Here is a 123,569-nt window from a genome sequence, read left to right as displayed (position 1 = left end):
ACAAACATGTAAAAAGCATGCTCTTCTTATGTTGCGGGAAAGTGGCTAGAACGTCATTAATACGGCCGCCAATGGTAAAACCACTAGAATGGTCATTATCGCTGTTCAAAGTAATTAAAATAGCATAAACATATCTAAAGGCATAAGGTGAAACCTTTCGACAAAAACACATTGCAGCTCTTGGTCAACAGCCGCCAAGAATATGTCCCCATACAGGGGCGACGCAAGATTCACATCCCTTCGCATTGAACATACAAACTGCCGTTCAAAGAAATGTGTTCGAGTTTATATAAAAGCGAAACAAGACCATGACGTTACCAGAAATACCCACAAGTTCTGCAAAGATACTACACTGTCATGGCCAATACAGTGCCGTATGGAGGCATGCATTTTTTGTTGAGGAAAAGAATAAAACGGATCTTCAACCTCTACTGAAGATCCGTTTCTTTACAACCGCGAGGCGAGCATCAGTATTGGCCAAATCACTTCGTATTTATTTAAAATGTCTGACAAAGGAACACCTCAACGAGCTATATTATCTCCTGTTCTTATCAACATGACGATGTGTCGCCTCGCGCGCGATCTGGATCGGATACCCGACCTAGGTTACATGCTCTACGCGGACGACATCACGCTGTGGATGAGCAGAGGTTCACTAGGGGATAAGGAATATACGCTCCAAAGTGCATTAATAACGGTAGAGAAATTTTCTGCATGGAGTAGCCTGAAGTGCACACCCGAAAAATCTGAGCTCATCCGGATACACGCGAAAGGCTACAGAGGATCGATTAACATCGTGGTTGAGAGCCAATCAGTCCGAGAGGTACCCACGATGTGAGTCCTGGGTTTGTGGCTTCCGAGTGACGGGAGAGCAGTACAGACACTCAAGACCCTCAAATCCACAGCTCACAACATAGCCCAAATGATATGTCGCGTGACGTATCGAAAAGTGGGAACGCGAGAACAAGATACCCTAAGGATCGTACAGGCCTTAGTGGTTAGTCGAATCACGTATGGCTTACCGTACCGAATCCTGAACAGGGAGGAGGAAAAGCAGGCTAACACAATAATCCGAACCGCTTTCAAAGCTGCTCTGGGCCTGCCTAAATGTACTTCAACGGAGCGCATGTTAGCTTTGGGAGTGCACAATACTTTCGATGAACTGAGGCAGGCAACCCTGATGCGACAGAGCAACCTCAGCTTCACAAAAACTGGTAGGGCAGTATTTGTTCCAGCGCCCCCCGAAATTTTTTCGCGCTGTCCATGCACCGCCGACCAAAGCGACCCCCGGCGACGGAAATCATTCTGGATTTTGTCTAGAGCGTCTTTTTCACGTTCGAAAAGACATTTCACTGCGAAAATTGAGAACTCGGGCTGGATTTTGCGGCAACACCCATGCACCGGGAGTCACATAACGCAAGCAGCCCCATCCGAGTACAAAGTTTCAAGGGCGTTTTGATGCTGAACGGGCTCGCCACGGAATCTACACTCTATCATGGAATCTACGGAGAGCGTGGATATCAATTCCGGAACTTTATAGGTATAAAATTCTCATAAAATTTTCTTGTGAAAGATGCATTGACATTTACAAACAGGTGCTTTGGATTTTCAATTGCGGAACTTTGTGGCTTTAATATTCGTATAAATATTTGGCGCAAAGATGCATTCGCTTTTCCAAAGTCTTATATCGGAACATGCAAGACAAGCCGAATCAACACACTATCAGACAAGTTGACAAAGCCCACAGCGAGGTCCAATGAGACTAAGCGTTGCGGTGGTTCATTCGTCCCGTCATGTCACATGAAAAAAAATATAAACGTTTTTTTTCACCTGCGCCAAAGCATCCATGTGTAGACACTAAAGCCAGCCAAGGCAACTACGTTCTTTATTTTTTCTTCTTTGACTTTTATTTGCGAGGACACATTGAGCGTCTTCATTTTTTTTTGTTCTCGCCACCGTACTCACGGGCTGCCAGAGCGAGCCAGAGCGCATGCGTTTTTCTTGAGTTGCCCCGACCACCACGCGGTGAACTTCGGTGCGGGTTCGGTTTTCTCTGGCCGAGTACATTCTCTCCTGGCTGAGTTCTGGACGCTTTCTAACTAGCAGACGAGAAAACGAAACAATGCTCGCTGCCGCCATCACTGTGGGGACTCGACGGATTGCACCGCGTTCGCTTGAGTGCAACCTCTCCAAAATGTCTTGTCAAGCCAGTGTAGGATACCGAGCAGTATGCGCGTGGTTCTTGGTGGACCAAGTGTCTCGCGTTTTCTTCGATATTCCTTTGGTAACCACATTATGTACGGAAGGTAGGCATTCGACTGTGACGAACATACTTTCCTTTGCGTTTTTTTTTTTCATGTCGGTGTCCCCGCCCCAAAAAAGGAAAAAAAGAACATTGTTGCGGCGCAACGAATTGTCCCATGGTGAAAGTTCGATTTCTTTCACTTCTTTTGCGGAAAGGAAGGGGCCATGGGATGATTCAGTTGTCCTAACCTCTTATTATATTGTTGCAATGGCAATTATATGGACACTCCAGCGCATTCCTGCCGTCATCATCACCCTCATGTTTCGTATAAAGTCCAAAGACGATAACATCGTGACCGTGCTCCGCATGCTGTATGTGCCAGTGAAAGGGGGGGGGATGGCTGAGCCGAGGATGGTGGCTCAGTCGTGCCTGCGCAAGGGAGAAAAGTGAGGAGCAAGCGCGTCGCCTTCCATCGCGTGCGATACATAGGGGGGGGGGGGAGTGGATGGAATCGGGGCGAGATCGAGGATTCTGTCAATCTGTGATTGCGAAACATGTTTACTTGCCTTGTTTGACGCACTATATACCGTGACTTTTTCTCAGATACGTAGATTTATTGGAGACTAATACGCATGTTTAAATATCTTGTTGCGAGGTTTTGGGTATACGTGCAGTGAGCTTTGTTTCCAGTGGCACCCTTTTTCCCTTTATCAAGCTTTATCTTCGCATTTGTGTATTCCATTGTATTTTCGCATTTCTAATGTATGAGGGCGAGTCAAATAAAAGTGAGCCTATTCACCCCGCGCAATAATGGTTCGGTACATTATCGGCGAGGCATGCACCTCGCACATGCTTATGTGCGGCCATCACTGTGCCCCACAGTGATGGCGGCAGCGACCATTGTTTCGTTTTCTCGTGTGCCTCTCTGTACTCACTTGATCCAACATTAAGTCTTCGAGCGCCATCACAGCTTCGCCGTGGAGACGCCACGCTTTTGCTTCGACTGTGGTTGGGCGTTGCCTTTACCAAAGCCTATGCGTTCCGCAAAGGGATGACCGACACCTCAGCCTGACCACTGTGGCCATGAAAAATCAACTGACCATATTTTGTGCGCCTGCCCGCAGTACAGCCCACAGAGGGAATGCTTTCGCCAGGAACTTGACCAGTTGGACGATCAACCGCTGTCGGCAAAAAGTATTCTACACCATCGAAGGGACCTAACGTCACAGAAGAAGGCCGTGCAAGTGCTGTTGCGCTTTTTTCGATCTACCGGCCCTTGCGAACGTCTTTAACTGGGACGTCTTTTGTGTGTGTCTGTCTCTATGGGTGCGTGTTTCTTCTTTGTGTTTTTAGCGTTTTCCTCTCTGTCATCTTTCTAACCCTTATCTCCCATCCCCAGTGTAGGGTAGCAAACCGGAGACTGATATCTGGTGAACCTCCCTGCCTATCCTCTTCATTCTCTCTTTCTCTCGTTTACAAAAGTGACACGCCGGTGTAAGGATAAATGTTCCTTAATGCTCTCATACACTGGGTTGAACATGGTTGCGTGACGTAATGAACGCTCCAGAAGTTGAACAGCATGGTGCTGTGAGGCTTTTGGCAGCTGAAGGTGTTCCCGCAAAATAAATTAGTCGCCGTATGGCTGCCGTGCACATTGAACATCGCATTTCATTGGCCACTGTGAAGCGTTGGAGGAAAAGGTTAAAAGAAGGACGTGAAAGTTGCAAAGACGATCTGAGACCGGGCCAAAGCCATCGTGAAATCACTCCTAACAAAATGGCAAACTTGATGAGCTGATGAGACAAGAACGGAGGATAAGCATCGATGAACTGGCAGAGCATCTGAACATCAGTCAAGGTTTGCTTCACGGCATAATTCATTAATATCTTGGCTATCGGCTCTTGTGTGCGTAATGAATGCCCAAGATTTTGAACCACCGCCAGAAGATGGAGAATTCCGGCGCTGCCTTGACTTATCTGATCTGGTATGACAATGAGGGCGACGACTTCTTGTGTGAAATTGTGATCGGGGCCGAACCATGGTGCCACTATTACGAGTCTGAAACACGACGGCAAAGCTTACAGTGGAAACATACGAATTCACGATCCCGAAAGAAAGCAAAGGGCGTCATTTCCGCCGGAAAGGTGTTGACTTTTTTTTTTAGATCGTCAGGGGCCATTACTGATAGAATTTGCTAAATCTTGAGCGTCTATGAATTGTTTCCGATATTGTGAAACGCCGGATCGGCTGCGTGTCGCAATCAAGAACAAACTACGTGGAAAATTGACGAATGGGGTCATCTTGTTCCACGACAATACCCGTCCCCACGTCGCTGATATGCTTAATACAAAACTGGCAAAGTTCAAGCGGGAAACGCTGAAACATCCGCCATACAGCTCAGACCTGTCGCTTTGCGACTTCCACTTTTTGGGGCTAGCGAAAAAACAGCTCGAGGGAACCAAATTCGTGTCGGACGATGACGTGAAAGAGTCAGTTGCAGACTTTTTGAAGCAGCAACCGAAGGAGCTTTATGAGACGGGAATCGCGCGACTCGTTAGTCAATAGGGCAAATGTCTAAATGCTCATGGAGGCTACTTTTAAATAAAATACCCTCTTTGCTATATATTCACATTGGCTCACTTTTATTTGACTCGCCCTCGTATATATTGCAGAATTCCTAATTTTTATACGTGCTCTCTGTTGCCACTATAATTTCGGTGCAATTACTCACGATACACGACCGGTGACAGCTTCTCCTGCGTAATGTATTGGAACAAATGACTGCATCATTGAGATTTTTCACTGACCGTTGCATATGTACAAGAAAGTAAACAAGTATCTTGAATGACAATGTTTCATTACCATATTTGTCCTCAACTTGTTCATTTCATGGCCTTTACATTTTTCATTTCAGCGGAATGCACTGCTTTGCTGGTTTCAAATTGATGTAGTTCTAAAGATCATGTCATATTTTCTTTACTTATTAAACAGACAAAAAAATGGAAGCGTTGATATCAGTTATGTTGGGCACAATTTTTGGCGCATACGAGTACATTATTTTATGAAAACTACATATTTTACTTGTATTGACAGTGCGTAGCGTTCAAGAATTCCTTTGCAGCATATTTGGCAATGACAATGCAGTTATTATTCATGTATTTGATCCCTCGACAAATTATTTAAGTGGAAGCTTTAGCTCGGGCCGAACTCCGACGCGGACTATTCAGATACATGTAAAAGGCAAAAACGCTTTTGTGAGATAACCTCTGGATCGCTTTTCGTAAAATTTGTTGCATTTGAGAGAGAAATTTGAATTCTAGTGTCTGTTGAAAGCGGAATTTTGATTTAGGGCCTGAATTGTGAATAATATATCTTGAAAATTCAAAATTTCAAAAAAAATGAACTACGGAGTTTACAAACTAATAGCTCGGCATCAAGAATACATATCGCGCTGCTGTAAACATCATCTACTATAACAGGCAAAGCGCACAAATTTGGTGTGTCAATTTGTGCCTTGCGTGAATTGGTTACGTTGTGAGCAAGGGTTCTGCAAAAGCCGTATTTCCATAATACTTATTTTTTTAGATTCATGTGTAACATATCAATTCTGACTGCTGTAGAATAACTACTAGATACAATTTACAGAATTGTGATATCAATTGTTATGGCTGATTTGCAGAGTTGTAAACTTCATAGTTTAGTTTTCTGAAAATTTTTTAATTCTTGCCCGTTTTCAATAAAATATTGACGACCTAAATCGAAAATTCGAAACAAACAGTCACTAGAATATAAGTTTTTCTTTTAAATGCGATAAACTTCGTCAAATTTGGTGCAGTGGTTGCGGAGAAAAACGAATTCTCCTTCTACATGTATTTAGATATGAGTATCCAACCTAAAGTTTCCTCTTAAGGATGAGGCCAAGCTGCAACTTGAGCCCCGCGCGAACGAAATTTCTGGCTACGCCACTGTCCTCTACAGTATGCAAATCACATATTTTGAACTTTCTGTCGTGAATGGGACATCCACATTCACCGTTTTTAGATGGTCCAAAAGAAACCGTCTGAATAAAAAAAATTGAATTATGGGGTTTTACGCGCCGAAAGCCCGACCTCATTATGAGGCACGATGTAGTGGGGGAAGTCGGAAATTTGCATCTGCTGGGATTCTTTAACGTGCACCGAAATCTATGTAGACGGGTGCTTTCGCATTTCGCCCCCATCTAAATGCGGCCGCCGTGGCCGGGGTTGGATCCCGCGACCTCGTGTTTAGCAGCCCAATACAACAGCCACTATGCAACGCGGCGGGTAAAGTGGCTAAATACTTCATGTTAAAATAGCGTCTTCCGTTTACAAAGACGCCGAAAAGGAGTGGAAGAAAGAAAAGTAAACAGCGCATTGAAACTCATTCTCCTCAGCGGTTCATAACTACGGAGGAACAAACACGGATGGAAAATACGTTCCTATGTGCTGTTTTCTTTATTCGCTTGCCCAGCTATATATACAGCGAGCTTACACAAACAAAATTGTTGCAAGTTCAGAGCTCCGTCTACCTGCTTCTCTCGTTTCTTTCTATGCCACTTAACGCACTGTTTAAACCAGGATGCTTTACCAACAAGTCCAAAATTTCACTCTGCGAAACATATGGGTTCAGCGCTCGCTGTGGTCTTCCCTACTCCCGCCTCTTCAAGGCTGTTTCACATGGCACGATTTTCAGTCAGCGACACAGCGAATTCCGTCGCTCAGCGACCGCCGCAACGTCGTGGGCTAACCGCGACTGGATTCCAACAGGTTGGTCGCGCCGTCGCTGAGTCGCAGCCATCAGAGCGATGTGGGATGGGCAAAGTGTGACGAAGCAAATCGCTGTCTAAATAGGCGCTTTCTTCTTTTACCACGCGTTGGTAGCTTGGGTCTATTCGTGTAGTCCGACTTAGTTCCTCTTGGAACCATAACCTGAGAAATTTTTGTTCAATGTGTTTAAGTGTACTTTCTTCAAATTTAGCACACTCTTTCTGTATAATAGTTTGCTTGTATGACGAAATATTAGGTATGTGGTTTTGGAGGCATTTAAAGTGAACTTGTTCTGTTTTAACCACCTGAAAAGATGAATAAGATGTGCGTTGGCGTGGTGTTCAAGCGTTGTAAGACTATGGGACGAAAAAGAATATATATTTGTGTCGTTGGCATACGTGTTGACTTCAGGGTTTCAGAGTTGTCGAGCGATCTCGCCGCTGCCACCAGTTGAAGGGGTTGTAGGTTGTAGGGAGGAACTTGGGAGGACACGACTAGGCGCACAGGGTTTATTTACAGATATTTACATTTAAACAAGAGATGCATTCGACAGTCTAGCGTGGCTCCCAAGTGGAGCACGCTAGACAAAGCATACAGCATGCAAGCAAACAGCTCACGAGCACGGTCACAGAGCACACTGACGAGCACATAGCTCACGAGCACGAGCACACGCACTCAGCTCACGAGCACACGCACTCAGCTTACGAGCACGCCCTAGCAGCCGACAAGCAGCTGCTTATAAACACTCCGTGCTTCCTAGGTCCCTAGGTGAGGGAAACGTTTGAGGCATCGTAGCCGAGCCGCCTTTGAGCGGGAGGGCTTACACACACACGTACACACAGCTTTCACTGCCCCCACCGAGGCCAGACGGGCTTCGCAGAACTCGGGGCTTACGTCTTGACCAAAGGAGGCGCCTCTTATTCCCCAAGCTGACCCCTGCAGCGTCTTGCGTCTTGAAAGGCGCGTGCGACGTTGCCGCCAGATACGTTCCCTCGGGAACTCCCTTGCTCACAGCAGACCAGGTCGGCGGTGGCGGGTTCAGTAACAATAGTTGGTCCGCCGATCGCTCTTAGTCACAACGGCGCCGAGGAGATGTTGAAGCGGCACCTCGAGGTCCATACGAAATGAGTCACCGCAGCAATTGTGGTAGGCTTCCTTGGTTCTCTTTGGGGAAGCTCGCAACGCTCGCAGCTGGCTGAGAAAACTTGCATGTTGCCACCTCGGCAGGCCATTCCTAACAAGGGGTACCAGGAATCGAAACAATATCATTTGTAAAGAAGACAAACAATAGTGGCCCAAGTGTGGAGCCCTGAAGGACGCCTTGTTTTATTTTATTTTTGTGCTGAAAATACTTCATTATTCTTTATAAGTTGAGAATGATCCCATAAGTAACTTCTGAGAAGCTGGAGAGCAATGCCTCGTACTCTACACCTGGGTAACATGTTTAGTAAGAAATCTAATGTGTAGAATCAAAGGCTTTCCTGATGTCCAAAAACAAACAAAACGTATGTTCTCTGCTTGCCATGTTTTCGATTATTTTATTTTTGATATTTACTAGAGTGCTCAGTTGAGTTGTGCTTTCAAAGACAATATGGTTTTTCGGCTATTAGTCGGTGTTTTTCAATCAATGCTAGAGCTTGAAAAACTTGAAATGGTGTTGAAACTACAGATGTGCGACGATAGTTCGACAAGCTGTTTAAACCACCACTTTTGTATATCGCAGTAAGCTTCGCGATTTTTACCTTGCTCGGAAAAACGCTGTTCTTAAAGATAAATATTAATGATGTCCGTAATTACCTTACAAATTACCGGCGCAACCAGTTCTGTTTCAGCTGGGCATAGTTCATCGATCCCTGGCGCTACATTACTCTTTAATTGCTTTATACACTTGAAATTTCCACTGGGTCCGTGGGCTGTATGTAGATAGATTGAGAGATTATATTTGCATCGAGAGCCGCTATCATCGCACTCTGTTTCACAAGAAGAAACGTAGGAACCGGCGTTAATAACGGGAGTATTCAAAGAATCAGCTAATGTTTCCTCGCGCAGAGCTTCTCCATTTATGGTAAGCTCCTCACAAATATTTTTTTTCCTCGAAGTAAGTGAGTTCACCATGGTCCATATCTTTCTTTGGTCGTTTCGGTATTTCTTGCGTAATTCGAATGCATGAGTGTCCCGGGTGGTCGCAAAGTGATGATATAACTGGTTCTTTACTTTGGTGAGATAATATCCATCTGAGGTAAATCACGGCCTTCTTTACTTTTGGTTATTTCTAGGATATAGTTTTAGTGGAAACGCAGCATCATAGCTAGCGCGAAGCAGCTTTATGAATGTATCATCCAGATCACTTGCATCTTCTTTGCAATAGATGTCTTGCCAATCGATTTTTCCAACAAGAAAAACAGACAAACAAGATATCTGATTCGTGAGGGCTGGCGCGTGGCGACGAATGACGTTTTTTGTCAAAGTAGCGCAGTGTTACCAGCGCCTCGTTTGCCGCCAGCGTTGGAAACGAAGTGCGGTACTTCGACAAAAGTTAATTTTGCTGTGATAACCGCAGCTAACTTGTGATTTTCTTTCCAGCGTTTGTCTAACGCCTCCCGAGCAGCAGCGCGCTATCTAACGTCGGTGCGCCAGCGTACGGCGAGGGAGGCATCTCTGGACGTGCATTCGGGCATTATCATTTTTTTATGGGGTTTTACGTGCGAAAACAACTTTCTGATTATGAGGCACGCCCTAGTGGAGGACTTCCGAAATTTTGACCACCTGGGGTTCTTTAACGTGCACCTAAATCTAAGTACAGGGGTGTTTTCGCATTTCCCCCCATCGAAATGAGGCCGCCGCGGCCGGGATTCGATCCCGCGACCTCGTGCTCAGCAGCCCAACACCATAGCCACTGAGCAACCACGGCTGGTCGCGCATTATCATGAGCAGTTGTGCGGCTTAAATAGGAGACATGAGCACGCCGTCAATGCCGATACAAAGTCGTGCGACGACACCCCACACATGCAAATCACGACCACACAGGCACACCAACTACATACATCGGCTCTGTCAGTGGCTATAGACGAACTGATAAGCAAGCACCGGCCAGCAATTCAGCGACAAATTTTAAATACCCAGGAGCGATAGAGCAAGCTACACCATTTTGTTGCATGCCCACAAGGAATGGCGACGGCTGAACGTCACAAAACACTCGCACGAGGTCTATAATAATAATAATAATAATAATAATAATAATAATAATAATAATAATAATAATAATAATAATAATAATAATAATAATATATTTTTATTAACTTCAATTCATACAACGTGTTCCAGCCTGCATGAGCGTTGCCGCTTGTATGCTCAGCTGGGCAGCCAGGTTAAGCACATGAAACAACAGCGAGTAAATCATAGTTGAAAAGGAGAGAAAATAAAATCAACCAGATACTCAGCAACTACTTGTGCGACATAAGAACAAACAAACAAGAACCAACAGAACAAATGATAGCAAACCCACCGTGCACACTTTCGTACGCGAAATGAAAACATTAAGAACATGGCCAACAGCAAATTACCTCATTCTATATTATCGTTCAGCCAAGGTCGAAGGAAATTCTTCAGGTCTTTTAATCCGGTAATGCTCGCGAGGGTTCGTATTTTATTGAAGTAATAAGGAACATAGTAGGTGCGGGTTCTTTTGCATATGTGGTGAAGATGCGGGGTATGACATACTTTTCTGACTGACGGAGAGGCCGTACTTTAATGTTGCATATTTTAAAGGATCTGTGAAAGAAATGCTTGTACAATATCTCAAAGATAAATTGCTTGTGTACAGGTAGCATGTCAAAATATTCCATATTGTCTCGGGCTGACTTATCATGATAGTTGATTCCATAGGAGAGATTGGTTGCAATCCTGTGCACAATGCGGCTTAGTGTGTTTAATTTATATAAAGATGCGGTTCCGTAAAGTGTTATTACGTATCGTAATGTGAACTCTTCCAATCCCTTATATACCATTTTTCTAACCGATACATCCCATATATATACTAACCTGTACGAAGGAACCGCGCCATATAGAAAGGCAGGCGCACGGGCAGGCAGTGGATTAGTGATTCATGTATGAACAGCTTTCTGACTCAACAAACAATTCAAGTTAATTCGAAATTACCGTTCAATCCTTTGACAGGAGCGGGATAATCCGCAACGATGCACGGTTGGATCTTGCAGCAGCGAAAAACGCGAGAAATGATAAAACCCGCGACGAAGTCGCCGCTGCTCGCACATCAGAAACCCCCACAGAAAGCAGGCCTGCGTGCGCCTGATAATGTTCCTCCGCCTGGTGGCGTTGTCGCGCAAGTTTCGAGAAAAAAGTTAGTTCGACTGAAGTTTTAAAGAGCCCCTCACCAGGTCAGGGCAGTTTGAGCTGATAAGCGCAAAGTATACATTTCACGATAACGATCATGTCTGCAATGTATTACATCGATACGCGCCGCGGAAAGATCCGAAATTTAAAAGCGAACGTAGCTTTTCCTTCTCCTCGCGGCCGCCGCGCTCCATGCCGGAAGTTGACGTAGTCGCTTCCCTGCGCCTACGTACACGAGTCCGCAGCCTGATGTCGCTCATGGTGACACGTGACTTCAAGAATTATTCAAGACACCACTTGTTATTTGCGTGATCTGTAGCTCGAATTGACGAATTGAAGTTTAGAGAACTAATAAAATACACAAAAGGAATGTCTGCGTGTTTTTTGCTGTACTTCGCACCGAAGCAAGAGAGATGTACTTCCGCTTCACCTGCGTGTTAAATGAAGGAAGGAAGCTGAGGATGGGCACTGACGTCTCTGTTTGTGAAGCTAATTGAAGCCGGAAGTTGGCGTTGCTCCGCCTATCGGACCAGCTCTCCTCCCATGTTTACATTTCTCGCGAAACCACGTCGCGCGGCGCGCAACCAGGCTGCTCGGAGGCGCGGGCTCCGCAGCAATACTAAACAATCGCGATGTCTCATTGCATTACCGTTGCCGAAGTCAGGTTGAAAGAAGTTCATAATTAACTTCGCAAATTGAGCCGTCTTCGCAAATTGAGCCGGCTGCTTTTTACGCCTTTTATGAAAACAAACATGCCTAATAAGGCCAGCCAACTGAACTGTTCTCATCAACCGCAGGTACCGGCCGCTGCCCAGTTCTTGCGTGTTTTTTAAAAAAAGATCACCTTTATCGCTGCCTTCCACTCGCTTTTCTCTCATTGGGCTTCCTGGGGATCTCAGACAGAGTTGCGAGCTAGACCCTTGGCGATAAGAAAAAAAAATGTATGCATTCTCACTGCACTGCAAGAACACACTGGAGACACGCACGACACACCGGCCCATTTGAGATACATCTATACTTTATGAGCACAAACACATATTGTCGCTGTGGCTTGAGGAATCGTCGTGCTTTATTGAACAAACTTCGGGTGGCCGCGCATCACTACGACAGCGCGCCGGCGAGGAGGCAGAATTTCATTTCCGACCCCGCGTTTAGATTCATTGACTGCGGCGTGAGGTGCTTTCTTGCCACGGTAAGTGAAGCTTCACGGAACCAAAGTTTTACGATAGCTGGCGCACGGTGCCGAACAGTACGCGCGTAGAACCGGCGTGCGTGCGACCATGGACCGTTTGATGTGTTCGCGGGCGTACGTTCTATGGAGCCTTGCTCACCCTTGCAGCGCATCCGCTATCCTTCATTCCCCTGTGCTGCTTACGCGCACAGATAAGATACTCCTGCGGTAGGGAGGATTCGTTCCTCAAGTAAAAGCAGCCGTTTCTTTCCAATCTTCCCGGATGAAGCGTCGGCTGGCCGACGCACGGTGCCGAGGGCAGCAAACTGCACATATTCTGCGTAACGCTTCATCAGCACGTGTATTGAGGCACACCTGTGCAGGTGTGCATGAACCTCGAACGCGCTCTGCCTAACAGACTTCGTGCTGTCACGAGTATCACGAGAATCAAGCAACAGTTCAGCAACACGTGTTTTAATATGCACAAAAGTGAGTTGTTACTGAACACGAATGTTCTAAAACCAGGACTATGCATTCTTGCATACCGTACTTTGTACGTGCCGCAAATGCAATATGTTCTGTCAAAAGCACGAATCACTGACCTGCAAGGCGTTCATTGTACAGATTCTGAAACGCATCGGTTTCGGCCTGCATGACACGTTAGCATGATTCCGCCAATGAGGGAAAAATTTCCCACAGATATTCCTTCGTCCGTTGCCATTGCTGTGGCGCGGTAGATTGCGTACAGCGTTGCATGCGCGTTCATTTCACGAACTTTAGTTCCTCCTGTCCTACTTGGCCCCAGCAACATCCGGGAGAGCACGGTCCAGATAACACAGCGCAACAAAACAGGGAGACCAACACAAACCTGCCCACACGGCGCCTATGCCACGGTACGAAACTTACGGATAAACTCGTGTGATCGCACACAACTACAACAAAGCCGCCATTGTGGCCCGAAAGGCGTGGCCGCTACGGCAAAAGAAATGAAAACAAAACCAGCACAAAGGGTGAACGTACTACGTCCTTTCCTCCAGACTTTTCTCCTAGCGTGCGGACAGGGTAGGGCCTCTTCTAGCTTGTTCCTACGGTCACGTGGTCACGTGCTTAGGTACCGAAACTATGCCATTTTTTTACCGTGCTCCAGCACGTGATCATGCTCTTCGATCCGCTTGTTCTGCCTAAGTGTTCGTGTAGCACTAAAGTATACCGGTAGCCGTGTTTCCTTGTGTACAGCGCGCAAAATCGTGCGCTGCGCTCACGAGACGCCGTCAGCGGAAATGCGTAGCGCCGGAAGACAAAAAAAAAAAGCGAGGAGAAAAAAAATAAGAAAGGTGGGACTCGTGACGTATGTGTCACGCGATCGTCGAATTACTGCACGGGAGAACTCAGAGAACGAATTTCGTTTGCGAAGGCTAGAGGGGGTGAGTAGAGTCTTGCTATGCGGTGGGGCCCGCCTGCTGAAATCATGGGTTAGCAGCATAGAAATACTTCTATCTCGGCTATTAATGAGCCGACTTGAAAGATTTTTGCTACACGCCCGAGTCAGCTAAGTACGCTCGCTAAGCTCGCGTGCTGTTCTGTAGAAAGGTTATCTGTTTTTCTCTCCATGGCCTAATGGGCTGCAGAAACAGGCTTCTGTGCTGGATGTCCTCTGCTCGAACCCAAAGTTGCACAATCGGGCTATTTTATGGATTTATCTGTACATCTTGTCGCACCCTTTTCTGCATCGAGCCACGATTGGGACGACAAAGATGACCTGCTCGAGAGTTAGCGCAGACTAAATTGAAAAAGGCTCATTTGATCAGGATCAAGACTCATGATCAGGATGATCAGCACTCCTCTGAGGAGCATTACATCTAGCTGAGCGAAAAATTTCTCTGTCGAGACGCCTGTACACTGTGCAAGCCGCCGCCTGCAAGGTTTAAGCGCAGAATTTGGTCTCCTTGAAAGATTGAAAGACCAGCCCTGTCAACAACCAGCCCTGCTCAAGAAACGGCGTTGGCAAACCCAAAGTCGACGACGGTTCAAAAGTTTCACATGCCCGCGAGCTTTCAAGGCGGCAAGCATGAAGAGGCTGAACACCGGCTGGACTAGTATATGAACGCGTAGCCAACTTCAGTCACTGTTGTCGAACGTGTACTTCGCGCTCAAAGAGAGCGTAAGAACATGGTTCGTAAACCGCGAGGGAAGATTGCCAAACTAGGACGAGTTTTGCCGTCGGTTACTCGAGACCTTCGGAAATACGAATCGACTTTCGCGTATCGCACCTTTCACGCAGAATGCATATCGCGTATCCAAAAGCAAAATGAGGGTGTCGTGATGTTTGCCGAAGACATGGCACGTTTGTTTCGCCTAGCAGATCCTAACGTAGCAGAGACAATGAAGCTGACTCACTTCACGTGTGGCATCAAAGAAAAGCTCTTTGTTAGTCCTGTGCGCAACTCAGCGACAAGCGTGGATGAATTTATTAGCGTGTACCCCGAAATCGAGCCGACGCTGCAGCAACGTAACAAGCGATGTGACCGGCATGCTGGATGGGCGTCTGCAAGAGCCACAGTACTGACGGCCACCAACGAAAATCATCTGCTTCAATTGACAACAGAGATTGTGCGCGAGCAGACTGCAAAACAAACAGCGGCACCGAAGGAGTTCAGTCAGCTCTATGGAATAAATGGTCACGGCCTATGATGAAAGATAACTCTATTTACATTATTTACAGTAATTAGATCAAATGCGTTCCATGACGGACGCTGCCTTTTCTTCTACTTTTTCGTCTTCTCTGTGCGTCCGCGCTCTCGCGTGCCGTGCAGTTGGCTCCTTTTTCTCTAGCTCTTCGAAGAAAGGTAAATATTCAATAAGCTCAATCACTGCAGTCATGCTGCAAGAACTCCGACAAGCCTTTGCATGTCTTAAACCCTGCCCCGAGCCGTGCTTCGAGCCAAGCGCATAAAGCTATGCTGACGCTGTCCATCGTCCGCTGTCTGCAATACCGACGGCACAGTACAGCCAGCGCCCGCCTTTTACAGCCATGGCCCAACCACCAAGGAGATCCTTTTGGCCACACCAACAGCTTCGCAGGACGGATACATGGCGCACCACCGACTTCCTACTGTTGTGCTACAGTTGCGGAAAACTCGGGCATATTTTTTCGCTTCTGCCCTCATCGTCAAGCTGGCTACGAAAGAAATAAACTTGCAGCTACACGCCATCAGCTTGATGAAAGCCGTGGCCCTTTTGGTGGCTGCCTTATTGGACGGAAAGTAATCCCATCTAAAATTTTTCGACAACCCCATTTTGGTCGGCGTTCTGTATTTTATTCCCATTATGTACATGCAATCTAATATGTGGTCGTGGTCGCAGCCTTGCGCACGTTTTTAATCGCAGAAACGCCGCGGTATTGTTGACGTGATGAGACGGGGTCCAAGGCGCGGAAGCTGAAAGCAGCAACTTCCAGGGGGAGTTTGCTAGTAATCGAATTGCCAAAAAGCGCCCGATATTGACGAAAAAGCAGTAGATCGACGACCTCCCTGAGCAGAACGCTGACAAAATTCTGAGTGCCGACTTCCCTGCAATCGTTCATGGGCACGAATAGACTGCTTTAGTTGACACTGGTGCCGGCTTTTCTATAATGAGCAAAAAACCTTACGACCGTTAAAACGCAATGGATGGGCCCTTCCATAAGAAATTCCGTAGGTAAGCCGATGACGCCTAAAGGCAAATGTACAGCAAGATTGGAGACTGGCAGTGTAGCTTTTGTCACTACCTTCGTCATTTTACCACAATGCAGCAAACCGTTCATAATACGCATGGACTTCTTGCACTAATATGGCGCCTTGGTTAACGTACATGACGGTATGGTGATCTGTTTCACTGGTAGAGACACGACGACCCATGGTGCAGAACCGTTACCCATATCGTACGGGTCGCCGAGGACCAGTGCTGGGCAGTATCACAGATACAGGTATCTTAGATATTTTTTGTATCTGTACATGATACGTCTGGCAAGATGTGTATCGGTTTCTGTATTTCCGATATAAGAAAGAATGTATCGTGCATCTTAAGATACAACGCCGAAAAGGTAATGAAGTGGTGCGAATTCACGAAGGACTGAAGCAAGAATCTCCTCTGTCTCTATTGTTATTCACGCTTTATGTTAAGGGCACAGAAAGACAACTGGAAAACAGCGAAATAGGGTTTGATGTGAACGACATAGTGCTAATAGTGAACAATAAAATAAATTTACAGAGGCTTGCGAATATATGTGGCAACGAAGTGACAAATCCAGGGGTCAATATTAGCACAGAGAAATCGGGAATTATGATGTTAAATTAAGAGACGAGTAATTACGTGGTGTCAATTCAACACTGTCATTCCCATAGTCAAGCAATGTAAATACGTTGGCGTGTACGTAAACGTAGGAAGGGCTTACGCAAGCAAGTACCAAGAGACTGAAAACAAAGGGAGAGCGAAATGCTGCAATAATGAAACACAGAGCACTGTGGGACCACAATAAGTATTAGGTGGTGCGTGGAATCTCGAAAGGAGTAATGGTGCCTGCGCTAACGTTCGCAAATTCCATTCTTAAAACCGAATATCTTGTCGGGGTTGGAAGTTGACTAACGATCGGCAGGCCGGCTGGCTTTGGGAGCCCACGCTAAAACCACAATTGAAAGAGAGCAGGGTGACATGGGTTAGCCCTCTTTCTAAGTCAGAGAAGTGCACAGCAAAATTAGTTTTGAAGAAAGACTCAGGAACATGGTTGAAAACAAACGGGTGACTAAAATGCACAATACCCTGTACTTGAAAAGTGTGAACGCAGAATAGAGGAAGTGTTTAGGTAACTTGGCAGACAAGCAAAGAAATTACGGGGTTTTACGTGACAAAACCACGCTTTGATTATGAGGGACGCCGTAGTGGGGGACTCCGGAAATTCGGATCACATCGGTTTCCTTAACGTGCACCTAATTCTAAGTACACGGGTGTTTTCGTATTTCGCCCCATCGAAATGTGGCCGCCGTGGCCGGGATTTGATCCCGCGATTTCGTGCTTAGCAGTCGCACACTTTGTCCATTTAGCAAACACGGCGGCTCGGCAACCAAGTACAGGGTAACTGCAACTGTAAATAGACAACCAGAAGTCACCAGAAAGAAAGTGAAACACAGACGGTTAATTCTATGCGAACAATGTAGACAAGAAGGACCTTGGAGATTGAAAAGAATGAGAAAAAAGAAATGAGAAGGCAAAATCTGTAGTTTAACACTAACAGCAAGGACCGTATCTTGCTCTTTGAGGTTAGAGCCGGTTTTCTAACGACCAAAACATACCGGCGCAAATATTCGGAACTAGATGAGGCATGTGTACGCTGCAGCCAAAATCTAGAGACCACTCAGCGCATCCTAATGGAATGCGAAGCGATTCACCCTGTGAGAAACATAGCTAACGTAAACTTTCTAGAAGTACTTGAGTGGACGCTAGTGGACACAAGTGGACGCAAGCGTCAACCGATCAATAGTCGACATAAGTAAGACATTTAGAATATTCGTGAAAAAAAAAGCAGCGCCGAATGGAATGGGAATTTTTTCCTCCATGAAAAGCTGGATATGTATAGGGTCTTGTATCGCTCCATTGTTGCGCGATTTATTTTTGACCTGCTTAGACGAGAACGTCATGGCACGGCGGGGCAATAAAAAAATTTGAAAAAGCCTTTCGTTATGTGGATAATTTCTTTTTATTCTGCTCAATTGTGAGGACAGCTGTGTGGAGGACTCCGTTCGTCAGACGTTGGCTCTGTTTAAAGAATGCTTAGCTTCGCTCTCACTCAGACATGATCGTCCGGAGGAAGGGTCCCTTAGGTTTTGAGATTTGAAATGATCTTTTGCCCGGCAACATGTACGCTGGATGTATGAGCTGCGTGCCAATATGCCTCTATTATCCTATGCATTCGCCCATTCAAAAATGATTAAGAAAGGCATCGTTCATGCTTACTTGCATAATGCACTAACAAAATCCTGTTATCATTTGATAGAACCTAGTTTCAATTCGCAGATCGCTCGGTTGAGGGCGGCAGGGTTCCCTAGCAACCTTCTTGTCTCAGTCTCGGAGAAGTTGCGCAGTAGGTTAAGCACTGATCTTCACAGCATTGAGCCTCAGGAACATGATCGACGAAACAAAACAGCTGTTATCCCGTACGTTTATGGGATCTCTCACAAACCTAAAAAACTGGGACGAAGAGCAAGTATCGATGTTGTTTTCTCTGCGCCTAAAAAAAACCTGCAAAGCTTTGCGTTAGAACTAATCCTACCCGCCGTGGTTGCTCAGTGGCTATGGTGTTGGGCTGCTGAGCACGAGGTCGCGGGATGGAATCCCAGCCACGGCGGCCGCATTTAGATGGGAGCGAAATGCGAAAACACCCGTGTACTTAGATTTAAGTGCACGTTAAAGAACCCCAGGTGATCAAAATTTTCGGAGTCCTCCACTGCGGCGTGCCTCATAATCAGAAAGTGGTTTTGGCACGTAAAACCCCATAATTTAGTAAAACAGAACTAATCTTGTTGCTAAGGAACGTAGGTCTTTCAGCATGAATCACAGAAAAAAGTATACAGATTGTTAGAAAGGTGTAGTGTACAAGATAGCCCTGAAATGCGGTCGGTCTTATATAGGAAATACAGGTAGACGTCTAAATGTTAGATTACAAGAACATAGCAACAAAGTGCGTAATGGCGGGAAGCGTTTCTAGGTGGCCATTACGTGTAATGCACCTGTATTCTGCTGTTTAGAAAAAGAGAGTCTTAGGTAGGCATCCTCATGAAGGCACTAGAGGTATCATTGATGGAGCAGCGATGGCTGAAGGGGATTCGGTTAGTAAGCTGTCGATTGCATTAACAGATAAAAAACTTGCTTTTCTGAGGTCGCATATGCGCACTCGTTCATCTTAAGGAGGCGGTCATGGTTCCTTTGAATTTTTAATGCTTATTCCTGCCAGTTTTGTGCTTTGTGGGGGGGGGGGCGCTTTTGTCTTGGTAAAAATGAGTGTTACTCAAAATTAATAATGATTTGGAAGTCAGCGCTGGTCTTCGTTCTTCATTTGGTCCCTCTGTCTATGTACGCGCTCTAAGTGATGTTTGCAATGGAATACCAACTAGCCCGTACCCAAACCTTGTTTCGTTTTTCTCGGCCAGCGTTCTCCTTTCTACATCAACCACATAGTATGCATCGACAAACTGACATTTGTAGGATTAATTCCACATCATACACATCCCCGCGTAGGGTCTTGCCACCAAAGTGGCACTCGGTATGGCGAAGTTTGCTCTTTCTAAGCGACAATGAAATTGCCCGTGAAACAGGATAACTGGGCTGGGATGTTTCCAACAATTTATTCAAATGCTATTCCTATACACGCTTCGTGAGTGGCCTGAACCAAATAGAATAGTGCGAAAAGAATGCGCACATAATACCAACCCTGCTATCGTTCCGGCTTCCATCGAATCTGAAGAACACGCTTTATATGTAGAAAAAAATGGGGAGATGGCAGGGGGACGTGATTCGGGCCAACGAACTATGATGGTTTATTTTTCTGCTAGTTTTGTGCTCCCGACTATTTGCAGGATCCCCATGTGTGCACCACGGGACTGAAATCCCAGCGGTCGGGGTGTCCAACGTGACTGTCGCGGAAACCACTGGTGCTCCACTGGAACACGGGCTGCACGCTCCAGGTCGGGCCACTGATTCCGAAGAACTGCAGCTTCTTGAACCTTTCGTAGCTGGTTACCTGAAACCGAGGGGAAAAAAAGGAGACCACGCACTCACACTGAAAGTGCCAAGTGTCGTGCCCGGCTGTCGAGGAGATAAACACAAAAAATGACGTACAGCGCGAAGGACAAGGACTGCGAGAGATGACATACAAGCGCTGTTTATTCAGCGCCGTGTATGTCATCTCTCGCAGTCCATATCCTTCGCGCTGTACATCATTTTTTGTCATGTATTCATGTCAGCCCAAGCATCCACCCTAGAGATAAGTACAATACGACTGTGTAACGTGCCATACGTGAAGAAGCTGCGTGCTGGTTTCGTGGCCGCATTACAGGTGCCTGCTGCCATTTTAAGGGAGAACACTAACCGAGGGTCTTGTTTTTTGGTTAGTTAAAACCACATGAAGTCAAGGAATAATATAGGCAATAAAAGGAACAAAATATGTAAATAATTGTTCTAATTGTATTGTAGGGCTCATATGGAAAGAGGTGATGAAAGACACGAAAAGATTATTTGCTGCAAGTGGGAGCCGACGCCACACCTTCCGTATCGTGCGTGCTAACACTTATATGGAGCTGCGGTGGCGCCGGTCTTCCATTCCCCTTTCTTGGGTATTCCCTGTTTGTATATGTGCACTATATCTAGCCTTGGGAGTGTTATGTCAGTTTGGCTCGCAAGTACGGCAGATATATATGAAAAATTCTTTCACTCCCACGTAACATGTGGTTAAGAAAGCCCCCCCCCTCAGCAACAAGTATATAAACCCTCGTTTGCTGCGTCATTACATCACCCCTGAAAACATCGCAAACCCTGCTATGCATAGACGCAGAAAAACGGGAAGGAATGAGGAGCGTTTTTTTTTTGTCAGTTATAATCACTTCAAGGCACAATGAAGAACAGTTTTCTTTTACTGAAACCTAGAAATAAGAAAAGGGAAATTAGGCATCATGAAAAGACAGCTTGCTTCAGGTGGAAGTCGAATCCATAGTTTCGTCAGAGTTGTCTTTAGGGCATCACGGAACAGCTCTCTGCTACTTCAGAGGCGAGCGCTACGGTTAAAATGCACATTATGTAGGATTATTTCAAGTGTTTAATCGCCAGAAAGAAAAACAACAAAGTACGAAGGCATTTTTGAGGCAGAGGTTGTGGCAACTAGAACCTGTGCTGATTGCTTCCAAAGTGCTCTGCAGTTATCTTGATCCAGTTGTGCTCGTGGCACGTGCGCGGTGCAGCGATTGTCAAGTCCAGCGACCATAGCAGCGACTGCTACTATGATGTCAGCATCCGGAAGAGGGCGCCTGGTAGCTTGACGTCACCAACGTATATATAAAAGGACGCTGCCCTGAGACACCCATCATTTTTTGAGGCAGCGGTTGTGGTAACTAAAACCCCTTCTGATTGCTTTCTGCTTGCTCTACCGGTTAGTGTCTGTTTTCTATACGCGATTAAGTGTTCCTTCTTGCCGCGACTACTGCCTCCGAATTCATGTCTCTTTTCTCTTGTATGCGTTTGCTACTTTTGCTGCCCGTGCCTTCCAATGCAAAGCGGGACAAAAAATATTGAATTTCTTGAGGCATTGCATCGCTCTTGGCTCGGAATTCTCGGTAATTAGTTAACAGTTAAAATTATAGAGAAGTTAGCTCAGGAAGCCATCGGGGAACATGCGTCCCTAGGTGAGAGTGTGCAATTTCTGTGTGACAGTTTTGACTCTGTCGAGGTGATCCAGGATGAATTGACACTACCTAACAAGGGAACCGTTGCGCGAAATGAAGTGCTAACCAGAAGAGTTACGGAACTCGAACAGTATTCTAGGCTAAGTAAGGTTCAAATCAAGGGCATGCCAGTGTCAGGACTGTGGTGCCGTTCTGAAGCGGATTGGTGAAGCTATTCAATGTCCTAAGACGCCTAGCGACATTGATAGAATTCATCGCGTCTCAACTAAATCAGATGAAAAGAGCATTGTCACAAGGACATGTTGGCGGGGCAAGCAAAACGACTTTGTCAGTAAAGCGCGTAAGGCCCATCTGAACTTTTCTGATGTTGGCTTCTCTGGTGCTCTGATAGCGCAATTTGTGCGAACTATCGCCTGCCTTCCGAGAACGAACGATGGTTTTCCAAGGCTGTTACACACACAAAAAAGCTTACAAATAGCAATTTATGTGGACACACAATTGCATTATCAAGGCTCCCAGGTCTGGTGATAGTAGGGTATATCGTATTAGTGACCTAAGCATACTTTCTTAGCCACTGGGTTCTTTGTTCATTTTTGTTCCGCACACATTTTCCCCATCTATCGCTTATCATGGCTCTGGTGTCTACTGAACAGCCGAAGCACATGCTAGGTAAAAGTAATCATTCTAAGGAACATTTTAACGAACGAAGGCTCCGAAAAAAATTCAGATAGTGACAATAATTGTATAAGTTCAATTGCTCATTCCTTTTCAATCGTTTGCATCTCTAAAACTTGGCTCTGCACATACTAAAGGAACCTTTGGGGCCTGTCATCGTACGAAGCTCAGTTTATGCCACTATTCTACCGGTAATTATGGTGGCGCAGCAATCTTTATTGCCTCACATCTATAGTATAGCACGTTGTGGGGCTAGTTATTTCATAAACTCTAAAAACAGAGAGTCCCGGGCACTCTTTTCGAGGGAGCATCTGCTTGTCTCATATTTTACTCTTTTCCAGAGTAGATCGACCCCCATTGAGAGCGAGTAGAACAACTCCCCCTGACAGAGTTTTATTACTCCACCGCAAGGGAGTGCTAGTACTCTTCTGCAGAGTTCTTGTACTCTCCTCACGAGGGTAGTAATACACCCCCAGAGTGCTTCTACTCCCCCAAACCGAGCACTTCTACTCCTTCAAGTGGAGTGTTTCTACTCTCCCAAACAGAGGGCTTGTACTCCTTGAGAACAGAGTGCTAGTACTCTTCCCAATAGCGTGAAAGCACGATGTAGAGCCATGGTCTCGTTAGAGGGCATGCGCAACATTTACATGTGGGGAATATTTGATTACTTCCCAAGCAGCTACTGCACTCATGCTTGGTGAATAGAATGTATTCTGTAGTTGCCGAGTTACTCAAATGGAACATTTCCTCTCTTAAAAGGGCAAAATCTTTATTGATCAGTCACAAGCCAAACTTCATAATAATTTGAGTAACATACTGACACATACACAAGATCAGATTACAATGATGCCCACGAGCTTTACAGCACATCTTGTAAATAAAACATCAGTCTATTGTCTAAAGGTTCATCAGTATTACAGTGTAGAAATATATTTCATTGTGAATTGTCTCCATCTTTTCAGATATATATAACAGAATGGAAAGTTAAACTAAGAACAAACATGCGCAAACTCACAAGGTACTAACACTACGATCGAGGAGAGATATGCGCCACATTGCTAGCCAGAAAAGTCATTTCTGGCACAAAACGCAGACACTTCTATGGCAGAGGTTACCAGATGAGCTGCTAAGCATGGGGACAGATAACGTAAATTGTGCAAGGAACTTTTTTGTGGAATATTCTAAGACAGCAGCTCATTTGATAAAGTCCTGTACAGCATATGGAAGTTCCTGGCTGCGAGTACAGTGAATTTAGAAATGTGTTCTATATTCTCATCTGAGGATGTGGGTCAAGCTGGCTTTGCTTATATTTCACATAAAGTGATTCATGTATGGGTTGCTGGCTTTGCTTATATTTCACATAAAGTGATTCATGTATGGGCTGCACCACATTGTTTCTAAGCGTGTCTTTGTCGTGGTTCTGCAGCAATATCCTGCCCGGTCTGAAAGCAGTACAGAGGCGTATCATATTTCCTATTGGGTTGGCGTCCTCACGAATGTAGTTTCCTTTTGCTGTTACACTTTCTCACAAATAAATTAAATTAAATTTACAATATTGTCTTGTGTGTAGCAAATGAGTACAAAACTGCAAGGAGCATTGGCAATAAAATCTTGCGCATCGCATTTCTTGTCATCTTTGTACGTAGCTTTTCATTCCGCATTACGGTAAGAATGCGATACTTCTGAGCAGCACCTAGCACAAATACGTGATCAATTATTGTGAGTAGTAGAAAATGCAATATAACTAAAATATAGCATGGCTACAGTTGTGAATCAAAAATCAGATATGATGAACATGATGCATCGAAGGCGACATAAGCATAAGTACCGGCACGGAGGTGCGCGAAGAAAACAGAGAAGCAACTCATAAATTAGGAAAGGCACCATTATGTTTTACATACCCCTTCCATGCATGTTGATTTTGCATGTGGCTATGCATATAGTTGCACAATGAACGAACTACCTCAAACCAAAGCTTTTTTCCTACTGAAATGGCTAAGGTACGCTAAAGTAAGAAAAATTATTGCGCTTCACAGAATCTTATCTACGTCTCAAAACAAGTATGTATGTGTCTGGGAAGACTAATACATCGCCTCAGTGTGCACTCTGTCTTAAGTCCAGAAATTTGCATTTACTATTCGCTAGCAGTGGTCGGAGTTCACTCGTGCCGAGAAATGAAATATGTGCACGATGCACTCATTGAACATGACGCAGTTCATTGCTGCATCACCACTGCACCGATCAATCGAGTAGCTTGAAGGTGCACGCCAGCCTCTTGGTCGCGCGGGCATTGCTGAACCAGAAATGATTACTAATGCTATCAACTTCCGTATCTTGACTAATGTTAAAAATTGAAGGAGGTATTTACGCTGCTGCCTCTATTCTATATTGAAGAAGACATACTAGTGAAAGTTATGTGCGCGTGTCGTATTTGTGCTCTGCGGCAATATATTTTGTATATTTCTGCATAGTACCAATGGAAGTCAGTGGTGGCCAACACAGACAACATGGATTTGTAGCTGGCGTTTCATGACAAGTTTCAAAAATGCCTTGAGCCAACAAGCATCGTATGCGCCGACGATGTTTCTGGTGGCACCGTGGGCCCCCTAGAATGCAAAACTATACCACTCGGTTTTTATTTCAAATAGACCATTAGCCATCCGTGATAGGTCAAAATGGTTCGGGCCGTGCCCATATGGGTGTGACGTCCGCCCACATGGGCTGGACCCGAATCATTCCCGCCTATCAGAGAGGCTGATTCGGAATAAAAATAGTTCGGAATAGTTTTACGTTATAGGGCCCATGATATCGTCTCCAATTAACTGCTCCGCATCATGGCTAAGCAGATACTGCGCCTTGGCCAATTGCAGCCACGAAAAATTGTCCTCAACTGCACAGATCTTCTTCAAGGTAGAACGAAGCGTACATTGTGCACGTCCTTCGAATGGAACGTCGAACACACGTGCGCGGTGCGAGACCTGCGGAAACACGTGCAGTGCTGCAGGCAATCAAGGCGGTGCGAAGGAGAGATGCACTCCCGCTGGTTGGGAAATTTTATCCCTCATGCGGCGCTATATAAGTACTATAGAATAGTACTGTAGAAATGATATAGAATGGCATCAAGCTGCCATTAACAGAAAATGTCTGAGCTTAAAGTCGGTCAATGTGGTGTGGGTAAGGAAACCTTTAAGAAAGAGAAATTGAAAGTGAAGGGAAGTGAAAAGTATACAAAAAGGCACCGCGTACCTTTGTGTCCATCCCACCGACTGGCCGTCGGTACATTTTGGGGATGTCGTACTTTCCGTTGGGGTCGAGCAGGTCATAGCGAGACGATACCGCATACACTGGGTTGTACGGCGGAGTGCAGTTGCAGCGGGAGTAAGGATCACGGGTGTAGTCGTTGTACCTTGAGGAGTAGAAGAAAAAAAAAACTGCTTTGGAGGTTAGCACATGTACTCAAGAAAACCATGACTGCCACATGTTGGCAAAATATCATGGCGAGAGTTTGCAATTCACAACATAGTGTGATGCTCAGGTAAGGTGAAAATGAAAAAGTTCACCTCAGTAATAGCATAATAGGCTATTCCAGGTGATCTGCAAAGAATGTGACATGCGCATGTTGATCACAAACACACGAAGCAAAAACAAAAGAAATATTTTTTCTTGCTTTTGCACATACGCCTGCACTTCTTTCAATTAATTAAAGATCGCTTTCCGAAGTACTACTTCATTCCAATATATATATATATATATATATATATATATATATATATATATATTGTTACGAAGAGTTGCGAAGAAATAGTTTTATTTACAGGCGATGGATGATTATCGTAGCGTGATCGTAGCACTGCCCAGCCTCTCCCACTCTTCGTTCTCTTCGGCTTCTCTTCTCTATTCTTGTCCGCGCCTTTCGTATCCATTACATTTCCCCGAAAGCAGACGAAGCCCGTGGGGCGAGTCATGATGGACAAGCAGGGAAGAAAGAGTCAGCTGAGTTCTGCTTGATCGCCGACCATTGCACAGGAGGCGAGCTATTACGTAAGTGAGTTCGCTCAAGCGGTCGACGACTACAAATAGGCCAGAATATTGTGACAAGAACTTTTGGCACAATCCACGCTTGCGTTGCGGTGTCCAAAGAAGAACCACGTCACATTTTTCCAAAGATTATTGTACGTGACGGTCGTCGTATCGCTCTTTCGGAGGACTTTGCGAGGCCAGAGTACGAAGACGAGCTATTCGACGGGCTTCTACGGCGAAACAAAGTCTTCAATACAGAATCGTCACTGTGCAGTACGAAGGGTAAGAAAGTGTCCAGAGGGCTTGGCGGTAACCTTGCATACAGGAGATGAAATGGGCTATAGTTCGTGATTTCGTGTTTCGCCGTGTTGTATGCGTAAGTGATGAATGGAAGCACGTCGTCCCAGTTCTAATGATTGGAGGAGACCTACATGGCAAGCATGTTGGTCAGCGTTCTGTTCGTCCTTTCAACGAGGCCATTGGTCTGTGGATGATACGGCGTGGAATGAGGGAACTGTGAAGTGCAAAAGCGAAGTAACTCTTCAATGGCATCAGCAGTGAACTGGCGACCACGGTTGCTGATGATGACAGGTGGTGGGCAATGAAGGACAACGGAACGCAGCAGGAAGACCGCCACGCAAGCAGCGGTAGAAGACGGTATGGCTGCAGCTTCTGCATACCGTGTAAGATGGTCTACGCAGACAATTATCCAACGGTTCTTGTTGTTAGATAACGGGAATGGGCCCAAAAGGTCAATGCCTACTTACTCGAGCGGCGTACTGGGGGGCGTCAATGGCCGAAGGGGACCCACGGCTGCGGTGGTCGGTCGCTTGTGACGTTGGCACGTTTCGCAACTAGCGACATAATGCTTGGTTGTTTCGTACATCTTGGGCCAGTAAACGCGCTCCTGCGTCGGGTGTAACGTTCGTACGAAGCCGAAATGGCCGGATGTCCCATCGTCATGCATGGCGCGTAGAACGGCGGAGCGGAGACTCTCGGGGACAACAAGCAGAAAACGCGCTCCATGCCCAGAGTAATCAGTTTTGTGGAGCAATTTATCACGGACAGTAAAGCGGCCACTGCCTTTAGAAGTACGGGCGGTGACAAAAAGCGGATCTAGGGTAACATCATTCCGTTGTTCTCGCTCAAAGTCTGCCGCGTCAGGGACCGTAGAAGTAAGAGCAGCGAGACGGTCGGCGAAATTCTCAGCATCGCAGTCGGTAGTCGCAACAGGAATCCGAAAGAGGCAGCCTGTGTCAGCGTGACGACGGCCACTCTTGTACGATGCCACAAAGTCGTATTCCTGTAGGCGCAGCGCCCAACGTGCGAGGCGACCAGAGGAATCACGCAAACCGACCAGCCAGCATAAAGAATGGTGGTCGGTGATAATCTTGAATGGTCTACCGTAAAGATAACACCGAAACTTTTGTATGGCAAAAACGGCTGCCAGGCATTCCTGTTCCGTAACCGTATAATTGCGTTCAGATTTGCTCAGGCAACGGCGGGCATATGGGACAACATGTTCAGCGCCACTGTGACGTTGTACAAGCACCGCTCCTATCCCGATTCCACTAGCATCAGTGTGAACTTCAGTCGGGCAAGATGGATCGAAGTGACGCAAGAGGGGTGCTGACGTTGGTATAAGCTTCAGTTGAGAGAATGATGCGTCACACACTGGTGTCCAATTGAAGGATGCATTTTGTCGCAAAATGTTTGTCAACGGGTAAACGATGTCGGCAAAGCGGGGAGCAAAACGACGAAAATACGAACATAGGCCAATGAATGAGCGGAGTTCTCGTGCTGACTGCAGTGGCTTGAAGGAGCTCACCGCTTCAATCTTACGAGGATCGGGTCTGCCGCCATCCTTGTCGACTAAGTGTCCCAGGATCAGTGTTTGACGTTCGCCGAACCAACACTTTTTTGAGTTTAGAACCAGTCCAGCTTTCTCAATGCAGTCGAGAACGAGGCTGAGGCGTTCGTTATGTTCTTCAAACGTGCGGCCAAACATTACAACATCATCGAGGTAACACATGCATATCTCCCACTTTAGACCACGTAGTACTGTGTCCATGAATCTTTCGAAGGTGGCAGGAGCATTGCAAAGGCCGAAAGGCATAACATTAAATTCGAATAAGCCATCCGGAGTCTCGAAAGCGGTCTTTTCCTTGTCGGCAGGGTCCATAGGTATTTGCCGATACCCCGATCGCAAATCAGGTGTTGAGAAATAAGAAGCAGCGTGTAAGCTATCAATGACGTCATCGATTCGCAGTAGTGGATATACATCCTTCTTCGCCACTGCGTTTAGATGTCTGTAGTCCACGCAGAATGTCCAGGAGCCATTTTTTCTCGCACCAGTATTACTGGGGCTGCCCATGGACTACACGACTCTTGAACGACACCTTTGTTCATCATCTCCTTGAATTGCTCTGCAATAACTTTGCGCTCGGACGATGACACTCGGTAGGGCTTCCGGCGGATGGGTTGTGCTGAGCCGGTATCTATTCTGTGACGAGCGCAGGACGACGGTAAATGAAGGGCTGCATCTCCATGCGTGAAGTCGAATGCAGCCTCATGCCTGGCAAGGACCCGTACCAGTGCTTGCCGTTCCGATGTGCCGAGAGCCTTGCTGATCATGCCGAGCATTAGCTCTTGAGAATGGCGATTATCTCAAGGAGAGCAAGCTGTAGAGACGTCCGTAGTTAGTGCCGCTATTGAGCTACACGCGGCTTCATCGAAGAGAGCGATTTTCATACCGCGAGGAAGGACAACCGGCGTGGCGGAACAGTTCAGCGCCCACAATGTGGCGACTCCTTTCGGCATGCACACGACAGAGCAGGGCACAAGTTTATCTTTTTAGCACAGTTTATGCAGAGAGGCCTAACTACAAGGTCAACACAATCAGCATCCACAGTAGTTGCAGAAACATGAACGGGCGTCAGGCACCACGACGGTGCAATCACTTCATCAAGAACACTGAGAGTGTCTGTGTCCCTGTCTTCACCACTCGAGCTTTGTTCGGACATTGCTGATATAAATAACTTATTCAATGATATTTCGCCCCAACCACAGTCCACGGAAGCGCCGCACTGTTCAAGAAAATCTATACCAAGAATAACATCGTGCGAACAACGAGAAAGAACAAGGAATTCCGACACAAACACTTTCCCAGCAAACAAAACACTCACAGCACAAACACCAAGGGGTTGAAGCCACTCGCCGCCTACTCCACGAAAGGTAATACCGTCGTTCAAAGAAAACATAACTTTGTGGCTTAGACGGTTTTTGAAAGCGAGGCTCATCACAGACACAGTCACCCCAGTATCAACTAACGCCATGGTCGGTATTCCGTCAATCGAGACATTCACTTTGTTTTTGAACATCACAACGGGGAGAGGTATTTCTTGCAAAGACCGTCCGGCGACCACACCTCCATTGGCCGCGGATGCTAGTTTCCCGGCGGCGGTGACAAAGAATGGCGCGGAGGGGACGGAGAGCGACGGGGACGGTTACTTGATGGCGTCAAACTCCACTCAGAAGCTGGCGAATCGCTGCGTCTGATCGCGTGTGAGAAGTGGTCCATTGGAAGGAAATCGGTCGTCCGCAAGTCATATGAAGTACTGGTTCTGGCTGGCGAGAACATCGGTGGTGTCCCTCGTGATTGACGGCCTTGTCGACAATACCGAGCTATATGGCCTGTGGAACCGCAGTTGTAGCACACGGGAGGGTCGCGGTTCACAGCATCTTCATCGAAACGAATGCTAGGCTGCTGTGGACGGTGAGAAAGTTCGTTGTCATGTGGATAACGTGTCTCTGCTGCTCGCTGAAATCCGTTATATGGTTCATAAGTCGCGTCGTGGTAGTACGGTCGGTGCTGTTCTTGTCGTGGCCTGACAGAAGTCACAGGGCCTCATGGGTAATAACGCGGCTGCTCTCGTTGTGGCCGAGCGTCGTAAGTAGCGCCTCTGTCTTAGAGACGTGGCTGCTGTCGGGGCGCGAGTTTATAATCCTCAGTGCCCCTCGCCGCAGGATACGGGGAGAAGTCTGGTCGAAATCTGGTGGTCGGCGGAAGCTGTGAGTGCCTGGATGTGTCACTTGCGCGTGTAGGCTGAACTCTTCCCGAACTATTTGTCGTATCGTTGATGCAAGATCGAGGGGCTGGTTGCTGTCCACGCTTGCAACTGTGGTCACATTGGCTAGCCTGCCAAACTTCGGCGTGATGCGCCTCGTCTTTTGTTGCTCGAAAGTACGACAGTGCCGAATGATGTTAGCGACGGAAGCCAGGTTGTTCTTTGCAATGAAGAAATTATAAACGTCTTCGGAAATTCCGTTCAGGATGTGTCCGACTTTGTCTTCCTCAGACATTCCAGAATCTACGATCCTAAAAGGTTTTATTACCGCCTCAATGTAGGTCGCGCAGGTTTCGCCTGGCACTTGCGCACGTTGCAGTAGCGTCTGTTCTGCCCTTTTCTTTTTCGTCGCGGAGTCGCCGAATCGCTCTTTGATTTCGGAAACAAATCTTCCCCATGTTGTAAAAGTTTCCTCGTGACTGTCGAACCACAACAACGCAGTATCCGTTAGAAAGAGCACGACGTTCGAAAGCTGAGAAGCGCTGTTCCTCTTGTTGGCGGCACTCACCCGGTGATAATGTATGAGCCATTCCTCGACGTCTTCGTCCGATCTTCCGGCGAAGGGACGCGCATCTCTCAGTTGTAGAACGGTACTTGTTGGCGCAGCTGTTGGAATGGGCCGTTGTTCGTCTGCGTCGTGGGACATATTCAACTCCGGTAGATTCTGTGAGAGTCCAGCAAGGCGACGGCTCCGTCGATGAACTTCTGCTTCAGCCTCCGTCTTCGGGTGTCGATTACCCCGCACCTTCCACCACAACTGTTAAGAAGAGTTGCGAAGAAATGGTTTCATTTACAGGCGATGGATGATGATCGTAGCGTGATCGTAGCTCAGCCTGGCCTCTCCAACTCTTCGTTCTCTTCGTCTTCTCTTATCTATTCTTGTCCGTGCCTTTCGTATCCTTTACAATATATATATATATATATATATATATATAGGTCAAGCTAAATTCTTTCAGACCTTTCACACCTTTCACACGTAAAGAACTTGAGCGATGCGACAAGGTACACAAAACAAGCATTAAATACTTGATCTGTTTACTGGCTCTTTCCAATAGTAACCCAAATTTGCGAGAGGTTCAATTAGGAGCGGCACATACCCAATGCATTCATCGTGTAGCTCGGTAAAGCGTTGGCGTTAAAGGCGTTCATTGAAAGCACCACATACCCGACGCATTTGTGCCAGATCATCCTCATGCATCTGGTTGCTGTCGTTGATGAACCCTTTAGAGGTGGATCCCTTCCTATTCAGCACTAGAAATACTTAAGGCATCCTTTTCGTCATTGCAGAGCGGCACATTTCCAGTGGCACATAGCTACCAAAGTTGGCGTTAAAGACATTGAGTGAACAGCGGCACCTTCATACTGACGCATACCCAGCAACTCAAGGTTCATTTGGCACCAGCACACACAAACTGGCACGTAGCCAGTGCTCTGAATCGGCGACAAAGGGTTGCTTCAAATAGCGGTACCTACCAAGTCCCGCACGTACTAACCCCTGTCGGTGTGAAAGAGCCACTTGAACTATCCCACCCATATTAGTCAGGATATTGCCGGCTTTGTCTCTTAACGCATACATCTGATTCCTGCCAATTCTTAGTTTCTTCTTCACTGCTTTTAAGTTTCCTTCGTTCCTGAGAGCATGTTCAATTCTTTCCATATTATACTTCCTTATGTCAGCTGTCTTACGCTTGTTGAGTAACTTCGAAAGTTCTGCCAGTTCTATTCTGGCCGTAGGGTTAGACGCTTTCATACATTGGCGTTTTTTGATCAGATCTTTCGTCTCCTGCTTTAGCTTACTGCCATCCTGTCTAACGGAGTTACCACCGGCTTCTATTGCACACTCCTTAATGATGCCCACAAGAGTGTCGTTCACTGCTTCAACACTAAGGTCCTCTTCCTGAGTTAAAGCCGAATACTGTTCTGTAGCTTGACCTGGAATTCCTCTATTTTCCCTCTTACCGCAAACTTATTAATCGGCGTCTTATGTACCTGTTTCTTCCGTTCCCTCCACAGTTCTAGTCTAATTCGAGTTCTTACCATCCTATGGTCACTGCAGCGCACCTTACTGAGCACGTCCACATCTTGTATGATGCCAGAGTTAGCGCAGAGTATGAAGTCTATTTCATCTCTAGTCTCGTCTTTCGGGCTCCTTGCCGTCCACTTCCGGCTATCCCGCTTGCGGAAGAAGCTATTCATTATCCGCATATTATTCTGTTCCGAAAACTCTACTAATAACTCTCCCCTGCTATTCCTAGTGCCTATACCGTAGTCCCCCACTGCCTTGTCTCCAGCCTGGTTCTTGCCTACCTTGGCATTTAAGTCGCCCATCAGTATAGTGCATTTTGTTTTCACTCTACCCATCGCCGATTCCACATCTTCATAGATGCTTTCGACTTCTTGGTCATCATGACTGGATGTAGGGGCGTATACCTCTACAACGTTCATTTTGTACCTCTTATTAAGTCTCAAAACAAGACCTGCCACCCTCTCGTTAATGCTATAGAATTCCTGTATGTTACCAGCTATATCCTTATTAATCAGGAATCCGACTCCTAGTTCTCGTCCCTCCGCTAAGCACCGGTAGCACAGGACATGCCCGCTTTTCAGCACTGTATATGCTTCTTTCGTCCTTCTAACTTCACTGAGCCCTATTATATCCCTTGTCATCATCATCATCATCATCATCAGCCTGGTTACGCCCACTGCAGGGCAAAGGCCTCTCCCATACTTCTCCAACAACCCCGGTCATGTACTAATTGTGGCCATGCCGTCCCTGCAAACTTCTTAATCTCATACGCCCACCTAATTTTCTGCCGCCCCCTGCTACGCTTCCCTTCTCTTGGGATCCAGTCCGTAACCCTTAATGACCATCGGTTATCTTCCCTCCTCATTACATGTCCTGCCCATGCCCATTTCTTTTTCTTGATTTCAACTAAGATGTCATTAACTCGCGTTTGTTCCCTCACCCAATCTGCTCTTTTCTTATCCCTTAACGTTACACCTATCATTCTTCTTTCCATAGCTCGTTGTGTCGTCCTCAATTTGAGTAGAACCCTTTTCGTAAGCCTCCAGGTTTCTGCCCCGTAGGTGAGTACTGGTAAGACACAGCTATTATATACTTTTCTCTTGAGCGATAACGGCAACCTGCTGTTCATGATTTGGGAATGCCTGCCAAACGCTTGTATCCCTTGTATCCCTTGTACTGCCCTCTAATTCCTCCAATAGCACTGCTAGACTCGCCTTCATAGATAACCTTCTAGTGTTAAATGTTGTGAGGTTCATATTCCAATGGCGGCCTGTCCGGTGCCAGGGATTCTTAGCACCCTGTGCTGCGTCACAGGTCTGACCGCCGCCGTGTTCAGTTGCTTCCCAGCTGCTGGGGACTGAGGGCCGGGGTTTGAGTGTGCTGTTCATATGGGAGGTTGTGGCCAAGTACTGCACCAGGGTCGCCAATCCTGCTCTGGTGAGGGAGTGCGTTGCCGGTTCTGGTCACCGGGATCAGGCCACACTCCAGGCCTGTTTATGCAATTTTGTCAACACGCGGATTTTTTAATCCGGTGGAATATTGCACGGCACCGGGATTCTAGTCACGGACTTCTTGCACGCGCCTCTACGCCACCGCTGCACCTGACTGAAAGTTGCTTTGATATAAAACAATGCCTCATGAAATGGAGATTGCGCGTGGTAGCGCAACGTCCCATCGGCTATGTCCTTTGTGTGTCTTCGTATTAGCCCTTGGTGGCTTCTACTGACTGTGGCTTACAAATAAACTCGCTTGTTCATTTTCAACAATGCTGAAGTACATATTTTTTTCATTACGTACAAAATTCATCATTTACTTATACAGCGCGTATATGATGTCAGTAAGTCGGTTGTAATGCAGGCAACCACAGAAAAACAATAGTTTTGTACTCAACGATTCTTACGAACTAAAAAGGAAAGAAAAACTTCGCCCTACTGAGATTCGAACCCAAGCTCTAAGTAGGCTGTACTTCCAAGACGCGCGCCTTGTACCACACAGGCACGACGCGCGCGGAAGGAAACATGTTATTAGTTTTTTTTGCTGCAGGCTACTTCCTAAGTTCCAGCCTGTTGCACTCTGTGTAAAACGGAGTATAGATACAAATATACATAGATGCACGGGGCAGTTCAATAGGGCAATTAGGGTGGATGGCAATTTTCCACTTCCCAAATACTTTGCTCCACCTTGCGGACTTCCGGAGAACAGATTCATCATTTCAGTGTCTCAGTGCCCCGAGTTGTCGATTAATTCGCCCTCGCTCTGCGATCGGCTAGCCTCCTGGTTACTTCACCGAGCGACATCCCCGGAAAGGCGTTGGTCCCGAGTACGAGCCCCGAACCAGGGCTGAATTTCCTTCAACTGCGAGGCTTTCTTTCAGTGAAACCCGCATGGGTTTCCTTTGTAGCTTCTCGCTGCGATTCGGAAAGACGGCTCTTTTTTTATTTCGTAGAAACGTATTTAGAAAGATAGATCAATAGCAGCTTGCGGAAAGTGCGCGAAGTACCCAATCAATGCTAAGCATTCGAAAAAGGCACCTCATATATGCTGTTGTCGGTTCAGTATTTGCGCTGCATATTCCCTTAAAACGTTGGATATGTTGGATAATGTTCCCAGTAATGTAGCCCTGTGTTGCAGCTGCATAATCGAGGAAAGTTATGTTTCCACCAAGCCCGCTCATTTATGTCTTGGCAGCTAATTGTCAAGGGCAAATAAGGCAGCTAGAACTCGTCTGCTTACCTCATCAGCGCCATCATGGAATCTGTGTCAGTGACCTTGGCGTGGTCTCTCCTAAAGATTTTTGCCCTGGGCGTATTCTCGTAAGTGAAGTAGTCACCATATTGTTCCACCAGCGCTGCTTGGCCGCTTATGATGAATACGTCCTGAAAGTAACTGAAAATAAAGACAAATAAAAATTGAGTTGGTGTGAGGTATGCCGAAAAGTCGGGGTTGATTTTATGAGAACCAATTACTAACGTTCGATAACTGGGTTTGGTTGTGCGAAATTTCACGCAAGTATCTGTAAATGTCTACAGTGCTGTATAACGCAGAGATTATAGCGCCGTTATTGTTAGTATTTTTCACACTCATGTCCATTATTGGTGCACTTGATGCCCAACCACCCTATGTGAAGTCTTGCTCAGGCGCACATGATACAGTAGTCGCAGTATGAATTCCAGTAAACGTAAGCTGACGAAGCGAAAATGAGCTGTTGTACCAGGGGTCTTCTGTTTGAATCCTGCCCTCGGATAATCTATCCTTTCTTTTAATATAAAGCCGAAGTTTATATCGCGCATTTTACCAGCATTTTTCTGAATCGGGTACGTTTCAAACGCTTTCCTGGGCCGATTGCGGAGGTAGTCCCCACCCCCGCCAATAGAATGACATAATTTTCAAACTTGAGCTCCGCCATTGTTTTGTACTTTTCGTATGTAAGTCTCACAAAACTTGACATAAATGGCATACGCTCTTGATGTTTTATTTCATGAAATTTGTTGGTTGTAGGCCATTCTCAAAATTCTGCCGAATAATATTGTCAAGAATGTAAGACCTGGTATGCGCAACTTCAGTGATGGAACGGTGCGGAAATATAAACCAAATATACCGTATGTAGCATGACTTGACATATAGAATACACATACCTAAATAAATGCGGAAGCTCAGGGTGACGCCGACGGCAAAAATTCCCTTGAAGTGCCCATATAATTGCTATCGAAATAAAGAAATGCATCCTGCGCTCATTGTGCTCATGCGCTACCTTGTGGAATAGTAAATAGTGGTGCGACAATATACAGTGAAGGCATAACAAATAAATGTGGTCTTGCTTTATTTTACATTTTTAATTCTCAAATAATCCTTGCAATCTACATATTGTCCAATCTACATATTGTCCAATTATCGGCCTATATCCCTCACATGTACCTTTTGTAAAATTCTTGAGCACATCTTGTTAAAATTTCTTAAAGAACATACTGAGACTAAAAACATCGTTCACCAAAACCAGCATGGCTTCAGACCAGGGTTGTCCACTGTTACCCAACTGGCAGAAATCTTTCATGACCTCGCAGAGGGAATCAATCATCAAAGTCAAACTGATGTAATTTTCCTTGATTACTCAAAGGCTTTTGATCGCGTGGCACATGCTAAACTGAATTTCAAACTAAACAAAATACTTGGCGATGGTCCCGTTACGAGGTGGATAGCCAGCTACTTATCGGAACGCCGACAATATGTGCAATACAATGACCATGCTTCTGATACCGTTCCGGTCATTTCTGGCGTGCCGCAGGGCTCTGTGCTAGCACCATTTTTGTTCATTTTATACATAAACGACATAACATACCACGTTGATGTGAAGGTGCGTCTCTTTGCGGATGACTGCGTGCTGTACCAAAAAATAAACACTCATGCAGACCAAATAAGGTTAAACACAGGTTTGGGCAACGTCATAAAGTGGTGGAATACTTGGCAAATGGCAATCAACATGGAAAAAACTGTAGTGATGTCTGTCACAAATAAGAAAACAAAACTTAATTTCCCTTACGGTACTGGCAACAGCGTTCTCAGAACAGTAACTGAAAAGAAATACCTTGGTGTGATTATTTCTGATAATCTCAGCTGTAAAACCCAAGTACAAAACATTACCAAAAAAGCAATGAACAGTTTATACTTCCTTCAGCGCACCTGCGCTTTGCGACTTCAGATACCAAGTTACTCGCATATAAAGTCCTTATCCGTCCAATCTTGGAATATGCAAACGTCGTCTGGTTTCCATATATGCAAAAAGATGCACACATGCTCGAATCAGTTCAACGAAAAGCTGTTCGTTTTATCTACCATAGATACCGGCGCACTGATTCTCCCACAGAGCTGCTTTCCAACGCAAGCCTAGACACCTTATCAAGCCGCGTCACGCTCCATAGACTCAAGTTTCTTTATCAATTAATTCATAACGCATTTAACATGGATCCTGCTACTTACATTAGTTTTAATCGTTCTAGAGAAACACGTCACAAGCATGACTTTACGATTAATGAATACTCTTGTGCTAACAACACATATTACGTTTCCTTTTTCCCTCGAGCCATAAGAGAATGGAACGGCCTAGATAAATCTATAACTGCGCAGGATTCCTTGAAAAAGTTCGCTGAGCTCGCTGCCTTGTCAGTCTTGACAACAATCCAGACCTGATGATCACGCTCAGACTGTATTGATTTTGTGTTGTTGCCCACTCGGTGCGTAACTGGCATATTACTGTACTGTATACTGTTTGTATTGTTGCCCGCTTGATGTGTAACTGGCGTATTACTGTACTGTACTGTATTCCTGTATCTTGGTGATAAATCCACTCCTGTAACAGTCCCAGTGGGACTAGCAGTATGTTAAATAAAATAAAAAAAAAATATTGTCTCAATTCGAGATAGTAAACTGAATGAGAGTGTCAATATAAATGCGCGTGTATGTCTTTCCAATTTCGTTAACAGACTGCCCCTAGAAGCGCTCCTGGGTGTACTATAAATGAACAGGAGACAGGCAGAGATTACACGCATGTAATATCTTGCGGAACAAGAATACTTTAACGACCTTATGCGGCTTCGTTTTATGCCGTCGATTCATGGCCAATCTTGCTTAGCGGCTTGCGCCACTTTCCAGAAGGACATCAGGTATAACCAATGGTTCGGTGTTCAGAGGAGAGGCCGTAGTCGCAAAGATTAGGCATTGTTAGCTCCCATCATAGCGATCTGCAATCTCTTCGCCAACAAGTGCCGGAAGGCCATGGACCCGATACTGAGAAGAGGTGGGTGGCGGAATGCGTGCCGTGGTGTATTATTTTTGTATGGCGAAAGCGCAGGTTTTGTCGCCTAGAGCCCGGTGAACGTGTTTTCCTCATCATTTTATTTGTGGCGGAGTGCGCTATTACAAACTTCAGTATATTTGTTCACGTGCTATTGGTGCTACTACAGGACTGAGTGTTTCCTGCCTTACATTTTTGTGCGCCAGAGGTGTTGTCTAGAAAAGTTGTTCTATTGGAGCCCACTTGCTTAACGGAAAAAAGGAAAACCACATGTGAATTTTTCGTAGTTCCAGCCGATGCGCCAGCTTCTAAATACCTGGGGTATGCTGGGTGTTCTGGGGTATGCTAGGCATACCTGGAGCATGCTAGGTGTCCATACTAGGTGCGTTTTAGTCAGCTCGGCGCGGAGTAACTGATAACCAAGGTCAAAAACAGGAGACTCAACCGCACAACTATGCTGTTCCGACACTGCCAATGTGTTTTTTATGCGCGCCCCCGGACAGTGCTCTGGATTGTTGCGCCGCAGCATTTTCTACACTGCTGTCCCATGTTCTGTAAGGAACTCGCTCAATACTAAGGGCATTCCCGGCGACGCACATTTCGATTGCTGAATGCACAGTACATTGGCGGAACTGCTGCGCAAAGAGGGAAATCGAAGCACAGCAAAGAATCTGTATGAATCGGGGCGTTCCTCCACTGGTCGCCCCCATTTCCTTAGCAGAGCCGCAATAAGCTGCGTTCTGCGACGAACATTCCCAACATCAGATGGTGTGCACTGAAGATTTTGGTGTTTTTTTTATGTTAGCTGCGATATGGTCCCTGGTACACAGGTGTAAAAAAAATTGTCCTCGGAAGAACCATATTTGCGGCGCAATACTTTTTTTGTACAATCGCTACGCGAAAGTGCGAAGGTTCGGAAAGTATGTCCTGTTTGATTTGTAAAGATTGACGTCAGTACAAGGAATGAAATAGACAGCGTACTCACGGCACATTGTAACTAGGCCAGTACTTCTTCTTCTGGAGAATATCACTAACGTCCTTTTGCCGCATGACTCCGCTGGAATGAAAAATAAAAGAAAACCGAGGTGTGATTGCGAGTTGAAGAGGTAAAATGGACGAGTACTTACGGCATTTGTTCGACGATCCACAGCGTGTTTTCCCCGATGGCAGTTCCAGGCTTGAACAATTTGTAGTCGACAATGACATACTGGTTGTTGTACCTGCGAGGTCAATATACCCGTTACGCTTTTGTTTAACACTGAGATGCTGCGTTGGACATTTATTTAGAAACGCAGAGGCGAGAAGATTCACACCATCCGAACCATCAACAGGCCCTTCATCAAACTATTCAGTCCCTGCACTAAGTGAGAAACTTTCGATGCATAATTATATCTCCAAATAGCTCAAGGAAATATTTTGATTCTTGAATGGAAGGGAGAGACGGCAGGGCCAATGCCTTTTTTTTATGAGGCAACGCTGCTAAGTTCTTGTTCCCTGCCCACCATAGGGGCGCAGTGGCCGCAGGATTTCACTACTAGCCAAGGGTAGGTGCGCATATCATTAAATTATTGGTGCACGTCACGTGCACAATTTGCATACGCACCTGTATTCATGTTTGAAAACCACTCAAGGTCTGAATTATTCCGGAGTGTTTAACTATAAATTCTTGTAGCTTAGCTGTTGACTTGGAGCTTTTCAACCCTATATCCCATTCCCCCTGTGCAGGGTAGAAAATCATACGTGCCTCTGGCTAACCTCCCTTCCTTTTTACTTTTTCGTTTTTCTCTCTATATATATATAAATTTAATTCACTCGGTCTTTCGCCCTAGTTGTATTAAAGACAGTCAGGAGCTGCACTCATAATGCAGGGTTTGTAAAGAACTTGAGACAGACGCGATCGCAGATAAAACTACAACAACAAAGTAACAGTCTTCGATGAACATCATTGAAAGGTTACTTAATGTTTGCAATCTGATACCCAGGATTGAACCTATTTACATCTGGGTGGACAGCACCAGCGAATGAATCGCTCTGGGTTTAAAGTATTACGAGTGTGTTGTTTGTCGGCTATTTATCCCACAAATCATACTTCAAAACTAACAACGGCCACGCCACCGTGGCGGTGGTGTGACCGTTATTGTGAGCAAAAACACGTCTGTATCGTTACTAGAACAAACTGATAATCATGAAAGTTTGTTCCTGCAGATCAATTTGTACGGGTTCTTGTTTAACCTTGTAGCAGTGTACCGTCCGCCGTGTGCCACGTCGGATTTCCTAACCAAACTTCATGAACATATTGTTAAATATAGCAGAAAGACCATAATAGTGGCTGGCGATTTTAACCTTCCCAGCATATATTGGAAGAAACTTTCGTCACCTACTCTAGCGGACCAAATTATTTTCGACACAATGTTAGCTTGCGATCTCGACCAAGCAGTTCACGTTCCAACACGGGTGAAGGGATCTGCTTCCTCTATTCTTGATCTGGTTTTTCACAGCAGATCTCTTCGAGACGTTGAAATAACTGTTGAGGAAGGCATATCAGATCATCGGCTTGTGGGCTTCACTTGTCGAACAGATAATTCAAACAATTTCGCGCTCAAAGATTGCAAATCCCTCAAAAACTATACTAAAGCAAATGACGAGTCCGTTATCGATTACCTTGAACTAGCACAGGAAGACTTCTCTGGCGATGATGTTGACTACCTATGGCTAAAGCTGAAATCCATTTGCCATTTCTGTATGATAACTTCATCCTAGTAAAATGAAGAAGGTGCACCGAAAAAATCCTTGGATCAATCGAGATATAATCCACCTCGTTAGAAAAGTAAAAAGATTCCGAAGGCAAAAAAAAAACTTTTGGCTAGTATTCGACGAGTGCTTTTGCCTCCGTTCTTGATAAAGCCGGCCAGGTTGATGTTATATTCCTCGATTTCAGCAAAGCCTTCGATAGGGTCTCTCATTCTGGTTTGATAACAAGACTAGCAACTATGGGTTTCCACCTAACATTGTAAACTGGATCTGTGCATATTTGAGCATGCGCAGACAATTCGTCGATGTTGAGGGCCATTACTCTGGATGTCTCCCCGTAAATTCGGGAGTGCCGCAGGAAAGCGTGCTCGGACCGCTGTTGTTCCTAGTATATATTAATGACATAACAGCAAGTATAGACGATAGTGTGAGTATTAAATTGTTCGCGGACGACTGCTTTCTTTACAAATAGATTAAAGATGTCAATGATCAAGAGATCCTGAATAAAAGTCTTACTGCGATTTCTGATTGGTGCGGCACCTGGGAAATGAAAATGAAACTTAATGAAGAAAAAAAAAACGGTTTTTATACGCATTACCAACAAAAACACCCTCAAACATATCAATACACTATTAATCAATCCGCGGTCTCTGAAACAGACTCCCTTAAATATTTGCGTGTAACCATCAACAATCGTCTAACCTGGTCGCAACACATTGATAATGTTTGTGCGTCTGCTCGACATAAACTCGGCCTACTGAGACACAAGCTGAAACATTCTCCTCCATCCGTGAAAGAATTGGCATTCGACACACTCGTAAGGTCGCAATCAGAATATGCTAGCGTCATCTGGGACCCATTCACGGAAAAAAAATATTTAAAAACTGGAAAACATAAACAGGCTTGCCGTCCGCTACATATATAATTGTTATGGACGTTGTGACACCCCCTCTCAATTGATTAATGAAAATAATATTGCCACCCTAGAATTACGAAGAAAGATAGCACGCCTAACATTGCTTTTCCGCCTTTGGAAAAGGGAACTACAACTTGGTCATTCACCCTGTCTCCAGCCGCTACCAGCTAGAGCTACCAGAAGTTATCACCCCGACAAGATAACCCCTATTTACGCGCGTACAAATTGCTTTAAGTATTCCTTGTTTCCTAGAACAATAAATGATTGGAACTCTCTGCCGACCGGTGTATTGCTGTCCAATAACATATTACATGGCATTGAAAACCTGCATTTCAAATAAACATGTGGCCACATAAGTACTTTCATGCGTGGTAGCATGAAAAAAAAAACAACCTGTGTAAAGTGTGTAAAAACTGTGTAAACTGGTACTGTAAATATTTCTCTCCTTTCAATTAAATCCCTTGCATTGTATGCTTGTAGAATGTGTTCTTTATGCATTTATATCATCATTCAATGTACCTCATATGATTCAATGTATTTCATATTTCATATGCACTTATTTTCCTTGAACGTATTTAATTGCACTACTGTATAAAAGTATTCCCTCCTGCCTGGGTCACAAGTTGGCCTGCAGTATTCTGTAAATAAAAATAAAAAAATAAAATAAAGAATTTTGTGCGGGAGAAAGAAGGGGGACAATTATCATCCACTATAATCCACGAGGACATCTCTGCCATTTCTAGCAGCATTATCTATAAGGCTAAAAGCCCAGTGCTAAAAACCTTTTCAGAAAACATGCATTTTTGAGTCTACAAGGCTATGAATTTCTGACATGTAAGGCTGCAATGAATGCATGCAGATAATAAATCGATATTGTAACAATAGTCGTTGCGCTAAGGAAAAATAACAATGAGCGTCAGCAATACTATAGAGCATGCAACGGCCTTGTAACCCGGCTTCGTGCTAATTCAACTAACAAATCAGGACGAACATGCGTTAGGCCTCTTTCGTGTCTTTGCTTTACCACAAGAAAGAGACCTTATTCAAAAGAACATTCTATGAACGTTGTGGCGGCTCCGAAAAAGCCAAAAGAAACAACAAAACCTAGAACAAGAAGTTAAAGTAGAGAATCGGCGTTACCTTTATGCATTGTTAATGAACATGAAAATAAGACATTCGTTTAATTAGGTCGACAACAGCCCCAAACAAATTTTCAATGTGGTTGTGATACTTTGCTACTGTGGCAGTGTGAAATGGCCTTAAAAAGTCTCATCCAAAGATCCCACTTACCATAGAAAGGCTAACAAACTCTCTAGTCGCGTGAAAGTAAATGCATAATGGACGTAAGAGAGAAACAGTGAATTCATTGCTTTCCTGCTCGTAAGTGATGTATCGTCTTTGAAGAGCGTAAAACTCAATAATCCAAAAAAAAAAAGACAGAGTAGTTACTATTAATCTTGAGTGTGGAACTAACTATATGTCAACGTTCGGGAGTTGACAGTTATAATCTTGGTTATTACGCTTGCTTCGTATTCACTATCTCAAGACAGACATGTTGCGTCAGATAGCATGCTGTTTATATGTGTGCTGTTTCAGTATATGGCACACTGTGTTTCGGAAGCAAGGAGCAGGTACTACTTTGCGAAAGTAGTCAAAAGCTTACAGTAGCTTGAACATGGCACTCCGTTAGTGAAATGGTTGATAGGTTTAGATTTGCAACACATCATCATCATCATCATCATCATCATCATCATCATCATCATCATCATCATCATCATCATCATCATCATCCTGGTTACGCCCACTGCAGGGCAAAGGCCTCTCCCATACTTCTCCAACAACCCCGGTCATGTACTAATTGTGGCCATGCCATGCCTGCAAAGTTCTTAATCTCATCCGCCCACCTAACTTTCTGCCGCCCCCTGCTACGCTTGCCTTCCCTTGGGATCCAGTCCGTAACCCTTAATGACCATCGGTTATGTTCCCTCCTCATTACATGTCCTGCCCATGCCCATTTCTTTTTCTTGATTTCAACTAAGATGTCATTAACTCGCGTTTGTTCCCTCACCCTATCTGCTCTTTTCTTATCCCTTAACGTTACACCTATCATTCTTCTTTCCATAGCTCGTTGCGTCGTCCTCAATTTGAGTAGAACCCTTTTCGTGAGCCTCCAGGTTTCTGCCCCGTAGGTGAGTACTGGTAAGACACAGCTATTATATACTTTTCTCTTGAGGGATAATGGCAACCTGCTGTTCATGATCTGAGAATGCCTGCCAAACGCACCCTAGCCCATTCTTATTCTTCTGATTATTTCCGTGTCATGATCCGGATCCGCCGTCGCTTCCTGCCCTAAGTAGATGTATTCGCTCACGACTTCCAGTGCCTCGCTGCCTATTGTAAATTGCTGTTCTCTTCCGAGACTGTTAAGCATTACTTTATTTTTCTGCAGATTAATTTTTAGACCCACTCTTCTGCTTTGCCTCTCCAGGTCAGTCAGCATGCATTGCAATTGGTCCCCTGAGTTACTAAGCAAGGCAATATCATCAGCGAATCGCAAGTTACTAAGGTATTCTCCATTAACTTTTATCCCCAATTCTTCCCAATCCAGATCTTTGAATACCTCCTGTAAACACGCTGTGAATAGCATTGGAGATACCGTATCTCCCTGCCTGACGCCTTTCTTTATTGGGATTTTGTTGCTTGCTTTATGGAGGACTACGGTGGCTGTAGAGCCGCTATAGATATCTTTCAGCATTTTTATATACGGCTCGTCTACACCCTGATTCCGTAATGCCTCTATGACTGCTGAGGTTTCGACAGAATCAAAAACTTATCGTACACTGTAACTCTGTCATGTGTAGATTCTCTACACACGGAGTTCATTTTACTGCAAATTATGTGGCACATTTCTTTTCCCTACTCGGCCACACAACTATTTTTCTCCAAAAATGCCGCAGTTGCTCTAGACCTTGTCGCATTGCGCTACGTGTCAAACGATCGTCGATAGTGGAGCTCTAGCAGTGAACCGACCGAAACAATTTTTCAGCGCAGTCACGAAGATGCGAATACCAAGTGGACATTTCACAATTGCGTCTGAGCTGGGCACAGCGATATGGAGGCACATTTTCTGTAATTTGTTGTCCAACAATGCAAGGAAAGAGGCTAGCTGGCAGCCCTCCATTTTGGTGAACTGCGCTTAACATGGGAAAGAACACAGGAAACGATGAGAGTCCCACGATGTTTTCGTCATTATATCGTGTTATGGCTCAGAGATACGTGTTTTTCTGTTCAGAAAGAAAGAAAACAAAGGAAGCATGATATATTAGCCGTGTGTGCTCCGTAACAGACATTTCACTTTCCGTAGGACCTGAAAGGTCGTTTAGGACTTGCACAACTTTATTCATAGAGAACATGACACTGATCTAAGATGTACTAATGGTTACTCTTCAACAGGAGATAACAAGGTTACCAAACTCTCTCTTTTGCCCATGTTAGTTATTCACTTTTGCTTTGGAGCAGTGGACAGAAGAATTGAGCCTGCCTTACAAGACAACCACAGTCTAGCAATATTTAGGTATGTCGATGATTTTCTCGTGTTATGCAATACAGCAGTTGAGCTAAAACAAGACGAATGTTAGGACGGTGTCATGATAACTTTCCATGAAGCTTGTCCGGATTTAAGCCTCACCTTTGACATGCCAGAAGGAAAAAAAAATAAGTTTCTTGATTTGGTCATCCCCTTCACAAAGCAGCAGCACACATGCCGGAAGTACGAAAATCGCTCTTGCAACGGTTTGCCGCCATACGTTTCTGACCACTCCAAGAATGTAAAAGAAGTCATCGTGACCACGGTACTACAGGGCGCCATAAAGAATTCGTATCAGCATGTAATGAAAGAGAGCTTCGTGGACCAGGTAACCAGGCTCAACAACCCTGGCTATCCCGAAGGCCTGCTTACAACGGCCACCGGAATGGTTGCTAAAGAAGACGAAACTTTCGAATGGCGAGGTTCAACAAAAAGAAAACATTCCACAGAAAAGGAAGACGGTTGCCGGTGTGCCTGATGTACACGGTCTAACCCACTAGCTAAGGAGGATGGCCGGAAAGGAAGGCATTACGGTTCTATGCGCAGCCCCAAACAAGGTGTATTCAACGTGAGCACGAGTCAATAATGGACATGAAAGTCTGCAATGCACAAGAAAGCACAAGAAGAAGCCCACTACTTTCAAGACAGGGGTGATGTATGATATAGTTTTATCATGTGGCCAACAATATATACGACAAACAGGCAGCGACAGGACAAGAGAGCATGCAGCATATTTGGAAAGGGTCTCCGTTGGCCGACTCGCTTTCCATAATAGCCAGCGTCATTACACCGTTCAATTTTATCCTCAAAGCAAGGATAAGCTGACGCGCGAAATTTTTGAAGCCACGGCCATTGACAGAAGCGGGCAATTTTGCAATCAATACATCTTATAAAAGAAGAAAAGGGCTAATTGCGCAAAGACTTTATTTTAACCTAGGAGCCGGAGAATCGGCATGACAAAAAAAAACGTTGAAAAGAGGCGTTGGCTGTCTTGTGCTATAAAATTTTGGTAAATCAGCGCTAAACATTCAGGTGCTAGTCTAGCGTGTGTTGTCTCCTTCTTTTCGTGTCAGCAAGTCCTGCTAGAAAACAATTGTGCTATGTGCAACCAACGTGCTCAGGCAAACACTATTCTGAGCATGAATTAGTGGGGCGTTGCGTCCTCAACACGGGTCATCAAAAAGACTGACGAATATTCGTGATTGTTCAGTGTGGTTTGCCATGCTAATAAATTTAAATACCCGTCACTTTACATTGCATCATTCATGCGCCTCGAGGATGAGATTGGTACAACTGAAGTTAATTCGCTCCATCTCGTGCAAAAAAAGAGGTAGTCACATCACCTTAATCAACAAGTTGAATGAAGTCTTATCAACGAGTGCGAGTCGGCGCGAAGAGGTTGCCGCCGTGGCCACGGCTTGTTCAGGCCGGCCTGCCATGGTACCACGAGATCTCTGGAGTTACCGATATGGCGGCCGCGCAGGGCGAGCGCGCCTGTAGCGGTGCCATACGCGCGGCTACAGGGTCCCCGTTCTAGTACGAAGCGCGACTGAAATGAAGGCCAATGGTAAGGAGTCCATATAAAGTGTGCAGACGGTGGCATGGGAATACCATGTCTGCACACAGGGCGCATTGTCTTGTGCGTTGAGTACATCGTTGGTAGTCTCGCGTTCACCTAAACCTTGAGAGATCTAGCAGGCAGCGCTGGGAGCGCAAATTGTGAGAGAGGCGCACCTATGCTGATGCCGAAGTGCGATATCGTGACCTGCCGCTGGTTCTCGTAGATGCCCGGGCCTGGTTATAAGTCGGAACTTCAAAAGTAGACGGTCTGGCAGCTCAGGACTTGCATGGAGACAGTGGGTGTGACTGTCACTCACGATGTAGACGTCGAAGAGATGCTCGAGATGAAAACAGCCTGATGGCAAAGCTTCTCGTGCAGAAATTTGGTAAGCCATGCATCCGCGGAAGGTGCGAGCACAGAACATCGGAAGGCTCGCCTGTTGATGCAGGCGGCGAAATCTCAAATGCTGATGGCATTAGGGCTAGGGTGGTCTCTGACGGCATCACCAAGATTTTGCTTGTTGCGTCACCGTGCCTGCGATAGCCAAATTCGCGCGTAGTAGAGCCGGTACGAGATTCTCTGAATCGGTTATGAGTGAGATGCCCTCGAACTGAACGCGGACAGCTTGTAGAAACGTCAAAGAATGGAGAGCGGTGGGCCGCAGAGTAGGTGAAAGCGCTTTGGTTTGGCCCAGTGAATTTCTTGGAAAGGGTAGTCGCGCAGCTCCTTTGAGCTGGGGAGGAGGCACATGGACCGAGTAGAGGTTTGATGCTGGGGCCGGAGCGTGCTGACGATCGTTACTGGTGGACCGAGGTAACGTGGACCGACAAGACGCGGTATGATGCGGCGGTTCAAATGGCCAGAGCTGTTGTGAGTGAGCGCTCGAGGCGATGTAGTGAACAAGGACGGCTACCCGCAAATCATCGTAGAAGTCGGGGCATGAGGACGACTTTACAAATGCTAGTAAATACAGCAGGGCGTGGCATTTACGGAGGCGCCGGACGTTTGCGTGCATGCGGAAGTAAGAGTGGATGCGATAGAGAAAATGTGGGGGCTTTTGCTCCTTCAATATATGACTCTGCCTAGCCACTATGGAAGAGAAATCTCTTAGCGCGTGTTGTATGCGTTTGTCCCTAGGCGTGCCGACACTGGGGAGTGGGGTCGAGTTTGTTTAAGCTCGTGCGCTGGTTGCCGGCGCGGTTAAACAGGTGATAACATCGCAGATGTTTCCATGAGAGCAGTAGGGACCGTGGAAGAGGCCGGTCCGCATATATAAAGAAAATCTAGAAGGCCTTAGTAACTGTGCCTTAGTAACTGCGGTTGAACGCGAGTGGCTAGAAGAGAGCCGGTGACGCTCGACGCCCCTGCAACCGTCATGAGAAAACGCCGCGCCCCGTGACGCGTTTTACGCTAACCTAACCTAAGGTCTAACGAGGCCGAGACAAAAAGACTAATGCTCACGACGTAACCGTTGTGAAAATACGCCGCGTCATCCTAACGTATTTTACGCTACCCTGGCTTAACCTAATGTTAACTTAACCTAACCTAACTTAACGTGACTTAGACGCAGACAATAATCTGCACAGCTTAACAAATGTGGGAATACGCCGCGCCACCCCAACGCTGACCTAACGCAGCCTAAGCTAATGTAAACCTGACGTAAACCTAAGCTAACCTAACCTAACGTGGACGAGACACAAAGCCAATAATCCTGACGGCGTGACATTAGGCAATCGCATTCAAATGTGGTCGCTAAAGCGCTCTGCGTTTTTTCACTCAAAGGGGACAACTCAAAAGTGCTCTTTAAAAGTCCAGGAGAGGAGGCCTGACCTCTACTACGGCCCCTATTACACCCCCGAGAAAATCAGTTTCTTGTTGTTGTTTTTGCTTTGTTTCTTGAAGGTAGAGTGCCGTAAGGCGTGACAAAGTTATCATCCGGCATTACTGGCTCAGCATCAGCGCCGCACGCGCGAGAAAGTCTGTCCGACGTACCTTTAGACAGTGTAGTGAGTGCTGGTTCACCTATTTCGCCACGCCAGCAGCCAGCGTCCGAGCGTAAACAAACTCGGCCCCATTCGCAATGCCGGCACGCCTAGGGACAAACACATACAACACGCGCAAAGAAAGTTCTCCACCGTACTGCCTAGGCAGAGTCAGATATTCATGGAGCAAAGGCCCCCAGATTTTCTCTTTCGCATCCGCTCTTACTCGCGCCTACGCAGAAACGTCGAGCGCCTCGAGAAACGCCACGCTAAGCTGTACCTACTAGCAATTGCAAAAATGTGGCCAGGGGGGCAAAGGGAGCCTAGGACACAGCCGGAGTCTGGAACTTTGTTGAGAAGGAAGTGGCTGTCCAGCTGGATCAACCAGATGTCCGGCATGCTGACTCGGCACCCTACAACCGCGGAACGTCTGCCGGACCGCGTGAGGTCACGTCACTCTCGCCTTGGCAGAGTCAGTGCGCCGACGCTGTTATGGTTGGGGCCGGCCGTCCGATGTAAACGATTTGTGGGAAGCGGCGCTGAGAGGTAGTTGACGTGGGTACGGTTAATCTTGGCCGGCCATTCATGTCGCCAAAGCAGTTTATTCGAAAGAAACTCAGGGGCCCTATAACGTAAAATTATTCCAATATGCTTTTATTCCAATCCCCTGACGTCAAATTTGCGCAACCACCGACGCAAGCATCGGGCGGTCACCCGCAGGGTTGTCTGAACTGAGCAATCAAACGCTCTCCTTGTTCATAGGAGGTCACTTTTGTTTGCTTGAAAAACGAATAACATTACCTACACTGAGCGGGTTGTCTTATCTAACTGGCTCACAAGAGGCGAGGAGAAGCACGCTCAAGCGGAGAGGTATTCGATGGGGCCAAGCCACTGCACTGAATATCGATAACCGGATGAAGAGGGTGGTGCCAGCGTCTGCGATTGGTCCGCTTTCCCTTACTTAGCTTGCGGTGGCTGGTCGAAAATCGCGGCGGCATTCAACGGAAGCTTAAGAATGACACTAAAACGGATCCTCATCAAATAAGAGTGGGCAGAACGCGGTCGCAGACTTTCCGAAACTGTTCGAAAACTTTAGACGGCCAGACAAAAAGATTTATTATACGCAAATAAAGCCATGCTCTCCGACAGGTGCAAGTAGCCAGTGCCTCAGCGATCGGCGGCAGCCATCTTATATTCCTTTCGGAACGGGGCAGCCTGCGGCTATTCAGAAAAAAAAATTCAGTTTTGTTCGGCATGTTAATGCACCTTCAACGCGTACCCGTCACTTTGACGCGGTGAGTTTTTGCGGGTTTGTGACGTCACGTGACAGGCAGGTGAAGTGGGTGCAGCCCGAAATCTTTTGACCTATAGCCGAGGGCTAATGGCGAAAAGGCGTCGAATCAGCAATAACTATTTTTCATTTATTTCGTCAATATATATATATATATATATATATATATATATATATATATATATATATATATATATATATATATACTCAGCGAGAGAGATCAGTAATAGCCTTGGTAATTATATAAAATCGTTTATTTTTTTAATCATAAATTTAAAGGCACATGTAATGACGCAAGCGATGCGGATGAGTAATGAAGAAATGGCTGCTGAGCAGAAACCCTAAAACTAAGGCACCCTTCAAGACATGCGACCTTAAAATGTGCTGGGAAATGTATTCGTGTTCCAGTTAGCACTTTTCTAAAAGCGCGCCTAACTTAGTTTTAACTGGAACGGCAAGGGATTTTTTTTTTCAGCTGAATTTGGGAGGCAAGGTATATCGAAACTGGTGCTAGTGTTAGGATTTCTGCTAAGGAGACGTGGCTCAAATGCTCATCAGCACCACTATGGCAATTAAAACATTAGCCCTGAACTGAATAATTGAAACAGGTAATCCAGACAAGTTTGGTAAAGCCAGAATTATAACTGAAATGTTTTTTGCTGCTGATGTGTGCCTAGCCATGTAGCATACCTGCAAAAGGATATGAGCCTAGGTACGACAGTTTCTTTTAAAAGAAAATGTTCAGCGCTCAAAGATACACTTGGTAAGTTTCCCCATGTGCGAACGCTGTTTGCCTGTGTTCCGTCCGCTACTAGATACATATGTTCATTATCGCTATGTTCGATCGTATGGGTATGCCTATGCGTAGCAGTAGCGTATGTTCGATTGCGAACTTCATCGTGACTACGACCATGATCACAACAAAAAAATTTAATATTGAAAGTTAGGATAAAGAACTTAGTTCAATCGCTATTGATTCTGGTGCCTTTGACTCAAGAAATTGACACTGCTCCCAGTTGCACGACAACGATGCGAAATACCAAAGTGGTAGCCGTAAAGGCTGCTACGGTCGACAGGTCATGGTATGCTGTCGTCACACTGCCCTAGACAGTCTCAAATAGGAAATTATGTTATCTAGCGGAAGCGAAAAATGTGCAATATAAACAACGCTGCCGTGGTAGGTGATCTGTAGCGAAGCGTCGTCCTTTGGGGAGCCGCCTGCAAAATGTCACGTTCTTGCAATTTCGTTGTCGACCGAGGAGGCTTAAACGTCGAAGAAATCAAGAAATGTTACATCGCCGTGCAGGATCTCTGTGCATGCTACGCATAGCCGCTGAATGTGAAAAAATAATTGCGTTGTTTTGCGGGCCAAATCAACGATCTGATTATAAGTCACATCGTAATCGGGGGGGGGGGGGGGGGGGGAGGGGGGCTTCGGAATACTTCTGCCCAACTGCGGTTCTTCAACCTGCACACACATCTAAGTACACGAGTATTTTTTTTAATATGACCTCCATAGAAATGCGCCCGCTGCGGCCATGAATGGAAATCGCGAGCTCGTGCTTAACAGGCAACGCCAGAGCCGCTAAACCAGCCCGGCAGTAGACGTCGCGAAAGTTTGGCCAAATTTCGCAGTGATGCAGAGGTGCCTTCACCGCTGCAATGCTCATTTGTGGTTCGCGAATACACGAAACTCTCGAATGACGAATGGAGTAGTCACTACTTATAAGCACGCATATTTTACGAATACGTTCCCAATATTTCAGAAGGTCAACTGTGCTTAATTAAACATAAACTTGGAGCAGAATTGCGGTAGATTTTCACCCCCGCGGGCGTACTACAGAAATAAAACGTGAGAACTTGTGTAGAGGCTGCGTCACTTATGGTAGCCATATTTTACAGCTTACGAAACAGTAATTCGCGCTCTCTGAAGACTCGTGTGCGTGCGAAGAAGCTAGTTGTTGGCTCCTGACGCTCCATTCGTGCTTTTAATAAAGAACGCTTCATAACATACCATGTCATGAGAAAACTTGCTAAGCTTAAGAATACTACGATGTGAACGTCGTTTAATATTATTCCTGATAACGGCCTTTCAATATTCGAAACACTATTCGACGTTCAATTCGATTCGTTTCGCTACTGGCACTAGTGGATTTGTATTGGATTCGGTCTCAAGAATCGCCATTCGCGCACCCACGAATGCTTCCACACGCTCGTGGGTGACCTTTGCTGCCGTACTCACGTTCCGCTGTTCTTCTTCGCGAATAGGTCGGCCCATTCGCGTCCGGACGTAGCAAGCCTCGTCGCCACTAACGCCCGCATCCAGGTAAGCGGTGCCGCCTCTGGGTCGAGCAGATTCCACAGGTCGGGGTTGCCGCTCTCAACCCACGTCTCCGTGACGGCCTGCCAGGGTTTGCACAGTCGACGGTGTTTAGCAGATAATCACTTACGCTCCATTGAAATCACATCCCACGCGCTCAGATGCAGCAGACAAGTACGCTGATTTCGCACGCATTTTTATAAGTGAGCGCGGTTTCCATTAAGCTTTACTGCAAGACAAGGAAGCCAAGGGGATATACGTCACGCTCCGGTAAACACACTCGGTTGCGGAGAGAAGGCATCATTCCGCCTTCCACTTCCGGTATGAGCTCTGTGCGCATGAGCCTTCAAGATCAGGGGCTGTATCCTATATTTTTTTTAGAATACGCCGCTTTAAGTGGAGCCGGCAGTTAAAGCTCACGTAAAGTTCTGATACGTCGTGGCTTACTAACGTTTTCAAGTTCAATAATTTCTACAGATATCACCAGATTTCATCGGGAATGTTAAACCTTCATAATAACTCCCCAGCGTTTTTTCAGGGTCGCACTATAGCAGCAAATGCATGTTATAGATGCAGACCTTCAATATTCCTTTTCTCAGTATGATTTCCGCACAAGGGGTGGCAAAAGGTTTTACTTCCTTAAAACTGCACTAAGGAAAGCGGAGACGGTGTAACAAAAACTAAACAAGGGAGACAAAGCAGACATACACATTGCTCAAGAAGATTAGTAAGTTATGAAGCAGTCCGCACAGCTATGAATGATGAAGAATTGTTTTGAAACATAGGGATAGCACTCACCGAAATAAAATTTCGACGATTCCAACACATACGCCACTGACTCTATGTACAAGAAACATTTATAAAATGCCATAGAAAGTGCTGATGTATTCGTAAGGAAATGCGGTTCACATGGTGAGTTCTGTCAATATAATGTCCTGAGGACAATGTCAGTAGCAGTATTAGATGAGATTTGCTTTAAAATAAGGTGGTAAGAAGAATTAAAGTGAGAAAAATGGGGTGGGGAGCTACTCGCGTAAGCAAAAAAGTCGTTAACGGTTACACGATATCAAAGCAGAGTCCCCCCCCCCCCCTTTTTTTTTTTATTCGTAAGTGTTTCTTGGCCCCACCTGACTCTATACTGCTCGGCTAAGATGCTCTGTAGGGCGAAGGAACACCTAAACATATGAGCAAGCAGAATTGAACTATGTGCTGTTCGGTAGGAAGTCACAGATCCTGTTAAACAAATGCCTGTGAGGCCGCCATTTCTTACGTTTTAATGCGAAACATTTTTTTTGCGGATTTCAGGCACTTTATATATGTAGCCTATTACGCCGGCTGGGCTGGCGGTGCCTGCCGACTTGAACTTCTGGACATATGCTCACGTTGGCTTGCCGGCGTGGTCACGACATTGACCTCATTTGAGCGTCGTCATCCGACACTCGCCTCTGTTTCTCGCGTAATACCTGCGCCGGGGCAGCTGGTGCGCCTAAGAAATTGCGGGTATGTCGGCTACAGAACAGCAGATGGTAGTTGCGTCCGCAATGAACTGCGATTCAAAAGCAAGTTTCCCGCCCCGTGAGCGCCAACCAGGTTTTGATGCTCCCAAAGAAGAAGCTCTTAAAAGGCCGCAGCTTAGTCGACAAATGCATGAACTCGGACATTGCGTTCCTCCGAGGTTAATTTGAGCAGGTCTAGGATAGCGTACCACAGGAGTACTACTAGCGTAGAATAAAGCGAACGTGTTGGCGATGGCCCAGAATCAGGGCAAGCCCACGTTCTTTCTGATCCTTAGCATGCCTCAGCTCCACAATATATGCGCCTGCACGAAGTCAGCAAGACAGTCAAAGAGCTGTTCAAGACGCGCCGCCGTAGTGTCGGTTCCATAGCGAGATAGCAGCAAAATGCTTCACTTCACTTCGATTCCCACAGTAAGCGGGATCTGTATAATATTCTTTTTTTCACCTGAACTTCAACATCGAGATTGAAGGTGAACCGATCGGTCGGATAAAAATTGGTCTGTTTGGTAAAACTGTCCCGAAAAATTGGCTGCGGCTTAGCTCAGCTAACACTGGATATGCAAAGCGAAAGCTTAGTTTAGCCTGGTTAAGACTTGGTTTCACTTGGTTAACCTTCGGGCTGCTGAGCACGAGGTCGCGCGATCGAATCACAGCCACAGCGGCCGCATTTCGATGCGGGCGAAATGCGAAAACAGCCGTGTACTTAGATTTAGGTGCACGTTAAAGAACCCCAGCTGCTCAAAATTTCCGGAGTCCTCCGCTACGACGTACCTCATAATCAGAAAGTGGTTTTGGCACGTAAAACCCCATAATTTAATTTAATTTAGTTTCTGGTTAACCTTTGATTTAGCTGTTATTATACTTAGGTTTACAATCATCGTTAAGCCAGGTATGACGGCTATGCGTAGGTCGGTGGCTATACATGACTGTACTTAGGCTATGCATCATTCGACGGTGCGACGCCTGTTGTGCCACATGGAAATCGTAAACGCTAGACAATCAAAGAGACGCCGCAAACATGCGCAGCGTTGAATTAGAAACGGACAGGGTGCGAACGCGGTCGCTACATTGGTGTCAATGGTGCGACGCCTGTTGCATTCCGGACCCTCTCCAGTGAAGCAGTTCTACGGGCGACATCCGCGGTGTGGTCAGATGCCGCTTGACGACGGAGGCTCAAAGCCTCCCACTCCCGCACAACGCTCAGAGAAGACGGCCCGGCCTCGCACTCATCCATGGCCAAGCTCACACCAGACCCCGAACACTCTCAAGTTCAACGAATGGCCACAGTGGGCGAAAAAATCGACCGCGCGGCGTTGCTAAAGTAACAGGCATAGTATACCAATTAAAAAGGTTCCCCGTTGAGCGTATTATCTCCCGCTAGAGGCGCCGTAGTAAGCGCAATTTTAAGCTACAAGCTTTCTTTAACAATAACCGAAGCGTTTTTATTAGATGAAAACGAGTACAACATTATCATTCCCAAGTTATATTGTACTCTTTATTACCAACTTTGTTGTTTTTTGCCATTTTAAACACAAAATAGCGCTGAGCATCATCGCCCTCCCACGTGACCTCTGACCTGGATTTAAAATTTTTACCGGTATGTTCGCGTTCACGGCAGGTACGGATTCTTCGGTTCGTACATCGGTTGGTTATGTTGTGCAAAAACCAGTTTGTTGCGCTTCGATATCTGCCGTTATTTAACTTGGGGTGTAAGCCAGAAAGCTAGCTTTCAGTCGTGAGCCATGTGGAACACGTCTGCATCGAAATGGGAGCCGAAGCCTGCTTCGACTGGGTATAGCAATACCGGTGAGTCGTTTAACATCGCTGTTTCAATTACTATGTAATTTATTCGTCTCGTTAACTGACAGGTGGATGCAAGTGAACGAACTAGATGCTGCATTACATATGGGCTGTCCGGACCCTCCATTGCTGTTTCCGAAATAAACTTTCAGTAGCGAGGTCATCATTATGCACACATTGACGAAAGAGATATCGGAACGCGCGTCAAATTTTTCATCTCGTTGTAGCTGTAGCCATAGGTGACTGAGGAGCCTTATCGATGTTTTTTTTTTTTCGAGTCCGCCGGCAACTTCTTTCGTTCACAGGACCGAATAACCCTGTGATAAACGGAAGCTAATGCACTGAATTAAAGTATTAAACAGTTGCGCGCATGATAATTCATCCATATTTTGTACCTGTTGGTTCCAAATGTTCTTGCGGTTCATTTTGGGTTACTTCAGGACATTTTTGCAGCGGTGAAGCGGTGCATCACGTTCATGCACAAAAAGAATGCATCGTTTCTAATAGCTTCATGTCTTTCATCTATTTGCCTGTGAAACCAGCAGTGTGATCTCTGCTATTGTATAAACGAGCGCACAAATGTTCTCATTTGTGATCTTAATAGTACTTAAGCGGTTGACATGCATTCTAGTTGTGCAGACGTAATTTTACGGAGAGTAACAATATTTATTTACCATCCTGCTTAAGCACCCAAGAACAAACAGTGTACATTTGCATGTGTTCTGTAGTCACAAACCAGTACAATGTATATGTCGCACCTTTTCGCATTTTATATTGCAAAATTGTGCTTATTCAATTTCTGATGCGGTCAGAATTTCTGTTCCAGACATGCAGTAATGAGGACGGCACTAGTATAAAGCGACACACTCCATGCACTAAACAGAAGCTGCTGCCTGCCACAGCAAGGTCATTGTGTGCACTTTGGCTGCCACTGCAAGGTAAACAACACCTGGTTAAGAAATAAATGTGCTTGATATATGCTGTATGGACTTGCTAGTCTGGAGACACATGTCATTTGTTTGTAGCAGATGATATGAATGTTTGTTCATGTTTACAGTTCAGCATAATTGGTTCAAACATAAAAGAAAACACTACATGAGTTTGGATAATCTCTGTTGTATCTCATGTGCCACTGTTCTGCCCCAACAGAGTCTGTGCCAAGTACATCTTGGTCATCACGGGAGCGCCCATCTACACCAACAGAAGGGGCTGGAGCCGAATTCGCAAGACCACAAACAAAGAAGCCATTCCAGAATTATTTCGATGAGATATTAAGTCTACGGACGACTGTTTCAAAAGTGAAAAGAGCCTCCGTCATCATTCCACCAGCCAGGATATTGGCCAAGTCATCCAGGTACCTCAACAACAAAAATTCTGCGTCTTCAGATGTACCTGCAACCTCTGAACAAGCACAGATGACGCTGGCCAAGAGTGTTCCATCAGCTTGCCCTTCCTTAGTGAGCTTCCAGGCCTTGCCAATTCGTGCCAAGTATAATTTTGTTTCAATGAATGCAAACTTTTTCATTCCACATTTTTGTTAGAGATCATTCCTCTTCCTCATCCAAACATTAAAGGTCAACCAATTCTTTGCTCATATTTAACCCCAGTCACTGTCTAGAAGCAAGCATATCTGTAGCAGTATTGTCTATTTATTGTATGTTGCCACGTGCAATTCCTCTCCTGAAATAACTGACGCGTCATTGGCGTGTCTCTTGCATTAACCTTTACACTGTGTGCTATGTAGCATTTAACTTTTCTCAATGTTTTTGGCTTTCAGTGCTTGCAAGGTAGAGTGGCTTCTTTCTTGAATGCAACCTTTCCCATTGCCATATTGAATTCCTAGTGTCATTCAGGATTGCTATTCTTGCTCGACAGCGTGTGTTTTTGTGCAAGCTACATTGAAGTGATTGATTGCAGAATCTGCTTTCGCTGCTGTCCGACTTGGTACTTGTCACCATGTTACGTTTCTGATATGTGGAAGCCTGGTCAGTTGCATTTGGAAACAGTCTCTCAAGGCAAGCACCTGCTCCTACTACAGTCCGCACAGTGACATAGACTATGAATTTACACGCACCGTGGTTGGTGCTCCCCGTTCCGTCGTTTCCAGATGCTGCTGTGTGCAAATTTTGCTTGTGGCCTTCCATAATTTGGCGTCAACGGAGACTTCATACATGATTACATGGTTCTAAGTGTATGAAGTTGGTATCCACATGTGTGGAAAGGCCTGTAAAAGTGGCTGCAAAATGGTGATGTCCACAAAACCGACCATGCCCATATTTAGAGAATGTGGGGCACAAAGTGTGAGTTGCATATTAGTGGCATGCGAAAGAACAAAAAGAAACATGCAGGTTGGAAAGGCGGTAACGCTAAAATGCCGGGCACTCCATGTCGCTGTGTTGGCTGCAGCAGCATATGCTTGCATCACCCGATTGCTTCGCAATGCAAATTGCTCATCTTCAACGGCGACTGTCGGTGCAAACACGTGGGACACGCTGTCCAATGTGCTTGCGCTGCTGGTTGTTGCTTGTTACCAGACTACCATGTGCTACGAAGGCAAGCACTATGGCTACAGTCGGACGGTTTGATGTGCCGCAAGCCACCCATGTGGGTGTATGCTCACTGTTGTCATGTGGATCGTAGCCAATGTATAGATTGAGCGTTATGTTAGAGCATGCTCAAGTGATTTGATTGCAGAGTCTTGTTTCAATGTTCTCCCACTCCGTCATGGCTGCCGTGTTACATTTCTCGGATGTGGTGGCCTGGTCAGTTGCATTAGCCAACGGCCTCTCGAGGTAAGCACCTGCTCCTGTAGTCCGCACAGCGACACAAACTCCCTGTTTACATGTACTGCGATGGGTGCTCCCTGTTTGTCCTTTCCTGCTGCAGCCGTGGGTAAAGTGTACTTGTGGCCTTCTTTGGCTGCGATTTGGCGTGAATGGAGACCATCATACATGATTACACGGTTTGAAGTGTATGATATCCACATGGGCGGAAAGGCCTGCAAAATGGTGATTCCCACAAAACGGACCATGTCCATATTGAGAGCAGGTGGGGCACCAAGTGTTAGCAACACATTAGTGGCCACCGAAAGAACAAAAAGAAACGTGCAGGTAGGAAAGGAGGTAACGCTAGAATGCCGGGTAGTTCATGTCGCTGTGTTGGCTATGGCAGCAGGTGCCTTCGTCACCCGATTGATTCGCAGAGCAAGTTACGGCGACTGTCAATGCAAACAGATGGTGCACTGTGCAATCTGCTTGCGCTGCTGGTTGTCACTTGTTACTAGACCGCCATGCGACGTAGGAAAGCACTGTGCCTGAAGTCGGATAGCTGAATGTGCTGTAAGCGACCTGTATTGCGTGAATGCCCACCATTGTCATGTGGATCTTAGCCTATGTACAGTGTATTGTCTGAACCTTATGCGGTGATTTAATGCAGAGTCTAATTTGATAATGGTCGCCGTGTTATGTTTCTTCGATGTGGCGACCTGGTAAGCTTCATGGGCAACAGTCTCCCGAGGTAACCGTCTGCTCCTGCAGTCCACACAGCGATTCCCAATTTACATGAACCGTATTTGGTGCTCTCCCCATTCGATCTTTCCTGCTGCAGCCGCGGGCAAATTATGCTTGTGGGCCTTCATAGGCCGTGATGTGGCCCATATTGAGAATGCGGGGCACCAAGTATGAGTTACACATTAATGGTCCCCGAAAGAACAAAAAGAAACGCGCAGGTTGGAAAGGAGGTAACGCTAAAATTCGACTAGGCTATGTCGCTGTGTTGGTTGCGCCAGCAGATGCCTTGCGTCACCCGATTGCTTCGCAATGCAAGTTACGGCGACTGTCGATGCAAACAGGTGGTGCACTGCCCAATTTGCTTGCGCGACTGATTGTCGTTCGTTACCAGATTGCCATGTGCGACGAGGAAAGTGAGCAGTTTACGAGCTCGCGATAACGGCTTCAGCGTATCATGGAAATGCAAATTTTATTTCTACTCTTGTACGAGAAGGTGCACTGCTTTTCTTCTGCCAATAAAGTCGCACGTCCTGTTCACTCACTTGTGGCTTGTTTGTATGGGCGTCAGTAGAGGCTCGTTAGTCTCCTGGCGATTAAAACGCGGCAGCTGAGGCATGCCGCAAGGTCGACGAGGCGAGCACGGTGCGTACCCAGCGTACGCAACCGGTATAAAGCGGCCATGTTGGATATTGCACTAAAAAAAGGCATTTCCGCTTCCTGTTTAAGCATCGCCATCTGTCGGGCCCCCCACTAAGTTCCATGCGCTGCCGCTTCTTATTTTCCAACCACTGTGGAAGGTACAGTTTCCCTTCTCTAAAGTTGTTTCTTTATTCTATGCTCACACTGACTAGCTGAGCGTGGTGCTTCACTTAGCCAGGCGCGCGGCGAGTCACGTGGTCAGGTGACGACCCAGCTGCGGAGAGCACATGCGCCAAGCCGGCGGCGGCGCTCGGCGCGGTGAGTCACGTGATGCGCTGCCACGGCTACGGCGCAGCTGCGGTCAACTGGCGACGGCGAAACTCGGCTCGACGCGGTTACTAAAGCGTTCTCTTTAAAACTGTCCCGAACTTCATGGGACTATGGCAAAAGCACCAGACTGAGATAAGCTGTTACCTAATTCTGTTTGTAGTACGCTAGCCTTAAACTTTCGTTTTACTTTGGAGAAATCCAAAAAGGCAGCCTTGTTGGCTACAAAGGCAGAAAGTTAGACCATGTTTTTAATATCAGGAATAGTTGTTTATGGCTGTTTCTTAATTATTCTGGCAAAACGACAAGTCTGATAAAGACCCCTTATTCAATACTTGAAGATACAATCTTCTTAAGATAAAAATCTGCATTGGGTTAGAAGAACTTATCGACACGAGCGAGAATTTGGGGGCAGTTTACATTCCGCTGGTACGAAGAAAATAGTTACTGGTTGGGTAGATTCAGTGCAAAGAATATATTTTACATGTACGCGTAGATTGCCCGCCTGTGAAATCAGCGAGATTATGTTTGTCGCCGCTAGAGAAGCGAGCGTCTGAGGAGGAAGGAGTATGAAGCTGAAGAGAATCGCCGAATTCGCACCCTTTCCGTTTGTGCTTCGATGCCGCGGCCCTCTCTCTGCATGTTTGCGGCCTCTCTTCTTTGCATGTGCAGCACTAAGCGCTTTCCCTGTGACGCACCAGGCGTCGCACCGTCGATATTAATGTAATGTCCGCAACCACAATCACGCAATTCCCGTTTGTGCTTCTCCGCCTGTGTACATGCTCGCTGTCTAATGTTCGGGGTGTCGATACGCTTGTGCGTAACTCGCTTTCACGAAGTGAAACATCACGCTTACGTTTTTGTGAACGTAAACCATCTTTCTTGTTCGCGTATTTCAGGATAACGTTGTGATCTCTACTTGGACGCACTCTGTGACAGTATGGAAATGATGTCATAGACACAAAACTACGATGTTCATTTCTTGATAAGGAGACGAATCCTACCTGAACCTATTAAAGTTGCTTGAAACCGGAAGTCGCCACTGGCGGATAGCGAATCAAAATTTAATACAAGTTGAGCTCTGGAAGACCATTCCGCGAAAGCAAAATTCAGGACAGCTGTGGAAGGACGACATAAAATTAGAGTACCGATTTTCTTACTGAACTAACGTCATAACGCCATGGTATCACGCCACGTTTTAAGAGCGTCTTCACCAAACGACATTTCACGTTAGGACAATACCAAAGCACTTACATGTTGTTAACAAGTGACCCACTCATCCGGACAGGCTGAAGAAACGGTATATTGATTAACAAAGAGGGACATATTGTGACCTGTTCACATACCCATGTATATTTGATTCGTGTATGTTAGCATGTACGGTATGGAAGGACATGGTTATTTCTTACCAGGCCGGCTGACGTCAGGTAGAAGTCATCCATGGAAACCAATTTTCCGGGATATGAGGACATTGTTATCGTGTGGCCGGGAATTATACCACCTGTAAAATAGCACGCCGTCTGTACATAATATCTGTCAAAAGCAGAGAGACCCAACTTATATAGATCTGTATCTACAATCGCTGTGTACAACCGTGACGCGAGATATGAACATTTCTTAATATCTTCGAAGCGGGGCGATGTACGTAGATACTACGTACCCAAATCTACAGCATCCGTGAAAACATTATGAGCCTGCCCAAAATCCTGCCGGAACTTATATAGTCTATACCAACACACCAGAAAGCTAATCGATACGCTGAAAACCTATAAATTCACGCCCCCAGTTGCGAATTATACGTTGCATGAATTTCACGATTTTGAAATGCCCGGAACTCTCGAAAGCGCGGCAGCGCAACTCATACGGTACTTCATGATATTAAAAAAGTGTGTTAATACCCTACGTAAAACGGCAACCTAAATCATTCGGGCTGCTCTTTTATATCAAGGTCCTGGGCTAGCTCGAAGCTTTCGTGGCTCCCCAAGAAGCCACTGTTCATTTAAATACTGAGATAGGGGCAACATTTTAGGTGCAGATAGGGGCAACAGCTGCGTTTACGGGCAGCTTTTACCCACAACCTCCTCCATCATCCCGATGGAAATTATTATTTTTATTATTATTATTATTATTATTATTATTATTATTATTATTATTATTATTATTATTATTATTATTATTATTATTATTATTATTATTATTATTGCATTATTATTATGGCAGTCCGGCGGAGCGTGTGAACCTGTCATAATCGCTTGTTCTTCTTGTTTAGGTCTGCCTGCGTCGTAGCACTCGAAAACGGTTGACGTGCCTGATCTATCTACCGCATGGATCGCAAGCTCTGCACCGTCTGACTTCATTAACCCACCAGACACCTGACACTTGCACGTGCTGAGCTGGCATCGTTCAACGAGGGTCCAGCGCCGACCAATCAAAGCATCACATAAAGAACTGGAAACTGTAAAACCGAGCGTTCCCCCACGAGCGGCTGCAGTCCGGCGGAGCGTGTGAACCTGTCATAATCGCTTGTTCTTCTTGTTTAGGTAAGAACAGTTGCCTTTGATTCTCGGTTGTTTTCACCTTTCTCCGCCGGACTGACTCGTTGAGCTCGTGAAAGTACCTCGTTTTCTTTTATCATGGTATTTGAAGAGTGCATTGCTTGCCACAGTGCGTTACCCGATGATGATCGTTTTATATCGTGCGCTGAATGTAAACATGGCTACCATTTGGGTCAACCTTGTTCAGGCATAGCACCTAGTACTTTTGCGAACAAGAGCCAAGCTAAGCGAGAAACGTGGGTCTGCAAAACCCGTCGGGCTGGCAGGCAGCGAGACGTTTCAGCATCGCAGATGGATTGTAGCCAGACAGGGAACAGCAGTTCTGTAGAGCCATCCTTGGCTTCTGAGCTCAGGGAAATAAAAGACAGTATTGCTTCTTTGTTAACTCTGCATGCAAAAGTGGATTCCCTGCTTCTGCTGAAAACCGAGTTTACTAAGTTTTCCATGGCTGTTAATAACCTAGAGGAATCGGTCTCATTTATGTCTAAGCAGTATGACTCAGTACTGAAGGAGATGAACGCTAACAAAGAACGCGGAAAGGTCCAGGAAGAGGAAATTTTGCGCTTCAATGAAACGGTCAAGGCCCAAGCGATACAGCTTGATCTTCTGCAGGATTTACAGAATGAGAACGAACAATACAATAGAAAGAATAACTTGGAAATTGAAGGCCTTCCACTGGAACAAAATGAAAACCTCAGGCATGTTTTATCAGAGGTAGCCATTAAGCTAGAGCTAACGAACTTTTCAAGCGCTGATATAGAAGCGGTGCACCGCTTGCCTAGTAAACGTAAAACAATCCCGACAGTCCTGATACGATTCACTTCGATAGCAGCGAGAGAAGCTTGGTTTGATGCACGAGGAAAGCTGCGGCGATTACACCAGAACGATTCTCTACCCAAATTGTTTTTCAACGATAACTTGACAAAGGCAAATAGCAGTTTGTTTTGGCGTGCAAGAACCGTATCTAGGGAAAACGGGTACAAGTTCGCCTGGGTAAAAGGTGGTAAGATTTTTGTAAAGAAGGACGAAGGTGCACCTTTGATCCGAGTAGTCAGGCCAGCTGATATTGCTAGGATTGTTTAAGCAGCATGGCGTCTAGGTTCTGTGTGGTTCCTGATTTTAGAAGTTTCGAAAGTACGTTTTGCTTGAGGTCACAACATAATTTTACTTTCGTCAGCGTAAACATAAGAAGCCTACGAAAGTACTGGAATGAATTTAAAGAGATAGCGGAAGCGGCTAGCAGTTACGTTGACGCTTTTGTTGTCACTGAGATAAATATACCAAAAGTCGGGGCTGATATGATTACGCTGTCTGGTTATCGTTCACATTTCGTGACCCGGCCACGAGGGCGTGGAGGTGGTTTAGCGATTTTTGTTCGTGACATGTATGTGACGTCTGGAATAGATATTACGTTCGTTCATGCGGAATGCCTGGCCATAAAAATAAATCTTTCAAATACAGATCTAATCCTACTTTCGATATATCGTCCACCTTGTAACAGTGTGAGGCGATTCTTGGTAGAGCTCGATTAAATACTGGGCAAATGGGGTTCAGCTGTGCAGTTATGCTTAGCTGGTGATTTGAACATAAATACGCTATGCGTCACGTCAACCACTGTTTCCGATTACTTATCCATTTTGTCTTCTTATGGTTTGGAATCCATCATAAATCATCCGACTAGAGAAGAGTGCTTAAATAACCGAGTCGCAGCGTCCTGCATAGACCACATTGTGGTGCGCGCATCTGACTATTCTGTGGCTGCTTGCGTCATAAATCAGAGATTAGCTGACCACTACTTTGTGGCATGTCGCCTTTCGAAGCCTTCTCTATCTACAGAACATCAATCGGTTGGGAACACAAAACGAAATAACGTGAAGATCCAAATCACTAATACAAAAATGTTGGACCAATACATCACTAATTTTTCCTGGTCTTTGCTAATCGATGGCAGTGCACCCGATAAGGTATACGAAAAGGTCTCCACTCAACTTAAACACTTTGAGCGCCTAAGCACATATACTGTCATGAAAAAATGCAGAAATAATGTTAGCTGGCATAATGCCGATATTATGCGTGCCATATCTTTTAGGGATTGGCTCTGGAAGCGTTGCAAACGCTCTCCTAAAAATGAGAGATTAAAAGCTGAATATAAAATTACAAGAAACAGGGTAGTCGGGCTCTTGCGAACAGCAAAGAGAATGTATTTTTTTAATAAATTCAACCAGTCGCGCAAAAGTCCCGCGAAAACGTGGTCTATAATAAATAATCTTAGGAGAGGAAGTGACGTGCCTTCTGATCCCATTGACACATTTCTAGATGACAAAACAGTGGTAGTTAACGCATTCAACCGCTTTTTTTCGCGTGCTTCTGAAAACACTTTATCCCAAGAGGAAAATAATTGCACGTTGAAGGAATCTGTGTCGGCATCCGCTTTCTTGCCTAGCTTATCAACACCTGACCTGAAAAGGATTCTTTTTAGTTTTCGGCAAAATAAACCACCAGGAATAGATGGCATATCTGTAGGCACTCTGCGAAGAAACTTCGATGTGCTTGCTAACATCTTGCTTTTTTTAATCAGTGGCTTTTTAGAAACTGCAGTAATTCCCGAGACTCTGAAAACGGCTATAGTTAAGCCACTATATAAAGGAGGCAGGAAAGATAACATTGAAAACTATCGGCCAATCTCAATTTTGCCGGTACTTTCCCAAATACTAGAAAAATTCCTTTACGAATGCATGATGTCTTTCTTAATGAAGTTTTCGATTTTATCGCCCAGACAGTTTGGTTTTGTTGTGAATCAAGGTACCACAGCCCTATTGGAAGAATTCTCAGATGAAGTATATTCTGCATTTGGAAACAACTTATTCACCTGTGCGCTATTTCTAGACATAGCGAAAGCTTTTGACACAGTTAATCATAACATTTTACTAGAGAAATTAACTTTAATGGGATTCAGAGGACCATTCCACAGGGTACTGCGAAACTACATGTGTGGTAGGTCATAGATAGTTATGGGTGACAAGGAAACCGTCAGTAGCAAGCAATGGCTTACAGCCGGTGTTCCCCAGGGCTCAATTTTATCACCTCTTTTATTTGACATATTCGTAAACGATCTTCCTCTAGTAATTTCTAAAGGCACTATCTATTAGTATGCTGACGATACGGTTCTATTAACAAAGCATATAAATTATGAAAAGGCTGTGGGCGCCTTGCAAAATACAATATACAGTGTAATGCACTGGTTTGCGAAAAATTGTATTAATGCAAATATCAGGAAGACACAGTTAATCTGTTTTAGAAATCCCTTAAAGACCACAGCAATAAACATTCCAGTATTCTTGCATGACCAGCACTGCATTTCATGTACATGTACCCCTGTTCAGTATGTAGACTCTGTGAAATATCTCGGTTTATTTATTGATAGCAGCATGTCATGGCAGTTTCATCTGGCATATCTGTGTGGCAAACTTAGGAGTGTCGCTTGGTTGCTTTTTAATATAAAAGGTTTCACGCCATTATCGGTAGAGAAAACCATAGTGCATGCACTCGCATACAGCATCTTGCGATACGGAATCACCGTTTTCGCTTTCTGCGCATTGAGATGGCAGACGAGAATTGACAGTTTACTAAAAAATATATTGAAAAGTGTTGCCTATGGCTGCGGCCAGATGTCAGGTGACAATTCATTTTCCGCGTTAGGTTTTCCTTCATTTCAGTCCTTATTTAAGCAAACTGTTGTTCTTCGTCATTTTTGGAACGACCAATTCCGAGAAAAATATGTAGCTCCTCGACTTTTGAGGGACAACATTCGTTTCAATGTTCCTTGTTCATCAACTCGGTATGGCGAGGCACGGCGATGCGTCTATGTGCCCAAAATCTTTAATGGTCTACCTGACGAATTGTTCTCGGTTCAGTCAAAAAGGGTTTTAAAGAAGATGTTATCTTCCATTTGAGTTTTTTTTATGTATGGGTATGTGTTTATTTGAAGTAATTTGGTTGTATTAACCTGTATATCTTTATGAGCTTACAAAAATGTTCATTACGTTGCCATAACTTGTTTTTAATTTTTGTTCTTTGTTCTATGTAAGCATTAAAAAAAAATGTTCACTATGTTGGACTACCATGTATCAAAATTTTCTGTTTTTCATCTATATAAGCGTGAAAATATGTTCACGCTACATTGTATTGACATGTATTTATTTTTCATTTATGCACAATATTTTGTCGGCACTAAAGTTACGCATGTATGTACATACACTGACCTCATCGCTGTTGCCGGCACTGCCGGGCTTAGTCACACAAGCCATTTAGGCTTCGACAGGCCCGCTTACTATGTATTTTTTCTTGTGGTGCATAAATAAATATTATTATTATTATTATTATTATTATTATTATTATTATTATTATTATTATTATTATTATTATTATTATTATTATTATTATTATTATTGTTTTCTGCATCATGATAATCTGCTGGGGGTTCGAGGCTTCCTAAGGGCATAGACGCGCGCTCCGAACAGTTTGTTCAATTGCGATATGAAGCACGAATTCCTGCATTGGCAAGACTCGCAAAATCGCGCCGCAGCTGAATCGGGGCCAACATGACAAAGGGCGCCTCTAACGGTATCACTGATGAAGACACTACACGTCCTCTGGCTCATTAAAGAACGGCGCTGCCTCTCTGCGAGATCGAAAATCCGTACAGCATTTGAGAGGTCTGACATAGCGCAAGGTCGCACGAACAGGTAAATCCAATGCATCATGTTTTTGGAGGTACAGCCAGCAGAACATGGCGACAAAATATTTTTTTTTATCGCCCTCTTCATATTTATTCCCTGGAGTTCTCGCGTACCCGTAAATTTAGGCCTAATAGGCAACACTTCCAGTCGTATTATTTGGGTGAGGGCGCGTGAATATAACGGATTTTACAGTACTATATATGTCATTTGTAGCCGCGACAAGGCGTATAGAGTTCTGGCGACGCACCTGGCTTTTCAAATTCCCGTTAGATTATGGCGCACTGTCCCTCACAATCTTCAGGGCTTTGAAGGAAGGAAATCGCAACAGAGCCAAAATTCATGGCCCAGCGACAGGACCTATGAAACGTGCCATGATACGTGCGTTTATTTCTCAGTTTGGTTATTTCCCTGATAGTGTACGATTGTCAGAATCTTTGACGACAGCTGCTATCAGGATTCACTTGACTAAGCTATTAGTACCCCAAGATACGTCCACGAGATGACGCCTTTGAAAATAAATAGCGATTCGGCAGATATCCTTCCGACAAAAAAAAAGGGAATAAGCCAGAGCAACACAGTATATTCCACATGATATGGTGTACGCAGTTAAGTTGTACGAGCGCAGAACAAACAGGTTGTTACCAATAAATTGAGTAAATGAGAGGTTTTCATGCCAAATGAAGTCTAACGTGCAGATGGTCGCCACACACTCTTGCGCACTTGTGTGATTAAATTTCCGGGAGATTTCTTTACAATCTTCCAAAGATTCTTGTTGCTGCCACGACGACATAGACTCAATGATGATACAACTGAACGTGCAATGAGTGATTAAGCTCTAGCAGTTCTTGAAATAGCAAGGAAATTTTTTCCTGAGTCCCTGCTCATAAAAGCACATCCTTTGAACAAACGAAAGCACATCACCCTCATCGCAAGTGACTGCGGTCTACCGGCCATTCTGGCGTTTAACGTTGAGACTGACGTCAGTGTTCTATTAAAGTAGCGTCCCCACTGCTGAACGCAGTGCCTGCCAGGTAAGCGACATCGGTACGCAGCCTTTCCGCACACAGCGGCTGAAGGGGCACAAAAATGGTATAGTTGAGAGTGCGGGAAGCTCTGTATAGTTGATGTCCTTTGCCTGGCAAGAAGTGCGTTAAAATGACGGCTATTTCAAAATGATTTTCGCCAGCTGCAAAAGGAAATCTAAGTACGGCCGGTGGAATGCAGCGGACCGCAGCATACGCGTGTGCTCTGGCTGGAAGGAGAACCATCCATTCTGAGTAGGAAAGGAGATTACCCGGGCCTAGGAGTTAGTAATGCAGTAAACGTGACATGCTCCACAAACACATGCCATGACGCGCTCACTAGTATTGTTGCGCAAGGGTTCCGTCGGCACCCCCGTGTTCGTTGGTATTCTTATTCTTGACAAACAAGACAGATAATTATACGTTTATTTATAAATAATCTTACACTTGGATTGTAAATTCCACTAAAACATTCGTTTACGTGCTCGTGTAATTTTGGGAGTATTGGTATTCTAATTCATGAACATATCAATTAGATTTTGTTTCACGCTTGCATTATTTTGTAAAAAGGCTGCTAAATAATTATGAGAATACTTGGTATAAGCCAGTAAAAGGTGCTTCTGCAGGAGAATTGTTCATTTTCCTTTGCACTGTCTTGCTTCATTTACTCTAAGTTTAAATTTTAGTTAGCAGAATCAAAAACAAACGCGTCGTCTTGCCTCATTATTTATGATATTAGCGGTGATGTTGAAGGGGGGCGTTTAATGTCTTCGGCGTTTACTGCAATACGATGGTGGGGAGGTGATGGTAAATGTTACCATGAGTGCACAGCTGCTCTTTGTTTGCGTAGTTCTCAGAACACACAGCGAGACGCGTTTGCTTGAGCCGTTGTGCGCTATTATTCATAAACTCCGATAAGGTTAGCATTGTCATTGCCTCACCCGGCACATCGCATCGGGGCAGGGATGTTGAGGCCGGCCGTAGTGGCATCATCATCATCATCATCATCATCATCATCATCATCATCATCATCATCATCATCCTGGTTACGCCCACTGCAGGGCAAAGGCCTCTCTCATACTTCTCCAACTACCCCGGTCATTTACTAATTGTGGCCAAGTTGTCCCTGCAAACTTCTTAATCTCATCCGCCCATATAACTTTCTGCCGCCCTCTACTACACTTCCCTTCCTTTTGGAATCCAGTCTGTAACCCTTAGTGACCATCGGTTATCTTCCTTTCTCATTACATGTCCTGCCCATGCCCATTTCTTTTTCTTGATTTGAACTAAGATGTCATTAACACACGTTTGTTCCCTCACCCAATCTGCTCTTTTCTTATCCTTTAACGTTACACCCATCATTCTTCTTTCCATAGCTCGTTGCGTCGTCCTCAATTTAAGTAGAACCCTTTTCGTAAGCCTCCAGGTTTCTGCCCCGTACGTGAGTACTGGTAAGACACAGCTATTATACACTTTTATCTTGAGGGATAATGACACCCTGCTGTTCATGATCTGAGAATGCCTGCCAAACGCACCCCAGCCCCTTCCTATTCTTCTGAATATTTCCGTCTCATGATTCGGATCCGCCGTCACTACCTGCCCTAAGTAGATGTATTCGCTTACCACTTCCAGTGCCTCACTACCTATCGTAAACTGCTGTTCTCTTCCGAGACTGTTGAACATAACTTTAGTTTTCTGCAGATTAATTTTTAGACCCACCCTTCTGCTTTGCCTCTCCAGGTCAGGGAGCATGCATTGCAATTGGCCCCCTGAGTTACTAAGCAAGGCAATATCATCAGCAAATCGCAAGTTACTTAGGCATTCCCCATTAACTCTTATCTCGAATTCTTCCCAGTCCAGGTCTCTGAATACCTCCTGTAAACAAGCTGTGAATAGCATTGGAGAGATCGTATCTCCCTGCCTGACGCCCTCCTTTATTGAGATTTTGTTGCTTTCTTATGGTGGACTACGGTGGCTGTGGAGCCGCTATAGATAGCTTTCATTATTTTTACATACGGCTCGTCTACACCCTGATTCTCTAATGCCTCCATTACTGCTGCGGTTTCGACTGAATCAAACGTTTTCTCGTAATCAATGAAAGCTGTATATAAGGGTTGGTTATATTCCGCGCATTTCTCTATCACCTGATTGATAGTGTGAATATGGTCTATTGTTGAGTAAGCTTTACGGAATCCTGCCTGGTCATTTGATTGACAGAAGTCTGAGGTGTTCCTGATTCTATTTGCGATTACTCTAGTAAACACTTTGTAGGCAAAGGACAGTAAGCTGATCGGTCTATAATTTTTCAAATCTTTGGCGTCCCCTTTCTTATGGATTAGTATAATGTGAGCGTTCTTCCAAGATTCCGATACGCTCGAGGTCATGAGGCATTGCGTATACAGGGTGGCCACTTTTTCTAGAACAATCTGCCCACCATCCTTCAACAAATCTGCCGTTACCTTATCCTCCCCAGCTGCCTTCCCTCTTTGCATAGCTCCCAAATCTTTCTTTACTTCTTCCGGCGTTACTTGTGGGATTTCAAATTCCTCTAGACTATTCTCTCTTCCATTATCGTCGTGGCTGCCACTGGTACTGTATAAATCTCTACAGTGGCAATCTCGTAGTGGCATATTACGGTATAATTTTGATCACCTGAAGTTACTTAACAAGCACCAAAGTCTAAGTACATGAGCGGCTTTGTATTTCGCCACCATCGAAATGTGGCTGCCGCGGTCGGGATCGAACCCGCGACCTCGAGCAATGCCATAGCCGCAAAGCTACAAGTGTAGCTACTGAAGTGTTGCAATGACGCATAGACTCTACGGAGATATTATGCGGCTTTAAGTCAGCACACCTTGCCTGAGATGTCCGCTTAACAAATTTCTATGGTGTTTATTTTTCATAAGTAGGAGAAACGTTCCGCGCCGTACCTGGAAATTAAATTTATCCAGTTGGTCCGCAATCGCTTTTGTGTCAAGTAGTAGCATTTTCTAGCCTTCTCACGTCGACTTTTCCGGCTGCCGCCCTCTCCCATATATGCCATTTGTGAGCGAAGAGCACCAAGGTTGGTATTCACTTGCTTCATGGCTGCGTCGGTTCTACCCATTCCATGCCTGCTCTACCCTACGTCCCCTCTACCATTCTACCCATGTCCCCTCTGCACGGTTGTACATTGCAGATAGGTAAGCGCCGCTGCTTCTGCAATGCTTTTGCAGGAGGTCACGGATAATTACAACCGTCAAGAGGATATTGTGGCGACGCCCAGGGAGCTCCAGCGGTGCATTGTGCACATGCGACGCGGTGCAAATGTCCAAACAAGCTTTTAGCATTGCCTTTCGTCTCTGCCACACTACTACCATGTATATGCGCACTCTTGACCACATTCCGACGTGGCGTGCAAGAAAGGAGCAGCCGCAGTAGCGGAAAAGTCGAAGGAAGAGGCAAAGAACTTTAATAATGCCAAATCAATAAGATTGTTTTATAGTAAGACATTTCTCTATAGCAAACTATTCTGTTGTTGGGAAGAAGGAAAGAAAGAGGAAGAATATGGGTGGGTGACGATGACGTTTGGTCTGTCGAAATCGAAAACATCCGTGTGTGGTTATAGACTCAATGAAGTGGGTAGCAGGACTGCTATGTCGGTCACGGGTGCATTATGTATCTGACGGATGCCGAAGTGCGAAGCAGCAAGTCTTACAATGTATAGTATGCATGATGAAGTGGTGGTACATGCAGTGACACTACTGCGATAGACTCACTCTGACCCGTTGCGCCAGGCGCATAGTGCCAGGGAAACGTGTACTTCTTCTGAATTCTCAGCATGCTCTTATACAGGAACCAGGCGTTGTGGGCCACGTAGAGTTCTTCGTTGTCGCCGACGACTTTCACCAGCGCCGTACACGCTGGTACCACGTTCAGGGAGTTTATATCTGGAGTGCGCCCCAGCGCTGCTTCAAGGTCGATGAAATCTCCGATAAGGCTGAAAAGTCTAGCAAACAGGGAAGAAGTCTGGGTACCGCGCCTTTTAGAAAAGTTCACTGACTGGTCTCAAACATATTTCTATACCATGAAACTGAATAACAGGGAACAGACTGGTGGGCTAGTTGGTACTGCTTAACTTCAGGCAAAGCACAAAATGCTGTCTTGAAACCCAGATCGAGTGACTAAGGAGATCACCAAGGCACTCAAAATGATTGAAACTATGGGCCGTATGCCGTAAAACTATTCCAATATGTTTTTGTTCCAATCTCCTGACGTCAAATTTGCGTAAGCGCCGATGCATGCACCGGGCGGTTACCCGCAGGTCTGTCGGAAAAGACCAATCAAATGCTCTCCTCGTTTATAGGCGATCACTTTTGTTTGCTTTAAGAACGAATAACATTGCCTACACTGAGCGGCTTGTGTTATCTAATTGGCTGACAAGAGGCGAAGAGTACGCTCAAGCGGAGAGGGATTCGACGGGGCAGAGCAAGTGCACGGAAAATCGATAACCTGATTAAGAGCGTGGTACCTGCTTCTCTGATTGGTGCACTTTCCCGTACTAGCTTGCGGTGGCTCGTCGAAAATCGTGGCGGCATGCAACGGAAGGTTAAGATTGGAGCTAAGATGGATCCTCGACAAAGAAGAGTTGGCAGAGCGAGGTCGTAAACGTGCCGAAAGTGCTCGAAAACGTTGCAGGGCCACGCAAAACGTTTTAGTGTAAGCAAATAAACCCATGCTCTCCGGCAGGTGCGAGATAGCCAGCGCCTGAGTGATCGGTGGCAGCCATATTATATTCCTTTCGGAACGGGGCTGTCTACAGCTATTCAGAAGAAAATTCAGCTTTGTTCGGCATATTAATGCATGTTTCACGCTTGCACGTCACTCTGACGTGGTGAGTTTTTGCGGTTTTGTGACGTCGCGCAACAGGTAGATGAAGTGGCTGCAGCCCGAAAACATTTGACCAATTGCAGAGGGCTAACGGCGAAGGGGCGTCGAATCAGAAATAACTATTTTTCTTTTGTTCGGTCAAATCATGCATATTCAGTGTGTACACATCATATCAGATGGAGAGTTATCGCAGTTTTCGTGACGTCGCGTGACAGACAAGTGAAGTGGGGGTGGTATAAAAAGGTTCCTGACCAATTGCGGAGGGCGGATTGCAGAAATGGAATAGAAAAGTTTGGAATAGTTTTACGTTATTGCGCCCAATAATTCTTTAAGTTGGCAATTTGTTTCATTTACAAAGAAGGAAATGTTCCAATCGCGGTAGTGGTCCGATGGTGGATAATTTTGCCGAAATCTGTGTTGCGACAGTTGCTTTCTTTCTTCCGGTTGTGCTATGGAATGTATGGGGTAACCATATACAATAAAATTCAGTTCTTTGCGCTGTGTGTTCGTTCTCTCCTGTTGTCCTGCAAGCTATTTTGAGCTTTGCCTCAAGTTCAGAATAAATGCTCCAGCGTTGACAACTATGGCCATTAGTGCGACTTCGCGAGATGGCGAGGTTGCTGATATGGAACCGTTACCATGGCATGAACATTCAGTAGTAAGATATAAATATTAGTAGCTTGTGATATTCTTTTTCATCGGTTTGTGTATTGGGCGATGGGATATTGTAGTTATCTGCGGCTGAACTTGTACATATACCACTTTTTGTTCTCGCTAGCGTGAGTACATTGGGGACGACGGAGATAGCAGTCAGGTCAGAAATAATTTTTTCTCACCTAAATCGTTACGCTAGTTGCAATGATGGAAGGGCTTACAGCGCTCTGGTGACATTTGTAACCTCCCTGGATGCGTCAAGAGGCAGGTTATCGAAGGCGTCACTCAAACCACGAATTTGTTTCATTTGGATGTGTACCTGTCAAATGAGAAAAAAGAACATATACCCTTTATTTTGAGGGAACTATATCAGAGCATTAAATCCAATATAGATTATGAGGTTCCGTAAGGAACTCGCACTATTTAGGCCTCTGGGAGCGTAAATGAAGAAGCGCCAGCGCTTGCTGGTGCTTGTTTAATTGACCCGGTCATGTCAACAATAGTGCCATGAAGTGAACGTAGAACCCTGAGCGCTGGACATTCTGCGGAGAAAAGTTTGTTAATCTGAAGTAAAATGAGGGCACTGACTTCCTAAGAATTGTTTTGGGAGCATTTGCAGCTGCATGCGTGACGGGTTAGTGACTAAGCTACGGACTATACAGCTTTCGTATACAATAATTGCATGTTAATTGCACACTTTCACAGCAGCAGCGCCTCTGTGCCCGCTTCACTATGATTGTGACGTTTTTACTTTTCGTTGCTCTTGTAACATTTTCGCTGACAATCTCTCGCCTTCACCGTATCACACTTATTCTCTGGCCTCTTTCTGACGGCCTCCATGCCAGCACCCTGCTTATTGTCGGTTAACGAGTGTCGATGTAACAAAGTGGACACGTGCCGACCTTAGTGTCAGGAAAATTCTTTGTTACAACTAAATTTGCCTAAACAACATCGCGTTGCGTTTATATGGCCCAAACGGGGACCTTTAAAACAGATCGTACAATATATACAATGGAGGATATACTACTTCAGAATTTAAATTAGATTTATTACAAGATATACACACAAATTACGTATAATAGATTCTACAAAACATGTTCATATCATTCCAGCTGCTGCATCAGGATGTCATCATCATCATCATCATCAGCCTGGTTGCGCCCACTGCAGGGCAAAGGCCTCTCCCATGCTTCTCCAACAACCCCGGTCATGTACTAATTGTGGCCATGCCGTCCCTGCAAACTTCGTAATCTCATCCGCCCACCTAACTTTCTGCCGCCCCCTGCTACGCTTCCCTTCCCTTGGGATCCAGTCCGTAACCCTTCGTGACCATCGGTTATCTTCCCTCCTCATTACATGTCCTGCCCATGCCCATTTCTTTTTCTTGATTTCAACTAAGATGTCATTAACTCGCGTTTGTTCCCTCACCCAATCTGCTCTTTTCTTATCCCTTAACGTTACACCTATCATTCTTCTTTCCATAGCTCGTTGTGTCGTCCTCAATTTGAGTAGAACTCTTTTCGTAAGCCTCCAGGTTTCTGCCCCGTAGGTGAGTACTGGTAAGACACAGCTATTATATACTTTTCTCTTGAGGGATAATGGCAACCTGCTGTTCATGATTTGGGAATGCCTGCCAAACGCACCCCAGCCCATACTTATTCTTCTGATTATTTCCGCCTCATGATCCGGATCCGCCGTCACTACCTGCCCTAAGTAGACGTATTCTCTTACGACTTCCAGTGACTCGCTGCCTATTGTAAATTGCTGTTCTCTCGCGAGACTGTTAAGCATTACTTTAGTTTTCTGCAGATTAATTTTTAGACCCACTCTTCTGCTTTGCCTCTCCAGGTCAGTGAGCATGCATTGCAATTGGTCCCCTGAGTTACTAAGCAAGGCAATATCATCAGCGAATCGCAAGTTACTAAGGTATTCTCCATTAACTTTTATCCCCAATTCTTCCCAATCCAGGTCACTGAATACCTCTTGTAAACACGCTGTGAATAGCATTGGAGATATCGTGTCTCCCTGTCTGACGCCTTTCTTTATTGGGATTTTGTTGCTTGCTTTATGGAGGACTACGGTGGCGGTGGAGCCGCTATAGATATCTTCCAGTATTTTTACATATGGCTCATCTACACCCTGATTCCGTAATGCCTCCATGACTGCTGAGGTTTCGACTGAATCAAACGCTTTCTCGTAATCAATGAAAGCTATATATAAGGGTTGGTTATATTCTGCGCATTTCTCTATCACTTGATTGATAGTGTGAATATGGTCTATTGTTGAGTAGCCTTTACGGAATCCTGCCTGGTCCTTTGGTTGTCAGAAGTCTAAGGTGTTCCTGATTCTATTTGCAATTACCTTAGTAAATACTTTGTAGGTAACGGACAGTAAGCTGATCGGTCTATAATTTTTCAAGTTCTTGGCGTCCCCTTTCTTATGGATTAGGATTATGTTAGCGTTCTTCCAAGATTCCGGTACGCTTGAGGTCATGAGGCATTGTGTATACAGGGTGGCCAGTTTCTCTAGAACAATCTGTCCACCATCCTTCAACAAATCTGCTGTTACCTGATCCTCCCCAGCTGCCTTCCCCCTTTGCATATCTCTTAAGGCTTTCTTTACTTTTTCCGGCGTTACCTTCGGGATTTCGAATTCCTCTAGACTACTTTCTCTTCCATTATCGCCGTGGGTGCCACTGCTACTGTATAAATCTCTATAGAACTCCTCAGCCACTTGAACTATCTCATCCATATTAGTAATGATATTGCCGGCTTTGTCTCTTAACGCATACATCTGATTCTTGCCAATTCCTAGTTTCTTCTTCACTGTTTTTAGGCTTCCTCCGTTCCTGAGAGCATGTTCAATTCTATCCATATTATACTTCCTTATGTCAGCTGTCTTACGCTTGTTGATTAACTTCGAAAGTTCTGCCAGTTCTATTCTAGCTGTAGGGTTAGATGCTTTCACACATTGGCGTTTCTTGATCAGATATTTCGTCTCCTGCGATAGTTTGCTGGTATCCTGCCTAACGGAGTTACCACCGACTTCCATTGCACACTCCTTAATGATGCCCACAAGATTGTCGTTCATTGCTTCAACACTAAGGTCCTCTTCCTGAGTTAAAGCTGAATACCTGTTCTGTAGCTTGATCTGGAATTCCTCTATTTTCCCTCTTACCGCTAACTCATTGATCGGCTTTTTGTGTACCAGTTTCTTCCGTTCCCTCCTCAGGTCTAGGCTAATTCGAGTTCTTACCATCCTGTGGTCAATGCAGCGCACCTTGCCGAGCACGTCCACATCTTGTATGATGCCAGGGTTAGCGCAGAGTATGAGGTCTATTTCATTTCTAGTCTCGCCGTTCGGGCTCCTCCACGTCCACTTTCGGCTATCCCGCTTGCGGAAGAAGGTATTCATTATCTTAATATTATTCTGTTCCGCAAACTCTACTAATAACTCTCCCCTGCTATTCCTAGTGCCTATGCCATATTGCCCCACTGCCTTGTCTCCAGCCTGCTTCTTGCCAACCTTGGCCGTAAAGTCGCCCATTAGTATAGTGTATTTAGTTTTCACTCTACCCATCGCCGAATCCACGTCTTCATAGAAGCTTTCGACTTCCTGGTCATCATGATTGGATGTAGGGGCGTAGACCTGTACAATCTTCATTTTGTACCTCTTATTAAGTTTCACAACAAGATCTGCCACCCTCTCGTTAATGCTATAGAATTCCTGTATGTTACCAGCTATATTCTTATCAACCAGGAATCCGACTCCTAGTTCTCTTCTCTCCGCTAAGCCCCGGTAGCACAGGACGTGCCCGCTATTTATCGCTGTATATGCTTCTTTTGGCCTCCTAACTTCACTGAGCCCTATTATATACCATTTACTACCCTCTAATTCCTCCAATAGCACTGCTAGACTCGCCTCACTAGATAACGTTCTAGCGTTAAACGTTGCCAGGTTCATATTCCAATGGCGGCCTGTCCGGAGCCAGTGATTCTTAGCACCCTCTGCTGCGTCGCAGGTCTGACCGCCGCCGTGGTCAGTTACTTTGCAGCTGCTGGAGACTGAGGGCCGGGGTTTGATTGTTGTGTTCATAGGAGGTTGTGGCCAAGTACTGCACCAGGGTGGCCAATCCTGCTCTGGTGAGGGAGTGCGTTACCGGTTCTGGTCACCGGGATCAGGCCACACTCCAGGCCTGTTTGTGCAATTTTATCAACACGCGGATTTTTTTTTAATCCGGTGAAAAATTGCCGGCACCGGGATTCGAACCACGGACCTCTTGCACGCGAGGCGGGTGTTCTACCTCTACGCCACCGCTGCACCGTATGATGTATGATACAGATTTTTTTTATCCTATCCTGGCGAAGTCTTCAGTGGAAATTGATCTTGTGCAGACCGTGCATGTAGATGGCAGGTAAAACTTACACCCACCCGTGTGTTGTCCCAGCTGCGACATTAATGCTCCAGGAATCAAGTTTGAAGATTTAAGTTTACTGTGGACTGCCGTGAACAATAAAATGCACTTTAGACACTCTACACGACCCAACCAAACTGTGAAATGGCATAAAACAGCGGTTTCCTTAAAATTTAACTTGAACGGCAATAGATTTCGTCGGACACTTGGAAGATTAATATCTGGGAACTGGTGCTTTCCATGGAATTCGTTTCAAGTCGATACGCCGTGCGAACTCAGCGGCTATAATTTGTAGTTTGATATATGTGGTGAAAAGTAAATAATTAAAATTTTATTTACCACAATTACGTTAATTATTGAATTGAACATTTTGATTTCTTTTAGAATTAATGGCCGCTTCATCGAGTAATCTAGATCAAAAGTTAGAATTGTGATATCGGCCATAGGCAATCTATAAAAAATTTGGTGCAGCTCAAAAGAAGCACCCTGTATAATTTGTATATCGTGCAGGTAATGAAGTCTAGGGTTTGACTAAAACTCGTCTGGCGAGGAAAGAACATGGCTGAATAAACGTATACTCGCCAACTGAAAAAATTCGAAAAATCTAATATGACGTAAACCGAACACGGGGACCCCTCCCTGAGTTGTACGCAAGCGCATTACGTCTTCCGACGCATATATAACACAAGCCATCATGCATTCGTTCATTGTTAACAAGGCACCCGTATTGGGCACCGAAACTTCAATCTGTGTTTTGAATTTTTTTCAGTTGGCGAGTGTACATTTATTCAGCCACCATGCAGGTAAGACTATAATTAACGACATTGTGCACATGCACATTCAGCACCCTGAACTATTTAAACGAATCCTCCCTTCTAAGATATATATATATATATATATATATATTGATGTGTTCTTACGGGAAGAGCCATCTTCTGGTGGCGAGTTAGCACGTATTTCAGAAGGGCTTTCTATGTACAGTGACATAAAGTAATACCGTAGCTTATTTGTCAAGTGAACAAGTCCATAAAAAAGAATAAGTGATTCTGACGAAAAAAGTAGCGTCGACGCTTGCGAAGAACGTGTAGTGTGCAAGATGTTTCTTTAACAACACGGCGCGCATGCAAATTAAACTTTATATACGAGTCTGTAACTACAATTAGATATTTCCCATTATTAGTGCGCTTTTAATGGGAGCAGTTGTCATGCAATATGTCATTATTCTCTATCCATGGTTTGCCGTCCTTCAGAGTGAAAAAATAACAAAGACTGCTTTCGCTGGACTAAGTGTAAGGGCCCTAATGTTGCACCAAGGCTGAGATTCATTACGTAGAATCACCGGTGACAAAAAAAGAAAGAAGGAACAGCGCGCTATAAACACGCACAAGAGATGAGCACAGGACAAGCGCTCAACTTTTTCATTGTCCGTGTTTGCTTGGTCGTGTCCACTGTCTCTAGCCCGTGGTTATTTCGCGCTATTTTTCTCCCGATGGATCCATACCAACTAGCTCGCCTAGACACCCTTTTAGGCAGGATCATGCTGACTGTCCCAAATGAAACGCTGCCGTTGCTTCACCGTAACAACCAGAAACATTTGTGTTGGGTTAAATATGGCTTAAGATGGTTGCTCTTCTTTTGTTAACTAGAATTTTAGTTTCCTGTATTCCCAAAGAAGAGTGATTTCCGTCTAAAGTTTACTTCGCCGTCAACTTTTGAAATATTTAAATTGCCTTAAAACAGCCTCCTAGGTTTCATGCCAGGGTGGCGGCACGCGATTCTAGCCGCTACAATATAGCTTAAACAGCTCTCACTCACTCGCGATCAAGGAGAAATGTTCGCCAAAATGTAGTTCAAGTCCTGTGAATTTAATTCCCGGCAATACAGCACGAAGTCACCTTTTCTTTTGCTGTCACTTACAGTGCAACGGGGACTTCAAAGATAAATAAGGCGTCTAATATCGGTTAAACTCAGGTGAACTGAACTCCTTGGAAGGAAACAGCTTTGCTTTGCGTCGAAGGATTCCTTCATAAGAGAAGGGGTTAGGGGGGTTTCGTTAAATATATCTAATGACCTACCACATTCACTTGAACACTCGTCATCATTGAATGCATTCCATTTATTAATTGAAATGTTTTATTTTTTTTCTCGACAGTAGCATGCCCGATATTATGTTTGGCTGCATAGTTAAGCTTTTTGATATACGTACTTTTTTGTTTATTTTCACTTCCCAATGTTGCGATTTCGTGCGTTACTCTCTCTTCCTTCTACATATTTCTTTTTCGAAGCACTTGTGGGCGTACATTTCCCACTTTGACAGTATCTCTCTGCCTGTCTATCTAGCCGCCTACGCCTTGTTGCTGTCACGGTCGTTTCGTTCATTTGGCACGTACAAAAATTGGCATAGTATGACAAGAGTGTATGACGAACGTAAATTATAGGTCATGGCATGCGTGTCATGTAGGTCATCAACCAGCCGCCAGCGTTTTGGTATGTACCGAAATTGGCACAGTATGACAAGAGTGTAGGAGGAACCTCAATGGTAGGTCATGAAATGACTGCCATGACATGCGTGTCACTTTGGTCATGAAACAGCCGCCTACGTCTTGGTGTGTACCAAAACTGGCATGTCATGACAAAAGTGTATGACGAACATAAAGAATCGTTCATGACATGGGTTTCGCGTAGGTCATGAAACAGGCGTCTATGCCTTGGTGTTCTCGTGGTCGTTCCATTAACTCGGTATGTACAGAAATTGGCATAGTTTGACACGAGTATACGACCAAGGTAAATGATAACTCATCAGAAGAATTCCAGGCCATGCCTGTCATGTAGGTCATGAAACAGCCGCCTACGTCCTGGTGCTCTCATGGTCGTTTCGTTAACTTGGTAGGCTGCCCGCAAACTGCTTCGCATAACGTCCATTCCCACAGGGTGTGCGCTGTGCCGACTTCTTTTATTTTGCTGCATTAACACAAATCTTGTACACAATTTTATTTAACTGAGGGCCCCGTTACAGTCTTTGACTTCGGGAACTTCGTCTCCAGTCCATCTGTGAATAATTATTGCTTGCTGAATGGATAGTAAAATTAAATTGACAGGGATACACCGAATACGGCGCCGTCTCATTCATATTTCTTTAGAAAGCGCGCTACTGAAGAGAATGTGCTGCTCGCTTACAAGGAAATTGACAAAAGGTTAAAGAACGGTGCATCTGGACATGGCAAAACAAAACGGAAGTATGAATCGTAACGAACAGTCAGCATGTTGCACGAAACGACTGCCAGAGCACCACGATTCGCGTAATCATTTTATCAGTGCGGTGTTTATTTTCTTAGTAGCAAAATTAAAATTTCGTTCCACAGCAATAGGCAATGAGCGCGATAAAACTTTTGAGCAGACACGCGGCTAACGGAGGAGTGCGGCCAGTAAGGAACGCGTCCCGGCCGTTTGAGCACACATGCGCTGTGCACCGGCTGTGGATAGAGCTGGCTTTTCTAGACGCATTCGACAGTTAGCGACACCTACGTTGTCGCTACGAGCCCCACTTCGTATAGAACGCACGCTATTGAGCGGCCCGCGTTGGTTGGCACATCACCCACCATACGTTCCTGTTCCCTGTAACGCTGCACCGACGAAACGAACAATTTTGGATTACTGAAAAAACACGCGGACGAAAATCGCCCGAGGCAACTACGGCGTGTACGGTGATGCAACAGTGGCGACGTCTGCGAGAGGACCAGTTGCATACGTTTGGAAGTATGGCTGTAATAAAGGTTCAGCTCGAAACACATTAGGCGTTTGCTAACTCTAATAAACATTTTTGGCAGCAATTAAATTGACACTAAGGCTACAAAAACTTTCGACAGCGTTTGTGTTGTTAATGAAGGGCACGAGGCTTTACGAGAACTTACGCCCACAAAGTAGTTCGAATGTCTCCCTTTTAATAAGGGACCCTTGCAAGAAAGGACATACTCCGTTGTCGCGTGTCATCTTGTGCCCATGCTTTTTGAGCTGATGCTCCTTAGTTCGCAGTGCCCATGTATAATTGGGATAAGTTTGCATGCACTTTATATTAGGGGCGAACTTTTGCTTAAGATATTAAAAAGCCCCTACCAAATTCCAGTATGGATCGACTGCCCTCAGACGCTTCTCGTTCCGCCTTGAGTACTCGAGGTTCTTCTGGACGAAATCGTACAGTTTTGCGCAAAATTTGGTCTGGTTCTCGCAGTAGTGAGCAAAAACGTTCTCCCACTGGGCATCGATGAGCTTGCGGGTTAGGTGTGCTTCCAGGGCACCGGCAGCGTAAGCCTGGATTTCATCCGGGACGTTTGGGCTTGATTCCACTTCTAGGTATGACCAGCTGCAGGAAACAGTGAACCGTTAGGCTACAATAGTCAAGTCAGACCAGATTTGTTACAAACCAGATTACCTACTGCTTCCTCAAACGAAACAAATGGAGAGGTGCTGATGACAGTAATAATGTAAAGGCAGTGCAAACCACAAAAATGCAGGATTACAAATGGATGATCATAACAAAAAGAAGAAACAGGCACGTGAACTGTTTGTAGTTATTTCCACGGAGAGCGTTTATGTTTGGAGTTCCTTCGATCAACTGCTCTCTTAATTTATTCCTGCTCTACCTTAAATCTTTTGCAATGCTTTTACGTCATGAAACGAACTCGCCCAAATCGCTATTCTCCTCCACTCGCCAAAATGATGCACTCTACGTGACAACGGAGTTTGGCCAAGAGAAAGCGTCTATGCTGCATCGAATAAGAACAGGATCTTCTTATACCTCTGCACGGTTATCGAAGACGTGACATACAAATTTTCTGCCTGTGCTTCATGCAATGAGACTGGCAGACAATGAAGACTTTTTGTGCTGTTGTCCTAACCAATCTAGTGAAAGGGCCGCTATTCTTGAAAACGTACCCAAGCAACGCCTTCCGCATGCGTGCCTGCAACAAGTATTTCCGGAAGGATCGGCTATGGCCAGCATGGAAATTTCCTATCTTCGTCATATCTTTTTTAAATTTATGCTGCAACTCCACTGAAGTTGCCTAAGTATGTGTAAGGATACTCCCAAATTGAAGTTGGCCCAAACCCAAGTGTCAATTTGGCCGAACTCGGAATTTTAGTTCCCGATCCACAAATATACAAGTTCGCATACACCGCCAAATTTAGGTTGGCCCACCTACTGGTTTAGGTTAGCCAAACCCAAATATAAAGTTGGCCCACCCCCAAATTTCAGTCTGCCCACCCAAATATTTCGGTTGGCCAACCGCTCCCGACGCATTTTCTGTGGAACCCTACATATCATCATCAGCAACAGCGTCGTCGTCGCCATCATCATCATCATCATCATCATCATCATCATCATCATCATCATCATGATTTATTGTCCCTTAAAAGGCAGCTTTTAGGGTATTAGATAAGGGCGGGGGCAAAGGCATCAATAAAAACGGTGGTCGTTATTATACAAAGGTTAACTTATACAACGGTACACAAAACTTAGTATATACGCTCGATGACTGTGGGCGAGAAAAAGAAAGGTACAAGTGATAGCGTCAGTGGCAGTAGAACTGGCAGGACTACTGGCAGTACAACAGAACAGGAAGAAAGGCAGAAATTAGGGTAAGAACGAAGTGTGGTAGGTTAAGGGTTTTAAGAACGTAACCATAGGTGCTTAAATTTATCTGAATCACTTTCGTTTACTATATCGTCGGGTAGCGCGTTTCATTGTTCAATATCAATAGATAAAAAAAAGATTTGTTGAAGGCATTAGAGGTACCATGGAGACGTTGTAGACCCAGGTTGCCAAACAGACGGTGAGAAGTGGTGTTGGTGGAAGGAGAATAGTGTTCCTGAGGTGTGGGAAAACTATAATACAGCTTGGCGAAGAGAGAAAGTTGTATAATTTTCCTAGCAAGTATTTGACTGGGGATGCTGAGAGATGATTTAATGCCACTTATATGCCAGTGATAGTTTAACTCATACTCTGAGTATCCATATATCTGATCATATTCGTATTCTTCCTGATCAATATTAATTTTGGGGAATTCAGATTTTACCTTATCGCCTATAAAACTACCAATCATCTATATTTACGTTATTGTAACGATTGAACTACAGATTTTTCTGCAGATACCAGCCATTACAAGTTTCACATTACGGACCAGATTTGCTGGGGTACTCGCCAAAGAATGCTTACGCAGTAATGCACTAATCGGTTAGTCTAGTGATAAATACACCATTTACTGTAAGAGACACTCATAGGGAGCAATTGCGGCCTCGATCTCGACGCTAAACAGTATTTGTAGCGACAACATGCCACTCTCATCGAAATGCATACTGTCCACGGACTTGGGGAAAGTCACTTTCTGAGTTGAGTTGAGTTGAGTTGTTGTAGGCTACTGGTGGGATTAGCCTTGCAGTTCCTGCCGGCAATTGCTCCACCGTAGCGACACTTAAAATAAATAAATCACATAATCAGACACAGACCTCCCAATTACAAATGGCCACTCCTCAGTTCACCATGTGGAAGCCAAATCCGTGTCCTGTAGGTAATTTAACAGAAGGCGAGAGACCTCCTTCATACACAATCGGTTCCCGCGCGGGAAAACAATGTCCTGAAGAGAGCTGTGAGGAAGTCCTGTGTTCTTGAGGGACCCGAATAACACCCTCCTTTCCGCGTTATACACAATACAGCACATTAGGTAATGTTCTATGTCACCGCACACACCACACGTTGAACATAATGGTGATAACGCCATGCCAGTCTTATACTTCCACCCAGGGGTACGAGCAGAGCCCGTGCGAATGCGGAGCAGTCAGGTGGCTTGGTTTCTTTTGAGACCCTTGATCACACATGGCTTGTGAGGTGAGCTCCACAAAGAACTGAAGTGGCACGACACCGCTTCTCTGAAGAGTCTCTTGTCTTCATGAGGCACTTTTCTCAAAGGATTCCCAGACAGCGCTCTATGGGCGAGGCTGTCCGCCATCTCGTTGCCTATGATACCTATGTGTGATGGCACCCATTGGAATCGTATGGAGAAGCCTTTGACACGGAGATTTTGCACTGAACGTAGGGAGCTTAGAGATAAGGCATCAGTAGGGAACCCGCGCTTTAACCTTTGAAGGGCGGATTTTGAATCTGTAAGAATGACAACAGGTTGAGGCGTACAAAACCGTAGCTTTTTGAGAGCTGCCTCAATGGCAACGCTTTCTGCCGCTGTGGAGGACACGACTGCAGTGAAGCGAACGGACCAATCATACTTCAAAGAGGGAATGTGAAAAGCAGCTGCACTAGATCCTCTGACCTTGTCCACAGAGCCATCAGTAAAAATTTGAAGATGACGTGCATGTTCAGTTTCAAGATGTTCCAGTACGAGCGAACGCGTTGCCGCCGAAGGAGAACTCCGCTTAGCACGAACGTGAGGAACTGCCAACGAACAATCGAGGCTCGCAAAAGACCAAGGGTGGTTTCAACCTCTTAGTTCGACCTCTAGCGTCAAGACCTAGGTAACCAAGAGTATTAAGGGCCAAGTACGCTCGGGACTCGGATCTCTTTCGAAGGCGCTGTAGAAGGGTTCGGCCGGCTGCCGTCTGTTTGAGGCGGCCAATTTGCATCAATAACCTTTGTGAAGCGACTAAGGTAAGAGGTCTCGATAGAGATTCATAAAGTACTGCATTGTTAGGAGCAGTCTGCGGAACGCCAAGAGCCCTTCTTAGGCCCTCTCTGTGCAGAACCTCAAGTCGTTCCAGCTGTGATATCGATGGGGAAATTAAAGGGACCTGATACATTATTCGACTCGTCACTAGTGTATCGTGCAACCTGATCATTGAAGAAGGGTGATTTCCCCATTGCTCACTTGCAACTCTACGGATCACATTGAGACGCGAAGATATCGATGTCACAACCGAGTCCACAGCTCGTCGCCACTGTAGGCGGTAGTCAATAATGACGCCCAAAAAGCGCTTGTGCTTCAATTGTCGAAGACAAGATTGATTAAAGTCTATCTTCAGCCGCGCATACCTTCTTCCTCTACCTGGAAACATGATGAAGCCAGATTTTTCTACCGAGAGAGTCAACCCAACACCTTGAAGGTAATTTTGAACTGAAAGTAATGCCTGTCGAGCTATCAGAGCTAAACGCTTGTGTTGATATCCGGTTAACCAAAGACAAATGTCGTCCGCGTATATCGAAATATGGACATGCCTGCAATGTTTTTGCACTTCAGCGGGAAGACCAGCCATTGCAACGTTAAATAGCGTTGGGGAAAGAACACTTCCCTGAGGTACACCTCGCGATACCGCCCTTTCGGTGCTTGTGGTACTTCCTAATCGCACTTGAATTTTCCGATGACTGATAAATGAGTGAATGAATCGCAGAAGATAGCCCTGTACGCCCATGGCCTGCAAACTATTTAGTATTGAGCTCTGAAGGACGTTATCATAAGCCTTTGATACGTCTAGAAAAATAACTAGTGTTGAAAGGCCGAAAGCTCTTTGATGTTCAATATGGCTTATGAAGTCCAAGACGCTATCTTGCGCGCTTCAACCTGTTCGGAATCCAGTCATGCATGTTGGCAGAACCCTTCTATCTTCGAGCCACCAAGATAAACGCTTACTTGCCAGCTTCTCCATGAGCTTAGCCACGCACGACGTCAGTGATACAGGACGATACGAGGCCAAGTCTGTCATTTCTTTGCCGGGCTTCAGCACTGGGACAACGTGAGCCACCTTCCATGAAGGAGGAACGTCGCCAGTCTCCCACACTCGATTGAGATAGCTTAGGGGCATCTTCCGGTGTTCCATAGGTAGGTTCTGCATCATCTGGTTGATGATGCCGTCAGGACTCTCGTCAGTGGCTCTCGAAATGCCTTCACGCACGCATTCAATAGTCGGTCCGAACAAAATTACCTTTGTCAACATTATTAAAAAATCCCTCTCAAGCATTCCAGCAAAGCTGGAACGTGCGGCCCGGTGTTTATCACTGGGTTAATCCCGATGGTTCATTAAACGACAGCTTGGTAGGCTGCCCGATCCTCGGTACGCAGTTGCTGCTTGCGCTCGTCTGCACAAGAACGTTTTTTTGCCCGGGCTGCAGTATCGGCATGACGTAGAAGAGTTCGTTCCCGGTTCTGCTCGCGACGTTGCTGATCGAAAGTTGCCTGCTCTCAAAAAGTACGTATGGTGCGTGGTAGACCAATTTCGGGGCCGGAGAGAAACTGCTGCGCGCGCGCTCAGCTGCGACGGAGAGCAATATTCTCACTACTGGCGCAGCTAATCCAACACCGCATAGATCGCGCAAGGCCTTTTCACTGCAATCCATGACGTCATGTTACATGGCTCGACTGCTATAGAATATAATGTTGGCGCTGCCGAGTAGGCAACGGTGATTGTGATGCCACCGCTTTCATGACGCCAGCTTTGTCAATGGAAATTTCGGGCCAGGTAGCGTGACGTCATAGATCAGAGTAAACAGGCGTTGTGCTGTCTAGGTGGTGTTGGCTAATGGCACGCTTCTTTCTCCCTCTCTCTCTTTTTTGCGCATTCACATGGGGTTGCACTGGAGGAGTTTTCGGCTTAAAGGCGACCGTCAGAAGGACGGATGTACGGAAGAATCGGCAAGCCATATACAGCTTTGCTATAGAACTTCCACTAAACCCAGTGGAAAGCAAAACGCTAAACTGTTGCCTCCATACTGAAGTGACTTATGGCTAGAGACCGGATGCGGCTTGCAAGAACATGTAATAACGAAAATAATAGTGAATTTAAGGACGGGTCCTTGAATTCGTTATTATTTTCGTTACTAAATGTTCGTGCAAGTTCCCCAGATCTTTAGGCGCGATTACTAGGCACTAAGGCTGGCAATTAAGGCATATATAGCCACCAAGTACAGTGATTTGGTCAAGTAGTGGCTTCAATGATTCGATCTTCCACCCTGAATCTCAGGACAAATAGTAATTTTTAAAGGGACGCACTCGAATAGTCTCATCTTTTGTAAAATTCAATTGATTTTCTTCATGCTATACTTTAGTCCTTTAGTAAAATTGTCGGAAAGATATTCGTAATACGCTAATCAAGTTAGCTCTAGAAATTTCATATCCTATCGCAAATCAATTTGGCTTTAGGGAGGGATACTCAACTGATTTAGCATTAATATTCCTATCAGATAAGATTCGCCAGGGTATAGACACTGGAAGTTTTGCTGGTGGTTTATTTACTGGCCTTTTTAAAGCGTTCAGTTCACTTGTTTATAACATATTTATTGCTAAATTAGACTCTACAGGTATAACTGCCCCAGAGCTGCGGTTATTACGTAACTATTTGAGAGATACAGTATATACGATATCAATATCTAGTACTTACAACAATTAACATTGGTTCCCCGCAACGATCTATATTAGGACCTCTCTTGTTTTTATTATACATACCAACCTCTCACAGTGCCTAAGGTCATCTCACTGTATCCTTTACGCCAGTGACACTACCATTTAATCCTCCGACAAAACTCTCGATTAAGTAACGTATAATGTTGACCACGACACGACCAACATTGTAACCTGGTGCTGACTAAACAGACCACACATTAATGCTACAAAACCTAATTTCTCCATTTTGTAAGGCCTCCGTCGCCAACCTTTGCTTGCAGCATACTTTATCCCACTGAAAATGAAGTGTTTCTTGGCGTCATATTAGATAAACACCTAAAAGTTTATGAGCATGTTTCATCTTTAACAAAAAAAAAATTACCGACGATTGCGTTACTTCCTAATGCGAAGTTTGAGCGTAGCAAATAAGCTGTTTCACCTTTTCGATAGATTGAGGCAAAGAAATCGAGCAACACATGTATGCGCTATCACAGAATTTTTTTTTATTTTTCACACGTATTCCTTTAACAAAGACTCCACTAACAGTTCTTGACAGTCATCAAGGAAGCTTTGTGGTCGGAGAAATAGACTGATATATGTTCGACTTGGTACACCAATGCTTGATTCTCAAAGACGAGATGTATACAAGTGCCTCGCGAGGTTGTCACAGCCGTGGGACGCGTTACGAGCGAGAGGAACGGGATGTTCTCCCGCATAAGTGTTAGGAAATTGCTGTTTGTCTTTATGTCAAGCCGCCACCGATCTGGCTCTCTGATTGCCACCGCACAGGGCGAACGGCAGCGGCAATTTCGGCTCGGGCGGTGCACATATACAGATCCGCCGCCACCGATCTGGCTCTCTGATTGCCACCGCACAGGGGTTGCATTGGAGGAGGAGCGAAGAAAGGAATTAAGTTCGAGCCGGCGCTTTGACAACCGGAGACTCGCAGGAAGAGGGGGGAGGGGGGCGGCGTGTACACCCAGCGGCAAACGATGGGGGCAGAAGCGCGCGCAGCAAGCGGACAACACGATAAAGGGAGGAGGGAAGAGATAGCAGCGACTGACTGATGCCGCTGACGCCGATAGTGAGTCAACCCCAGCTGCGGAGTTGGTTTCAGGGACAACGAATAACCGGCGCGTCGGCAACTGAAGAGCACCCTATCCGCCACACAAGAACAGGGGGGGGGACCCTTTCCTCCTCTTTCTGCATGGCGGCGACGGTGTTCTAAGCAGTCACGTTATCTTGACTCTCTAGCGGCGTCAGCGGCATCCAGCGGTATCAGTCGATCGCTGCTAGCGCTGGGGGGATGAAAGGGGGGCGGAGCTGGTTACGAGGCCGACGACGACGACGACGCGAAACCCAGGAACGGACGCCAAAGAGCTGCGCTCTAAAAGGTAACTTACGGGATCAGAATATTAATTAAAGTTCTGAATATATTAAAGTAAAGACACTCATTTGCCGTTACTACACTGTTGCTCAGCTCTAAGGGTATATTATCATTACAGGAACTAAATAGACACTCACTTGGAAAACTTGTTCATAATTCTGTTATTGGAAAGCTCCCGTTCCGTATAATTACTAATAGCCAGTATCCTCACTCCACGTTTCCCCGATTCGCTTCTTCCAACAGTTATTTATTACCAAAACCTCTAACTAGCAGTAGTAAATTTACTACCAATTTTGCATATCATGAGAAGGCAACAAATGAAGACACCAAGGAAAACACAGGGGAAATTACTTGTACTTACTCATTTAAATAAAGAAATGATAAAGTAATGGCAATGAAAGAGGGCGAAGGAACAACTTGCCGCAGGTGGGGAATGCTCGTGTGAGCATCGCACTATTTATTTACATCTATTTAGCCTCCTACGCCGCGGTGCTGGCAGAGGCTACCCACTTGAGCCGCTGGGTATAGGGTAGTGTTCGCCGTGCTCGCTCCAACTTCGCGGTTGAAGATTCTTGATCTGACTCTGGCCTCGGATTCTCGCGTATTACCTGCCCTCGAGCCAGATGGCGTGCGTAAAAAGATTTGATCATCTCGGCTGCGGAACACCGTGTGACGGTTGCTTTCATAGGTGCAGCGATTTAAAAACAAGTTTCCCACGAGCGTAGAGTTCCGATCACCGGAGAGCAATGCGTCTCATCCCCGTTCCTTCCTAGGCTTTCGTCGGACGTTCTCTGTGCTTCTTCTATTTGCCAGGCGGTTTAGTCATGTATCGAGGACAGCTCTTTCGTTGTGCTCATAGAGTGTGAATACAACCACGCTGCACCGAACTCCAGCACGGCAGCGTTGAAGGAGCGGCTAGGACTGATGATCCGCGTGCTTCCAGGATAGCAAGGAAGCTCTCAGAAGGCCGGAGCTTGCAGAAAAGTGCATCAAACTGGACTTTGCGTTCTTGAGAGGTTTACTGGAGCAGCTCGACGATGACGGATATAGCGCTGGATATAGAGGACAACGGCGTATTGGAGAAAAAGACGACGAAATGATGGCAAGTGTTTTCGCCGCACGCACTTGCATCGTAGATGCCCGCTGTCAGCGTCTACAACAAGAAGAAGAGGTGAAGCGACGCTCGAGAGAGGAGAAGAAGGCATTCTTGATCTCCTGTTCAGAACGCGGCAGTCCTTTTTATTTACCCCCAGAGCACAAGTTAGCCCACAATAAATAGTTGTGTCTGGACTCCCTTAATTGTTCGTTACAATTCTGGTGGAGGCGCTGCGTAATGATTTCCAGCCCAATTCGAGTTGGAGAAAGCAGCGCGGAACCACGCCATCTCAGACCCAACGAGTTCACGCCTGTCCACCAGCGCACGAGCCGTCGCCTACGTGGTGAGCCGCCTGAGTTTCCTCTTTTGCCGGAGCAGACTATAATAGCAGCAGTGGACAATCCTGAAATGACATCCTAGAACGCCTCAACCCGCATCATCGTCGATCAGCCGCGGACGCCCGAGCCTTTTCACGGCGATACCTTCGAAGACGCCGAGGACTGGTTGGAGGGCTTCGAGCGCGTCGCTGACTACAATGGATGGGACGAAAACCGGAAGCCCCGCAACGTTTACTTCGCGTTGCAAGACTGTGCGCGAACGTGGTTTGAAAACCATGAAGCTGTCCTCCGGTCATGGGATGACTTCCGACGGGAGCTGTATTGGCCACGTATCCGAGCACAGACCGCCGGGAAAAAGCTGAAGCCGCTTTGCAAGCAAGAAGCCAACGAAACAACGAAAGCGTGCCAATGTATATCGAAGATATGTCCCGCTTATTCCGCCGGGCCGATCCCAGCATGAGCAAGGACAAGAAGCTTCGGCACCTGATGCGCGGTGTGAAGCAGGTGCTATTTGCCGGTTTGGTTCGGAGCCCTCCACGCACCGTCGCCGAATTCTGCTCCGAAGCGACAACTATGGAAAGGACTCTTCAACAGCGGGCGAGACTCTACAACCGCGATATGAACGTCGCCTCCATGGATATGATGTCGGCAATGTTCGGGAACAGCGTCGAGGTCTTACGAGAACTCATAAGATCTGTGGTTCGAGAAGAGCTCCAGAGGCAACAGCTGAACAACGGCCCCACAGCGGTCTCTAAGTTAGCAGAAGTGGTTCGCGAAGAAGTGAGACAAGCAGTCCGCGAACAGCACCCGCCAGCACAGTCGCAAGCGACGTTACCGGTACGGCCGACGGTATCGTACGCCGAGATACTCAGAGGATCTCCACGACGTACTTTCATCGCGGCAACTGCGCATGTACCCGAACCTCGGTTCTTGCCCTCTCCACCGGAGACAAGATTCCGGAAGGCTGACATATGGCGCACTCCTGATAGAATCCCACTGTGCTACCACTGCGGCGAAGCTGGTCATCTCTACAGGATGTGCGAATACCGCAGAGCGGGACTTCGGGGGTTTTCTGTAAATGCTCCTTGCCCAAGAAGCGGTGGACGCCCTTTAGAGATCCAGGAGTATTTGTCAACGCGCCAAAGCCCGCAGGCTTCACAGCAACATCAACCTCGGTCAACAGTACCGCTGAGGTATCGATCACCGAGCCCGCATCCATCCTCAAGCTCCCCAAGGCTGCGCCCCCAAAACCCACGTCGGGACAACTAATACCGGCGACCTGTGGAGGTGAGGCTGCTGTCGACGCAAGAACAGAGCCTCCAGCGCTGAACGACGGACGCGAGAGCAGTTGCGAAAAAAGTGATTACTGCTTTAGTAGACACAGGCGCAGACCATTCCGTTATGAGTAAAGTACTTGCCAGAAGGCTGAAAAAAGTGCTGACTCCTTGGAGAGGACCGCAAATACGCACCGCCGGATGCCACCTTATCAACCTGGTGGGCAGGTGCACTTCTAGAATCGGAATACGCGGCTTTACATACGTCGCCAGTTTCATTGTCCTGTCAGAATGTTCAAGGGATTTAATTATTGGAATAGACTTTTTGCAGGCGAACGGTGCAGTTATCAACTTGCTGGAATCCTGTGTGTCGTTCTAAACGAAGCACGTCATCGAGACATTCGAGTGTGAAGAACAATTTGATGCTCTTCAGATTATAGACGACGACGTCCAGCATAGCTGTCGCCGTAAGAAGCACCGTATTCAGCGACCATGAAGGAATAGCAGACAGTAACACTGGGCTCTTACTCGAAAAAGGAATCTGTATGGCAAGGGGTCTGGTTCGGCTGCGTGTCGGGTGTTCGAATGTCTTCCTGACTAATTTTGGAAATGAAGTCCAGCAGGTTGCGAAGGGAACTGTCATTGCTCGCCTTAATGCTTATGAACAGATTATGGATTTGAGCCCTTCCGATGCTGCACTACTGGATTCTGACAACGTAGACTCCATACTCACATCTGTCAACATCTGAGCAGCACTATCACCGAGCCCGAAGCAGCAAATAGAGAACCTTGTACGAGAATTCGCCTCGTGTGTTTCTCAACGACATCGAAAGTCCAGAGAACATCCATCGCCAAACACCGTATCATTGTCGACGAAGCTGTGAGGCCTATTTGCCAGCATCCATACCGAGTGTCAACGAAGGAGAGAGGGATCATCAGCAAACAAGTCGAAGAAATGCTTAGAGACGACGTAATTCAACCATCGACCAGCCCGTGGGCTTCACCTGTGGTGTTGGTAAAGAAAAAGGATCAGACCTTGCGCTTCTGCGTTGATTATCGGAAGCTAAACGTCGTCACAAAGCGGGATGTCTATACCCTTCCGAGGATCGATGACACCCTCGATAGACTACGGGATGCGAAATTCTTTTCCTCTCTCGACCTCAAAAGCGGATACTGGAAAATAGAAGTGGACGAATGAGATCGTGAGACGACAGCATTCGTCACACCTGACGGACTATACGAATTCAAGGTACTTCCGTTCGGCCCCTGTTCCGCACCTGCCACGTTTCAGTGGATGAAGGACACTGTGCTCTCCGGGTTAAAGTGGCAGTCCTGTCTGGTTTATCTTGACGACGTCGTGATTTTTTTTACCACCTTTGCTCAGCATGTGGAACGACTAAGGACTGTGCACAAAGCTATTAGTTAAGCAGGGCTGACGATAAAGCTCCAAAAATGTCACCTCGGCTTCCATGAGCGTCTTTTCCTCGGCCATGTGATCAGCTCCGAAGGCATCCGTCCTGACCCTGAGAAGACCGCAGTAGTAGAAAAGTTTCCTAGACCAACTGATAAAAAGGCCGTTAGGCGATTCCTAGTACTTCGTGCCTACTACAGGCGTTTCGTCAAAAATTTTTCAAAGATTGCCGAGCCGTTAACGCGATTAACGAAAGAAGATATGCCTTTCGTCTGGCAAAGTGAACAAGAAGATGCATTCAACGAGCTACGACGGTGACTTCAAGACTACCCGGTCCTTGCGCACTTTGATGCGGAAGCGGAAACAGACATCCACACAGACGCCAGCAATTTAGGACTCGGTGCCGTCGTCGTTCAATGGCAAAACGGAGAGGAAAGAGTGATTGCATACGTCAGCCGCACTCTTTCGAGGGCTGCAACCAACTATTCAGCCACCGAAAAAGAATGCCTCGCAGTAACATGGGCCATAGGAAAATTCCAACCATGCTTATACGGTAGACCGTTCCGAGCAATCAGCGACCATCACTCATTGTGCTACCTTGCAAACCTGAAAGATCCTTCTGGACGACTTGTTAGATGGAGTCTGAGGCTGCAGGAATACGACATAACGGTCGTGTACAAGTCAGGTCGCAAGCACAGTGACGCTGATTGTTTATCACGTGCGCCGGTCGAATCTGCTCCTGTGAAAGATGGACACGACTTTCCGTTTCTTGGAGCCGTGACAACATCTGAGATGGCCGAACACCAACAGTCTGACGCCAAGTTGCTCCTACTCATCTGGCACCTCGAGGGACACCCCGTCCATGTTCCGCGAGTTTTCTGTAGGGGATTGTCATCGTATGTGATGAGAAATGGTGTCCTGTACAAAAGAAATTTTGAGCACAGCACAGAGAAATTTCTACTTGTCGTTCCTTCAGCTTTGCGATCCGAAATCTTGGAAGCCTGTCATGATGACCCATCAGCAGGACACCTCGGAGTGAGCAGAACGTTCGCCCGAATTCATGCTAAGTACCACTGGCCAAAGCTATTGACTTCAGTACAGCATTATGTACGAACATGTCGGGATTGCCAAAGACGCAAAACGCCTCCATTAAAACCCGCAGGCCTCCTTCAACCAATAGAAACCCCAGTAGCCCCGTTCGAACAAGTAGGAATGGACTTGCTCGGTCCCTTTCCGACATCGTCATCAGGGAAACTATGGATTGTAGTAGCCACGGATTACCTAACCCGATATGCCGAGACATCCTCTCTCATCAGCGCAATGGCTGTCGAAGTGGCTGAATTCTTTGTCACCAAGACAGTATTACGACACGGTGCCCTTGCAATTATTATCATGGACCGAGTAACTTTGTTCACAGCCGATTTGACGTAATCCATTATGAAACTGGCTCATACCAGCCACAGGAAAACAACTGCCTATCACCCTCAAACAAATGGGCTAACTGAGCGATTGAACAGGACGTTCACCGATATGTTGTCAATTTACGTAGACTTAGAGCACCGTACATGGGACAAGATACTACCCTATGAAACATTCGCCTACAATACCGCATTGCAAGAGACCACTCAGGTAACGCCATTCCAGCTTGTTTTTGGTCGAACAGTTACTACCCACTTGGATGCAACGCTGCCGGTCAGCGACAGTACAGAACAGAACCCTGACTTAGCGACTTTACACAGAGGGCCGAAGAAGCACGTCAGCTGGCGCGACATCGCATTCAACAAAGGCAGCGCATCGACGCGGACCGATACAATCTGCGGCGAAGGGAAGTGGAGTATGCCCTAGGCGACAGAATATGGGTGTGGACTCCCGTGCGGACGCGCGGCCTGTCCGAAAAGCTTTTGCGCCGTTATTTCGGCCCTTACCGAGTACTTCGCCGCATGAGTCCCCTGAACTACGAAGTTACGCCAGAAGGACAAGTAAGCTCATCACGATGCCGGCGTCGCACGGAAACTGTACATGTGGTCAGACTGAAGCCTTATTATGACAGGCAGTGAATATTCGACCAAGCATTTATACTGTGCCATATACCACTTTAGTATGGACAACAGCTTGTGAACAATTTAGTCGCTGTACGCATCGGGACGATGCGTTTTGGAGGGAGGATAATGATACAAGGCAGAAACATATTTAAACATCGCGCGCAGGTTCATGCGCCCCCTCAAGAGGACAACGGCGTATTGGAGAAAAAGACGACGAAATGATGGCACGTGTTTTCGCCGCACGCACTTGCATCGTAGATGGCCGTTGTCAGCGTCTACAAGAAGAACGGGTGAAGCGACGCTCGAGAGAGAAGAAGAAGGCATTCTTGATCTCTGGTTCAGGACGCGGCAGTACTTTTCATTTACCCCCAGGGCGCAAGTTAGCCCTCAATAAATAGTTGTGTCTGGACTCCCTTAATTGTTCGTTACAATTCTGGTGGAGGTGCTGGGTAATGATTTCCAGCCCAATTCGAGTTGGAGAAAGCAGCGCGGAACCACGCCATCTCAGACCCAACGAGTTCACGCCTGTCCACCAGCGCACGAGCCGTCGCCTACGTGGTGAGCCGCCTGAGTTTCCTCTTTTGCCGGAGCAGACTATAATAGCAGCAGTGGACAATCCTGAAATGACATCCTAGAACGCCTCAACCCGCATCGTCGTCGATCAGCCGCGGACGCCCGAGCCTTTTCACGGCGATACCTTCGAAGACGCCGAAGACTGGTTGGAGGGCTTCGAGCGCGTCGCTGACTACAATGGATGGGACGAAAACCGGAAGCCCCGCAACGTTTACTTCGCGTTGCAAGACTGTGCGCGAACGTGGTTTGAAAACCATGAAGCTGTCCTCCGGTCATGGGATGACTTCTGACGGGAGCTGTTGGCCACGTATCCGAGCACAGACCGCCGGGAAAAAGCTGAAGCCGCTTTGCAAGCAAGAAGCCAACGAAACAACGAAAGCGTGCCAATGTATATCGAAGATATGTCCCGCTTATTCCGCCGGGCCGATCCCAGCATGAGCAAGGACAAGAAGCTTCGGCACCTGATGCGCGGTGTGAAGCAGGAGCTATTTGCCGGTTTGGTTCGGAGCCCTCCACGCACCGTCCTTTTTATTTACCCCCAGGGCACAAGTTAGCCCACAATAAATAGTTGTGTCTGCACACCCTTAATTGTTCGTTACAATATTTTTAATTATAATTTGGAGGAGTGTGGGACCCTAGGTTCCTTTGAAAAATAAAAGTTCGTAAGGTTGTCTGTGCTAGATAATGTACAGCTGCATTAAACAGTTGTTCTTTAATAAGTTTTCAATCTGTCTGCATACTTCACAAAGTGAAATGAGCGCCTCAAGAACACGAGTATATTTGTCTTTCTTCTCTTTATTCACTTTTGGAACTTTTCGTTACAACTCGAATTTACACTGAATTCTCAACGTTTTTCTTAAATTACCTGCAGATATGTGTGCCTACAATTCAACATGACTGTACCCAACACATTTTCTTTCTAGTTTATTCATTGGCTCGTCATCAGCGCTTGCTTGTGAGCTGTGTGTCCTGCTAATTGCTCAACCTACCAAATCAGCAACATTGCTTATTATTGCCGATGTGGGATGGATATGCAGCTGTCATACAAGGGTATGGGTATACAGGGAATTTTCTTTTAGCTGCACCTATTTAAAAAAATATTACCTATGGCAGATAGCACAATTCTAAAGTAGATTAGGGGTCCATTACTTCTACGAAAAATTAATATGTCCAATTGAATAATTACCGTAATTACGCAATTTAACATTTTATTTATTTGTTTACGTCCCATGTTTCATTCTACAAATTATAGCCGCTGAGTTCGAAAGGTGTATCCACTTGGAACGAATTCTCTCTCTTGACATCACCAATTCCGAGATATTAATTTTGAGTGTCCATCGAAATGCATTGGCGTTCCAGTTACTTTTGTGCTTCAGTGCATAAACAACGCTTTATTAGAAAGTAACTGGAACGCCACTGCATTTCGCCGGCAACCAATGATAAGAAAACCGATGATAATGACGATTTATTGGCATCCCCTTTGAAATTGAGCGTAGACAAATGGTAAACTAGCCTGCTCGAGGTACTGAAGTATGGCATACATAGTTTTCTTGCATTTCTGTGCACATCTGCTTAATATTTTCTTATCCTTGAAACTTCTCTGTCTACCTTGTATCGCTACCCATGCTGTTAACAGATTCAGTCGTATAAATTTCTTCTTTGTTCTTTTTTTCCCGTCAGTACTCCAAACATCAATTGCTTATCTCGACTGCTGACCGGTTGATACTTCCACCCACTTTATATACAAGCGCTTATGGACGGTGTACGCTACCTACGGGTCGCAATAGGTTAAATCGTTTGCATTGCATTAGGATGCGCTGAGTAATCTCCGGATTTTCGCTACTGCATACACATGCCTCACCTTGTTGCGAATAATTTCTCTGGTATGCTTTTGTCCTGAGGCAACCAACTGGAACACTAAATAGCAAGGCCATGCCTTTGTACTGTCACACATATTTTCCTTTGTAATTTCTTTCTTCGCATTATCGTAAATCTCCAGGATCTTTTTTTTGTTTCTGTTCTTTGGATCCACTTCATTGTTTCTGTTTTTCTCACTTTCTTTTTGAAGAGAAGAAAGCCATACCAGTTTCTCAGAGAAAGCTTCGCAGTTGAAAACTTCATACTGGTTAGGGATGGCCATATTTGCTTTTCTAGACCATTATAATCTCCCATCTTTGTCATATCCTCGCCAATAACAACAAGGCCGCCCTATAGCATGCTTCGGCTGGCATCGACGGACCTCCTTCTGTCACTCGATGCGCGGCGATATGTTTCTCAACATGATTCCTGGCACATTGGGGCAATAAAGTAAAGGCGGTTTCATATTTTCTAAACAAAAATAATATTTTACCCGGAAACTGTACCACCAGTCCGGACTCACCCGCTGTTCGGGATGTCGTTTTGAAAATTTGCCCACGCCACCGGAGTCAGGGTCGAGAAGCCGCCATGGTGAGGAACCGACGGCGGTTTGCCGTCGTGGATGCGCAGGCGACTGCTTCCTGATTCTAGTGTGGCCCAAGCCCATTGGCAGTCAGTCGCTTGACACGTAACCAAGATTCCGGCCAGGAAAAAATGTAGTAAGAAGGCAGTGGTCATTCTTGAGTGCCTCATTATGCGTCCGGGTATTACAACAGATGTCCTGCGCAAGCCAAAACAACGGGTAAGCAAACATTACCACCAATATTACGACATTGCAAGTTGCCTTCACCCATATGGATCAAAACGTGAATCATTTTGTGTGCTTTTGTAGCGTTTATGCAGGGCTCATGTTTTCAATTCTCATTATCACTTCTAGGACATTTCACGCCCTTTGGGACGTCCGTCCATCCTTCCGTCTGTCCGTATCTACCTCCAAACCCCGGGTAGCTGACTACAGCCACCACATCTCCGGAACAAGAATAACTGGCAGCGTACATCACAACCGCCATCAAGCAAGGGTTCATCTTTTACACGTTGATATTCAAACATATTTTTCGGAGGAATTTCTTTTACAAATTTCTGGGTGCTGTTTTTTACAAGGGCGCGGCCAATGTATGCGCGTTTACGGTACAATTAGTAGCGTAATACTGAATTTCACGCCGAATGTTTCTGCAATATGGTTGTATTTTCGAGAACCGATCAATGAAGTAAACGGATTTAGTTACTTTTAGAGCATGGTTGAGTTTGACTCTGCATATTTCACTTCAGTGAAAAGATTAACATCACTGTTATTAAATGACCTATGACACAAATGCTTTTTTTTTCTAAATTCATTTCTACAATTACCGATTCATCTAAGGCTCTTTATTCTTCTTGCATGTTTAAATTTCCTTTTGTGCAAAGGTATTACTGCAGTACCCAATAAATAGTTAATTAAATGCAGAATACACTTCGCTTATGTCAGTTGCATTGTAAACTCATTATGCCAATGTGTATTTTCAACTAATAATTTGTATGACTCGTCGTATTAGCGTCAATTACTCTGTAGAACTGTGGGACTTTGATATCCATATTTTGTCCAGGAGAGTAAAGCAGACAGAATGGTATTAGACACCACAGTTATAATGCATATACGTCTAATAGACTACTTGTTTCAGCACTTATTCTTGTAGTAAAGTTATACAATTCTAGCAGGCAAAGCATGCAACTATATTACTGAACTGTTTCGCACACAAATTTTTCGACAACGAATTAATAAGTATGTCGTCCATAACAGCAAATGAGCATCCGGTAGAAGTAAGATACACCAGTAAATCTTGAATGAAGTCGAAGAAATTCCACTTGTCACTGGTGGGAGCTGTGTATATGGCAACAACTATATTTTTGATAACTACAGCAAGGCCTTCCGACGTTAGCATCTATTACAGCAAATTCATCTTTGAAAGAACGTTTGAACAAATTATTTACATAGAACGCGACACTACCACCTCTGCCACGAGGCTAACTTCAAGTGATATTTGCCATGTTTCTATAAACATAAAAAACCACAGTTATGCCTCACCCCCCCCCCCCGTTTATGGTAGTAAACATAAAAAGAAGTTCAGATGTTCACCCTTGTGCTTCATACTACGAGAATTCGGATGAATAGCGTTGAGCTGTTTTTCTACAGAGACGAACTTCGTTCTGAAGCCTTCGACATTATAACCAGCACAAGTTGGTTGGCATGTCAGGGTGAGACGACAGTCAGTCAAGGAACTTAACTTTAGCTACTCCTTTTTTTCTAGATCACTATGGTCAGTGATCTCCAGAACGTCACTAAGATTATTTTCACGGGCGAAAACCTTGTCCACAATGGTTGGCCACAGCACTGATTTCTTGCATGAAATGGCGGAACCCAACGACTACTCATTACACTGGGACAGCTGCTCATTGACATAGCTAGCCCTTCCATCCGAGGAACCGAGCATACTTTTTTAAGCTTCTGTTTTCTTGCCTCCAAAAGGAACGCATTCCTCTTTTCTCGTAGAACAAACAAAATATAATGTTGGTCTTGTCTCAGTTACTAGGTGGAATGCAGTTTATGTGTTCTAACTATCATTATTGCATCTTCCGGTCTGACTCATGTACCATTTCTCATAATATAGTAGAATGTTACCAGCCGTGGTGGCTCAGTGGCTATTGGGTTGGGCTGCTGAACACGAGCTCGAGGGATCGAATCACGGCCACGGTGGCCGCACCTCCGTGGGGGTGAAAGGCGAAAACAACCGTGCACTTAGATTTAGGCGCACGTTAAAGAACCCGAGGTGGTCGAAATTTCCAGAGTCTTCCACTACGACGTGCCTCACAATGAGAAAGTCGTTTTGGCACGTAAAACCCCGTAATTTAATTTAGCGGATGTGACAAACAGCCCTCACAGCACAAGCGACAAACTTACCATTGCGTTTCTTGTGATCAGTGGTGTTCGGAACGTCACTAAGGTTATTTTCAGGTGTGAAAACCTTGCCCCCACTGGTTCAGCCGTATTCCCACAGCACTGATTTTTTTCATGAAATGGCGGAACTCAACAACTGCTGATTATACTTTGATAAATGCTCCTTCACATAGATAGCCCATCTATCCGAGGAACCGAGCATACCGTTTTAGGCTTCTGTTTTCTTGCCTTAAAAAGGCACGTGTTCCTCTTTTCTCGTCGAACAAACGAACTATGATGTTGGTCTCGTCTCAGTTGCTAGGCGAAATGCAGTTTCACACACCGGATGCCTAGTCCTAATCTTGCTTCTAGTTTTACGAAGCGTGCCTAACTTGTTTGCAGCTGAAAAAAAGTCCTGCACGTTTCTTTGACGCCCCGTCTGCTTCAGGCAGTGTCAAAATGGTGGAGGCATCGAATCATGGAAATTTTCTCCTGGGCTCGGCTGCTACATTGCGCTGTTACCAAGAGACTTCTTGTCGAGCGCACCTGCTTGAGCAGCCTTTCCGCGGCCAACAATTAACTAATTATTATGATATCCAGCATCCTTAAGACGCGTGCTTTGCGGCTGGAAGCATGTTTTCAATAAATGCGGGCGTGATTTCTTCACTGCATTTATAAAACACAAGTTAGTTATGCGCCTGTTCACCATCGTTTACTGAAATGAATGAAAATGTAGAGGTTCTTTTAGCTCGTGGGCTTTAACAGCAGCACGTTAGATTGTCTGAACACAAACTGAACGTCAAAGAATCTGAGAATATTATATTATCAAGAGTCACGTCAAGGGAAGTCAAGCGCTGGCTAACAATAGTAAAAACACCGTTCTTGAATAAAAGAACATTTTTGAAAAACTGAAATATAATCGACAAATCTAAAAACATTCATAGAAACTGTTGATCTTGTGAGGCGTTGACTCATGTTCTTGTCCAGTTGGCCTAAATAGAGCTTACTAAGAACGGGAGCCAGGCGCGACCCGTGCATATGGCTTCCTTCTGCAGATATGGCCTATTGTTTAACTGAAACACCTGCATCGCGTGTAAATCTAAGGGCACCACACCTGTCGACACAATCTTCGTCACATTGAAAAAGCTCATTGTGCGAGAGGGGATAATATACTTCCTCGACATATGCTGAGATGTCATTTAGGTCCTCGTAAACGTGACATCTCACAAAATAAGGATCTTATCAAAGTTTTTTGATGAAAGGGGTCACGAATATCAAAGCAGTTTAGATTTGAAATCGCATAAAGGTCATACATGCCCCCATTCACACATGCACCCTCAGAAGCCTTTACTATCGTGCAATTTGCCGAGTTATAGGAGCCATTGTTGCTATTTCACATTTTTTGGAGCAATCTCTAAGATAGTTTTCGAGAAAAAAGCAATGCCATGCTTGCGGAAAAATTCGGGGTTGGTATGCCAACGCTGGGGCGCTTGTCACAGGGTTCTTAGCAGGTATGTAGCGAAAACCAATGGGCTCCTGTGCCACAAATGATATTACTGTGCGTGAAGCTATAATAGATTCATGGGATTCATACATCCCAGATAGCAACAGGGGCTGCGGGGAACTCAGCAGTGAAGAACTCCGCACTTGTACGTCTAGAAAGTGCAGTCAATTTTCAGTACACAGGCGTTCTATCATTGCTTCTCATGGGAATTTCATAAAAGAACCCTCGGCCTCATTCTTAGCCGCGTAACACCGTGCCTACTTAGCGACCCAAGGTAAGTATGTTAGTGAATGTACATCAATTAAATAACTATTTTGCACCATTCGGCCATAAACACTGATGAACGGCGCTACCAAAGCTCCTGGTGAGTGAAGGGTACAGTGTTTTTCTCACTCGCAGGTCGCAGTCCACGAATAGCTCTTATATGCGCCGATTATCTTCAACAAAGAAAAATCAATATTGCACTCAATGGCGGACACAGTACTTACAAGATGATACAGTTGTTCTGCAGCACTGGGCACCAAAAGGCGAAGCTTTCTAAGATGCTACAGCCTATTGAGAAGTAATGGGCTCAGCCGCCAGGGTCGATTTGTGGCTATGGCGTCGCAATGCTGAGCTTAAGGTCGTGGGTTCGATCACGACCACGGCAGCCACATTTCATGGTGGGCGAACTGTAAAACACTTGTTTGCGTAGATTTAGGTGCACGTTAAAGGAACCCATGCAGTCAATATTTGTCGCGATATCCCCATATACAGCGTGCGTCAGAAGTTCCCGTTTCGCCACAGAAAAAAAAAAACACAACGTTGGTGCCATGACAGCTTCTGAGTAAAAACCTGCGGCAGGGCCTAGAGTTTTGTCTCTTAATTAAGGACACTCTCGAAGTCAGAGAGCTCCGATCTCCCGTAGTTTAGTAGGCGATGCATGCAACAGTCCCGCGGTAGGTTCCTTTGAGTAGCGCGTATTTGTATAACCGCCGATTTCGAGACATTTGACAATATGTGAATTTTGAGTAGTGTTTGATAAACTTGGAGCTATAATATCGTTTTCCCGCCTATTATAGACGCAGGATTTGGTCTTTTTCCAGCTGTACGCATACTTGAATGCCGTGAAGTAGGGAATGCGGCAGATAAACTCTGTGGAGACAGCCCCGTACTGCTAGAAACCACAACAATACATCACTTGCACAATTACAAACACCGCGTTTCAAAAGCGCAAGTCTCAAGCTGGTAACGCGACTGCTGTTCATGAAGAAATTGAACCAAATCACGCAGGAGCTCCCTGCAAGCCGTCAAGATTATTTGCAACCCAAGAAACGCGGACGCAGCTCATCGACACAAGACTAATTCAGACGCTAGGCAAAAAGCAGAAAATTCAGAAGTTACTGCGCCATCTGGTGGGCGCGTTGTAATTGATATTACAGGGCACTGTGTCGTCCTGTCAATGCAATGTCAGTGCGTTGCTCTCGAAGGTGTCACGCGGCGTTCACAATGTAGCTGCAGCCTACGACGAGAAGCGAAGACCACGCTTACCGCAGGCAGGACCCGACGTTAGTCTCTCTTCGCTGCTCCGCGCAGGACGCCGACTTGTAGCAACGGGCCGGTGTCACGTGTGGGCGCTGCCGGCGTCGTCGCGCTAAATCTGTAGCGCACCCTACAACGCCGCCGTTTCCGGGCCACGTCTGTCGTCGCGTTTACTCTTCTTCGTCATAACAGACGAGGGGCGCTGAAGGCTGGCCCATTGTCTGCAGTAGAAAGTGGCCGTCTGCCACGGTGCGACGTGGTATACAGCATTAGAAAGACGTTCTGCATGTTTTCTAGGAATCAATAAAAAAGGGCGTGCTTCAGATACAGAATAGGAAGAAGCCCATAAATGTGATGAGTAACAACGAAACACAAGCTTTCTGCAGCGAACTTTTTGAAGTAAAAGGCAGGAAGTACACGGCAGTTGAATGTCTTTGACAACTCTATTAGTGCTTCGTTGCAAATTAATGTTACATGTCATTTCTGTTGGAACTACTCGTTGCAATCCTTACATTTTGTAAAATTTAGTAGCACTACACGTGCGAACGTTTCCGGAATTGTACTCCCAGTGTACTCTTTGTGGCTACTAGCCATGTACTCTTGGCTATTAATATGAAGCTCTAGCTCGGGAGCTCCGGCCTACATACGTAGTGAGGGATAAATTCCTTTCACCGGTATCCACGGCGAAAAATTGTGCGGTTTCTTGCAGACAAAAATGTCATAGTTTCGCCCGAAAGGGGAAGCATTCATTGCGATAGCAAATTAGTAGACAGCTATACGAAGTAAACATAGTTGTTTTATTAAATAAATTATGGGGTTTTACGTGCCAAAACCACTTTCTGATTATGAGGCACGCGGTAGTGGGGGACTCCGGAAATTTGGACAACCTGCGGTTCTTTAATGCACACCTAAATCTAAGTACACGGGTGTTTTCGCATTTCGCCCGCATCGAAATGCGGCCGCCGTGGCCGGGATTCGATCCCGCGATCCCATGCATAGCAGCTCAACACCATAGCCACTAAGCAACCACGGCTGCTAGTAGTTTTATGAGCTGCAGAATTGTGTAAACATTGGATTACTAAGTAAATTAACAAGCATACTTCCACGCACGCACAGGTAAACAAGAACGCATCGCACTCGATGACCACAAAAAGTCGTTGTCAAAACACTGGAGTGAGGAAGCGCGGCAGCAGCAGCAAGAGAATTGACCATCGTACTGCCTCTCGCGTCAACGCCAACGAAGAAGCGAAACACAGCGCATACGAGCTATGAGCACTCGGGGCACCTAGACTCTGTACTCAGCGCTGATCGTTTTCAAGATAAAGCCCGCGCGGCCGCGCTACACGCAGCCCCCACCAGAGAAGAACGCCCCCTTCCCTCCTCTCCCCTCAATTGTCCTTTGCGCGACGGAAGACAGCGCCGGCCCTTCCTCCCCACTTCCACTTCACCCCCCCCCCTCCCGCTTGCATGCGCTATGTTGAGCCGCCATCACCGACTTCCGCCCGTACACTTTCACCTGCATATGCAGCACACGGCACTCGCCGACGATGTTATCGCCCTTGCACTGCATACGGAACCCCACGGGGAGGCCTCGACGACGGCAGAAATGCGCCATGAGTGTCCATATAGCTACCGTGATAAAAAAAAAAGACTTCCTCACTGTTAGCAGTGGGAAACCAAATGTCTAGGCCAGCAGCACCAGCTACTGATACGGAACGCTTTGTCTGGCACGTATGTGCGGCTGCCTGTCGTCGGGTCAGGATTTGCCGCCGCATCATATCATTCAAACTTCAGCCAAGCTTAGTTGCCACCTTGCACGCAGCGGGACGCACTCAGTCTCGAAACTGGCTGAATTGAGCTTTGGAATTTGATGGTGAATATTTTGAATTTGGTGGGAACGTCAAGATATAAAATGTAAGCGCACTTATATATCGCTGCCTTCAAATTAAGTACATTGGCAACTGCCCGAAGACAGTAATAAAATAATTCCTTATTAAATATCTCTTAATTAGTGTTGTGAAATACACTCCAGGAATTCTTCCGCCTAGGAATTCATCTGCGATACCGCCAGGTTCGCTGCGCTTCTTGATTTCTTATAGAAAGATTTGTATGAAAAATAAAAGACCCTCTACGTGCATTTGTCTCTTGCGTTAAAAGAGACAAATTTGGCGCTTAGCACTGCCCGATTCCTAATGCAAATTTGCAGAAAGGTCACACTGGATAGTCCTGGCCGTTCGATATGACAGTTGGCGAAGTTACGTTCCTGGTTTTATAAGGCAAGAATGTGAAGTTTCTTTCTGGAACGTGAAAGCCAGCTGCTGCCAAAGCAGCGGTGCCATGAACTTGTGTTACTACTGCTCTGCACCTGCAGAAAGCAGCGGTCCCTGTAGGGTTGGCAAGGTTGCCGCGTGTAACCCGCTTCTCTGGCACAGCGTCTGGCACACGCGGTGACTGCCTGTTAACGGCCACATTGCGCAGCTGCTGACAAGCGGCGGCACAATCTCATACTAGTGCCACCTTGGCATCTCACTAGCTTTTCCATGGAATGAGGCAAAGTCGCAGCTTTCTCCTAAAGAATCAGGCATGTAACGAAGAATTTCGACCCCAGAATGCGATTTATCTGCAAGCGTTGAGGACAAGAGAGCAGGAGCAAGCTCGTTATAATTTTTCAACGACCTTGAGAGAAACGCGCAATGTCCTACAGGCAGTTACCAGCACAAACAATATAGAAAAAATGAACCAGTAGGGAAAACAATAACCGTTTTGGCCATCTAAGGTGTAGCATGAAGACCACAGTTTCAGTACAAAGTGCCTGATATCGGACCCACCGAAAGTTTCTCGAGTGTGGGTACGTCACGCCGTCATCATCATGCTAATTTGCCGGCATCCCCGCGAGATGATGCTATTTTGTGTTTTGTGACAGACGCAGACGCGAATATCATCTTAATACCACTGCACCTAGAGATTTCAGTAGCTCAGTACAGGCGTTAAGAGATAGCATTTACAGATATTAACGAAGTCAACCACAAGGTATAAAGATAATTGCTATGAGATATTCTTAAGCACGAGGGCATAAACGAGCATTTCGTGGAGCTGTTGAAGGAGGTGCATAGGAACAACCGGTTGCAAAGTTTATGGGAACGCCTAAAATGCAATGAGGTTGTGAGAACTCCGTCAAGATGAAAACAAGGATGTCTTTGTCTCCATTGATGATCCTGCTTTATGTTACATACATATATAGAAAGGCATATTGATAGAAAGACTGCTGAAAAGCAGTGAATTAGGCTTTTAACTTAGCTCCGTAACGACCAACAGGTGCAACAGAAAGAAGCACATGCGGAAGACATGGTGCTACTAGCGAAAAGTGCAAGAAATTTAGAAACTTGCGAATATCATCATCATCATCATCATCATCATCATAATCATCAGCATCCTATTTTATGTCGACTGCAGGGCGAAGGCCTCTCCCCGCGATCTTCTGTCCGGATTACCTCTGTGCTGCGCCAACCGATTCCAACTAGAAACCGCAAATTTTCTAATTTCATCGCACCACCTAGCTTTCTGTCGTCTTCTACTGCGCTTCCCTTCTCTTAGTATCCATTCTGCCACCCTAATGGTCCAACGGTTATCTAGCCTACGCATTACATGACCTGCCCAGCGCCATTTTGTTCCCTTAATGTCAATTAGAATGTCGTCTATACCCGTTTGCTATCTGATCCAAACTGCTCTGTTTCTGTCTCTTAAAGTAGCATTCTTCGTTCCATGGCTCTTTGCGCAGTCCTTAACTTGTTCTCAAGCTTCTTTGTCAGTCTCCAAGTCTCTGCCTTATATGTGAGCACCCGTAAGATGCACTGATTGTATACCTTCCTTTTCAATGGTAATGGTAAGCTTCCAGTCAGGAGCTCACGATGTCTGCCGTATGCGATCCAACCCATTTTTATTCTGTGAATTTCCTTCTCATGGCAGGGTTCCCTGTGATTAGTCAACCTAGGCAAACGTACTCCTTCACAGACTCTAGAGGCGGACAGACGATCCTGAACTCTGGTTCCCTTGCCCTGTTAATCATCATTATTTTTGTCTTCTGCATATTAATCTTCAGCTCTGCTCTTGCACTCTCTCTGTTAAAATCCTCAGTCATTTGTTGTAACTCGTCTGCAGTGTCGCTGAAAAGAACAATGCCATCGGCAAACCGAAGGTTGCTGAGGTATTCGCCTTCGATGCTCACTCCTAAACCTTCCCAGTTTAATAGCTTGAATTTCTCCCAAGCACGTAGTGAATAGCATCGGAGAGATAGTGTCTTCTTGTCTGACTCCTTTCTTTATAGGTATCTCCCTACTTTTCTTGTGTAGAATTAAGGCGGCTGTGGAATCTATGTAGATATGTTCAAGGTATATAGTAAGCTGTCTGTACTCCTTGATTACGCAATGCCTCAGTGACTGCTGTTATCTCTACTGAGTCAAATGCTTTTTTGTAATCTATGAAAGCCATATAGAGTCTTATTGTACCCTGCGGATTTCTCGATAACCTGAATAATGGCATGGATTCCATCCATTGTAGGGAAACCCTTCATGAAGCCCGCCTGTTCCCTTGGTTGATAAAGTCCAGCGTTGCCCTTTTCCTATTGGAGATTATTTTGGTAAATATTATGTATAATAATGGGAGTAAGCTAATAGGCCTATACTTTTTCAGTTCGTTAATGTATTCCTTTTTTGTGGATTAGTATAATATTTACATTCTTTAAGTTTTCTGGGACCCTTGCAGTTGATAGACTTTTCGTATAGAGGTCCGCCAGTTTTTCAAGCATTATGTCTCCTTCCATCTTTGATTAAATCAACTGTTATTCTATCTTCTCCTGCCGTTCTTTCCCATTTCATGTCTTGCAAGGCGCTTGTGACCTCATCTCTGGTAATAGGAGGAGTTTTTTTTATCCTGTTCATTACTGTTTTGAATGGAGTTCTCCTGAGTATTCTAGGTACTGTGCAGGTGAGTAAAGAATGTCAGTGACAATAATTCGACCAATATAGGCCTCGAGTTTCGCAAAGAGAAATCGAGAATTATGATCCTTACTGAAGAGAAGAGTAATGTCGTGGTCCAATTCAGCAGGAAGGCGCACCCTATCTCAACCAATATATGTGGGTGTGTACGTAAACGAACAAAATAAGGACTTGCTCAACCACAGACGAAGATATTCTAAAATATAAAAGGAAAGCGGAGTGTAGTAATAATGAAACATAAAGCACTTTGGGGCTATCATATAGTCAAGGTGGAGCAAGTAATTTGGAAAGTTTATTTGTGTGAGCTCTAAGGTTAGCAAATGCAACTCTATGACAGGTTAGACTGCATATGGGGGTTGGAGATTACGTGGATAGTAGTCGAGGTAAGAAATGATTGGAGCATTGGTGAAAGAAGTGCAGGGAATAGATTGATAGAACCGCAGTCATTCTTAGTGCAGATAATGTTGCAGATATGAATAGAGGTTTTAAATGCGAAAGTTGGGATTGTGATCATATAGGCAAATTGCTAGATAGTGATACATATAAAAGCCGATTAATTCAAGCAGGCTAAGGGCATATTTTTTCCGGTCAGTTTCAAAAGGGAAGCCATCATCAGCTTCCTCATCATCATCATGAGACAGTGGGAGTTCAAAGAGATCTGAGAATGCCACCAGATGGTGGTGTTGTGGGTAAATTGCTCCATCGTGGAAACGATAGGCCATGTTTTATTAGAATGTGAACATATCTATGCAGTGGTCGATTTAGGCACCTCTGGCCTCCTTGAAGCCCTTGGGCTAAGCGATAGCAGGGGGAAAGCAAACATGTCTGCAGTATAAATTAGTAAGGTGCCAGTGAAAGATCGCTGGAGGAAAAGTAGGGAAACGACAAACAACGGAGACATACAAAAACAAAGTTCCTAATAGGGGTTCAGAATGTTTGGAGATAGGAATTCTTCATTTTATGAGATAGGTAGGGCATTAGGCAATATAATAGGAAAAGCTTAGGGGCGCAACCCAGCGCCCCGTTCAGAAGACGACGCTCACAGCATCCATCCATCCATCCATCCATCCATCCATCCATCCATCATACGCGGATCATCATTTGCGCAACCTTATTTGCAAAGGTAACGTTCATAGGATAAGACGAGCTCGTACATGCCAGCTACAGTAACGTTGGTGATATATAGAATGGCAAAGCAAGCCATAAAATTATTACTGCTGAAGCGCGTAGAGAAAAATGATGTACTAAGGGATTTACAGAATGAGTTCAGTCCAGGCAGGCGCTCAGGGAATAAGCTTGTACTAACTCAGTGCACCAATATCAGTATCTCGGAAAGAACCTTTATGATTTCTATACATTAGGAAGCCTATGACAACGTAGACAGGGAATTTTTATGAGATATTCTCAATCGCGCAGGCATAGATGACAATTTCGTGAAGCGGCTGAGGGAGATTTCTAAAGTACAAATTGTTGGGTAGGATGAAAATGTAATGAAGCTGTAGAAATTCACATAAAATAGAAAAAAGGATGCTCCCTGTCTCGAGTGTAGTTCGCGCTTTATGTGAAGGGCATAAAAAGACGACTGGAAAACAGTGAATTAGAGTTTGGTTCTTACTACATGCGTAATGTGCTACGGTGCATCAGGAGGTCCCCGCACTGATCTATGCGGACGAGATAGAGTTACTAACGGACAATGGAAGAAATTTAAAGACTTGTGAATACGTGTGGCAATGCGGCGACAAATCCATGCCTTAAGCATGAATGGGCACAGAGAAATCTGGAATCATGATATTTAATGAAGAGACGAATAATTACGTTGTGTCGATTGAACAGCGAATCATACACATAGTCAAGCTATATAAATACATTTTCGTATAAATGCACTCAGGAACGGCTTGCATGAGCACCCACCAAGAGAACGTGAAAATAATGGCGAAGCGGAATGCAGCAACAACGAAACGTAGAGCAGATTGGCTCGGCAATAAATATTGTGTGTTGAGTGGAATCTGCAAATGAGTAGTGCTGCCAGCACTAACGTTCGCAAGTGCCATTGTGGGCTTAAATCAGGAGTCTTGTCCGGGTTGGAAGCTAACCAAGGATTCATAGGCCGGTTGGCTTTAGGAACCCTCAATAAAACTACAATTGAAGCAGTGCCGGTTGACGTGGGTTGGGCCTCTTCTGAAGTCAGAGAAGTACAGAGCAAAATTAGCTTAGATCAAACACTTAGGAACAAGGATAAAAAAATTCAAGGCCATTCCACGCTGCAAAAGTGGATGACCAGCGGAGCTGTAAACATTGTGGTAACTAATGTTCACAATCGCCGAAAGGCCGTGCTCAAAACACAATCGTTCACACACACGATAACTGAATCCAAACGTTTCATCCACGAGGTCTCGGCGGAATCGCGCGTCCGAACCAATGCATACGTATGAGCCTCCCGAGCGCGGTACTTCCATCACTGCGCCGCATTATTCGCTTCGTGTTTTGGGGGTCTTTCCGCTCAAGACCACCGCCTCCTCGGCTGATTAACACACAGCACGGAGCTCGTTGTCATTGATGCTCGCGCGCGGGTTTTGAAATGTTCTAAACAAATGTTAGTTTTCAAAAAGATTGGTGTGTTTTGTTCATAGACAAACACATTTATTTGTACTACCCATGTTGAAGGTTACATTGGAAAAGCACCAGAATATATTAAAAAAATGGCGGAGAAATTTGCTCAAATGTCACCAGCACATTTAAAGCATACTAAAATAGTTGCTAGAATATTTCTAGGGTGAGCAACAGAAAGTTGCTAGAATGTTACTGGGCCGTTCCTAGGTCGAGTTAAAGAAAGTTGCTAGGTTGTTTCTAGATAGAGCAACAGAAAATTAGCAGAAAGTTACTAAAATGTTTCTAGATCGAGCAACAGAAAGCTAGAAGAAAGTTACTAAAATGTTTCTAGATCGAGCAACAGATAGTTAGTAGAATGTTACTAAAGTGTTTCTAAGAAGTATGAAAATGGTCATTAAATCGTGCTTTTAGTGTCCAAAGCATGTTCATTCAACGTCTAAAAAAGTTTGCAAATAAGGTTTCAATTCAATATCGGTGGCGAATAGTCGATAGGATGTCGGCATGAAGTTAACAAGAAGTTTGAAAACGGTATAAAAATCAATAAACTGTTGGTAGGTTCTAGCAGCATTTGTCTAAAAAAGTTTATTGAAAAGTACTAGAAATTTTTGCAAAGGTGGTTAGCTCAGATGGTAGAGCGGCTGTCCCGGAATGGCAGTGGTCCCAGGTTCGAGTCCCGGACCAGTACGAATTTTTCTTCAACTACGAGGCTTTTCTTTCGAGGAACGCGTATGGGTTTCCTTTGTAGCAAATGCTACGAACGGGTGTATGTCGGTTTTTCCCTTTACTAACCGATCTTTGGTCACGATTTATTGACTTCGTTTCCGAAAACAACAACTTTTCTTAAAACGTGGTGTGATACACGCTCAAAAAATGAACAAAAGTGAAAGGTGTATGACATATAATACTAAACTCAAAAGCTCCCAGGCAGTGAAAAAACAAAAGAAAAACGCTAAAGAACACGAAGGGCGTTTCATGTACACACACATGTTAAAAAACAAGATTTTTATATAACACCCTCAAGACCGAAATATACACGAGCTTCTGATATATGCACTAACGTATTGCACACAACTAGATGCCTTTTATGACATAGGCGTGACAGCTAAAGAAAGGGGGAAACTCAGTGGTAATGGCAAAAGCAATGACACGCAAAATACTTAAAAAAACAGGAAATGCGAAGATTGTTTCATTGACAGCCATACAAAAAAAAAAAAACAAGAGCTTACTTTTAAACCTGCACGAAAGTATATGAAATACGTGACATGTTCATTACTACTGGACATAATGAAAAAGACATGGCAGAACAAAAATAACATTGTACTAAAAACTGGAATACACAGTATCTCATTATTTTGCACTTGGCCACAAATTGAGTAACGGTGGCAAGGGGAAAAGAAGGTAGTCCGCTTTTGCAGCAGCACATAGAAAACATTCGCAGAAAGGCCTATTCCTCGAGCAAAGACCAGGTAAAATTAGCCAACAACACGACTTTTCTTCACCCTGAATGCTACCCTTAGCAGTAAAATTACGTCACTTAAGGCACTAAGTCGTACCTACTGGGCACTCCGTTGTATAATAAACACTAACTGCAAAAATCTGCATTTAGGACATTTGGAATGCTAATAGATTCCAGAAATAAAATAAAAACGTATCGTGCCTACACATGAAGGTTGTTCGCGCGGTTTTCCCATCGGCGATTACTGAGATAACACACAAAGATGAAGAGCTTTTTTTCCAGCTGTTAGTACGTTTGTAGAACGTGACACACAGAAAAAGCACTGAGGACGGAATGGAAAGTTAAGCAAGTTACTGAAGTTGAAGAACGAGACTTGGCACAGAAAAACATGTCATAGACCAGGTGACAATGAGGAGGAACATTTATTTCTCCGCTTTAATTCACTACCGGTAAGAGGGAAGTGTAGCACAATCAAGGCGCAACGACGTCCGGAGCCTCATGGAGCACACACATGGACAGGGCTGTGTTCGTGTACATGCGCCTTCTGATTTCCTTGGATCTGCGCGCTCAACTGTCGTCTTCAGGCACCCGGAACCACCTTGACAACCTTGCAGGGCTTGTTTTTGAGGTATTCGTGCACCACTGCACGATGCACGAGCGGTACGAGTCGTGAAACGGGTGAAAGATCGCGGAGCAGAAGCATAGAGCTATCGAGGACCACGCAACTGACGAAACTACCCACGCTTGTCAACGCGCAGCAGCGCACGCTTCTCAATAACAGCAGATAACGAAACATGAAACGTCATGCAGCGGTAGGGTGGCGGCGGGCCGCCGGGCGCGCGCGGAGATAGTCAAAGGTGAGGGCGTTCCAAGAGAAGGCAAGGGGAGAGGAGGAGAGAGGAGGGGCCAAAGGCTCGGCTTCCTGGATCGGCGAGCGTGGGCGCGCGCCAATCTGGCAGCGGCAGCTGCTGCTGCTGCTGCTGATTGGGGGTGTATATGTGCCACACAACGATAATCGTCATCTGCCTTGCTTGCGTTTCCTTTCTTGAAAACGATGCGCTTGCTACTTTCCTGTCGAGAAGGCTCTGTCATGCTGATAACGCGCATGGCGTTCGTGACTTGGAATTACTGAGTTCACCGAGTTAAAGAAAGGAAATGCGGAAAAGACAGATGACGATTGTTGTTGTGTGGCAAGATACCACCCAAAGGGTGTAATTTCGCTTAAGTGTGTAGGGAGGTGAGAGCTGTGCCACCGCGCCGGCCTGAGCTTTCACTCGCCTGCGACGTCACCACACCGCCCTACGTGCGTGGGGTGCGAGGAGGTTACGTAGCAAGGAGCTCTCGCAGGTGGTTGCTAGGCAACGCGAGGCGGCGCACAGATGGGCTGAGTTTTCTGGTAACGCTCCCCGGCAGAACGAAAGCTTAAAGAGCTTCTCTGTTAAAAATTACAGTGACGTTTCAATTCGTGAAATTGGTTTACGCGCAAGCGTATGGATGAGGCGAACACGCACAGCGAGCACCACTGCGTCGAAGCACAAAACCAAAGGGCGCGAACGCGGTCGCGGACGCTACATTGATATTGATACATTGATACAACAGGTGCAACGCCTGTTGTGTCAGATGGAACACGTCATTTCTACACATGCAAAGAAGAGACGCCGCGAATACGCATGCATAGTGAGTCCTTCCCAGGCTGCTACTCGTCGGCGGCAGGTTCTGCTCCGGCAGTTACAGACTGGCCCCCTCCTTGCTCCCTTCCTCGTGCAGTGTTTTCGTTGAAAGGAAGACCCTCCTTGCCTGTAACGTTCGCCGGCGGGTGCCTGCAGCCCCTGCAAGTCCCGATCTGACCATAGAGAAAAAAAAAGTTGTCTGACCTCGAACACTTGATCTGGGACGGCCCACTGTAATATGGATTCAAGCAAAGGGCTCTTATTTCGCTCCCAACGGAATGCCGACCAACCTCCCTGCAGACCTGGGCACTACCGAGACACAGCAGCGCTACAACGGCGAATAAGCTCTGGCTGTCACTGTACAAATTCCTGGATGAACCTCAGTCTCCAGCCACTGCGACCAGTTTTCTTCATTTTCGGCTTACCACCGGAAGCATCAGACACCATGTTGTAGAGAAGTAATTTTGCCTATGACTTTTTTCCTTACCTTTTTCACACCCGCCACTTCTCAAATAAGTTCACCGCAGCCTTTCAAGGGCAAGAATGTGAATGACGACGAAGGATGTCTTAAAAAATATTTCTGGAGTGTAGATGTTGTCCTGAAATTGAAGCCGGCCGCCGCAATCTTACTCAGGGAATCGATTAACGTTAGCATGTGGCGGAGTAAAGGAAGAGTTTTCGCTTTTTGAGGCGGTTTTGAAACGGCCAATTTTACCATGCAGATGATTCTTGATGTGTCTGTCTGTGTCACTCTTTTAGGATCAAAATTCAAGGTCTTTACAACTTGTTGTGGGAGATCGCGGTATGACGACTAAGTCAATGGCAATATTCTAGCCCGAAACAACAAGCTTTTATTTTTCAATCACTCCAGAATTTAATATCATAGAGCAATTCCAACAGTACTGCCAGTATACTCCGCCTAGTTGAGCACGCTTTTAACGATGAAATAAGGGAAGGCGCTGACTTCACTTCTGTTGGTAAGAATCTGCGGGAGTTTCCACTCCAGAATTTTTGGTAAAACCTCCTTGAGAAAGGCGTGCAAAGAACTACATTCAGTGACCACCACGGCGTCTAAGCAAAACGCCATGCACGAAGGCGAGCTTTCCGGTAGAAGCGCGGCATCTTGGGTGGACCATTTTTTTGTTATTGCTTTGCACTTTTCATATTTCATTCTGAGTAGATTTAATGTAAAAGGCATGCGCTGTCGGTGTTTTGCTTCATGCCATATATTTGTGTGCTGACATTACCAGTATAACGAGGAATAACTTTGTAAACAACGAAAGACAAAGTATGAGCAACTGTTGTGCCCTATAGAATACTTCATGGCCTTGGACGAACACACGGATTTGACGATCTCGCCTGTTGCTTTTGGCTAAGAACCAATAACTGTTTTCGGTCACTGAACGTCTTTTCCACAAAATCGTCTTCCGTCAGCTCATTGCATTATCATCAATTATACTATAGTTATATACATAAAAAAATTCGCAGTGACGCGCGAGAGGCGAAGCACCGATTGCGATAGCAAATAGGTAAATAGGTGTACAAAGTAAGGATAGTAGTTTTATCGGCCTACGTCAAATGCTCGCCAGACTCAGCAAGTTTCGCCTTGCCGTTAACGGTTAGAAGAGCGAGTTCGGTGTCATAGGAGAACAGTTCTCAATCTTTTTTTTTGGGGGGGGGGAGGGGTTGTTGAGGCCGGACTAGTTTTCCAAACCGCAGATATATATATATATATATATATATATATATATATATATATATATATATATATATATATATATATATATACTCGTGTCGTTAAAGGTTATATATATATATATATATATATATATATATATATATATAACCTTTAACGACACTTCCTCCTGAGGAAACATTATGTGACTTAGTAGAGTCAATTACTGAACTGACACCCTTATATGAGTATTTAAAACAAGTCATATTAGGAGACAGTGCAATTGAAGCGACACTCCAGGCAAATTGTCCCTGTCGTCGCCGCCATGATGTTCAGTCTAAAGTCGGAAAGTCATATTAATGAGCGACACAGGCACGTAACAGAGAGCCAAAAGGGATGCAGCCTTGATGGACCTTATCCTGCCACGCGCTCAATATTCGGGTTAGTTAGAGGACACGTGATCAAATACGCGCTTGGCAAGGATAGCGCATGTCTTCTCCTCTGGCCTTGCCATTGGTACGACTGGCTGTGGGCCACTGACGCTTACACGGCCGGCGTGCCTTATCTAATTGTTGATATTCATTGGTGGTAGCAATCGCAAAGGGCGAGCCGGGATGGCTGCTAGCTTCATGCCCGCTGTCTTCCTTCGCTGGGCTGTCTTTCTGCGCCCCTAGAAGCGTAGATCATTTAGTCTAAGAGACAGGGGTAATTAGAGATCGCCGACAGTGGCTGTCCTATGGTGGACATGAAAATAGGCCCATGATGAATCGCATTTTCTGGGTCGGGATGATTAGCGATACATTACGAAACGTGGGAAATCGCTGCTAGCGTTCTTCATAATGCCAGCGTTGTGACAGTGAGGGCTCGTGGTCATCCAGTGAGATATTTATAGGTTTACGTGGTCCGTGCAATAAACTGTGCTTGGCATTTTAATCGGTAAGTGCATGTTCACTACTATATACACGGCCAAACTTATTAACGTATATACTAGTGTAAACGCTGCCGCTTTCTTGTCGCAATATCGACAAGCCTTATAGGGCTATCTGATCTCATTTTTCTAACCAGGAGTACGAAATTTGCCGTGAACCTCCGCGATCGCTTCCTCTCACCATCAAGTAGCGACGCGCGAGAGTACGCTGCGCTAGAAAATTCGCTGTTGAGCGCGATCGGATTCAGCCCAGCGAACGCGATCATACCTAGAAATTAGGGACATTTCCTTCAGTTTCCTTTTTTCGCCACCACGTGGCGTATAAATCATCGAATGTTTTGAAAACCGAACCATGACGTATGTCATGACGCATAACTAAAGCAAACACTATAAAAAGAAGCACACCCTGATACTGTCGCTTCCCCTCGGCACATGGAAAGGAGTGCGCTTATGCATGTATCAGCGTTATCTTGAAGACGGCCAACTATTTGCTTTACTGGCAACGAATTGACGAGTGTGCTAGACACCTGGCGAGACAGCACCTCGGCATTCCGGAAAGATGTCTGGCCGAGATAAAGGCTCCCGCGAAGCTACGTTTCTTTTTTTGTTATTCGAAAGCATGCCCTCATAGGCGTAATACAAAGGTTGTTAAAAGTACACGAACAGATTCGACTCGTGCAAGAAATCTAGGAGTGAACGATGATGTGGTCCATGAATCCAACGCAAGGTATATATACCTGGTAGCGAAGCTTCCATAGGAGCATATACGTTCAAAACATGGCGGTCCATCGGCACTTTCTGGTGCTTAGCGCCATCTGTATATGGTGGGAACACTTCCGGCGAAGGAAAAAATTATGTGACGCCATGTCCGCTAAAAGCATAAGTGACGTCATTTTGTTTTATAAGGCGCGAAATTTGTTTTGTTGGCCTGCCTTTGGAGCTATATAGTACTCATATGCCCCGCCATTGGGCTTGATGGGCGTTTCGAGCTCTCAGCGCGGAAAGCGATGTAGGAAAAGGCCAGCCTTACGGTTGTCGGAATCGCACCCCTGTACCAAACATACTTTCTTTGGAGGCCGACGAAAGCTTTAGGTGGAGAGTGCTGATCCTATCGTCGGATGCCAAGCCCGTCGGCTAGCGCAGTCGCACGAATTCAACTACACAATTATCTGGCGGTCGTAACTGACTACTTTTGACTGAAGAGATTAAGAAGCGATGAAGCTACCCGTGTCACCAACTTCAGAAAAACTTCGACAAGCAAAAAAGCACAACGTGTGAGGTTAACTTTGCGAGTGCGCATTTCTGCTCATTTCAAGACGTGCATTACTTTGCGAGTGATAGCGGCGTCAACGCCCCCTGTAATGTTGGGCGCTGAAAAGAAATGCATTTATTAATATCAATAAAATTAAATGAATTTGTATTTTCTTAACTCGTCACGAATATATAAAATTGACGAGGAATCTTATTTTCGTTGAATGAATCTAACTGTGTCTCGCTTGAATTCAAAAACGATTTTTTCTTTCCCAATGTTTGTTCCCTCCAAACATAGTCGCGCTTCAATCGCTGCTCCCATAACCCCCGTTGCTGATGTCGATGACAATCTGTACTGAACCGCTTCTCGCCCGAAGCTTGGCGACCTATTTCGATTGACCTTGTGCAAAGTTCATGGTCGGGTGGGCGGCCAGGCTGAAGGCCTGTTGCCCGGAGGTGGCGGAGATGGCTTAGATGAACTCCTGGGAACGTCCATAAAAGGCATGTCACTGTCACATTTTGGATTTCTGTTTTACAAAATGGGCACGTTGAGCCGTAAGGACCATGGTACTGTTGTAGCCAGAAAGCGGTCATAGACGGGGTCAGCGCGAACCCGACAAGTAGCCTCTTTAACGTAACCTGCTCTCGGTGGGTTAAACCACCAGGGAGGTCTGACCCACACGGAGGTATGAGAACTCATGTGGTGCATCGGAGGTTTTCCTTTTCGTAGATCAGTCGTCCACAGGCGTCTTCAGGAAAATGTGGAAGTGAGTCTGTTGTAATGTGTGGGTGGGTTGCCATATCTGCTTCAAGAAGATCCTGAAGGGCTGCTCGAGGCACCCACTGGACGCGCATGAAGATATTCGTAGTGGCAGCAAGACGGTGAATGCTCTCTGAGAATAGAGTGCACCGAGATACCCTACGTGTGTCGTGGATGGTTTGAGTATAGTCTGTGCGAATTTGGCCAGGAGGATACCATTAGTACCACTCGAGCTACCATGTAATACGTGTCGCGAGCATACCCTCTATCAGCTTGCCTAACGTTAAGGTTAGTGCTACTGGGCGCATATGAACGATATTGTCTTGAGGTTTCGCGGATTTGGGAATAGGGACCATGTCTGCATGCCGCCAAGAATCGGGGATGACTCCTGTAACCCAAGCTTCCTTTATGGCCCCCAACAGCACTTCGAGAACCTTGCCTTCCGTGTTTTTATATAGTTCATACGGTATGCTATACGGTCCTGGTGCCTTGCATGGCTTCGACAGGTCTATTGCCTTTAAACATTCCACCATAGTGAAGACAGCTTGTATACCCTCGATGTCGGAGAGCGTAGGGGGTGTGCCTGCGTCCGCGGGAAGGCAAGTTTGAACAACGAAAGCAGGTGGTGCTGTGTCCAAAGCTGGAAAAAAAATTGGAGGACGCTTAAGCTTCACCTTCAAGAGTGGAACGCGACAGCGTTCCCGTCGACCCGCCAAGGGGTGTAAGACAGTGGGCTACGGCGCAGCGACTACGCGCCCCGCATCGGACGCGGTGAGCGTCGAGCAACGCAGCGTTCGGCGCGACAACGAAATGTGCGCCTGAGCAAGCGACGCACGCCTGAGCCTTAGAAACAGCTCGTATCTAAGGCGACACCGCGTTCACTAGAGGCGCTTTTGTACCGCTTTGAAGCATCGAACTCGTGGCTCAGTCATTCTACTTCTGGCTACCGTTCGGTACGGACGTCGAATGTCGCGCTCCGTAGGGGCGGTGTTTGCGGCTATGCCAAGCCGCGGAAACAGGATGCCTGCGTCCGTTGAACCGGAATACCATGTTGTTTTGCCGCCACTGCCTACAGGTTCGTGTGTTTTAAACACAGTTTTTCTTCACGGCGACGTGAAAGCGAGACCATTCCGTGTCGAAGATTTTCGCGACACGCTGGCTCATTTGAAATTGCTCCCCGAGGTGGTCGCCTTGGGGGCTTTCCAGATGAACCACGTCTGGGCGGTGACGTTCGAGAGTGCAGAGGCGACAAAGAAAATGCTGAAGTATACAGAAGTCCAAGTCAAGGAACGACGATGTTTGGTTGTGGATCCACACAACCGGGATGTCCGGGTTAAACTCCACTGGTTGCTGCACAATGTGCACGACGAAGACGTACAAGCGGCGTTTGCTCCATACGGGAAAGTCAACGACGTCAAGAAAGAGCAATGGCGTGTACCAGGCATCACGGACAAGGGGTCGTCTATGCGTACAGTGACCCTCAAGCTGAAGCCAGGCGTGACACTTGACGATCTACCGCATCAGCTACGAGTGGCAGGCATAATGGCGCTAGTGGTCGTGCCAGGTCGTGCTCCACTGTGTCTTCGGTGCAACCGTACGGGGCACATCAGGCGCGAGTGCCGCGTGCCACGTTGCTCTGTGTGTCAACGCTTCGGCCACGAAGAAAGTCAGTGCGTGCGCACATATGCAAACGTTGCGGGGCCATCGAGAAGTGAGGAAGTCGTCAACGAGCACCTCATGGACGAAGTCGACGCAGAGGAAAGTGCCAGTGCGTCGAGACCATCTTTGGCGCCACTTTCAAAGAAAGACCCAGCCACAAATTCTACGAAACGAGATGTAGAGCAGGTTTCGAGTGAAGCCATACCGACGTCGGGCAAGACTACATCAGCTAAGGACGCTGAAACAAGTAATGACGCAAGTACAAGCAAGCAACCCTCCGTAGCAACGAGTGAGGACAATTCAAGCGTAATGGACACTACGGAAACCAGCAAAGCAGCGGCAGCGGCCAAAAGAACGCACGAAGAAAGTACCGGCGAAGAGCAGAATGCGAGCACTCAGAGTGCGGGCGAACCGCCTGTGAAGACAGCAACTGGTCGGAGGCCAACCTTTAGACCAACGCCAACCATACCGCCGGACAGAAAGGCGGCGGCGACGCAGCGGACTTAACAGGTCGTGCGTTCGCGTGTTTTTGCCCGTGCCGGGGGGGGGGGGTTGGGAGGGGGGGTGGAAAATGCTGCTACTTCTGATCTGCCGATGGAAGACCAGTCAACAGTGCAGGCTGAACGCAGACTCGCCACGGTAATGTGAGTGAACCTTCGTCACTGACGGGAGCTGCAAATTTATTGGTATCTATCGACCTTCATCTCTTCACCGTAGAAATGGCGATACGCATTGAAACACCCTTGCGCGTAGGCACGATTAACGTGCGGGGACTTACGGCAAAGAAGAAGCAGTACCAGCTTAATCGCCTGTTCATCGAAAATAATCTGGACATTATTGCTGTACAAGAGACAAAGATAGAAACTGAGGAAGGGACCGAACGCCTAGTCCAAACGTTCATGTCTAGATATTATGTGTGCGTTTCTCATGCTATTGGTAGAGCAGGGGGCTGTGTGCTCTTTCTACGCAATAATATTGGTATAAATGTGGAAAATGTATTTAGTGATGATTCCGGGCGTATTATACTGTGCGATTTTATTTTTTGCAATCTCAAGTTCCGCGCTATCTGTGTTTACGCGCCGAATAGAACAGCCGAGCGCAGGGTTTTTTTTTTGAAAGCGTGGAATGTCACTTGAAGTGTGAGAGA

The 123,569-nt window shown here is 45.7% G+C and overlaps 2 protein-coding genes across 2 annotated transcripts; one reads left to right on the top strand and one right to left on the bottom strand.

Annotated features, from left to right (window-relative positions):
* Positions 1 to 20,100: 20,100 nt before the first annotated feature.
* Positions 20,101 to 105,586, bottom strand: LOC142592646 (putative phospholipase B-like 2). The gene is made up of 12 exons (XM_075704205.1): positions 105,429 to 105,586; positions 99,947 to 100,204; positions 83,183 to 83,429; positions 74,877 to 74,974; positions 72,891 to 73,120; positions 62,226 to 62,317; positions 52,947 to 53,107; positions 39,745 to 39,837; positions 39,603 to 39,674; positions 35,563 to 35,715; positions 25,903 to 26,062; positions 20,101 to 20,327 (listed from the first exon to the last, which is right to left on the bottom strand). Exons 2-12 carry the CDS (start codon positions 100,174 to 100,176, stop codon positions 20,154 to 20,156), a joined length of 1,710 nt encoding a protein of 569 aa, XP_075560320.1. The 5' UTR covers positions 100,177 to 100,204; positions 105,429 to 105,586; the 3' UTR covers positions 20,101 to 20,153.
* A 15,933-nt stretch (positions 105,587 to 121,519) lies between these two features.
* On the top strand, positions 121,520 to 122,965 carry LOC142592645 (uncharacterized). The gene has a single exon (XM_075704204.1). It carries the CDS (start codon positions 121,730 to 121,732, stop codon positions 122,927 to 122,929), a length of 1,200 nt encoding a protein of 399 aa, XP_075560319.1. The 5' UTR covers positions 121,520 to 121,729; the 3' UTR covers positions 122,930 to 122,965.
* Positions 122,966 to 123,569: the final 604 nt, after the last annotated feature.

The sequence above is a fragment of the Dermacentor variabilis genome, chromosome 9 (genome assembly GCF_050947875.1).
Source record: "Dermacentor variabilis isolate Ectoservices chromosome 9, ASM5094787v1, whole genome shotgun sequence".
In the NCBI taxonomy this organism is placed as follows: domain Eukaryota; kingdom Metazoa; phylum Arthropoda; class Arachnida; order Ixodida; family Ixodidae; genus Dermacentor; species Dermacentor variabilis.
This window is presented reverse-complemented; position numbering and strand designations above follow the sequence as displayed.

Excerpts from the sequence above, each read along its gene's own strand:
- LOC142592646 (XM_075704205.1), bottom strand. The coding sequence starts at position 100,176 with ATGAGGCACTCAAGAATGACCACTGCCTTCTTACTACATTTTTTCCTG. Across the intron at positions 35,716-39,602 it reads TGGCCTAGTTACAATGTGCC|TTACTTTCAGGACGTATTCA; the intron begins GTGAGTACGCTG and ends CTTTATTTTCAG. Across the intron at positions 20,328-25,902 it reads TCGGTGGGATGGACACAAAG|GTAACCAGCTACGAAAGGTT; the intron begins GTACGCGGTGCC and ends CCTCGGTTTCAG.
- LOC142592645 (XM_075704204.1), top strand. The coding sequence starts at position 121,730 with ATGTCGCGCTCCGTAGGGGCGGTGTTTGCGGCTATGCCAAGCCGCGGA.